Source organism: Ranitomeya imitator, chromosome 2 (genome assembly GCF_032444005.1).
Source record: "Ranitomeya imitator isolate aRanImi1 chromosome 2, aRanImi1.pri, whole genome shotgun sequence".
NCBI classification, from domain to species: Eukaryota; Metazoa; Chordata; class Amphibia; order Anura; family Dendrobatidae; genus Ranitomeya; species Ranitomeya imitator.
Window position 1 is genome coordinate 240479288 of NC_091283.1, and position 144179 is coordinate 240623466.

At 45.5% G+C, this 144179-nt stretch overlaps 1 protein-coding gene across 1 annotated transcript; it reads right to left on the bottom strand.

Annotated features, from left to right (window-relative positions):
- Positions 1 to 87963: 87963 nt before the first annotated feature.
- On the bottom strand, positions 87964 to 90996 carry LOC138667340 (gastrula zinc finger protein XlCGF66.1-like). The gene is made up of 4 exons (XM_069755571.1): positions 90853 to 90996; positions 90544 to 90723; positions 90338 to 90461; positions 87964 to 88164 (listed from the first exon to the last, which is right to left on the bottom strand). Exons 1-4 carry the CDS (start codon positions 90928 to 90930, stop codon positions 87977 to 87979), a joined length of 570 nt encoding a protein of 189 aa, XP_069611672.1. The 5' UTR covers positions 90931 to 90996; the 3' UTR covers positions 87964 to 87976.
- Positions 90997 to 144179: the final 53183 nt, after the last annotated feature.

Consider the following 144179-nt stretch of genomic DNA (forward strand, 5'->3'; position numbering starts at 1 on the left):
CCTGCCCCAATCTCAGAAGCGTCGACCTCAACCTGAAAAGCAAGAGAAACATCCGGTTGACGCAACACAGGGGCAGAAGTAAATCGGCGTTTAAGCTCCTGAAAGGCCTCAACAGCCTCAGAGGACCAATTCGTCACATCAGCGCCTTTCTTCGTCAAATCAGTAAGGGGCTTAACCACACTGGAAAAGTTGGCAATGAAACGGCGATAGAAATTAGCAAAGCCCCGGGGGGCGTGGCCAGCAGCTGAAGGAGCAGGACGTGCCTCCATTAAGCTCCTCTGCTGGCAGTTCTAATCATGCTAAATCCGCACTTTTCCACAACCCATCTGCTGAATTTAAAAGCCTGTTTCAGCTTCTCAGTGGCCAGGGAGACTTTTGGGCCCCATTGTTGTTTAGCATGCTGACTTTATCTCGGGTCCGGGCCCCGAGGCCTACATGCGGGCCTGAGATCTGCTGGGAGTTCCATCTCCCAACTGTGAGCGGACCGAACGGTGCTCCCGACACGGTTAATTGACTGTTTCTCTGCGGCGAGAGCTTCTTCACCTCCCCCTGGATTGGAGCCTGCGTTCAGCTGTACGCCTGGATCAAAGACCAGAGACGCGACTAGACTGCGGTGCCAGGTGGAGGTAGGAGGTCTGAGGGAGAAGAGTGCCCCGCGGCCATGCCGCTCCTCCCCCGCCGACCGCTGAAGACACCACGACCCCGCTGTGAGGGGGTGCGGGAGATCGATCGACGGGGAGAAGCGGAGACACGCTGAATTCCAGCCTGCGCCGGAGAGGTCTGCCCGACGAAAGCGGCGCTGCTGTTTGTCGCTCCCGCCCCCTTGTCCCGGCCTGGCGATCGCGCTCACCTGCCTCCTGTTGCCGCGGGCTGTGTCCGGGAGCCTGCGGGTTCTGTGCCTGCACCCCCTGCTGGCTTTCGACCCCGACTCCTGGATATGGAGACGTGAGGGGAGAGAGCGCGGGGTAGCCGGCGGTCCCGAGGTCCCTCTGTCCCGGCGGCAAGTACCGGAATAGGCACCTTAGAGAAGCGCCGGAAAAGTTTGCGCCAGCGCCATATTGGAGCCGTCTCTGTCACGGTGAAGAAGCCCCACTATTGCTGGAAGGTAAGGGGGTGGCGACCTGTTTGCAACGCATCTTCTGCTCTCTCATGCTGCCCCATACCCAGAGACATAAGTGGCTAACAACAGGGCACTGCGAACACATTAAAAATAAATTCGCTGCACACAAAAAGCTCCAAAAAGCACCGGAGACTATAAATATAATCTGAAGTGGCATTAAAACCATCTGGTGATCAGGGCTGCGACGGACTGGGTCGGCATTGTTCTCTGCGCTGGGGTTCCCTCCTACCCCTACTCTCCCCTACACTGTGGTTTTGATTATCTCGAGCTCTCACACCCTTAAATCATCTGGGTGACAACTTGTTGTGCATTCATATAATATAAACTCCTTTACAACTCTGCTACATCTCACTTATATCAACAGAGAGCTACTAAGAGAAAGTCACAGTCCACCGCTGCCATCTTCTGGTGATTTACAGGAACTTCTGCTCCAACCAAATTTTTATTTCAATTTTATTAAGTTTTTCACTTTTTTTTTTTTTTACAATTCTATTTAGTTTTTTCTCATCTGCGCACTCTATCCCCGGTCGAAATCGGTCAACCATAAAGCGCAAAATTATGCTCAAACAGTAGAGAACCGTTTCTCAACAATGAACTAACACTTTTCACTCGAATGTCCAAGGGGTGACCATTGCATATCACGCCATCAGAAGCTTTACTATGGGTAAAACAAACAAAGAGTGTGATAAACTTTCAGCTAAACCTCCCGCTGACACTCAGACTCGTAATGCACATGGAAATTTAGATAAATATCTTAAAAAGGGGGCAGATATGCCGCAGACTCCCTCAAAAAAATCATATAAGAGAGCTATCTCTTCAGATGTCTTGAAAGACTCAGATTCCAGTGGGGAGGGCTCTGACTGTGAATCCACTTTGGAGGACTCAACCCCAATCTCTAGAGCCTTCATGAAAAAACTACTTGCACAAAGCATGCAGCCACTTTTGGTAGAAATTTCTGGGTTGCGTGCAGATCTACAGCATATGGGCCAGAGAGTGGAAACCCTAGAATCCGCCAACATGGAAGCGACTGATGCCATCTTGTCCCTACGTGACCAACTCCTACAACAACAGCACCAACTTAACACTGCCCTCCTAGCTGCGGAGGACCAGGAAAACCGCAGCAGAAGAAAAAACATCAGGCTGAGAGCCGTTCCTGAATCCTTTGCTCGGGAATCACTGGAGAAGGTCACCAGAGAAATTTTCTCTGACCTCCTAGGGAAGAGAGAGCGGAATCCATTGTCATTGAGAGAGTTCACCGAGCCCTCAAACCCAGGCCTAAACAGGGAGAGCCGCCAAGAGACATCATCTGCGGCCTACTGAGCTTCGTTGATACCACAGCGGTCTTAACTGGCGCTAGGGAAAAAGACAATCTCTTATATGAAGGGGCTCATTTACAACTCTTCCAGGATCTTGCCCCATCCACTCTGGCTAAACGAAGAATTCTCAAACCACTCCTATCCGAACTGAGGTCATGCGGCTTGATGTATAGGTGGCTCTACCCCTTCGGTCTGGCCATCACGGTGGGCAACCGCCAGATCACAATACGATCCCCGTCAGACCTTGATGAAGCCTGGTCGACTCTTGACATTTCGCCGATAGACATTCCCTCCTGGATGCCAGTTGATACAGGATGGAATTTCCCTAAACTGACAAAACCACAAAAATGGTCAGGTAAAAAGAAACACGCTTCTCCTAAACCGAAGAAAACCGCCCCTAAAGTTCTCCCAACATGAAGCAGACTGGTTACGCTGGTTTGGTTTTCTCTTCCCCTTGAAAGGGGCGAAAATTACGACCTGACTCCTGAGTCTTTTTTCTTTTTTATCTTTCACCAAACCAAGTTCTCCTTATGATTCTTTTTCTCCTGTTGCCAATGTTTTTTCTCATCTGTTCACATTGTCTGGAGTCGATAGAATTTTTGTCATTTCTCTGGACTTGGAGAAAAACTCCATATTGTTAATTGTATTACGTTTCTGTCCCTTAATACTATTGTTCGTTCGGTACTTTGATAATAGCTACACTGCTATGTTCAAATATTTTTTCTCTTTTCTCTTGCCTTTTAAGACAAGTTGTAGAGGTCGCCACTTGGACCTTCTCTCGCTTATGTCTGGGTTCTTGTACCCTCCCCCCCCCCTGCGATAAGCGAGCTGTATTTTGTAAATAGTTGGTTAACTACCATGTTTTATTTTTTTCTCAGGCTCTATGGTGTGACGGAGGATTCTGAGGAAGGAGTGGATGGCAACTAATCGAACTGACGTGGGTACGGTCACGGTAGCGTCCTTTAATGTGAAAGGTCCCCCTGCAAAACGCAGTCAGATCCTAACACTGTTAAAAAAACAATCTACACAAATAGCCTTCTTGCAAGAAACTCACTTTAAAATGGGAAGAACCCCTAACATGTCTTTCTCCCCTTTCCCAACTTGGTACAATAACTGTTCCTCCTCCGCCTCTAGAGGAGTAAGTATAGCGCTTAAAAAAGGTCTCCCATTCATACTAGAGGACAGTCTGACTGACTCGGAAGGCAGATTCGTTTTTATAAAAGGGCTATTAGCAAACACAAAAATAACCTTAGCAAATTTATACGCCCCAAATATTAACCAGACACAATGGATTCTCAAATCATTGGACACTTTACAGCTTTTTAAGGAAGGTTTATTGATTGTGGGTGGGGACCTAAACCTGACTCTACAACCTAACCTAGACACCTCTAGTGGTTCCTCCTCCATTCCTCAAAAATCGAGACAAAAACTCCTAAATAAGCTAAACTCTTTACAACTAATAGACCCCTGGCGAAGCTTCTACCCCACAACGAAAGATTACACATTCTTCTCGTCACCACACAACTCTTATCATCGCATTGATTACTTTCTAGTACAATCTCGAGCCTTACATCTAATAAAATCTTCTAAAATTGGCACAATCACTTTATCAGATCACGCCCCTGTCTTCATTGAGATTCTCATCACCACACTACCTAGGCCCGCTATGACCTGGAGACTTAATGAATCGTTGATTGATAGCCCGAGACATACAGACAAACTTAGAGCCATCATCTCTCATTTCTTCAGTGAAAACATAAATACGGGTCATCTCACTCCCATTATATGGGAAACACATAAAGCCGTCCTCAGGGGTGAACTCATCTCACTTAGCTCGTACATTAAAAAACAAAGAGAAAAAGAAATCCAATCTCTCCTCCACCAAATAACCACTGCAGAACGTACACATAAAAATACTAAATCACCCGAGTCTCACCAGGATCTTGTTTTTCTTCGTAACAAGCTCAAAGACTTATTAAATGTAAAGTCAGCTAAATTGTTTATGTATTGCAGACACCGCTTTTATTTGCACGACAACAAAAGTGGGAAACTCACCTCTCAATTGCTAAAGAAGCAAAAAGAGAAAAAATTCATTAAAAAAATTGTTGCGTCGACAGGCAGGAGAGTGGTGGACCCAAAAGAGATTGCGGAGACCTTCCGGCAATACTACGAATCCCTCTATAACCTGCCGCTTTCTGATGATATGAAAAATTGCCCGACAGCCATGACTAAAATCCAAACTTTTTTGGCCTCTCTTCCCCTTCCAAAAATCTCCCCTGAAGAAGGTAACGCACTCACGGCCAAAATTACACTTAAAGAATTAGAAGACATCTTAAAAACCATCCCGAGTGGGAAGGCACCTGGCCCCGACGGTTTCCCGGTGGGCTATTACAAAAAGTTCTCTGATATTCTTCTTCCCCACCTAGTTGATCTGTTTAATTCCTTTCTAGAAGGGAAGCTCCCACCTCGCCAGGCACTAGAGGCCTACATTGCTATTATACCTAAGGAGGGGAAAGACGACAGCCTGTGTAGCAATTACCGCCCTATCTCATTGCTCAACACGGACCTGAAACTGTGGGCCAAGGTGTTGGCTTCGAGGTTGAATGGTGTCTTGGGCAGAATTATTCGGCCTGACCAGGTGGGTTTCGTGAAGGGTCGCGAGGGCAAACATAATTCTACTAAAATCCTCCACGCTATTTCATATGCAAAGAAGACTAAGACTCCATTGACTATTCTGTCGACTGATGCTGAAAAAGCATTTGACAGAATTAGCTGGAGATACATGGTCTGTACGCTTCAAAAGTTTGCCTTCACACAAGCCTTTATAGATGCTGTAATGTCCCTCTACGTAGATCCATCTGCTAGGGTCGGTGTGAACGGTATTTTTTCCGAACCATTTAATATATCTAACGGTACCAGACAGGGCTGTCCTCTCTCTCCCTCCCTCTTTATCATGGTCATGGAAACCCTGATGGAAAAGATTAGACAGGATAGTGAGATCATAGGCCTTAAGATGGGTAAACTTGAGGTCAAAGTAGCTGCTTTTGCCGACGACCTTTTAATCTTAACCTCCAATCCAAAAACATCTTTCCCGAAGTTAATGTCCCTCTTTGCCGATTTTGGTGAGATATCTAACTTTAAAATAAACGCAAATAAATCTGAAGCATTAAATATCTCAGCAAAAAACTCAGATATCCTAGATTTAAAAGAAAACACCCCTTTTAACTGGCCATCAGAGAAACTAAAATATCTTGGAGTTTATCTAACGGCTGATCCTTCCTCCCTATATAAATGTAATTATACTCCCCTCCTGACAAGGCTTCAAACGGATTTAAAAAATTACAACATACCTTATTTATCTTGGATGGGCAGAATAAATGTCATTAAATCTTATATTTTCCCTAAAATATTTTATACCATGAACATGGTTCCCATATCCCTTCCCAACTCATTCTTCCATTCAGCCAACCAACTGATCTCCCAGTTTATATGGAAATACAAAAGAGCCAGACTCCCTTTTAAAATTCTCTCTCTTCCTAGAGGTAGCGGCGGTCTTGGCCTTCCAGACATCAAAACCTATTACAAAGCCATACATATTGCTAGATGATTTAACCTGGTAAAACCCAATCCAGAAAATCTCAGTACAAATCTAGAACTTGCTATACTAGGGGATGAAGCTGATCTCTATCTTTGGTCGTCTTTTAATTGCACACGCATAAAATCTAATGAGATCCTGTCTAACACCCTATCCATAAAACGTTCCCTTATACCAAACCAGCTTCCGTATTGTCATTTTCTAGACAATATTCCAATTAAGATCATCCCATGGTTGGTGGACCCTACATATGAAGACATTTATGGACTCTGGACATCCCTACCAGACGCCCTAATCTCTCAGTTCCTTTCAAACCGAATACCTTGCATTGATAATTGGCCGATCAGTGCCATAAAACAACCTACTAATTTTCTCCAGAAATATCATATACATCGTATAATGACCGCGTTTAGAACTAAGGTAAACCAATCTGCGGATTGGCTCTGGCTTGACTTGCTAGTGAGGTTGAAAACTCCAATCACTAAACTGGTTTCTAAACTATACGTGAACCTCCTCAAAAGTTCAACTCAATTTAAACCCTTATATCTTTCTTCCTGGGAGATGGAGTTGGGTCTGACGCTTTCCCCTCATGAAACTCAGCGGGTACTAGCCAATTCCCATGGGTTCTCCAGATGCATCCTATTGCAGGAAAATGCATTTAAGATCCTTTCCAGGTGGTATCATACCCCAGAAAGATTGTTTCATTTGGGATTGGTGGATTCCCCGCTGTGTTGGAGGTGTTCTCGATGTGTGGGGTCCTTAGCGCATATTTTCTGGCTCTGTCCGGAATTAAAACAATTTTGGGCAGATGTAAATATATCTTTACAAGATATGGGCCTGATGGATCGGGATCTAACTCCCCAGGAGGTGTTACTCTCTCTTCCTTCTTCCTCTTTTAACCCAAAGAAACACGACTTACTACCCATTTTATTAGCGGCCGCAAAACACTTAATCTCAATACACTGGAGAAAAATATCTCCCCCAACGCGGGAAGAATGGATCCTCAAAGTCCAAGACTTATATCGTTTGGAGGAATTATCTAGTTGGGAGGCACGCTCTCACGAGAAATTCAAGGATTCTTGGCTTCCGTGGGAGGTGTTTTTGTCCCCTGCTCTTGGACTTGGGGCGGAGGACCCCCCTTGAGGAATTCATTTACTAGCTCTCTACCAAGAGTTCTGTTTGGCCCCTCCAACTTATCTTTTCTTAGCAAGACGCGATGACCGTCCCGACTCTATTTTTTGCATGTTCCAGCTTTTTTCTTTGCCATCCACTCCTCCTCCACCTCATCTGAATTCAATTTTATTCGCGGTAAATTAGTCCTTCCATCGCACCCTCTAGCCTTACAAATTTCTATCATAACTTGTACTGTATCTAGGGCTAGTTCTTTGTAGTCCTGAAATATTGTTCTAAGTTCTGTAAGCTCAATTGTCTTCACTGTCTAAGGAATGCATACGTATAATCCATCTGCCATCAATATCTTTAGACATATTATAAAATGACAAATACCTGTATTTCTTGACATGAGAGCGAATGTTTACTGTTTTATTTCTGTTAATTGAAAACTTAAATAAAGAATTTAAAAAAAAAAAAGAAATTAGCAAAGCCCAAAATTTTTTGAAGACCCTTCACAGATGTGGGTTGGATCCAGTCATGAATAGCTTGGACCTTAACAGGATCCATTTCTATAGACGAGGGAGAAAAAACAAAACCCAAAAAAAGAGACGTTCTGAACTCCGAATAGGCACTTAGACCCCTTCAGAAATAAAGCATTATCACGAAGGATCTGGAACACCATCCTGACCTGCTTCATATGAGACTCCCAATCATTGTAAAAAATCAAAATATCATCCAAATATACGACCATGAATTTATCAAGATAATTGCGGAAAATATCGTGCATGAAAGACTGGAACACAGATGGAGCATTAGAGAGCCCAAATGGCATCACAAGGTATTCAAAATGGCCTTCGGGCGTATTAAATGCAGTTTTCCATTCGTCACCCTGTTTAATACGAACAAGATTATATGCCCCTCGGAGGTCAATCTTAGTAAACCAACTAGCCCCCTTAATCTGAGCAAACAAATCAGTAAGCAAAGGCAAGGGGTATTGGAATTTGACCGTGATCTTATTAAGAAGACGATAATCAATACAGGGTCTCAAGGAGCCATCCTTCTTAGCAACAAAAAAGAAACCCGCTCCCAATGGTGACGAAGAGGGCCGAATATGCCCTTTCTCCAAAGATTCCTTAACATAGCTCCGCATGGCGGCATGCTCTGGCACAGACAGATTGAAAAGTCGGCCCTTAGGGAACTTACAACCAGGAATCAAGTTAATAGCACAATCACAGTCCCTATGTGGAGGAAGGGAACTGGACTTGGGCTCATCAAATACATCCTGGAAATCCGACAAAAACTCAGGGACCTCAGAGGAGGGGGAAGAGGAAATTGACATCAAAGGAACGTCACTATGTACTCCTAGACAACCCCAACTAGTCACCGACATAGTTTTCCAATCCAGCACCGGATTATGTTCCTGTAACCATGGAAATCCCAGTACAACAACATCATGCAGGTTATGCAACACCAGAAAACGGCAATCTTCCTGATGTGCAGGAGCCATGTACATAGTCATCTGTGTCCAGTACTGAGGTTTATCCTTGGCCAAGGGTGTAGCATCAATGCCCCTCAAAGGAATAGGGCTCTGCAAAGGCTGCAAGGAAAAACCACAGCGCCTGGCGAATTCTAAGTCCATTAAGTTCAGGGCAGCGCCTGAATCCACAAATGCCATGACAGAAAAGGACGACAATGAGCAAATCAGGGTCACAGATAAGAGAAATTTAGGCTGTATAGTAATGGTAACAGACCTAGCGACTCTCTTAGTACGCTTAGGGCAATCAGAGATAACATGAGCCGAATCACCACAGTAAAAACACAGCCTATTCTGACGTCTGAATTCCTGCCGTTCTATTCTAGTCAAAATCCTATCACATTGCATAGGTTCAGGACTATGCTCAGAGGACACTGCCATATGGAGCACAGCTTTGCGCTCGTGCAGACGCCGATCAATCTGAATGGCTAGAGACATAGATTCGCTCAAACCGGCAGGCGTAGGAAAGCCCACCATAACATCTTTAAGGGTTTCAGAAAGACCTTTTCTGAAAATAGCAGCCAGAGCCTCTTCATTCCATTTAGTGAGCACAGACCATTTTCGAAATTTCTGGTAGTATAAGGGTGGTTTCACACTTGCGTTTATGTCTGCAGCGTTTTTTGCACAAAAAAACGCATGCGTTTTTTCCCTATACTTAACATTGAAAACGCATGCGTTTTTTTGTGTACGCGTTTGGTCGCGTTTTCAATCGCATGCGTTTTTTTACTGCATGCGTTCATTTTCCAAAATGCAACTTGTAGTATTATTGAGAGGCGTTTTTTGGACACAAAAAAATGCATGCGTTTTCATGCATTTTTTTTTGGACCAAAAATACATTGGCGTCAATGGGGACGCATGCCTTTTTTTTGTACATGCGTTTGCATGCGTTTTTTTGACGCATGCGTTTTTTTTAACAAAGGTTGAATAGACTGTAGATAAGGTTGTCTAGACACTGATAAGCCTCCCCCATAGCAGCAGGGTTATAAAAGGAAGGTTGTGGGAAGTTTCTGGTCACTTCTCATCAGACTCCAAAGAAGACAAGACCCTGCTCGGACGTATTGGTGGACAAGACCCAGAGCAATGTGAGTATATCCTAGCCAATGCATTTATTTTTAATTTTTTGGATCTACATGTCCTAATTTCTTCTTTTTTTTTTTTTTTCAACATGCATCAGAATGTCTTCTGCGGAGTCTTCATCTGATGAGGAGTTTGACCCACGTCAGTCAGAAGTGGATCATGTCAGTGAGGTTAGTTTTTTGTCCTTCAGCTTGGTAAGTATTGACTGTCACATCGACACATGAGACAATTTGATTTTTTTTTATAGAGCACTTCAACTGAGGGACAGAGAGGGACGGAGCAGCGGAGTCAAGGTACGGTGGGAAGACGTCAGCGGGTATGTATACAAGGCAGACTGTCCTCATTGTAATATTCTTGAATCTTCCTTTCTGTACCCTTGATTTTCTTTTAATTTTTCTTGTATGATCCTTTTCTCAAAGTTGACTTTCATATTCCTGCCCTTTCTCATCTTCTTTTTTTTTTCTTTTTTCCCAATGTGATTGAGCAAACTTATATGATTTTCTTTTACTTTTAGGTTTCACAACGGGACGATGACCGGATCGATAATGACCTCCTGATCACCCTGGTCCAGGAGCGAGTCCCGTTGTGGGACAGCCGGGATCCACAGCACGCAGTCAATAGTACGCTACGTCGGTTGTGGAGTGAGGTGGCCCAAGCGTTGTGGGATGGCTGGGAGAATGCCCCGCCACGGGTCCGTAATGCATTTGGTAAGTATTGCACTGCAGTGTGAAGCAGCAGAGACCTTGGCCGGGCTCTCTTGACTGTGTGTGATGAAAGAAACTTTTTGGAGTTTCTGTCATCACACACAGTCAAGAGAGCACGGCCAAAAGTACTTTTTCTGACCATTATATGTTTTTGTTATTTCACAGTGGACAAAATAAGAACACGTTGGCGTTCCATGAAGGACCGCTTCAACAAGGACCTTCGTGCAGAGAATCGTGCAGCTAGTGGTTCCGGAGCAAGGCACCAGCTGTACAAATACCACCGTGTGCTGGCCTTTTTAAGACCGGTCCTTCTCATGAGAACGTAAGTATTTCTCACATGCTTCCGGTTGTATTGCATTGACATAATCTGTAATTTTAAATTCCACAGGATGTACCGTCTTGTTATATTTTGGTATTAATTTTCTGTGTTCTTTTATCACAGCACACACTGCACGACTGTCGCAACAGGTTCTGGAGCGGTCCTTCAGCCGGCAGCCACGGACCCGTCCCAGCCATCCAGCAGCGCAGCAGCAGGTGGGTCTTACACACTCCCTGGAGACCAGGGGGATGGCCCATCAGGTCTTCCCCTTTCGCAGTCCTCTTTCACTGCACCCATTTTTGCGGGCTCATCCCGGCAGCGACAGAGGGCTTCGGATAGGTCCCTCATGCCCGAGTTTTTGCACTTGAGCTCGGTTTTACACAAAGCAATCAAGGCTTTAGGTGACAGAATGGATGTGTCCCATAATCTCTTAGATTGCCGCATCCAGGATGTCGCCAAAAGTGTTGATCAAGTTAAAGCCGACCTCCAGAAGCCAGCTCATCATTTTTTTTAATCAAATGCAACAGGGCATGTCGGAACACCTTAGCCCTGATCTCCAGCTGAGTGTGATGCAGGCCTGCAATGCTGCTTTTGTGCAGGCTATGCAGCAGAGTCAGAGTCGTAATGTGGCGGCATATCCAACTGTGCCGTCACTGTCACGATTAACCACCATTCCTACCTCTGCTGCATACCACTGCACGGCCACCTCTATTCCCTCCACAGGTGTACTCCACTACAGCGCCAACACGATGACGAGTGCTGTTGGACATCCCACCGCCACCACCGTGACAACCGCTGCTCCGGCTTGGACCTCCTCCGCTGACACCACGATGATGCAGGACCCTGGCATGGCTTATCGGCCCGGCCCCCTCCCGATGCAGCAGGACCCAGGCATGGCATATCGGACCGGCCCCCCCCGATGCAGCAGGACCGAGGCATTGCTTTCCGGGCAGGACACCCCCCGATGCAGCAGGACCCAGGCCAGGTGTATAGGACGGCCCCCCCATGCAGCAGGACCCAGGCATGGCGTATCGCACCGGCCCCCCCACAATGCAGCATGACCAACCATGGCTTTCCGGGCAGGACCCACCCCGATGCAGCAGGACCCTGCCACGGCTTTATGTTCCCCCCACCAGCAATGCAGCAGGACCCTGGGAGGGGTTTAGGTCCCCCCCAACGATGCACCAGGACCCTGGTATGGGCTTATGTCCCCCCCCCAACGATGCACCAGGACCCTGGGAGGGTTTTATGTTCCCCCCCCCAACGATGCACCAGGACCCTGGGAGGGTTTTATGTTCCCCCCCCATCGAGGCACCAGGACCTTGGCAGGGCTTTATCTTTCCCCCCCACTACGATGCAGTTGGACTCTGACGTTGCCGAGCGCTCCACAATGGAGACGGACTGTGTTATTGTGGAGCCGGATCCTGACGTGTCTCCCGCCAACATTCAACATCCAATTACCCAAACAAGACATCCCCCTACAAGGAAAACCCAAAGGAAAACCCCGAAAACACACAAAAAACAAAAAACTCTGAGTATTCCTCCCCCATCACCTACCGATGTGTCTGTATTGTCTGTTGTGTCTCAACCTTCCGGTGTGTCTCAAGCCCCTCATGTTTTAAGCCCCATCCCCGAACTTCCAGACCCTTCCAGTTTTATTGCCCCTTCTCCTGCCACCTCTGCCTCCTCCACGGTGAGCCAGGCTTCAGTTCTCAACACCCCCCGGTTACGTCACTCTACCCCAAGCCGTCGCGGTACAACCCATCGCGGTACCGAAAAATAAATTTGGTTGTTAAAACTCAATAAAAAAAAAGTTTATTTGCAACAATTATGCTTGGTTTATTGTGTCCTTCACCGCTCTCAATACACACCAATACACTTCGCCACACACTTATTCTTTTGGCCAAAACATATCTCCAGTAGTATAAAATACCAGACAACATCAATATGTGTTTCTTTAGTATACAGATATGAGTTGGCCAAAAAAATATTAGTTATTTCCATACTCTTATTATTGTACCTAGTGTAGTGTCACTGTACAAAGAGAAAATGGTGGAAATCAAGTTCAGTACTCAACTGAACCGGTCAGATGTCAAAATAGACACCTGACCGATTTAGTTGATTACTGCCTTGTATATTCACCATATTCTCTTATTTATATAGCACATTATGTGACAATGGTTGTCAAACTGATGGGACAATGGTTGTCACACGCTACATATCTATGCTCACCTGGCCAAGTGTAAGAAATTGTGAATTCATGAGCATGTATATGTTTATCATGAATTCATTATTTCTTACACTTGACTTGATGGGTATAGAGAGCGTGACAGTCTTGACGCAATGATGTCAAGAAGATTACCAATAAATCAACATTTTTTTCCATTATTATAAGTATGCGGCCTGTGTTTTATATCATTATTTGTAAACCAAAATAGGGAGTGCAACAATATAAGAGGTCAATTATGATAAAAAAAAAAATATTACCTCATCATCTAGCACCCACTCCTGGTTTTGGATTACAAAATATAATATACATATCTACTGCCCATCTTTGGTCAACCTTTGTTTAGAGAGGAAAAAGATAGGAGACATGGTCAACACAACCAACACTCAAGTTTATTAATTTTAACCCCTTAGCGACCGCCGATACGCCTTTTAACGGCGGCCGCTAAGGGTACTTAAACCACAGCGCCGTTAATTAACGGCGCTGTGGAAAAAGTGAATAGCGCCCCCCAGAGGCCGATTTTCTCCGGGGTCTCGGCTGCCGGGGGTAGCCGAGACCCCAGAGAAAATGATTTGGGGGTTTTTTAACCCACCCCGCATTTGGGATCGCCGGTAATTAACCGTTTACCGGCGATCGCAAAAAAAACAAACAAAAAAAAAACGCAATCTCTTTTTAATTTCTCTGTCCTCCGATGTGATCGCACATCGGAGGACAGAGAAAAGGGGTCCCAGGTAGCCCCCCAATACTCACCTATCTCCCCCGATGCTCCTCGTGTCTCCCGGTGGGCACCGCCATCTTCAAAATGGCGGGCGCATGCGCAGTGCGCCTGCCGGCCGGCCCCGCTGACATCTTTGGGGTCTCAGCTGCCGGGGGTAGCCGAGACCCCAAAGAGCATGATCGGGGTCGGTTTTACCGACCCCTGTTTTGCGATCGCCGGTAATTAACTGTTTGCCGGCGACAGCAAAAAAAAAAAAAAAAAAAGTAAAGTGTAATTCTCTGTCCTCTGATGTGATCGCACATCAGAGGACAGAGAAATAGGGGGATTCGGGGGCCCTACAATACTCACCTGTGTCCCTGGATCCTCTTGCTGCTCCTCCTGGCCGCCGGCAGAAGAAAATGGCGGGCGCATGCGCAGTGCGCCCGCCATCTGTCTCCATCTGCCGGCCGGCAGGAGAACAGCAGTTGGGGCTAAAATTAGGGGTAGGGTTAGGGTAAGGGTTAGGGGTAGGGTTAGGGGTAGGGTTAGGGCTAGGGTTAGGGCTAGGGTTAGGGCTAAATTTAGGGTTAGGCTTGGGGCTAAATTTAGGGTTAGGGTTGGGTCTAAATTTAGGGTTAGGCTTCTTTCACACTTACGTCGGTACGGGGCCGTCGCAATGCGTCGGCCCGACATACCGACGCACGTTGTGAAAATTGTGCACAACGTGGGCAGCAGCTGTAGTTTTTCAACGCATCCGCTGCCCAATCTATGTCCTGGGGAGGAGGGGGTGGAGTTACGGCCACGCATGCGTGGTCAGAAATGGCGGATGCGATGTACAAAAAAACGTTTCATTGAACTTTTTTTGTGCCGACTGTCCGCCAAAACACAACTGATTGAGTGCACGACGGACGCGATGTGTGGCCATCCGTCACGATCTGTCGGCAATACAAGTCTATGGGCAAAAAACGCAACCTGCGGGCACATTTGCAGGATCCGTTTCTTGTCCAAAACGACGGATTGCGACGGAATGCCAAACGACGCAAGTGTGAAAGTAGCCTTAGGGCTAGGGTTAGGGTTGGGGCTAAAGTTAGGGCTAGGGTTGGGGCTAAAGTTAGGGTTAGAGCTGGGATTAGGGTTAGGGTTTGGATTAGGGTTGGTATTAGGGATAGGGTTGGCATTAGGGTTACGCTTGGGATTAGGGTTAGGTTTGGGATTAGGGTTAAGGTTAGGGTTGTGATTAGGGGTGTATTGGGATTAGGGTTAGGTTTGAGGTTAGGGTTGAGATTAGGATTAGGGGTGTGTTGGATTTAGGGTTTTGATTAGGGTTATGGTTAGGGTTGACATTAGGGTTGTTTTGGGGTAAGGGTTGTGATTATGGTTAGGGTTAGTGATTAGGATTATGGATCAGGTTGGGATTAGGGTTAGGGGTGTGTTGGGGTTAGGGTTGGAGCTAGAATTGGCGGGTTTCCACTGTTTAGGTACATCAGGGGGTCTCCAAACACGACAGCCAATTTTGCGCTCAAAAAGTCAAATGGTGCTCCCTCCCTTCTGAGCTCTGCCGAGCGCCCAAACAGTGGGTTACCCCCACATATGGGGCATCAGCGTACTCGGGATAAATTGGACAACAACTTCTGGGGTCCAATTTCTCTTGTTACCCTTGTGAAAATAAAAACTTGGGGGCTACAATATCTTTTTTGTGAAAAAAAAATATTTTTTATTTTCACAACTCTGCATTCTAAACTTCTGTGAAGCACTTGGGCATTCAAAGTTCTCACCACACATCTAGATAAGTTCCTTGGGGGGTCTAGTTTCCAAAATGGGGTCACTTGTGGGGGGTTACTACAGTTTAGGTACATCAGGGGCTCTGCAATCGCAACATAATGCCCACAGACCATTCTATCAAAGTCTGCATTCCAAAAAGGCGCTCCTTCCCTTCCGAGCTCTGCCGTGCGCCCAAACAGTGGTTTACCCCCACATATGGCGCATCAGCGTACTCGGGATAAATTGGACAACAACTATTGCAGTCCAATTTCTCCTGTTACCCTTGTGAAAATAAAAACTTGGGGGCTACAATATCTTTTTTGTGGAAAAAAAAATATTTTTTATTTTCACGGCTCTGCATTATAAACTTCTGTGAAGCACTTGGGCATTCAAGGTTCTCACCACACATCTAGATAAGTTCCATGGGGGGTCTAGTTTCCAAAATGGGGTCACTTGAGGGGGATTTCTACTGTTTAGGCACATCAGGGGCTCTCCAAACGCGACATGGCGTCCGATCTCAATTCCAGCCAATTCTACATTGAAAAAGTAAAACGGCACTCTTTCTCTTCCAAGCTCTGCGGTGCGCCCTAACAGTGGTTTACCCCCACATATTGGGTATCAGCGTACTCAGGAGAAATTGCACAACAACTTTTGTGGTCTAATTTCTCATGTTACCCTTGTGAAAATAAAAATTTGTGGGCAAAAAGATCATTTTTGTAGAAAAAATGCAATTTTTTTTTTCACAGCTCTACATTATCAACTTCTGTGAAGCACATGGGGGTTCAAAGTGCTCACCACACATCTAGATATGTTCCCTAAGGGGTCTAGTTTCCAAAATAGGGTCACTTGTGGGGGGTTTCCACTGTTTAGGCACATCAGAGGCTCTCCAAACGCGACATGGCGTCCAATCTCAATTCCAGCCAATTCTACATTGAAAAAGTAAAACGGCGCTCCTTCACTTCCAAGCTCTGCGGTGCGCCCAAACAGTGGTTTACCCTCACATATGGGGTATCGACGTATTCAGGAGAAATCGCACAACAACTTTTGTGGTCTAATTTCTCCTGTTACCCTTGTGAAAATAAGAATTTGTGGGCGAAAAGATCATTTTTGTGTAAACAAAAGCGATTTTTTATTTTCACGGCTCTACGTTATAAACTTCTGTGAAGCACTTGGGGGTTCAAAGTGCTCACCACACATCTAGATAAGTTCCTTAAGGGACACAAAAGAGAATAGTAAAACCAAAAACACTCAGTTTGAAAAAATGTTGCAGTAATTCGCAAGTGCTAGTAAAAGATGTAAAAAACAGGGTATTTGGTTGATACGTTTTTTGCAAAAAATGTATACTAAGCTGCTCTACCAATCTTCACGGTATACCCTTATCAGAGCAGTCCTAACTAATGTATGCAATCCCTATCTGATGTATTTAAAAACCTGATCATCTGTATATAACCTGTGTGAACAGGGTTCAGAGAGGAAAAATCCATGTGTGCATACAGGGTAGAACAGCTTTTGTGCAGATAGCCCAAGAGGAGTGGTGGAACTCCCCAGTCTTGTAGACACAAGAGAACAATTATGGAAACAGGAACACATGGGCTACTTGCACAGTGAACAAGTCTGTATGATCATGTTCACACACCACCAAGAAACCTGAAGACACAAAAGAGAATAGTAAAACCAAAAACACTCAGTTTGAAAAAATGTTGCAGTAATTCGCAAGTGCTAGTAAAAGATGTAAAAAACAGGGTATTTGGTTGATACGTTTTTTGCAAAAAATGTATACTAAGCTGCTCTACCAATCTTCACGGTATACCCTTATCAGAGCAGTCCTAACTAATGTATGCAATCCCTATCTGATGTATTTAAAAACCTGATCATCTGTATATAACCTGTGTGAACAGGGTTCAGAGAGGAAAAATCCATGTGTGCATACAGGGTAGAACAGCTTTTGTGCAGATAGCCCAAGAGGAGTGGTGGAACTCCCCAGTCTTGTAGACACAAGAGAACAATTATGGAAACAGGAACACATGGGCTACTTGCACAGTGAACAAGTCTGTATGATCATGTTCACACACCACCAAGAAACCTGAAGACACAAAAGAGAATAGTAAAACCAAAAACACTCAGTTTGAAAAAATGTTGCAGTAATTCGCAAGTGCTAGTAAAAGATGTAAAAAACAGGGTATTTGGTTGATACGTTTTTTGCAAAAAATGTATACTAAGCTGCTCTACCAATCTTCACGGTATACCCTTATCAGAGCAGTCCTAACTAATGTATGCAATCCCTATCTGATGTATTTAAAAACCTGATCATCTGTATATAACCTGTGTGAACAGGGTTCAGAGAGGAAAAATCCATGTGTGCATACAGGGTAGAACAGCTTTTGTGCAGATAGCCCAAGAGGAGTGGTGGAACTCCCCAGTCTTGTAGACACAAGAGAACAATTATGGAAACAGGAACACATGGGCTACTTGCACAGTGAACAAGTCTGTATGATCATGTTCACACACCACCAAGAAACCTGAAGACACAAAAGAGAATAGTAAAACCAAAAACACTCAGTTTGAAAAAATGTTGCAGTAATTCGCAAGTGCTAGTAAAAGATGTATAAAACAGGGTATTTGGTTGATACGTTTTTTGCAAAAAATGTATACTAAGCTGCTCTACCAATCTTCACGGTATACCCTTATCAGAGCAGTCCTAACTAATGTATGCAATCCCTATCTGATGTATTTAAAAACCTGATCATCTGTATATAACCTGTGTGAACAGGGTTCAGAGAGGAAAAATCCATGTGTGCATACAGGGTAGAACAGCTTTTGTGCAGATAGCCCAAGAGGAGTGGTGGAACTCCCCAGTCTTGTAGACACAAGAGAACAATTATGGAAACAGGAACACATGGGCTACTTGCACAGTGAACAAGTCTGTATGATCATGTTCACACACCACCAAGAAACCTGAAGACACAAAAGAGAATAGTAAAACCAAAAACACTCAGTTTGAAAAAATGTTGCAGTAATTCGCAAGTGCTAGTAAAAGATGTAAAAAACAGGGTATTTGGTTGATACGTTTTTTGCAAAAAATGTATACTAAGCTGCTCTACCAATCTTCACGGTATACCCTTATCAGAGCAGTCCTAACTAATGTATGCAATCCCTATCTGATGTATTTAAAAACCTGATCATCTGTATATAACCTGTGTGAACAGGGTTCAGAGAGGAAAAATCCATGTGTGCATACAGGGTAGAACAGCTTTTGTGCAGATAGCCCAAGAGGAGTGGTGGAACTCCCCAGTCTTGTAGACACAAGAGAACAATTATGGAAACAGGAACACATGGGCTACTTGCACAGTGAACAAGTCTGTATGATCATGTTCACACACCACCAAGAAACCTGAAGACACAAAAGAGAATAGTAAAACCAAAAACACTCAGTTTGAAAAAATGTTGCAGTAATTCGCAAGTGCTAGTAAAAGATGTAAAAAACAGGGTATTTGGTTGATACGTTTTTTGCAAAAAATGTATACTAAGCTGCTCTACCAATCTTCACGGTATACCCTTATCAGAGCAGTCCTAACTAATGTATGCAATCCCTATCTGATGTATTTAAAAACCTGATCATCTGTATATAACCTGTGTGAACAGGGTTCAGAGAGGAAAAATCCATGTGTGCATACAGGGTAGAACAGCTTTTGTGCAGATAGCCCAAGAGGAGTGGTGGAACTCCCCAGTCTTGTAGACACAAGAGAACAATTATGGAAACAGGAACACATGGGCTACTTGCACAGTGAACAAGTCTGTATGATCATGTTCACACACCACCAAGAAACCTGAAGACACAAAAGAGAATAGTAAAACCAAAAACACTCAGTTTGAAAAAATGTTGCAGTAATTCGCAAGTGCTAGTAAAAGATGTAAAAAACAGGGTATTTGGTTGATACGTTTTTTGCAAAAAATGTATACTAAGCTGCTCTACCAATCTTCACGGTATACCCTTATCAGAGCAGTCCTAACTAATGTATGCAATCCCTATCTGATGTATTTAAAAACCTGATCATCTGTATATAACCTGTGTGAACAGGGTTCAGAGAGGAAAAATCCATGTGTGCATACAGGGTAGAACAGCTTTTGTGCAGATAGCCCAAGAGGAGTGGTGGAACTCCCCAGTCTTGTAGACACAAGAGAACAATTATGGAAACAGGAACACATGGGCTACTTGCACAGTGAACAAGTCTGTATGATCATGTTCACACACCACCAAGAAACCTGAAGACACAAAAGAGAATAGTAAAACCAAAAACACTCAGTTTGAAAAAATGTTGCAGTAATTCGCAAGTGCTAGTAAAAGATGTAAAAAACAGGGTATTTGGTTGATACGTTTTTTGCAAAAAATGTATACTAAGCTGCTCTACCAATCTTCACGGTATACCCTTATCAGAGCAGTCCTAACTAATGTATGCAATCCCTATCTGATGTATTTAAAAACCTGATCATCTGTATATAACCTGTGTGAACAGGGTTCAGAGAGGAAAAATCCATGTGTGCATACAGGGTAGAACAGCTTTTGTGCAGATAGCCCAAGAGGAGTTCCTTAAGGGGTCTAGTTTCCAAAATGGTGTCACTTATGGGGAGTTTCCACTGTTTAGGCACATCAGGGGCTCTCTAAACGTGACATGGCGTCCGATCTCAATTCCAGCCAATTCTGCATTGAAAAAGTCAATCGGCGCTCCTTCACTTCTAAGTTCTGCGGTGCGCCCAAAAAGTGGTTTACCCCCACATATGGGGTATTGGCGTATTCAGGAGAAATTGCATAACAAAATTTATGGTTTCATTTCTGTTTTTACACTTGTGAAAATAAAAAAAATGGTTCTGAATTAAGATGTTTGCAAAAACAAGTTAAATGTTCATTTTTTCCTTCCACATTGTTTCAGTTCCTGTGAAGCACGTAAAGGGTTAATAAACTTCTTGAATGTGGTTTTGAGAACCTTGAGGGGTGTAGTTTTTAGAATGGTGTCACACTTCATTATTTTCTATCATGTAGACCCCTCAAAATGACTTAAAATGTGATGTGGTCCCTAAAAAAAATGGTGTTGTAAAAATGAGAAATTGCTGGTCAACTTTTAACCCTTATAAACCCTTCCAAAATTGTGCTGATGTAAAGTAGACATGTGGGAAATGTTATTTATTAACTATTTTTCGTGACATATCTCGCTGATTTAAGGGCATAAAAATACAAAGTTTGAAAATTGCAAAATTTTAAAAATTTTCGCCTTATTTCCGTTTTTTTCATAAATAATCGCAAGTAATATCGAAGAAATGTTACCACTAACATGAAGTACAATATGTCACGAAAAAACAATCTCAGAATCAGCGGGATCCGTTGAAGCGTTCCAGAGTTATAACCTCATAAAGTGACAGTGGTCAGAATTGCAAAAATTGGCCTGGTCATTAAGTACCAAATTGGCTCTGTCACTAAGGGGTTAAAAATTTGTATCAGTATTTAATAATTGGTAAAGATAAACATACAACAGGACATTTACACAACATTGTCCTGCCATGACACCCGTCCAATATCGGACACAAAATAGGCCGCAAATTGGTCCCGCATAAGACCAACGGCTGCAGTTGACAGCATCGGGTGATGCTGAAAATCAGGCAATGGGTGTGAAACTGGTTCATCAGGTTCAATGTGGGGTCGCTCCTTAGCAATGAGGTAATCGTGTAGAACCACACAGGCTTTGACCACCTCGTCCACTGTTTCCACTTTTAGATTGATGGCTGTTGCAAGAATGCGCCATTTAGCCACCAGAATGCCAAAGGTGCACTCTACGGTTCTTCTGGCCCTGGTCAGTCTGTAGTTGAATATTCTTCTAGTGTGGTCCAAGTCCCTACTAGAATATGGCTTCAGGAGATTTTCACACATCTGGAAGGCCTCATCCCCAACCGTAACAAATGGCAGCGGTGGGCCTTGAGTGTTGGGGAGAGGCTGTGGAGTGGGAAAATTAAAATTGTTGAGATACACACGATGGCCCATATCCGAGCTCTTAAAAGTCTGAGAATCATTGCCACGGCCAAAAGCTCCAATGTCCACGGCGATGAAGCGACACTCCGCATCCGCTATTGCCATGAGAACTACCGAAAAATATTTTTTGTAGTTAAAAAACTCAGATCCGGTACTGGCAGGTTTTATAATGCGGATGTGCTTTCCATCCACCGCCCCTATACAGTTGGGGAAATCACACACGTTCAAAAAATTTTCAGAAATTTCACACCAAATCTCCACGGTGGGTACTGGTATAAACTCCTCACGGAGTACATTCCATAACTCACGACAAATATCCACAACAATTCCGGACAGGGTTGAGATTCCAAGGCGGTATTGGAAGTGGAGGGAAGATAAACTCTCTCCTGTGGCAAGAAATCTAGAAGAAAAAGAAACAAAAAAAAAATATTAAAATCGGCTCTTTTAATGGTATGTTTAAAAAAAAAAAAAAAAACATAAAAAACATGTCATAACAAAAAATTTGACGGTCATTGGTTTAGTTTTGGAACGTACCGTAATGTCACTAACAGACGTTCCTCAGGTGGAATCGCTCTATGGAGCCGTTTGTCCTGTCGCCGTATGGATCCTTCGACACGAGACACTAAATCCCGAAAAGAGAGACATTCTAGTGTAATCCTGGAATTTCTCCGGGTTGGCATTCAGCTCCGCATAGAGCGTGTGATATGCTCCACGGCTCTCACGCACTTCAATGATGGGGTGCCTCCAAAAACGCCGACACTGTCTCCTTCTCCATCTTTGGCGGTTTCGGTCTTGTTCCCAAGCAAAAACATAGGCAAGGAAAATCTTGAAGCTGAACTCCAGTTTGAAATAAAAGTTCTCCATTGAAAGATCCATCATGACACCGGAAACAGTAGCAAGCTCTGAAAATTTCTGTACCCCTAGGGTCTATACATTGAGAGACAATCATATACGCCCTCTCTATTCCCATTGGTTGTGTCTGGTTACCTGTTTTTTGTATTTTTTTTTTTGTAAAATGCTCAAAAAAACGCAAATGCATGCAAAAACGCCATGTAAACGCGTGTAAACGCTGCGTTTTTTTGATGCATGCGGTAAACGTGTGCGTCAAAAAAACGTAGCGTTTACATGCGTTTTTGCACCATGCATTTTTTTTAAAAAAACGCATGCGTTCAAAAACGCAAGTGTGAAACCAGCCTAACTCTGCCACTTCCTGACCTTGACAAGGCCAACAGGGTTTTTTCTGCACGATTCACAGAATTAGGTTCGTCATACAATAATCCGAGCGCTTGAAAAAATGCATCTACATTCAATAATGCCGGATCCCCTGTTTCAAGAGAAAAAGCCCAGTCTTGCGGATCACCACGCAGCAAAGATATGATGATTTTCACCTGCTGAATGGGATCACCTGAAGAACGGGGTTTCAAAGCAAAAAACAATTTATTTGCAGTTATTTTTAAAGTTCAAAAACTTGGATCTGTCCCCAAAAAACAAATTGGGAGTAGGAATTCTGGGCTCTAAAGCCGGAGTCTGGACAAAATAGTCCTGAATACTCTGTACTCTTACAGCAAGTTGATCCACACGAGAAAACAAACCCTGAACTTCCATGCCAAAACATATATCCTGAACCACCCAGATATCAAGAGGAAAAAAAAAAAGACAAACCAAAGCACAGAAAAAAAAATGGTTCAGAACTTTCTTTTCCTTCTTTTGAGATACATTTAATTCATTTGGGGCCACTTGTACTGTTATGATCTGGTGGTTTAGGAACAACATGAGACAAGCTCTGAAGGAGGTGGTATCTGTACTGACCGCAGACCCTGAACCTAGCAGCGCAACTAGAAATAGCCGTGGGGGGTACCTGACGCTCCCTAGACCCCTCGGCACAGCCTAAGATCTAACTTCCCCTAAAGATGGAAACAGGAAACCTATCTTGCCTCAGAGAAAATCCCCAAAGGAAAGATAGCCCCCCACAAATATTGAAGGTGAGAGGAGGGGAAAATAACATACGCAGAAATGAAATCAGATTTTAGCATAGGAGGCCAGTCTAGCTTGATAGATAGGACAGGAAAGGATACTGTGCGGTCAGTATAAAGACTACAAAACAATCCACACAGAGTTTACAAAATCTCCACACCTGACTAAAGGTGTGGAGGGTAAATCTGCTTCCCAGAGCTTCCAGCTAACAGAAAAAATCCATAATGACGAGCTGGACAAATATAGAATGCACAGAACAATAAGTCCACAACATGTGGACTGAAAAGAGCAAAGCCAGAACTTATCTTTGCAGAACTGGTCAGGAAACCAAGAGAATCCAAGCAGAGATGTGAATCCAGCCAGGAAACATTGACAAGTGGCCCAGGCTGAAGAAAGAGCCAGACTTAAATAGCGGAGCAGAAGAGACGATAAGTGAAGGCAGCTGATGACAGCTAACTCCAAGGAGCAGCCATACCACTAGAAACCACAAGAGGAAGCAGAAGAGCAGAACTCACAAAAGTGCCACTTACAACCACCGGAGGGAGCCCAATAGCGGAATTCACAACAGCGGTCCTTGCAGATCAGGTTGTGATAGAAATATATATATCATGTAGATCTCACTTGCATGTATACTCATATATACTCACAGCTAATACATACATTATAATCAATGGCTTAAAATGGCTGACATAAACTGATATAAGCCAGACAAACTGTATGGCGGTTTTCCAGGCAAAAGCAGAACGACAGATGTATTAAGTGATGATCAGATGTCTCAACTTTGTCCTAGATGCAGAAAGATGCAGAGAGCTACATTTTAGTTGCTTAATCCATATGTGCATTAATCACCATATTCCATATATATTTAGATAACCAATAACAGAGGAGCTAGACAATATGGTAATTAACTAACCACCCCTTTCTATATGCAATTATAAAACTATGTATGTATAATAAATCATCAGTATTCATGGAATGCTTGTCTGTCACAATGGTGTACAGTCCATTCTTGATAGCGCTCAAAATACTCAGTCTTATTGGGAACGGCCGCAGCACACACCGGGATAGATTTATCTAAAGCAAATTTCCATAACATCTGGCGTCTGCTCGCGGGGCGTGGACGAAACACACGGGGACCCTGCTGACGGGAGAGACGGAGGTGTTTGCCACGACCTTAGCTTACGGGACGGAGACTGCGCAGCTCCATAAGTAAGGTAAGAAAATGTTATCATCTTACCTGAAAGTCCCCTGTGCCCAGTCCGGGTCTATACCTCTTGCTGGTCAGGTGTGGTCACCACCGCATTCCCAGGTAGTGTAAAAAGTCCAAGCCCGTATCCAAACCCTGGGATATAAGTCAAGGTGTCTGCTGTGTGCCGTGTATGTGTTCTGTGTGTGTGTAAGATCCGGGAGAAAGTTGGAACGGTAACTGTTTTGCTTGTGGTTGCTGGGTAACAGACCGCAGGAGGTGAAATTGCTTGATAAGTCATTGCAGGATTCCCGTGCATAGGAGGGACTGGTAGTCCCGGGGCAGGTGGTCCCAGGCTGCAGGCTTGGGTAGTGTTAACTTAGAGGGCTACTGCAGATTCCCGTAGTGCCGGCAAGCCAGTCAGGACGACTGGACCGGAATGGTAGATTTCCCGCTTGTGTTTCTCACTCAGGCGGTCCAGGCACAGGTGTGCCCAGTGCGATTGGCAGTAGTCTGTTCCCAGAGTAACCTGCACGTGTCACAGAATAATATAAAGGGCATCGGTTTCTCCCGGACGTCAGTATCTGTTCTGTTCATGTCACGTATTGCTGCTTTAAATGCATACAATTGTATAGAGAAGGTTTTTTTTTCCCTTCCCCTTCTGCTGTAGCAAAGATATATGCATTGTAAATCAGACTGTCACAACTGTTTTTGCAAAGTTTCCTGTTTCTGCATTCTGAGTAGTGTTACAGTGTAGCCATTTTTTTGAAGAAGTGAAACTATATGGTATTTATCATTTTTGCTGTGACATACTTGTTTTCAGATACATGATTTTAGTGACATTAGATACAGCAGCATAAGAAAAGGGGAAGTGTGTGTGTCTGACTGCGTTTGAGTACAGAGAAAAAAAAAGGAAGCCTTTTAACTGTTTACTCTTTTGAAGGTTTCCTTCTGTCTTTTTACATTTTAAAGTTTTTTTAAAGTTTTTTTTAAGTTTTCCAAAGTTTTTCCTTCTGTATCAAAATTTTAAGTTTTTGGTTGTGTACCAAGTTTTTTGATGGTTCTCTTTCCTTTGGTTACAACTCCTTGCACCAACTTTTTGAAGCTTTCCTTTTCTTTTTTGTGTTTTTTATGCACCAATTTTTTTGAAGTTTTTGTTGTTGTCTTTTTTTATTTTTATTTTTGCAAAGGGAAATAAGGTGGCCAAGCAACAGGAGGGTCTTTTACTTCCTGATGAGAAAACGGCCCCCAGATAGTGGCAGAACACGAAGGTGTTAAGTATGTGAAGAATTTTAGAAGGTATAAAGTATGTGAAAGCCATCAGAATGGCAGACTTCAAGCTGTGGAATGGCATGATGTAGAAAGGAAAATAAGGGAAGGTAGCTGATGTTAAATTGCTGAATAATAATACATGGTATGAAGTAGCAGCAGAGCTTACATCGTTTAGGTGGTACAGAAAGATATGTGAGCAAACCAGGAAGTGATTTTTATGTGTATCAAATGGGGAAAGGTATTAAGCCATCAGCGCCTCCCCATATATTAGACATGTGCAGTCTGCTCTCAACAGAGTCCATAGTATAGGGAGTTTTTGCTCAATATCTGGCGCGCCCCGACCCTCCCTACAGAAAGAAGGTATCATTATTCCAACCATGCCCTAAGAGACTGCACAGAGGGGAGAGGAATTCTCTCTGTCACTCTTTCTCTCCTCCTTCCTCTCTCTCACTCACTCTCCTTTCTTCTCCTTTTTCTCCACACTTTTCTCTTCTCTTTCCCTCTCTCTAACTCTCTGCTCTACACCTCTACTCCTCCTTCTCCTTCTTCTCCACACCTCTTTCCTCCTTCACTCACCCTCCTTCTCTCCTCCTTCTTTACTCCCCAACCACACCTATTTCCTCCTGCTCTTCCTTCTTCACACCCATCTCCACCAATCTCTTCTCCTCCTCTCTCTCTTCCACACCTCCCATCTTCTCCTCCCTCTGTTCCTTTTTTTCACTCCTCACCTCCTCCTCCTATACAGCTTTCATCAACCCCTCCTCCTCCTCCTTCTTCTTCTTCTTCATCTCCTCCTTCTTCTCTGCCCCATATATCTCCTCCTGTTTCACAATCTTCTTTTTCTTTGTTGCCGGCTGGGCCAACGCCCAATTCAAACAATGTGGTGCTTACAGCACAAGGCACCCCTTCTATGTCCCTGACACAGTCCAGCCATTGCCAGTTGTGATATCGGGGAAAGAAGGAGAAAATCCCCCTACACACAATGCAGTAGGCAACCCTGTTGTGAATTCTGTTATCGAACTCCCTCCTGTGGTCATGAACGGTACTTCGGCGAGTTCTGTCCATGGACTCCCTCTGGTGGCTGTGAGTGGAGCTGCTGGTTCTGAGGTTCCTTCCACAGGTGACCTAGTTTATTCTTAGGCTAGCTGCTCTATTTAACTCCACTTTGATCGTTACTCCATGCCAGCTGTCAATGTTCTAGTACTGGTTCAGTTCGCTCTTGGATCTTTCTGGGGACCTGTTTACTCCAGCAGAAGCTAAGTCCCTGCTAGTTTATTATTTGTTGTTTGTTTTCTTGTCCAGCTTGCTATTATGATTTTGCCTTGCTAGCTGGAAGCTCTGGGATGCAGAGTGGCACCCCCGCACCGTGAGTCGGTGCGGGGGTCTTTTTGCACCCTCTGCGTGGTCTTTTTGTAGTTTTTTGTGCTGACCGCAAAGACACCTTTTCTATCCTCAGTCTGTTTAGTAAGTCTGGCCTCCTTTGCTGAAACCTGTTTCATTCCTGTGTTTGTGACTTTCATCTTATCTCACAGTCAATATTTGTGGGGGGCTGCCTTTTCCTTTGGGGAATTTCTCTGAGGCAAGGTAGGCTTTATTTCCTATCTCTAGGGGTAGCTAGCTCTTAGGCTGTGAAGAGGCGTCTAGGTAGAATCAGGTACGCTCCACAGCTATTTCTAGTGTGTGTGATAGGATTAGGGGTTGCGGTCAGCAGAGATCCCACTTCCCAGAGCTTTTCCCGTGTTTGTTTAACCATCAGGTCATTCCGTGTGCTCCTAACCACCAGGTCCATAACAGTACAGCTGGCCAAAAGTGTTAATGCATCTCAATAGAGGGATAAGAGAAGTTCTGAGACCATTTTTTTTTCTTTGCAGTGTGTTTTGTCTTTCTTTTCCCCTTAACCTCTGGGTGGTTCAGGACACAGGTGTAGATATAAAGGCACAGATGATTGGCCTCGGGGAGACCAAAACATCCAACACTGCGGAGACACCATCACGTGTTTCTCAGCGCAGTGATTCCAGAACACTGCCCCCATCCCTTATGGGAAATATGCAGATGCACGTAAAGAAGCTGCGGAGACACCATCACGTGTTTCTCGACGCAAGCAGTGAATAGCCAGGCCTTTCCCCGGGAAGGAACAACCACGGGAAGGGCAGCATCCTATGAAGGAAAGCCACCTATGCCAAGCATGGTATCCATCCACAGACAGCTGTTTCGGGGTTTTTGCCCCTCATCAGTGTGGAGTAGGAATCTGGCTATTAGGAGCAGTGCCTAGTAAAAAGGCTATAAAGGCACAGATGATTGGCCTCGGGGAGACCAAAACATCCAACACTGCGGAGACACCATCACGTGTTTCTCAGCGCAGTGATTCCAGAACACTGCCCCCATCTCTTATGGGAAATATGCAGATGCATGTAAAGAAGCTGCGGAGACACCATCACGTGTTTCTCGACACAAGCAGTGAATAGCCAGGCCTTTCCCCGGGAAGGAACAACCATGGGAAGGGCAGCATCCTATGAAGGAAAGCCACCTATGCCAAGCATGGTATCCATCCACAGACAGCTGTTTCGGGGTTTTTGCCCCTCATCAGTGTGGAGTAGGAATCTGGCTATTAGGAGCAGTGCCTAGTAAAAAGGCTAAAAAGGCACAGATGATTGGCCTTGGGGAGACCAAAACATCCAACACTGCGGAGACACCATCACGTGTTTCTCAACGCAGTGATTCCAGAACACTGCCCCCATCTGTCTGTGGATGGATACCATGCTTGGCTATTCACTGCTTGCGTCGAGAAACACGTGATGGTGTCTCCGCAGCTTCTTTACATGCATCTGCATATTTCCCATAAGGGATGGGGGCAGTGTTCTGGAATCACTGCGTTGAGAAACACGTGATGGTGTCTCCGCAGTGTTGGATGTTTTGGTCTCCCCGAGGCCAATCATCTGTGCCTTTATAGCCTTTTTACTAGGCACTGCTCCTAATAGCCAGATTCCTACTCCACACTGATGAGGGGCAAAAACCCCGAAACAGCTGTCTGTGGATGGATACCATGCTTGGCATAGGTGGCTTTCCTTCATAGGATGCTGCCCTTCCCGTGGTTGTTCCTTCCCGGGGAAAGGCCTGGCTATTCACTGCTTGCGTCGAGAAACACGTGATGGTGTCTCCGCAGCTTCTTTACATACAGGTGTAGATATAGACATTCAAGGTCTATCCTCTTGTGTGGATCATCTCACTGCAAGAGTACAAAACATTCAAGATTTTGTGGTTCAGAATCCGATGTTAGAGCCTAGAATTCCAATTCCTGATTTGTTTTTTGGGGATAGATCTAAGTTCCTGAATTTCAAAAATAATTGTAAACTGTTTCTTGCTTTGAAACCCCGCTCCTCTGGTGACCCCGTTCAACAAGAAAAAAATCATTATTTCTTTGTTGCATGGCGATCCTCAAGACTGGGCATTTTCCCTTGCGCCAGGAGATCCTGCATTGCGTGATGTAGATGCATTTTTTCTGGCGCTTGGATTGCTTTATGATGAACCAAATTCAGTGGATCAGGCAGAGAAAATCTTGCTGGCTTTGTGTCAGGGTCAGGATGAAGCGGAGGTATATTGTCAGAAGTTTAGAAAGTGGTCTGTGCTTACCCAGTGGAATGAGTGTGCCCTGGCGGCAATTTTCAGAAAGGGTCTTTCTGAAGCCCTTAAGGATGTTATGGTGGGATTTCCCACGCCTGCTGGTCTGATTAAGTCTATGTCCTTGGCCATTCAGATCGATCGGCGCTTGCGTGAGCGCAAAGCTGTGCACCATTTGGCGGTATTCTCTGAGCATAGGCCTGAGCCTATGCAATGTGATAGGACTTTGACCAGAGCTGAATGGCAAGAACACAGACGTCGGAATGGGCTGTGTTTTTACTGTGGTGATTCCACTCATGCTATCTCCGATTGTCCTAAGCGCACTAAGCGGTTCACTAGGTCTGCCACCATTGGTACGGTACAGCCTAAATTTCTTTTGTCCGTTACTCTGATTTGCTCTTTGTCGTCCTATTCTGTTATGGCATTTGTGGATTCAGGCGCTGCCCTGAATTTGATGGACTTAGAGTTTGCCAGGCGCTGTGGTTTTTTCTTGGAACCCTTGCAGTATCCTATTCCATTGAGAGGAATTGATGCTACGCCTTTGGCCAAGAATAAGCCTCAGTACTGGACTCAATTGACCATGTGCATGGCTCCTGCATATCAGGAGGATATTCGCTTTTTGGTGTTGCATAATCTGCATGATGTGGTCGTTTTGGGGTTGCCATGGCTACAGGTCCATAATCCAGTATTGGATTGGAAATCAAAGTCTGTGTCCAGCTGTGGTTGTCAAGGGGTACATGGTGATGTTCCATTGCTGTCAATTTCGTCTTCCACTCCTTCTGAAGTCCCGGAGTTTTTGTCGGATTACCGGGATGTATTTGATGAGCCCAAATCCAGTGCCCTACCTCCTCATAGGGATTGCGATTGTGCTATTAATTTGATTCCTGGTAGTAAGTTTCCTAAGGGTCGACTGTTCAATTTATCTGTGCCAGAACACGCCGCTATGCGGAGTTATATAAAGGAGTCCTTGGAGAAAGGGCATATTCGCCCGTCGTCATCACCGTTGGGAGCAGGGTTCTTTTTTGTGGCCAAGAAGGATGGTTCTTTGAGACCTTGTATTGATTACCGCCTTCTTAATAAGATCACGGTCAAATTTCAGTACCCTTTGCCGCTACTGTCTGATTTGTTTGCTCGGATTAAGGGGGCTAGTAGGTTCACCAGGATAGATCTTCGAGGGGCGTATAATCTTGTGCGTATTAAACAGGGCGATGAATGGAAAACAGCATTTAATACGCCCGAAGGCCATTTTGAGTACCTGGTGATGCCATTCGGGCTTTCTAATGCTCCATCTGTGTTTCAGTCCTTTATGCATGACATCTTCCGAAAGTACCTGGATAGGTTCATGATTGTATATTTGGATGATATTTTGGTCTTTTCGGATGATTGGGAGTCTCATGTGAAGCATGTCAGAATGGTGTTCCAGGTCATTCGTGCGAATTCCTTGTTTGGGAAGGGGTCTAAATGTCTCTTTGGAGTTCAGAAGGTTTCATTTTTGGGTTTCATTTTTTCCCCTTCTACTATCGAGATGGACCCTGTTAAAGTTCAGGCCATTTATGATTGGACTCAGCCGACATATGTGAAGAGCCTGCAGAAGTTCCTGGGCTTTGTTAATTTTTACCGTCGCTTCATCGCTAATTTTTCTAGTGTTGTTAAACCGTTGACTGATTTGACCAAGAAAGGTGCTGATGTGGTCAATTGGTCCTCTGCGGCCGTAGAGGCTTTTCAGGAGTTGAAGCGTCGTTTTTCTTCTGCCCCTGTGTTGTGCCAGCCAGATGTTTCGCTCCCGTTTCAGGTCGAGGTTGATGCTTCTGAGATTGGAGCTGGGGCTGTTTTATCTCAAAGAAGTTCTGATGGCTCGGTGATGAAACCATGTGCTTTGTTTTCTAGAAAGTTCTCGCCTGCTGAGCGCAATTATGATGTTGGCAATCGAGAGTTGTTGGCTATAAAGTGGGCATTCGAGGAGTGGCGACATTGGCTTGAAGGAGCCAAGCATCGCGTGGTGGTCTTGACGGATCACAAGAATTTGACTTATCTCGAGTCTGCCAAACGGTTGAATCCTAGACAGGCTCGATGGTCGCTGTTTTTGTCCCGTTTCAATTTTGTGGTTTCATACCTTCCGGGCTCTAAGAATGTGAAGGCTGATGCCCTTTCAAGGAGTTTTGTGCCTGACTCTCCAGGTGTTCCTGAGCCGGCTGGTATTCTCAAAGAGGGGGTAATTTTGTCTGCCATCTCCCCTGATTTGCGGCGGGTGCTGCAGAAGTTTCAGGCTGATAGACCTGACCGTTGTCCAGCGGAGAAACTGTTTGTCCCTGATAGATGGACTAGTAGAGTTATCTCTGAGGTTCATTGTTCGGTGTTAGCTGGTCATCCTGGAATCTTTGGTACGAGAGATTTGGTGGCTAGATCCTTTTGGTGGCCTTCCTTGTCACGGGATGTGCGTTCTTTTGTGCAGTCCTGTGGGATTTGTGCTCGGGCTAAGCCCTGCTGTTCTCGTGCCAGTGGGTTGCTTTTGCCCTTGCCGGTCCCGAAGAGGCCCTGGACGCATATTTCCATGGATTTTATTTCAGATCTCCCTGTCTCTCAAAGGATGTCGATCATCTGGGTGGTTTGTGATCGCTTCTCTAAGATGGTCCATTTGGTACCCTTGTCTAAATTGCCTTCCTCCTCTGATTTGGTGCCATTATTTTTCCAGCATGTGGTTCGTTTGCATGGCATTCCGGAGAACATCGTCTCGGACAGAGGTTCCCAGTTTGTTTCAAGGTTTTGGCGGTCCTTTTGTGCTAAGATGGGCATTGATTTGTCTTTTTCTTCAGCTTTCCATCCTCAGACAAATGGCCAAACCGAACGAACCAATCAGACTTTGGAAACATATCTGAGATGCTTTGTTTCTGCTGATCAGGATGATTGGGTGTTCTTCTTGCCTTTGGCTGAGTTCGCCCTTAATAATCGGGCCAGCTCGGCTAGTTTGGTTTCGCCTTTTTTCTGTAATTCTGGTTTCCATCCTTGTTTTTCTTCAGGGCAGGTTGAGCCTTCAGACTGTCCTGGTGTAGATTCTGTGGTGGACAGGTTGCAGCAAATTTGGACTCACGTAGTGGACAATTTGACATTGTCCCAGGAGAAGGCTCAACGTTTCGCTAACCGCCGTCGCTGTGTTGGCCCCCGACTTTGTGTTGGGGATTTGGTTTGGTTGTTGTCTCGTTATGTTCCTATGAAGGTTTCCTCTCCTAAGTTTAAGCCTCGTTTCATTGGTCCTCATAAGATTTCTGAAGTTCTCAATCCTGTGTCATTTCGTTTGGCCCTTCCAGCTTCTTTTGTCATCCATAATGTGTTCCATAGGTCGTTGTTGCGGAGATACGTGGCGCCTATGGTTCCCTCCGTTGACCCTCCTGCCCTGGTGTTGGTCGATGGGGAGTTGGAGTATGTGGTGGAGAAGATTTTGGATTCTCGTATTTCGAGACGGAAGCTCCAGTACCTGGTCAAGTGGAAGGGTTATGGTCAGGAAGATAATTCCTGGGTTGTTGCCTCTGATGTTCATGCTGCCGATCTGGTTCGTGAGTTTCATTTGGCTCGTCCTGATCGGCCTGGGGGTTCTGGTGAGGGTTCGGTGACCCCTCCTCAAGGGGGGGGTACTGTTGTGAATTCTGTTATCGAACTCCCTCCTGTGGTCATGAACAGTACTTCGGCGAGTTCTGTCCATGGACTCCCTCTGGTGGCTGTGAGTGGAGCTGCTGGTTCTGAGGTTCCTTCCACAGGTGACCTAGTTTATTCTTAGGCTAGCTGCTCTATTTAACTCCACTCTGATCGTTACTCCATGCCAGCTGTCAATGTTCTAGTACTGGTTCAGTTCGCTCTTGGATCTTTCTGGCGACCTGTTTACTCCAGCAGAAGCTAAGTCCCTGCTAGTTTATTATTTGTTCTTTGTTTTCTTGTCCAGCTTGCTATCATGATTTTGCCTTGCTAGCTGGAAGCTCTGGGATGCAGAGTGGCACCTCCGCACCGTGAGTCGGTGCGGGGGACTTTTTGCACACTCGCGTGGTCTTTTTGTAGTTTTTTGTGCTGACCGCAAAGACACCTATTCTATCCTCAGTCTGTTTAGTAAGTCTGGCCTCCTTTGCTGAAACCTGTTTCATTCCTGTGTTTGTGACTTTCATCTTATCTCACAGTCAATATTTGTGGGGGGCTGCCTTTTCCTTTGGGGAATTTCTCTGAGGCAAGGTAAGCTTTATTTCCTATCTCTAGGGGTAGCTAGCTCTTAGGCTGTGAAGAGGCGTCTAGGTAGAGTCAGGTACGCTCCACGGCTATTTCTAGTGTGTGTAATAGGATTAGGGGTTGCAGTCAGCAGAGATCCCACTTCCCAGAGCTTTTCCCGTGTTTGTTTAACCATCAGGTCATTCCGTGTGCTCCTAACCACCAGGTCCATAACACAACCCCCAGACACATCAGGCAGCAAACAGCTCAGCCCTGGGTGCAGAGTGGGGAGGACTGACATCACCATCTGCTGATAATGTACAACTTCATCACCGGTCAGAGCTGCCTACATTAACACCAACATAGGACTATAAGGCCTATGCTTCAGCAAGGGGGGTGACATCCTCACACAAAAAGGCAACTTCTAAGTCCAAAAATCAGCCAGTGCATGACCCCAGCACACGCTATTACAACTATTCCTCTGATGAAGATGGGGAGGCAACATCATACATGCTGCCTAGTACTAGGAAAAGAAACCCACAGGCACCAAGAATGCAGGGGCAGATAGAGGCACCACCATTACATTATGTGCACTTCACCCCAAGTCAGGTGACCAGCATTCTCAACAATCTTCCAGACCCAGGGATGCATCCCATGCCATTTTACCGAAGAATGTAGCAGAACCAGCGAAATATATAGCCACCTGGCATGATCTCTGGGCCATAAATTGAAATAAAAAGCAGGTGATGCACTCTGTCCAATCATGAAGGAACAATTCAAACTTCCAGCAGAATTAGATGTACACGCTTGGGAGTCAGGGCCACAGCTAATTGAACAGCTCAGAGAGTGGATCAAAGGCAGATTGGCAGGACAAGCCCTCAGCTTACATGACATGAGCCAAGACAAGACAGAGTCTGTAAAGAAGTTTCATGGCAGAGTAATGCAAGTATTCCAAGACTTGGACTTCACCATTCATGACCAGATACACAGGCAAATGTTGGCACAGGCCTTTGTGCATGGACTGAGACAGCCAATCAGGAAACCACTGGTAGTGGCTAGGCCCGAGAACAGGTCAATAGCAGTGGACTGACCCAGCAAAACGGGTTATGTGCGCCTAGGAGACTGTTTATTGCCAATTGTCGCCAAAACTGCCGCCATCATAGCACCACAAAGAGCGTGAAGAAGGAAACGGGTGCTGCACTGCTGAGAACGCCAGAAGGGGAGCCAGAAGTGAAAACGCTGCAAAGTGCCGAGCGACACACCGGAAGAACCGCTGCAGACTCCGGAGAGGAGACACCGACCTCAACAAGGTTAGCAAAAGGAAGAAGCTATGTCAAACCAGGGGGACGAAGTGGTGGCAGATGCAGCCGCAGCCCCTGTAATGGCCCAAGACCTCGGGTTGGATGCAGCCGCCGGTCTCATGGCACCCCCGGGCCTCGCCACGGACGCACCTGCAGGCCCCATCTTACCACCAGGCCCCACAGCTTTAATCAGCAGGCCGGACCCTGCTGCCGCTACAGTGCCCATCATGCCGTTGTCCACAGTAGCCAAAGGAATTGAGTCCCAACCGGGAGAGCAGAAGATGGCCCTTCTCATGGTGACCACTGACCTGGAAGCGCAACCACCCTACGAAGACAGAAGAAGTGTCAAGTGTTACAACTGTGGCAAGTTTGGCCATTTCCGGAACCAGTGCAGAGCACCCATGCAACCCAAGAGTTGGTCCAGAGAAACAGGTCAAGGAAGAATTACAGAAAGCAGTGAAGTACCCTGTCCATAGGACAGAGGAAAGCAAGCCAGGTCTGCAAGACACTACGCTCCTGATGCAGCGCCCCAGAGACCTGGTCATTGCAGTAACATTGCTCTGCCACTAAGGGGAGTGCAGGTACGTCTGATGGCACTAAAGGAGTTCATCTGACCAGGTATCACCAGCACACAGTACACTTCACACTCCGGCCACTAGGGGGAGCAAAAGGTTTTATTTATTAGGCCACTCCTCACACTGGTAAAACTAGGGGTTGGATAGGAAGTTAGTCAGAAGCTGACTGGGTTTTGTTCAGGCAACATCCCGTGGCAGGGGGTGTTGCAGGGGGAAGATTCAGGGGGGTCGCTGTCAGGCGTGGGAGCCTGGCAGGTACCTAGCGACAATGTCAGGACTCTGAACATTTTTTACTTTTGTGCATTACTGCCCTTTTCCAACATGGCGTCCTTGGTCTCATGTGCACTTGTCTTCCTGCTACAAAACTCCACCCCAGCCTTCAGTCTGTGCTGAATTTTTCTGCTTTGCATCCAGCTCCTGATTGCTCCCTGGCCTTGCACCTGCTCCTGTGAACCTGTGTTGGAGATCCTTCCATTCTGCTCTGAGTTCCTGCTGCATTACAGTGTTCAGTATCCTCCTTCATCTGCTGCTCCTCTTACTACCATCTGCATTTGCTGGACATGTAAGCTGTTTCTGCTCTGCAAAATTCAGAGACTTTTAACCAGGCCTCCCTGGTTGAGCTAAGATTTGCTTTGAACTGCCTTATAAGCATTTCTATTTGTGTTTGCACTACCATGGACATTTTCGTGTCAAGTTTCCTATATACTGCTGAGCTGCGTTTGATATTTGCACCAAGTGTTGGACTTGAGTTTCTCTCTGCACCTGTTTGTATCACCGTGTTTAATATAAACTTTACCACTTACAAAACTGTGTCCTGTTGTCTTGTTCCACGCAAAGAGTCTCCTGAATTATCCCCTATAATTGTTACAGACAAGAACAGAACGAAACGGAACCGCGCCTGCACTACCCGCGGCGGTATCCTTAGAAAGGACACGAAGGGAAGGATATTGTGGACAGTGAGAAACGAGATCAAGCACAAAGGAGAGCCAGTAGGAGTCATGCCCAGAGAACGGCAACATCCTACTGAGGCGCGTAGCCGGTGCCCGGAACACCGAGGAAGTAACTGACTCTATGCCTTACTTCAAATACCGCAGGACAGTTAATTATAGGTTGGCTGTCTACCTGACATCACCTAAGCAGACATAGGGGGCAATGTGTGGAGAGGGGCGTCTCTAGGGTCCCGGAAGAGCTCCAAGCCTTCCCGTCAAACGGGTGCGTCCTAGCCATAACAAATCTGGGGGACGGAGAATAGAAAGAACTAGAAAGAACTGGAATGAATGAGAATAGAAGTTGTGAGGACTATCCCGAATGCTCAGCAGGGAAGCACTACAACACACAGGCGCTAGTGGTAGGCAACGATTTCCACCTGCGAAGGGAAATCTGGATGTGCCTTCGGACCGGCCGGTCTCAGACAGCCCTGTTAACTGTGCTCTGGTTTGAGGATCCTGAAGTCACCAGTAAAGAGGTAAAGAGACTGCAACCCTGTGTCCTCGTTATTGTCTGCACTTCACACCATCACCATCCACCTTACTGGGAAGCCCTGGGGACATACTTTACCTGTGGGAAGGTATACCATCTAGCTGCCATCACATCACCCCAGTGGACCCCAAGCAGCGTCGGTCACCCTGACCGAACACCACAGGTGGCGTCACGAATCCTTGACAGACTTGTATCACCTTTCATTAGACGCCCCTTAGCAGGGTCACGGACCGGGTCCAGCCACCGTGACATCCCCAGAACTACCATCGAAACCTTCAAAAAGAACCTGAAGACCCACCTCATCCGACAAGCCTACAACCTGCAGTAACCACCGATCAACCAAACCGCTGCATGACCAGCTCTATCCTCGCCTACTGTATCCTCACCCATCCCTTGTAGATTGTGAGCCTTCGCGGGCATGGTCCTCACTCCTCCAGTACCAGTTATGACTTGTATTGTTTAAGATTATTGTACTTGTTTTTATTATGTATACCCCTCCTCACATGTAAAGCGCCATGGAATAAATGGCGCTATAACAATAAATAATAATAATAACTGAGCCAGTAGAGGACCGGTACCGAGTAACCCACGGCCCTGCGTCTGGGGGCGCTCCAACTTGGCATCACGAACAGGATCTACTTAAGCCTGAAGAATCAGGTCATGTGTGCCTTGGAACTGTGATTGAATTGTGCTTGAACTGTGATTTATTGCAAAGACTGTGTTGCTGATTGCCGCAAAAATTCCCGCCAAAACCGCCGCCATTATAGCGCCACGAGGAGCGCAGGAGAAGAAAAAGGGCGTGGAGTTGTGGGCGTGGAAGAACTGAGAAGCGCGAAAAGTCATAACCGCCCAGTCTAAATATTTCTGTACCTTGAGGACGTGTCCGTCAGCGGCCAAGATCCGCCTCCTGATTCTCAATGGAGGGCAGAGACAGAGAAAACGGAACCGCCCACGAAGGAGAGAGCGGGAAAGAGATCAGGAAGCGACCCACGTGGAGGACGCCATGGCCAGTCGCTCAGACCCAGAATGCGGGGTTGAAGCAGAGGGCTCCATCAGCTACCCGGAAGAGCACAGCAGCCAGATCTCCACGGATGGGACCGGTCTCCTGCAGGGTGAGATGGAGGACTTGATGGAGCAGCTCCTCCAGTTGCGAATGGAGACCAAGGCCTCGGCGGGGGACCCCCCCGACATCGGTTCCTTTGCCACCACCGGAGCCAGCTGCGATGGAAGACTCCGTATCAGCCGGTGAGTCTGCCGACCCCATCCCGCAGGCGGAGGACCTGTTAATAGGCCTCATCACAGCTCCCCCTCTCCCTGGGACCCATACGCTCCAGCGCCTTCCGCACTAGGATTGGGCCACGGCCATGGAGCACTTTCTAAAGCAGAGGTGTCAAACTGCATTCCTCAAGGGCTGCAAACAGGTAATGTTTTCAGGATTTCCTTGTACTGCACAGGTGATAATTTAATCACCTACACACATAATGATTACAGCACCTTGTGCAATGCTAAGGAAATCTTGAAAACACGCATGGTTTGCGGCCCTCGAGGAATGCAGTTTGACACCCCTGTTCTAAAGGCCCCGATCTCGCCGATCATCATGCCAGGCGAGGTCTATGCAGAGCGCACAGTGTGTCACTGGGTGAACCCGGCATCCGACTTCATGGGGTTCCCCGGGGTGAAGACACAGGAAGGGGAGATGGTGGAGGCCCTCAGCTGGGATGAATACCAGGCCCAGCTAGACCGAAAGTGGGAGAAGGAGAGGGAGTACCAGGCCTAGCGAGAGGCCCATTACCAGCGGGACCTCGTGGTGAAGGGCCGGGCCCGCAAAGATCGTACCACCCACCAGACCCCGCGCAGGCAGGGCACCGTCGTGGACTTCAAGCTCCGTGGGGGTGGGGCTTTATCAAGGAGCTGGACCTGTATGCAAAGGTCTTCGTGAACCAGAGGGATGTGGAGTCCCAGCTCAAAGAGGGCCACCCGGACCTGGATCTCTACCCAGGGGACGAGGTCACCTACACCCGGCACTTTGGGGAAAGGGGGTGGTTCGCCCTGAACGTCCACAAGCGGCGAGGCCCCGTGACATACCCGACTAAAGTGTCGGAGAAACCGGCACCCGCGGCAAAGGTGCCCCCTTGTGACCGGACAACCACTGTCACCAAGACTACGATGGTTACACCAACGTGCACCATCGTTAAGACCACCATTTGCACCGTGGATACCACTACCACAGTGGTAGCCGAAGGATCGGCTTCAGGAGTGGTTAGTACCCAGGTCGTTTCGGGGTCCAGAACAGTAGCCACCCAAACCCCTGCCTGGAGCGAAGGAGCTCCTGGGACCACACCTGGTGGCCGCAGGTATCTGGGTGGATGGCCCCGCCCACTGCTACCTGTGGAGCTACGACCACCAGAATCACAATACACCTCGAAGCCCCGACGAATTGTATATAGTTGACTAACTGTTCGTTTTCTTGCTCTTTTGCTGCTAAAACCCGTCTAGGGTTAATCCTTAAAGGGGTCCCTTTTTTTTACCCGTGATCCCTATTGTTTCTTGGCTGTTTGTTTGCCATCAGTGTTTTAAAGACTGCCGAATCATGGATGGTGAATGATTCACAAACTGTTTTGTATATAGTTCGCACCTTCTTAAAGGTGCCCTCTACTGGTTTTACAAAGAAAGAAGGCTTTGTGAAGAGAATGTTCTTGAATACAGCACAGAAGGTCTTGCTTTCTAACGGACTTGCAGACAGAGAGAATCTGCACTACCTCAAAGAGACTTGGTTCCCTCTTAAAGGGAATGTTCACATGTTGCACTTAAATATAATGTTGCCTTAGGAAAGTTAAAAATTGTAACAATGTTGAGATTTAGAAGCTGTTGATAATGTTACTAGAGATTGAGGACAGGAAAAGTTGAAAACTGAATTTCCACATAGTGAACCCGTAGGGGTTAGAGAATCCTCCTGAGAACCATAGAAAGATGGTTGGTTGCTGATAGAAAAACAATGACAATAGGCCCAGCCAAGGAGCTAGGCGGTCCTGCATTGTGAAGTTAGAAAATAAAGAAAAAGTTGAGTTTGTATTAAAGTACTTTATAGTAAGCCTTTAGTGGGTTCAGCCTATACGCCCCGTAAAGGAGAAGTTAAATTATTGTTCAGAATTTGCACTTAGTAGAATACCCGGCAGGGTACTAGAAGTTATTTATAGTCAGAATGTTATTTAAAATATTTGACCTTGTTTTCGTTTGTAACGTTCAAGTGTCCTCACCTCCCATAAAGGGAAGCATTGTTCTAATTACTTGTTTCCAGCATTCCAAAATTTTGTATGTCTTTTGCTAACATGTATTGTTGTTCTTCCCAGTCCAGGAGTACTGGATTTAACAGGGGGGAGTGCAGCGCCCCAGAGACCTGGTCGTTGCAGTAACGTTGCTCTGCCACTAAGGGGAGTGATGGTACGTCTGATGGCACTAAAGGAGTTCATCTGACCAGGTATCACCAGCACACAGTACACTTCACACTCCGGCCACTAGGGGGAGCAAAAGGTTTTATTTATTAGGCCACTCCTCACACTGGTAAAACTAGGGGTTGGATAGGAAGTTAGTCAGAAGCTGACTGGGTTTTGTTCAGGCAACATCCCGTGGCAGGGGGTGTTGCAGGGGGAAGATTCAGGGGGGTCCCTGTCAGGCGTGGGAACCTGGCAGGTACCTTGCGACAAGAACAGAACGAAATGGAACCGCGCCTACACTACCCGCGGCGGTATCCTTAGAAAGGACACGAAGCGAAGGATATTGTGGACAGTGAGAAACGAGATCAAGCACAAAGGAGAGCCAGTAGGAGTTGTGCCCGGAGAACGGCAACATCCTACTGAGGCGCGTAGCTGGTGCTCGGAACACCGAGGAAGTAACTGACTCTATGCCTTACTTCAAATACCGCAGGACAGTTAATTATAGGTTGGCTGTTTACCTTACATCACCTAAGCAGACATAGGGGGGCAACGCGTGGAGAGGGGCGTCTCTAGGGTCCCGGAAGAGCTCCGAGCCTTCCCTTCAAACGGGTGCGTCCTAGCCATAACAAACCTGGGGGACGGAGAATAGAAAGAACTAAAAAGAACTGGAACGAACGAGAAATAGAAGTTGTGAGGACTATCCCGAATGCTCAGCAGGGAAGCACTACAACACACAGGCGCTAGTGGTAGGCAACGATTTCCACCTGCGAAGGGAACTCTGGATGTGCCTTCGGACCGGCCGGTCTCAGACAGCCCTGTTAACTGTGCTCTGGATTGAGGATCCTGAAGTCACCAGTAAAGAGGTAAAGAGACTGCAACCCAGTGACCTCGTTATTGTCTGCACTTCACACCATCACCATCCACCTTACTGGGAAGCCCTGGGGACATACTTCACCTGTGGGAAGGTATACCATCTAGCTGCCATCACATCACCCCAGTGGACCCCAAGCAGCGTCGGTCACCCTGACCGAACACCACAGGTGGCATCACGAATCCTTGACAGACTTGTATCACCTTTCATTGGACGCCCCTTAGCAGGGTCACGGACCGGGTCCAGCCACCGTGACATCCCCAGAACTGAGCCAGCAGAGGACCGGTACCGAGTAACCTGCGGCCCTGCATCTGGGGGCGCTCCACTGACATGAAAAGCCCCATCTGCAGGACCAATTCCTCAAAATTACCCTGAAAGTGGATGGCGTTGTCAGATCTTTTCTTCTGCACACCGGTGCAGCCAGAAGTGTGATGAGACCTGTGGAACTCCCCGATCCCACCTGCCTATCAGAATCCTCTGTGTCTCGCATGGTCATTGATTGTCAAGTCAGACATTCCCAGCCTACAAAGCATCTGAGCGTGTGGACTCAGCCAGGACACTCTATCCTGTCCCAGTTTGTGGTGTCAGGGACCTGCCACTCAACCTGCTGGGAGCAGACCTACTGCAGAAGCTGAAGGCAACCACAGTGTTCCAGGAAGATGGGACCGTGACACTTTCTTCATCCCTGACCCAAGAAGAACCATGCTGGCAGCCCTACAAGAACCTCAAACAACCGACGGAGGCCTACCCAAGGAGGTACTGGACGTAGTACCAGAAAGTTTATGGTCTAAGGGACCTCAGGACGTGGGAAAACCTCAAGTTTCCCAGTACGGGTGTCACTCAAGCCAGGTACCCCGTACCCTCGTAAAGCCCAGTATCCCCTGTCCATCGCCTAGAGTCAAGATGCCTCTGACCAACTGAAGGTCTACCTGGAAATAGGGGTTGTTATCCCCTGCACGTCGCCTTGCAATACCCCGCTTTTCATGGTCAAGAAAAGAAAAAGACTGTAAAAGGAGAGCCAGCCAAGTTCAAAATGGTACATGACCTGAGAGATGTGAATGACACCATGATGTTTGAAACTCCAATTGTGCCGAATCCGCACACTCTGCTCTCAAATGTGCCTGCCACAGCAAAAGTGTTCACAGTGACCGACCTGGCTAATGTTTTCTTCAGTGTTACCCTTCACCCGGATGACCAGTACCTGTTTGCCTTAACGCACCAGGGGGGACAGCACACATGGACAGTGATGCCACAGCGGGCCCAGAACAGCACCTCACAATTCAGCAAAGCAATGTCCACAGTCTACACCAACTGGGTCACAGAACATGCGGAAGTAACCCTGCTACAATACGTGGACGATCTACTCCTTTGTGAAGTTGACTTTGACACGTGTAAAGCCCATTCCTTGTCTCTCCTACTCTACCTTGTGGAGCAGCACTGCAAGGTCTCAAAGAACAAAGTTCAGTGGTGTCTGAAGCGAGTTACGTTCCAGGGACACTGTATTGCTTATCAGATGAAACACCTGACAGATGACCGGAAGACCACCGTGGAGAAGATGGTTCCTCCAACAACTCCAAAGGTGCTACAGGCCTTCCTTGGTCTAGTTTCTTATTGCAGAGCCTGGATCCCTGATGCCTCAGTCCTAATGCAGCCTCTGTATGATTGCGTCAACGTAACCCCGTTCCTCATGACGGATGCAGCCTTCAGCTCGTTCAAGAAGTTAAAAGGCTCTGTAGTCTCAGCGCCAGCACTAGGCCTACCTGACTACGACAAGCCATTCCATTTCTACCTGATGGAAAAAGAAGGCCTTGCTACTGGAGTCCTGACGCAGCTTCAGGGGGGAAAGCAGAGACCTTTGGGCTACTTTTCAGCTCGCCTGGATCCAGCTGCAAGGGAAGCCCCCTCCTGCATGAGAGCAGCATTTGCAGCACACGCCCTCCTGGACAAGACTGCTGACATCATTCTTGGACATCCATTGGAAATCCTGGCTCCGCATGACATCTCAGCAATCCTCAACCAAACAGCCAAAACATCTCTCCACCGCCAGGCATCTTCGCCTCCAGTACGCTCTACTCTTGCCCGACAATGGCACAATCTCCAGATGCACAGCCCTTAGATCAAAATTCTGATCAAAATCTGCATGCTACCTTCCACAGGGACAGGTTTGCTCCGGACGGATGACCATGATTGCTTCAGCATCATGCAACAGGAAACAGCAGGACTACCCAAGGTGGCAGAAGAGCCACTGACCAACCCAGAGTTGATCCTCTATGTGGATGGCTCCAGATTTGCAGATGATGAAGGAAGATTCCACACGGGATGTGCAGTGACCAGCACTCAAGAGATCCTGTGGTCCAGAAGTCTGCTTCCTAGTCTGTCAGCCCAGGAAGCAGAACTGACAGCGCTGACGAAGGCCTGCCAGATTGCAGAAGGCAAGACTGCGAACATGTATACCGATTCTAGGTACTCGCATGGCATAGCACACGACTTTGGACCCATCTGGGCTGCAGGGACTTCATCACAGCAAGCGGAACAACTGTGAAGCATCATTGAGACATCAAGGACCTGCTTGACGCACTCCAACTTCCAAAAATCGTGGCAGTACTAAAAGTCAAAGCACATGGAAAATTGAACACAGTAGAGGCACGGGGTAATAACATGGCAGATATGGCAGCCAAAGAAGCAGCCAAAGGAAGACAATATGGAGAAGTAGGAGAGGTCGTAGAGTCGGACGGCTAATACATTGCGACTGAAAACAAGAAACCTGACCAGATGGCGTCCTGGGATCTGCTCAAAAAGCTGCAAAATCAAGCCCCAAAAGGACAAGAAAGAATGCTGGATGCGGAAGGGAGCAATACATGAAGAAGGAAGGGTATACGCAATGGACTACAAACCCTGTTTACCCCGAAGCATGTACCCTATGGTGGTCCAGTGGGCACATGGGCCCACACACAGATCAAAGACACAGATGAATGATCTGATTGGTGCTTACTGGTTCACTCCAGGGATCTCCACCCTAACAGCCAAATTCACTAGCAGCAGTCTGACCTGCGGCAAATGCAACCCTGGAAGAATGGAGAATGTTCCCACACATCATCTTGCCAGACCACTGTACCCCTTCAAGAGGATCCAGATAGACCACATCCAAATGCCGCCAAGTGGAGGATTCAAATATGCCCTTGTGGTCATGGACGTGTTCTCAGGATAGCCAGAAGTTTTCCCAGTGAGGAACAAGTCAGCAAAGACTACTGCAAAGAAGCTACTCTCAGAGATGAGATATGCAGATATGGGGTCCCAGAAGTGATAGAGTGACCAGGGACCAGCATTCACAGCAAATCTCACACGGGAGATCTGGTCAGCAGTAGGGTCAGACTTAGGCTAGTTTCACATTTGCGTTTAAAAACGCACCGTTTAAAACGCAAACGCAGGTGGTATAAAAAATGCATGTAAACGCGTACAAACGCTGCGGTAAAAAAAACGCTGCGTTTTTACGCGTTTACATGCGTTTTTTCCTGCGTTTGCGTTTTTTGTTCCCATGATGAGAAATTTCACAAGAGAAAAATCAAGATAACCAGAGACCGCCAATGGGACTAAAGAGGGCGTATATGTTGGGATCTCTATATATAGACCTTAGGGCTACTGAAATTTTAACAGTTTGCTACTGTATCCTGTGTCATGATGGATCTTCACATGGAGAGCTTTTATTTCAACCTGGATTTCAGGTTCAAGCTGTTTCTTGCCTGTGCTTTTGCTTGGGAGCAAGACAGAAATTGCGAAAGATGGAGAAGAAGACAATGTAGGCGTTTTTGGAGGCACCCCATTATCGAAGTATGTGAGAGCCGTGGAGCCTATCACACGCTCTATGCTGAGCTTCAGCCTTAAAAATGTAAATGTTTTATTTCAATCAATAATTAAAATCAAAACATGAATTTAAGCAAAAGGATAAGAAATTGCAGAGACACTGTGCAAACTGTATGCGGACCAGCCCACGAAAATAGTGCTGATAGGTCTATGTGAAAAAAAGGGGGGGAGGAATATATAGGTATACAGAGAAAGGGTAAATAAACGGTGGGAAAAACACCCCTCCTAAAGTAAATCTATGTATACCTATATGAATAAATAAGGGGTGATATCAAGGGCCTACAACTAATTATGGCCAAGAATGGTATCAGTACTCACAGAAATTAGTATAAAAAGTAGTAAGGTGCAAGTGCAGCTTAAAATGGGAAGACAAGGAGTTAATAAACCAATCACATAAAGACCTAAAGATTAAATTGCTTAGTAGCGTGGGCTACAAACTTGTAACTCAGGAATTTGAGCGGATAAAAACCTCTAAATCCAAACCCAAACAAAATCTTACATTTACACAAAGAACAGCTTTAATTGAATTGAAAAATCTCAAGGGGGTGGTTATTAAACAAGCTGACAAAGGGGGCAACGTGGTGGTATGGCCCACACACATGTACGAGAAGGAGGCCTTTAGGCAGCTGAGGGACACAACCTGCTATATGAAATTAACTTTCAACCCCTCAATCAAATTTAAGGGAGAACTACAGGACATCCTAGACAAGGCCTTTGACCAGGGACTCATAACAGTTGATCTCAAAAACCACCTAATTCCCCTATACCCTAAAATGGCTTGCATATACTTTATCCCTAAGGTGCATAAAAATGCCAACAATCCACCAGGACGCCCCATCGTTTCTGGCAATGGAAGTCTATCTGAAATAATCTGTAAATATCTAGAATTTCATCTCAAACCATTGGTCGCTGATCTCCCCTCATACGTCAAGGACACTGGGGATGTCCTTAGAAAAATTGAGGGTATTCCTCTGGACCCCGACATGTGGTTGGTAACTATGGATGTAGAATCCTTATACACCTCTATCCAGCACCAGGATGGCATTCGGGCCACTAAAACCTTTCTAGGGATGTCGGATTACCAACCTGATTTCATAGAGTTCCTCCTCACATTACTTCAATTTGCCCTTGAGCATAATTTTTTCATCTTTAAACAGAGTATTTATCTGCAACAGCAAGGGACCGCAATGGGGGCGGCCTTCGCATCTTCATATGCGAATTTATTTATGGGCATGTGGGAGAGGGACATCTTCTTTTCCAAACCAGTGGCTCACATCGAGCGGGTCCTGTTCTGGGCTCGCTACATAGACGATATCTTAATGATATGGCAGGGCCCGGAGCAGGACCTCCTCGAATTCATTGGACTTCTAAATCAGAACCCCTACAATATAAGACTATCTCATAAACACAGCCAAACATCAATTGACTTCCTTGATATTGAAATTGCAGGTTTTCCCGGTGGCTATCTGGAAACCAATGTATACTGCAAGGACACTGCGGTGAACTCTCTTCTCCACGCTTCCTCCTCCCACCCACAGCCCCTCATCTCGAGTATACCGGTAGGGCAATTCCTTAGGGCTAAACGTATTTGCTCAAGTGAAGAGAATTTTAACGAACAGGCCAATATTTTGACTGCTCGATTCCAGGAAAGGGGTTACTCCAACAGAAGCATTAAGAGAGGCTTGAAAAGAGCTGAGAAGGCCAACCGGATGGAACTGCTAAAACCACGCACTAAGATCACTCAGGATGCTCCAGTGCGGTTTATTACTACTTATAATAACAGTTGGCGGGACATGAAAGCGGCTTTGATGAAATATTGGCCACTACTAAAGATAGATAAAACTCTTTCTAAACACCTATTTGATCACCCCTCTATCACATATAAGAAATCACCCAACCTCAAAGATCAGTTGGTCCGGAGCTATTATCCTGGCCCCTCTTTGGAAAAGGCCTTTTCCTCAAGGGGACCGAAATGGGGGTTTTATCCATGCGGTGACTGCATTGCTTGCCCCAACATGCTTCGGTCCACTACCTTTCAGTCCTGTGATGGTAAAACAACTTTTTCCATAACACAACACATCACATGCAATACTGTCGGGGTTGTGTATTACATCTCATGTCCCTGCCCCAAGGTCTATGTAGGCCTCACATCGCGACCTCTCAAAACCAGGATCAGAGAGCACTATCGTGACATCATTAATGCCAAGGAGATCGATGACCCCATGCTTCTTAAATCAGTACCCAAGCACTTCAAGATGGCACAGAATTGCGATGCCTCCCTTTTAAAAGCCATGGGCATAGATAAAATACACATTGATGCCAGAGGGGGCAATTGGAGGAAATCTCTCGCACAATTGGAAGCCCGCTGGATCTACAGGGTGGGATCAGTTCAACCAGTTGGTCTCAATGAAATACTCAGTTTTGCCCCATTTCTCTAATATTATAGTATTTTTTAGCTGTTTTATCATGTTTTTAAGTAATGTGCCCACGCTACTAAGCAATTTAATCTTTAGGTCTTTATGTGATTGGTTTATTAACTCCTTGTCTTCCCATTTTAAGCTGCACTTGCACCTTACTACTTTTTATACTAATTTCTGTGAGTACTGATACCATTCTTGGCCATAATTAGTTGTAGGCCCTTGATATCACCCCTTATTTATTCATATAGGTATACATAGATTTACTTTAGGAGGGGTGTTTTTCCCACCGTTTATTTACCCTTTCTCTGTATACCTATATATTCCTCCCCCCCCTTTTTTTCACATAGACCTATCAGCACTATTTTCGTGGGCTGGTCCGCATACAGTTTGCACAGTGTCTCTGCAATTTCTTATCCTTTTGCTTAAATTCATGTTTTGATTTTAATTATTGATTGAAATAAAACATTTACATTTTTAAGGCTATAGCTTTTTTGCTTCTTTGGATGTATATATTTTTCATGAGCTGCCTGCACCTAGGCATGACATTGTTTTGAGGTTATCTATGCTGAGCTTAATGCCAACCCGGAGAAATTCCACGAATATACAAGGATGTCGCAAGACTCGTTCCGGGATTTGCTTGCTCGTGTCCAAGGAACCATACGGAGACAGGACACCCAGCTCCGTAGAGCGATTCCACCGGAGGAACGTCTGCTGGTTACATTAAGGTACGTTACAAATCTAAACCCAATAACAGTCCAAATTTTTTGTTTTCACACATGTATGTTTTGGCTATTTACCTATCTTTCTTTAGCGTAAACACACCATAAATAGAATAGATTGTAATGTTTTTTGTTTCTGTTTTTCTTACAGGTTTCTGGCAACCGGAGAGAGTTTATCATCCCTCCACTTCCAATACCGGCTTGCCTTTAACCCTTAAATTTAATAGCTACAGGCAATTTAAGGGTTAAATTGGCGTGGGCTCCCGCGCAATTTTCTCCGCCAGAGTGGTAAAGACAGTGACTGAGGGCAGATATTAATAGCCTAGAGAGGGTCCACGGTTTTTGGCCCCCCCTTGGCTAAAAACATCTGCCCCCGGCCACCCCAGAAAAGGCACATCTGGAAGATGCTATTGTAAGGTGACATTAAGCCAGATTAATAATGGAGAGGCGTCAATTATGACACCTATCCATTATTAATCCAATAACATGAAATGGTTAAAAAAAACACACACACATTATTGCAAAGTATTTTAATGAAATAAACACACAGGTTGTTGTAATATTTTATTGTACTCTCAATCCACCTGAAGACCCTCGCTCTGTAACAAAGGAAAAATAATAAACCAACAATATACATACCTTCCGATGATCTGTCACATCCCATGATGTAAATCCATCTGAAGGGGTTAAAATATTTTACAGGCAGGAGCTCTGCTAATGCAGCTGTGCTCGTGGCTGTAAAACCCCGGGGAATGAAGGTAATGTAAGTCAATGACCTGTAGTTACCTTCATTCGCGGTGATGCGCCCCCTGCTGGATGTCCCTTGAACGTGTGAAAATATTCAGAAAAGTTCCCATGCTCGAGGTCATATGAGGACATCCAGCAGAGGGCGCATCACCGCGAATGAAGGTAACTACAGGTCATTGACCTACATTACCTTCATTCTCTGGGGTTTTACAGCCACGAGCACAGCTGCATTAGCAGAGCTCCTGGGTGTAAAATTATTTAACCCCTTCAGATGGATTTACAGCTTGGGACGTGACAGATCATCAGAATGTATGTATATTGTTGGTTTATTATTTTTAATTTGTTACAGAACGAGGGTCTTCAGGTGGATTGAGAGAGCAATAAAATATTAAAACAACCTGTGTGTTTATTTCATTAAAATACTTTTTAATAATGTGTTTTTTTAACCCTTTCATACAATTGGATTAATAATGGATAGGTGTCATAATTGACACCTCTCCATTATTAATCTGGCTTAATGTCACCTTACAATAGCAAGGTGACATTAACCCTTCATTACCCCATATCCCACCGCTACATGGGAATGGGAAGAGAGTGGCCAAGTGCCAGAATAGGCGCATCTTCCAGATGTGCCTTTTCTGGGGTGGCTGGGGGCAGATATTTTTAGCCGGGGGGGCCAATAACCGTAGACCCTCTCCTGGCTATTAATATCTGCCCTCAGTCACTAGCTTTACTACTATGGCGGAGAAAATTGCGCGGGAGCCCACGCCAATTTTTTCCGCGATTTAACACTTAAATTTAATAGCTACAGCGCCCAAATTTTGCACATACACACTACTAACAATAGTAGTGTGGAATATGCAAAAAATGGGGATATGACATGGTTTACAGTATCGGGTCGGGTTTCACGAAACCCGACTTTGTCAAAAGTCGGCGACTTTTGAAATTTGCCGATCTGTTTCGCTCAACCCTAGTGGCGACGTTTCTTGGCGCACAGTGTGTGTTGCCGGCGGCGATAGACACAATAAACCAAACATAATTTTGGCAAATCAAACTTTTTTTATTTATTTAACAACTGAAAAAAATTATTTTTTACTCCGCCGGCTTGTAAACGGGGGGTGTGAAGTACTGAGGCCTGGCTAACCGTGGACGACGCAGAGGTGGCAGGAGAAGGGGCAATGAAACTAGAAGGGTCTGGAAGTTCGGCGATGGGGCTTGACACATGAGAGGCTTGACACATGAGAGGCTTGAGACGCACTGTAAGGGTGAGACAAAACTGACATTACAGACACATTGGTAGGTGAAGGGGGAGGAATGCTAACAGTCCTCTGTTTTTTTTTCTGGGTTTTTTTGGGTTTGCCTGGTTGTGGGACATCTTGGTGGGCTCATATGGCGTGGCATGATGACGGGTGACCTGTCAGGGTCTGGCTGCACTGTGTCACAGTCCATAGTGATTGTCGAGTGGACGGCCATGCCAGGGTCCTGCTGCATCGTGGTGGGGGCGGTACGTAAAGGCATGCCAGGGTCCTGCTGCATTGTGGTGGGGGCGGTACGTAAAGGCATGCCAGGGTCCTGCTGCGTCGTGGTGGGGGCGGTACGTAAAGGCATGCCAGGGTCCTGCTGCATCGTGGTGGGGGCAATCTGGAAAGCCATGCCAGGGTCCTACTGCATCGTGGTGGGGGCAGTCTGGAAAGCCATGCCAGGGTCCTGCTGCATCGTGGTGGGGGCGGCCCGGAAAGCCATGCCAGGGTCCTGCTGCATCATGGTGGGGGCGGTCCGGAAAGCCATGCCAGGGTCCTGCTGCATCGTGGTGTCAGTGGAGGAGGTCCAAGCAGGAGCAGCGGTTGTCACGGTGGGATGTCCAACTGCACTCGTCATGGTGCTGGCGCTGTAGTGGAGTCCGCCTGTAGAAGGAATAGAGGTGGCCGTGCAGTGATATGCAGCAGAGGTCGGCATTGAGGTTAATCGTGACAGTGAAGGCACAGTTGGATATGCCGCCACTGTCTGCTAGAAATACCGACTCTGCTGCATAGCCTGCACGTAAGCAGCATTGCAGGCCTGCATGACACTCAGCTGGAGATCAGGAGTAAGGTTTTCCGACATGCCCTGCTCAATTTGGTTAAAAAAAATGATGAGCTGGCCTCTGGAGGTCGGCTTTCACTTGATCAAGGCTTTTGGTGAGCTCCTGGATACGGGCATTCAAGAGGTTATGTGAAACATCCATTCGGTCACCTAAAGCCTTGATTGCTTCGTGTAAAACCGAGCTCAAGTGCAAAAACTCGGGCATGAGTGACCTGTCCGGAGGCCTCTGCCGGGATATGCCCAAAAAAAGGGGCAGTGGAAGAGGACTGCGAAAGGGGAAGACCTGATGGACCAGCTCCCTGGTCTCCAGTTAGTGTGGAAGGCCAACCTGCTTCTGCGCTGCTGGATGGCTGGGACGGGTCCGTGGCTGTCGGATGAAGGACCGCTCCAGAACCTGGGCCGACAGTCGTGCTGTATGTGCTGTGAAAAAAGGAAAAAGAAAATTAATACCAAAAATTAACCAGACGCAAAATCCTGTGGAATTTAAAAATACAGATTATGGCAATACAACACAACATAATGCACGTGATAAATACTTACGTTCTCTGGGCAAGGACCGGTCTTAGAAATGCCAATACACGATGGTATTTCTATCGTCTGATCCTTGCTCCTGAACCACTGGGAACACGACTCTCTTCACGCAGGTCCTTGTTGAAGCTGTCCTTCATCGAACGCCAACGTGTTTTTACTTTGTCCACTGTTAAAAAAAACCCCTTATGGTCAGAAAATGGACTTTTTGCCGTGCTCATCCAACTGTGTGTGATGAGAGAAACTCCTGAGAGTTTCTTTCATCACACAGAGTCGAGTGAGCACGGCCAAGATCTCTGCTGCTTCACACTGCAGTGCAATACTTACCAAATGCAGCTCGGACCCGTGTTGTGGCGTTGTCCCAACCATCCCACAAGGCTTGGGCCACCTCAATCCACAACCGCCGGATCGTGGTGTTGTTCGAGTGCAGTGGATCCCGGCTGTCCCACAACGGGACTCGCTCCTGGACCAGGGTGATGAGTAGGTCATTGTCTATCAGGTTATGGTCCCGTTGAGAAACCTAAAAGATAAAGAAAGTCATTAAAGTTTGGTCAATTACATAAGGAAAAGAAAGAAAAAAAAATGCTGAGAAATGGCATGAATAGGAAAGCCAAGATACAAAAGGATTCCAGAAGGAATAAGTTTAGAAATACGAGTGGAAAGAAAGGAAGATTCAAGAATATTACACTGAGGACAGTCAGCCTTGTATACGTACCCGCTGCCGTCTTCCCACCGGACCTTGACTCCGCTGCTCCTGGCCTGTCTGTGCCTCAGTAGAAGAGCTCTAAAAAAAAGGAAAAATCAAATTGTCACATGGGTCGATGTGACAGTGAATCTGACGAGGCAATCTGACGAGGCAAATACTCACCTCACTGACATGCTCCACTTCCGACTGTCGTGGCTGAAACTCCTCACCAGACGAAGAATCCAAAGATGACATTCTGATGCATGTAGAAAGAAAAAAATGGCAGAAATTAGGACATGTAGAGACAGAAAATAAAAAATAAAGGCATTGGCTATGATATACTCACATTGTTCAGAGTCTTTTCCTCCAAGATGTGGCCTGTCAGGGTGTCTTCGGCTTCAGAGTCTGGTGACAAGTGACCTGCAACTGTCCACACCCTCCCTTTTATCACCTTGATGGTGGGGGGTGGCTTATCAGTGTCTACTAGACATTGTTATCTTAATTGAAACGCATGCGTTCAAAAACGCAACAAAACGCATGTGCAAAAAAAACGCATGCATTTACATAGACAGCAATACGTTTTTTGCCACAAAAAAAGCATGCTTTTTTTGCGGCAAAAAAAACGCCTCTAGAAATTACTACATGTTGCATTTCCGCAACAAAATGCAAGCATAGAAAAGACGCATGCGTCGTCAAACGCGGCCAAACGCGTACAAAAAAACGCATGCATTTTTAATGTTAAATATAGGAAAAAAAACGCATGCCTTTTTTTGCGCTAAAACGAAGTGGCAAAAAACGCAAATGTGAAACCAGCCTTAGGCCTACGCACTCCCTACAATCCCCAGAGTAGCGAGAAAGTGGAAAGACTAAATGGGACACTTAAGAACAGGATGTTGAAAGTTGCCCAAGAGACAAACAAACCATGGCAGGAGACACTCCCAATCACACTATTTAGTGTTAGGTAGTGTTGAGCATTCCGATACCGCAAGTATCGGGTATCGGCCGATACTTGCGGTATCGGAATTCCGATACCGAGATCCGATACTTTTGTGGTATCGGGTATCGGTATCGGATACATAGAGATGTGTAAAATAAAGAATTAAAATAAAAAATATTGATATATTTACCTCTCCGGCGGCCCCTGGACTCAGCGCGGGTAACCGGCAGGCTTCGTTGTTCAAAATCAGCGCTTTTAGGACCTGAGAATCACGTCCCGGCTTCTGATTGGTCGCGGGCCGCCCATGTGACCGCCACGCGACCAATCACAAGCCGCGACGTCACCGCAAGCTATTAGCGCGCTCATTTTTGAAAAATGAGCGCGTTAATGACTTTCAAAGACGTAGCGGCTTGTGATTGGTCGCGGCCACGCGACCAATCACAAGCCGCGACGTCACCGCAAGCTATTAACGCGCTCATTTTTAAAAATGAGTGCGTTAATGGCTTTCAAAGACGTAGCGGCTTGTGATTGGTCGCGTGGCCGCGACCAATCACAAGCCGCGACGTCACCGCAAGCTATTAACGCGCTCATTTTTAAACATGAGCGCGTTAATGACTTTCAAAGACGTAGCGGCTTGTGATTGGTCGTGGCCACGCGACCAATCACAAGCCGCTACGTCTTTGAAAGTCATTAACGCGCTCATTTTTAAAAATGAGCGCGTTAATAGCTTGCGGTGACGTCGCGGCTTGTGATTGGTCGCGTGGCCGCGACCAATCACAAGCCGCTACGTCTTTGAAAGTCATTAACGCGCTCATTTTTCAAAAATGAGCGCGCTAATAGCTTGCGGTGACGTCGCGGCTTGTGATTGGTCGCGTGGCGGTCACATGGGCGGCCCGCGACCAATCAGAAGCCGGGACGTGATTCTCAGGTCCTAAAAGCGCTGATTTTGAACAAAGAAGCCTGCCGGTTACCCGCGCTGAGTTCAGGGGCCGCCGGAGAGGTAAATATATCAATATTTTTTATTTTAATTCTTTATTTTACACATCCCTATGGATCCCAGGGCCTGAAGGAGAGTTTCCTCTCCTTCAGACCCTGGGAACCATGAGAATACCTTCCGATACTTGATGTCCCATTGACTTGTATTGGTATCGGATATCGGTATCGGCGATATCCGATATTTTTCGGGTATCGGCCGATACTATCCGATACCGATACTTTCAAGTATCGGACGGTATCGCTCAACACTAGTGTTAGGCACACTCCCAGAGGCCCAGAAAAGCTGTCACCATATGAAATTTTGTTTGGGTCTAGTCCCAGGTTAGGGGTATCCTTTCCCTCAGCAGCTGACTATGCTATATGATACTTTGTCTGCTTATGTAACTGAACTCACCAAGAAACTTGCTAATATCCATTCTTGAGTTTTTTTCTTCATTGCCAGATCCAGATTCAGTATCCGGTACGCACTCCCTGAAGCCAGGAGACTGGGTGTTGGTGAAAAAAGTTTGTAAGGAGAACACCACTCGATTCCAGATTTGATGGTCCTCTCCAAGTGCCGCTGATGACACCAACCTCTGTGAAGCTGGAGGGAAGACCTACTTGGATCCACACATCGCATTGCAAGAAAGCTTCTCTACCAGAGGATGACACCCAAGCCAGAATGATGTTGTGGATGCCCTGCCTGACCGGATAGATGACCTACCTGATAAAGAATACCCACCGCTTACTACACATGCTGTTGACTAAGAGACTGATTACAACGAACCGACGTTAGGGACAGATCTCCTGACCGCCCATTTGCGAAAAGTCTGTACGGAGTGGGGCGTATGCGCTAGGCGTGCGTCAGTTCACCGGCAGCACAAAAGAGTTGCAGCGCTTTGGGACAGGAGGCTAGGATTAGGGCAAGTGATATCTAAGGGGGGCTTGTGTTAGAAATATATATATATCATGTAGATCTCACTTGCATGTATACTCATATATACTCACAGCTAATATATACATTATAATCAACGGCTTAAAATGGCTGACATAAACTGATATAAGCCAGACAGACTGTATGGGGGTTTTCCAGGCAAAAGCAGAACAACGCCAGATGTATTAAGTGATGATCAGATGTCTCAACTTTGTCCTAGATGCAGAGAGCTACATTTTAGTTGATTAATCAGCATCCATATGTGCATTAATCACCATATTCCATATATATTTAGATAACCAATAACAGAGGAGCTAGACAATATGGTAATTAACTAACCACCCCTAACAACTCCTTTCTATATGCAATTATAAAACTATGTATGTATAATAAATCATCAGTATTGATTGAATGCTATTCTGTCACAATGGTGTACAGCAGGGGTGTCAAACTGCATTCCTCAAGGGCCGCAAACTGGTCATGGTTTCAGGATTTCCTTAGCATTGAACAAGGTGCTGTAATAATTATGTGTGTAGGTGATTAAATTATCACCTGTGCAATACAAGGAAATCCTGAAAACATGACCTGTTTGCGGCCTTTGAGGAATGCAGTTTGACACCCCTGGTGTACAGTCCATTCTTGATGAGCGCTCAAAATACTCAGTCTTATTGGGGACAGCCACAGCACACACAGGGGTAGATTTATCCAAACCAAATTTCCATAACAAGGTTCTACTGCCATGCCAGATATAAAGAAAATCATACACCTGGTATAAAAAGTTAGTCATTTATTTGTTTCAGGTGGCCACATATAATTCTTTTGTGTTATACAAGAAAGCCGGAAATGCAGATACTTTCCTTGATTATCAGGAAAAGGTCATTGAAATTCTTGTTTTTGAAAATTTTGTCCCCGCCAATCCTTTATAATCTGAAGAGGTCAGTAGATGCACTAAGGCACATTTTATTGTACTCATTCCAGCAACTGAAACAAGAAAGAACCCCCAGAGAAGATGTCGTTTATGTTCCAAGAGAGGAATGAGGCATGATACCCGCTATTATTGCCAACAATGCCCATCATTGCCGGCCTTATGCCTCCATGACTGCTTTAAAATCTTCCACATAGATCAACGTTTTTAAACTGTTTTGACAGTCAAGCATTTGGTTTATTTAGTGACAGACACATCTGAGTAGAGCTGACTTAACAATTTCCGGGTGTAGGTGGGGGGATGTCTCCAGAGACACAAGCTGGACACAATATATTGGGTACTACAATGACATTTTTGCAATTTAGCGGCTCTCCAAAGTGCCATAACAGCAGAATCCCTTCTGAAGTGACCCCATTTTGGAAATGACACCCCTCTGGGAATTCATCTATGGGTGTAATGACCATTTACCTATCTACCTATTTTCCAATGTAAATTCTAGGGTTAAAACAATATTTCAGTGGTAAAAATGTAATCATTTTTCTTCACTGTCCAATGGTATAATTTTCTATGGAACAGCTGTGGTGTCAGTATGGTCACTGTTGTGAATTCTGTGGCTGAGTTCACTTCTGTGGTCACAAGTGGTATTGCAGTCTCTGGGCTTCCTCCCTCAGGTGTTTTGGTGAGCTCGTTGGCTGCCTTGCTATTTAGCTCCACCTGAGTCTGTCTTCCTTGCTCCTTGTCAATGTTCCAGTGTTGGATCTGAGCTACTGCATCTTTCCTTGGGCCTGCTGCTCTGCTAGATAAGTGCTTCTAGTTTGTTTTCTGTTTTTTCTGTCCAGCTTGTTATTATCTTTTGCTGGAAGCTCTGAGAAGCAAAGGGGTGCACCGCCGTGCTGTTAGTTCGGCACGGTGGGTCTTTTTGCCCCTTTGCGTGGTTTTCGTTTTAGGGTTTTTGTAGACTGCATAGTTCTCTTTGCTATCCTCGCTCTGTCTAGAATATCGGGCCTCACTTTGCTGAATCTATTTCATTCCTACGTTTGTCTTTTCATCTTGCTAACAGTCATTATATGTGGGGGCTGCCTATTCCTTTGGGGTATTTCTCTGAGGTAAGTCAGGCTTGTATTTCTATCTTCAGGCTAGTCAGCTCCTCAGGCAGTGCCGAGTTGCATAGGTAGTTGATAGGCGCAATCCACTGCTGCTTCCAGTTGTGTGAGGATAGATCAGGTACTGCAGTCTACAGAGATTCCACGTCTCAGAGCTCGTCCTATTGTTTTGGGTTATTGCCAGATCTCTGTATGTGCGCTGATTACTGCACGCTGTGTTGCCTGATTGCCAGCCATAACAGTACAAGGAGCCATTCAATGATTTCCAATAGAGGGAAAAAAGAAATCCTGACATCATTTTTTTTTCTTAGCTCTGTCTTCAGTCTTTTTTTTCCCCTAGACATTAGAGTGCTTCAGGACACAGCTGTGGACATGGATATTCAGGCTCTGTGCTCCTCAATGGATAATCTCGTTGTAAATGTACAAAAGATTCAAGATACTATTGATCAGAAATCGATGCTAGAACCAAGAATTCCGATTCCTGATTTGTTTTTTGGTGACAGAACTAAGTTCCTGAGCTTCAGAAATAATTGTAAGCTATTTTTGGCCTTGAAACCTCATTCTTCTGGTAATCCTATTCAACAGGTTTTGATTATTATTTCTTTTTTGCGCGGCGACCCACAGGACTGGGCGTTTTCTCTTGCACCAGGAGATTCTGCATTGAGTAATGTTGATGCATTTTTCCAGGCGCTGGGATTGCTTTACGATGAGCCTAATTCAGTGGATCAAGCTGAGAAAAATCTGCTGGCTTTATGCCAGGGTCAGGATGATGTAGAAGTATATTGTCAGAAATTTAGAAAATGGTCAGTACTCACTCTGTGGAATGAATCTGCACTAGCGGCTTTGTTCAGAAAGGGTCTCTCTGAAGCTCTTAAGGATGTAATGGTGGGATTTCCTATGCCTGCTGGTTTGAATGAGTCTATGTCCTTGGCCATTCAGATCGGTCGTCGCTTGCGCGAGCGTAAATCTGTGCACCATCTGGCGGTATTGTCTGAGAGTAAGCCTGAGCCTATGCAGTGCGACAGGACTATGACTAAAGTAGAACGGCACGAACACAGACGTCTGAACAGACTGTGTTTCTATTGTGGTGATTCTACTCATGCTATTTCTAATTGTCCTAAACGCACTAGGCGGTTCGATAGCTCTGCCGTTATTGGTACTGTACAGTCCAAATTCCTTTTGTCCATTACCTTAATGTGCTCTTTGTCATCATATTCTGTCATGGCGTTTGTGGATTCAGGCGCTGCCCTGAATCTGATGGATTTGGATTATGCTAAACGTTGTGGATTTTTCTTGGAGCCTTTGCGGTGTCCTATTCCGTTGAGAGGAATTGATGCTACACCTCTGGCCAAGAATAAGCCTCAGTACTGGGCCCAGCTGACCATGTGCATGGCTCCTGCACATCAGGAAGTTATTCGCTTTTTGGTACTGCATAATTTGCATGATGTGGTCGTGTTGGGGTTGCCATGGCTACAAACCCATAATCCAGTATTGGATTGGAACTCTATGTCGGTAACCAGCTGGGGTTGTCAGGGAGTACATGGTGATGTTCCATTTTTGTCTATTTCGTCATCCATTCCTTCTGACATCCCAGAGTTCTTGTCGGACTTTCAGGATGTATTTGAAGAGTCCAAGTCTGATGCCCTTCCTCCGCATAGGAATTGTGATTGTGCTATCGATTTGATTCCTGGTAGTAAATTCCCTAAGGGTCGTTTATTTAATTTGTCCGTACCTGAACACACCGCTATGCGCAGTTATGTGAAGGAGTCCCTGGAGAAGGGACATATTCGCCCATCGTCGTCACCATTGGGAGCAGGGTTCTTTTTTGTAGCCAAGAAGGATGGTTCGCTAAGACCGTGTATTGATTACCGCCTTCTTAATAAGATCACTGTTAAGTTTCAGTATCCCTTGCCATTGATTTCTGACTTGTTTGCTCGGATTAAGGGGGCTAGTTGGTTTACTAAGATTGATCTTCGTGGTGCGTATAATCTGGTGAGAATCAGGCAGGGAGATGAATGGAAAACGGCATTTAATACGCCCGAGGGTCATTTTGAGTATCTGGTGATGCCGTTCGGACTTGCCAATGCTCCATCTGTTTTTCAGTCTTTTATGCATGACATTTTCCGTGAGTATCTGGATAAATTCTTGATTGTTTACTTGGATGACATTTTGATCTTCTCAGATGATTGGGAGTCTCATGTGAAGCAAGTCAGAATGGTTTTCCAGGTACTGCGTGCTAATTCCTTGTTCGTGAAGGGATCAAAGTGTCTCTTCGGTGTGCAGAAAGTTTCATTTTTGGGGTTCATCTTTTCCCCTTCTACTATCGAGATGGATCCGGTTAAGGTTCAGGCCATCCAGGATTGGACTCAGCCGACATCTCTAAAAAGTTTGCAGAAATTCCTGGGCTTTGCTAATTTTTATCGTCGCTTCATCTGTAATTTTTCTAGCATTGCCAGACCATTGACCGATTTGACCAAGAAGGGTGCTGATTTGGTTAATTGGTCTTCTGCTGCCGTGGAAGCTTTTCAGGAGTTGAAGCGTCGTTTTTGCTGTGCCCCTGTGTTGTGTCAACCTGATGTTTCTCTTCCGTTCCAGGTCGAGGTTGATGCTTCTGAGATTGGTGCAGGGGCGGTTTTGTCACAGAGAGGTTCTGGTTGCTCAGTGTTCAAACCATGTGCTTTCTTTTCCAGGAAATTTTCTGCTGCTGAGCGTAATTATGATGTGGGCAACCGAGAGTTGCTGGCCATGAAGTGGGCATTCGAGGAGTGGCGTCATTGGCTTGAGGGTGCTAAGCATCGCGTGGTGGTTTTGACTGATCATAAGAACCTTACTTATCTTGAGTCTGCCAAGCGCTTGAATCCTAGACAGGCCCGTTGGTCGTTATTTTTTGCTCGTTTTGATTTTGTGATTTCATACCTTCCGGGCTCTAAAAATGTGAAGGCGGATGCTCTGTCTAGGAGTTTTGTGCCCGACTCTCCGGGGTTATCTGAGCCGGCGAGTATCCTCAAGGAAGGAGTCATTGTGTCTGCCATCTCCCCTGATTTGCGGAGAGTGTTGCAGAAATTTCAGGCTAATAAACCTGATCGTTGTCCGGCCGAGAAACTGTTCGTCCCTGATAGGTGGACTAGTAAAGTTATCTCTGAACTTCATTGTTCGGTGCTGGCCGGTCATCCAGGAATCTTTGGTACCAGGGAGTTGGTTGCTAGATCCTTCTGGTGGCCATCTCTGTCACGGGATGTGCGTGCTTTTGTGCAGTCCTGTGGAATTTGTGCTAGGGCTAAGCCCTGCTGTTCACGTGCCAGTGGGTTGCTTTTGCCCTTGCCGGTCCCGAAGAGGCCTTGGACACATATTTCGATGGATTTCATTTCTGACCTTCCCGTTTCTCAAAAGATGTCTGTCATTTGGGTGGTCTGTGATCGCTTTTCTAAAATGGTCCATCTGGTGCCCTTGGTTAAATTGCCTTCCTCCTCTGATTTGGTGCCTTTGTTCTTCCAGCATGTGGTTCGTTTACATGGCATTCCTGAGAATATTGTTTCTGACAGAGGTTCCCAGTTTGTCTCGAGGTTCTGGCGAGCCTTTTGTGGTAGGATGGGCATTGACCTATCTTTTTCCTCGGCCTTCCATCCTCAGACTAATGGCCAGACCGAACGAACCAATCAGACCTTGGAAACATATCTGAGATGTTTTGTTTCCGCTGACCAGGATGATTGGGTGTCATTTTTGCCGTTGGCTGAGTTCGCCCTTAATAATCGGGCCAGCTCGGCTACCTTGGTCTCTCCATTTTTCTGCAATTCTGGGTTCCATCCTCGTTTCTCTTCAGGACAGGTTGAGTCTTCGGACTGTCCTGGTGTGGATTATGTGGTGGACAGGTTGCAGCAGATCTGGACTCAGGTAGTGGACAATTTGACCTTGTCCCAGGAGAAGGCTCAGCTTTTCGCTAATCGCAGACGCCGTGTGGGACCCCGACTTCGTGTTGGGGATCTGGTTTGGTTATCTTCTCGTCATATACCTATGAAGGTTTTCTCTCCTAAATTTAAACCTCGTTTTATTGGTCCGTATAGGATTTCTGAGATTCTCAATCCGGTGTCTTTTCGTCTGACCCTCCCAGACTCCTTTTCCATACATAATGTATTCCATAGGTCGTTGTTGAGGAGATACGTGGCACCTATGGTTCCATCTGTGGAGCCTCCTGCCCCTGTTTTGGTGGAGGGGGAATTGGAGTATATTGTGGAGAAGATTTTGGATTCTCGTGTCTCTAGACGGAAACTCCAGTATCTGGTCAAATGGAAGGGTTATGCTCAGGAAGATAATTCCTGGGTTTTTGCCTCTGATGTCCATGCCCCAGATCTTGTTCGTGCCTTTCATGTGGCTCATCCTGGTTGGCCTGGGGGTTCTGGTGAGGGTTCGGTGACCCCTCCTCAAGGGGGGGGTACTGTTGTGAATTCTGTGGCTGAGTTCACTTCTGTGGTCACAAGTGGTATTGCAGTCTCTGGGCTTCCTCCCTCAGGTGTTTTGGTGAGCTCGTTGGCTGCCTTGCTATTTAGCTCCACCTGAGTCTGTCTTCCTTGGTCCTTGTCAATGTTCCAGTGTTGGATCTGAGCTACTGCATCTTTCCTTGGGCCTGCTGCTCTGCTAGATAAGTGCTTCTAGTTTGTTTTCTGTTTTTTCTGTCCAGCTTGTTATTATCTTTTGCTGGAAGCTCTGAGAAGCAAAGGGGTGCACCGCCGTGCTGTTAGTTCGGCACGGTGGGTCTTTTTGCCCCTTTGCGTGGTTTTCGTTTTAGGGTTTTTTGTAGACTGCATAGTTCTCTTTGCTATCCTCGCTCTGTCTAGAATATCGGGCCTCACTTTGCTGAATCTATTTCATTCCTACGTTTGTCTTTTCATCTTGCTAACAGTCATTATATGTGGGGGCTGCCTATTCCTTTGGGGTATTTCTCTGAGGTAAGTCAGGCTTGTATTTCTATCTTCAGGCTAGTCAGCTCCTCAGGCAGTGCCGAGTTGCATAGGTAGTTGATAGGCGCAATCCACTGCTGCTTCCAGTTGTGTGAGGATAGATCAGGTACTGCAGTCTACAGAGATTCCACGTCTCAGAGCTCGTCCTATTGTTTTGGGTTATTGCCAGATCTCTGTATGTGCGCTGATTACTGCACGCTGTGTTGCCTGATTGCCAGCCATAACAGGTCACTGCACCACTAGAAGAATTCATTCAGGGAAGTATTTTGTAAAATGCAGTCACTTTTGGGGGCTTATGCTGTTCTGCCACCTCAGGGGCTCCGACAATGTGACATGTCACCCACAAACAATTCCAGCAAAATATGCTCTCCAATAGGGCGCTCCTTCCCTTCCGAGCTCTGCCATGCGCCCAAACAGTGGTTTACCCCCACATATGGGGTGTCAGCACACTCAGGACAAAGTTTGCAACAATTTTTGGGGTCCAATTTCTCTTGTCAGCTATTGGAAAACAAATTGAGGGCAAAAATATCATTTCTTGTGGAAAAAATATGATTATTTTCACAGCTGTACGTAATTAACTTCTGTGAAGCATTTGAGGGTTCAAAGTGCTCACCACACATCACAAAATGGGGTCACTTGTTGAGGGTTTCCACTGTTTAGACACGTCAAGGGCTCTGACAATGTGACATGTCACCCACAAACAATTCCAGCAAAATCTGCTCTCCAATATGGCGCTCCTTCCTTTCCGAGCCCTGCCATGCACCCAAACAGTAGTATTCTCCCACATATGGTGTATCAGCGTGCTCAGGAGAAATTGCAGAATATATATAGTCCATTTTCTCCCGTTAACCTTGTGAAAGTAAGAAAAATTAGGTCTAAAGGAAAATTTTTGTGAAAGAAAAGTATGTTTATTTTTTCCTTCCACATTCCATTCATTCCTGTGAAGCACCTGAAGGGTTAATAAACTTCTTGAATGAAGTTTTAAGCACCTTGAGGGGTGCAGTTTTTAGAATGGTGTTGTTAGGGGTCGAGTTCCCGCTTCTGCAAAGGGGGAATCTCGGGACGTTTCTGCTGCAGTACCCATTCTTCTTCTGCCGCAGTGGAACCTGCTCAGCGGAGACATCGGTCCTTGCGTCTGGCTCAGTCTCACTCTGTGCTTAGGCTTACTGTTGCTTTTCCAGCTTGTGCCATTAAAGCCAGTGCTGGGCAGCGGCGAGCGGACGCTTTTGGGACTAAGTCCTGCTTTTTCCCTTCTGAGCATGCCCAGGGTGAGATTTCCCGTTGGAGATCGAGGGTCACGTGCTCAGATGCTGCAGCGGTTCCCATTGGTCCTCCTGGAAGGTACTGAAGGTGCTAAACTTCTGTGGCAGCTTCTCATTGGTCCTTTTTTGGAAGGTCCTATACGTGCTGCAGCTATATAAGCTTCGCATGACCACACGGCCATGCACTAGTGTACAATTGTATACGTGTGTTTGTTGATGAGTGCAAGTCGTTCCTTAAATATCCCAACCCTATTGTATGACTGCTCGTGTAAGGTGTATGGCTGCTATCTAGCGCCCGACTATCCTCACAACGTGTTACACACAAATCAGCATCCATTGCTGTGACCGCCAGTGTGGCGCCACATGCCAGTAGTGCGCTTCCTAACCCACGTCCGGGTGCTTAGTGGTGTCTGCCAGCACGGCACAGTTCACACTTCGGTGCTTTAAACTATTTTGTTTCAGTTACCTATTACACCCAGTTGCGGTGTTGTGCGCAAGTAGTCAGAACGGACTTCAACCCTGAGTCTTGGGTCTGAGTTCGCTGACTCCTTGCTTGCACTCTTTGGTGCGGTATTGCGGTCCTGTGACTTAACAGGGTTCGCTTCCACCGCCATATAGCGCTGCCATTTACTAGCAGCAGGTTTTCACCTGCACGGTGGACCCCGGACAGCGAATGCATCTACATTATTTCACCTTTTACTTGGTGCGTTCTGCCAGTCCTAACAGAACACTAGCGCCAGGGTCTGGCTAGTAAATGGCGGACGATCAGCATTTACAGCGGTACATCCAGCAGCTGGAGGGAAGGTTGGCAGCTCTAGAGTGTTCAAACTCAGCTGTGGATGTCACTGCTGTCGCTGTTTATGCTGCAAGTGTAGCCGCTGTCACACCTGCTCTGACTATATCCCGTCTCCCGCTTCCTCACAAGTTTGCTGGTGACAGTAAACAATGTCGCGGATTCGTGAGCCAGTGCTCCATACACCTCGAGCTCCTGGCGTCACATTTCTCTACGGAACGGGCGAAAGTGGGATTTATTCTATCTCTCTTGTCGGGCAGGGCGTTGGAGTGGGCAACGCCACTTTGGGAGCGTGATAATCGTGTGGTACAGTGTGCTCCTCTCTTTCTGGACGCTCTGAAGCAGGTCTTTTTAGGACCCCGTGTTACCCACGATACCGCGCTCCAGTTGTTGACTATTACTCAGGGCTCGTCCGTGGTCAGCCAGTTTGCCGTCCAGTTCCGGACTCTAGCCTCAGAGTTAGAGTGGCCAGATAAAGTTCTAATTCCGGTGTTCTGGAAGGGACTGGCAGACCACGTGAAGGACGCCTTGGCCACCAGGGAGATACCCGCCACACTGGAAGAGCTTATTTCTGTATCTACTCGTATCAAGCGGAGGTTAGAGCGGACCCAGTGAAGGCAGAGGTTTCAGCTGGCTCCCACCTTCGCCAGACCTCTTGAATCTCCTGTTTTGGTGTTCGACTCCCATGAGGCCATGGAGGTTTCTCGAGCGGGACCTAAGTCTCAGGCTGCTCGAGTACCCATGGTTTGTCAAAATTGTCACCAACTAGGACATTACGCCAATAAATGTCCACGGCAGTCGGGAAACGATCGCGTCTAGTCACCATTGGGGGAGGTTCACTAGACACAGCGGCATTTTCCTCCAAACTGTCCTTTAAAGGGACAATCCTGTTAGGCTCATCCACTCTAACATTCGAGCTTTGTGTGGATCCAGGAGCAGAGGGAAATTTCATGTCCTCTGCTTTTGCTCTTCGCCACGCTATACCACTAGTAATGCTCGCCAAACCTGTAACAGTTAGAGTTGTGAATGGGTCGACACTTCCACAGCAAATCACTCATCAGACTGTTCCATTCTCATTGTCCATGTCCCCTTCCCACCAGGAGATTATTTCCCTTCTTGTCCTTCCCGAGGGAATGGATGAGATTTTACTGGGAATACCCTGGCTCCGTTTCCACTCCCCACATATTGAGTGGTCCTCAGGGAGAATATTGGGTTGGAGTGAGTCTTGTATGGGCAGGTGTGTGAGTGAGTGTGTACAGGTTTCTACTACAGAGATACCCGCAGATCTATCTTCTCTACCCAAGTGCTATTGGTGCTATGCTGACGTATTCTCTAAAAAGGCTGCAGAGATTCTACCGCCTCATCGCCCCTATGACTGTCATATTGATCTTTTGCCTGGAGCTGAACCTCCTCGGGGAAGGGTATATCCCCTCTCTCTCCCTGAGACGGAGGCTAAGTCTCAATACATCCAGGAGAATTTGGCAATAGGGTTCATTAGGAAGTCAGTGTCTCCTGTAGGGACGGGATTCTTCTTTGTACAGAAGAAGAACGGGGAATTACGTCCTTGCATCGATTACAGGGGTCTTAATGCCATCACCATTAAAAATAAGTACCCGTTGCCGCTGATTTCTGAGCTCTTTGACAGATCTGCGGGGTGCCTACAACGTGATTCGCATCCGTGAGGGGAACGAATTGAAAACGGCTTTTAATACCAGGGATGGGCACTATGAGTATCTGGTGATGCCCTTCGGGCTCTGTAATGCCCCAGCCGTTTTTCAGGACTTTGTCAACGATATCTTCCGGGATATGCTTACGTACCTCGGTCGTAATCTATCTGGATGATATTCTCATCTTCTCTCCAGATATTGACTCCCACCGGAGAGATGTTGGCAGAGTCTTTGACCTCTTATGGGCGAATTCCCTTTATGCAAAGTTGGAGAAGTGTGTGTTTGAGCAGGAGTCTTTACCTTTCCTGGGCTATATCATCTCCGCCCAGGGATTGGCTATGGATCCTGCCAAACTACAGTCTGTGATGGACTGGCAAGAACCCCATTCACTTAAAGCGGTGCAGCGCTTTATGGGGTTCATAAATTATTATCGCCAGTTCATTCCCCACTTCTCAACTTTGGTAGCTCCGTTGGTATCCCTCACCAAGAAGGGAGCGAATCCCAAATTGTGGTCGGAAGAGGTCTCCAAGGCCTTCACTTCTATAAAGTCTCATTTTGCTAGCGCTCCCATCTTACATCGTGCCGATGTGGATAAGCCATTCCTAATGGAGGTGGATGCCTCATCCGTTGGTGCTGGAGCAGTCCTCTATCAAAAGGATGCTCAAGGTCGGAAGCATCCATGCTTCTTCTCAAAGACCTTCACACCAGCGGAGAGAAATTACTCCATCGGGGATAGGGAGTTGCTAGCAATGAAGTTGGCCTTTTCAGAGTGGAGACATCTTTTGGAAGGAGCTCGGTTTCCCTTCCAAGTCTTCACAGACCACAAAAATTTAGTCTATTTGCGTACAGCTCAGCGGCTGAATTCTCGTCAGGCCAGATGGTCCTTGTTATTCTCACGGTTCCACTTCACTCTCCATTATCTCACCGGGGAGAACAACATTCGTGCTGACGCTCTCTCGCTCCCTTGTGTCAACTGAGGAGGAGGAAGAGGAGCCTTGGCTTATTGTCCCTTCAGAGAGACTGAGAACCGTAGCTCCGGTTTCGCTGGAGTCTGTGCCTCCGGGCAAGACTTTTGTTCCCATCAATTTGCGACCGGAGGTTCTATCTTGGGCTCATTCGTCCAGAGTGGGTGGACACTTTGGGGCAAAGAGGACATCTGAGTTGCTGGCGAGAATGTACTGGTGGCCGCATATGGTTCGTGACATCGGAGACTATGTTCAGGTATGTGTCTCCTGTGCCAAAAATAAGTCTCCTCGACAACGGCCAGCTGGATTGTTATACCCTCTGCCGGTGGCAGACAGGCCCTGGGAGATGGTCGGGATGGACTTTGTGGTGGGTTTGCCCAAGTCACGTGGCTGTACCGTCATTTGGGAAATTAACCGACCATTTTTCTAAAATGGTGCATTTGGTGCTGCTTCCTCGGGTACCTTCTGCACGGGCCTTGGCAGCGTTGTTTATTAAACATATCTTCCGCCTTTACGGTATGCCGGACAAAATTGTCAGTGATCGGGGTCCCAAGTTTGCATCTCGGTTCTGGAGAGGGCTTTGTCATCTTCTCAGTATTGAGTTAAATCTCTCTTCTGCCTATCATCCCGAGACGAATGGGTTGGTAGAGAGAGCCAACCAGACCTTGGTCACATATCTGCGACATTTTGTCTCTGATAGGCAAGATGACTGGACATCTTTGATACCGTGGGCGGAGTTTGCTCTGAACAACGCTGTAGCCGACTCCACTGGACAGACTCCATTCCTCCTTAACTATGGTCAGCATCCGCGGGTACCTGTGCCCAAGCCCGTGTCTTCCGCCGATTCCAGGGTGGCAGACTGGGCTGTGGAGGCACAGGACATTTGGGATCGCACTCAGGATGCCATTCTGGCTTCCAAGGAGAGAATGAGGTTCTCCGCCGATGCACATCGGCGCCCTGCTCCGACCTTTGCTCCTGGCGACTTAGTGTGGCTCTCCGCCCGTAACATCAGGCTGCGAGTTGAGTCCACTAAATTTGCACCTCGCTACTTGGGTCCTTTTACGGTCCTCGAACAGGTTAATCCTGTGGTCTACCGTTTAGCCCTTCCGCCTCGCCTAGGTATCACCGACACCTTTCATGTGTCTCTTTTGAAACCTGTATACATGTCCCGGTTTTCCGAGTCATCTGCTGGGACATCGGGTTCGTCTACGGATGATTACGAGGTGAATGCCATTCTGGGGTACAAGGTGGTAAGTGGCAAAAATTTTTATCTGGTGGATTGGAACGGCTGTGGTCCTGAGGACAGGTCTTGGGAGCCTGCTAAGCACATTCGGGCTCTGCAGCTCTTTGCTGCCTTCGAGCTTAGCGAGGTCCAAGGAGGTGGGGGGCCCTGGGAGGGGGGTAATGTTAAGGGTCGAGTTCCCGCTTGTGCACGGGGGGAATCTCGGGCCATTTCTGCTACGGTCTCCCATTCTTCTCCTGCCACAGTGGAACCTGCTGAGCGCAGACGTCGGTCCTTGCGTCTGGATCAGTCTCACTCTGTGCTTAGGCTTGCTGTTGCTTTTCCAGCTTGTGCCATTAAAGCCAGTGCTGGGCAGCGGCGAGCGGACGCTTTTGGGACTAAGTCCTGCTTTTTCCCTTCTGAGCATGCCCAGGGTGAGATCTCCCGTTGGAGATCGAGGGTCACATGCTCAGATGCTGCAGCGGTTCCCATTGATCCTCCTGGAAGGTCCTGAAGGTGCTAAACTTCTGTGGCAGCTTCTCATTGGTCCTTTTTTGGAAGGTCCTATACGTGCTGCAGCTATATAAGCTTCGCATGACCGCATGGCCATGCGCTAGTGTACAATTGTATACGTGTGTTTGTTGATGAGTGCAAGTCGTTCCTTAAATATCCCAACCCTATTGTATGACTGCTCGTGTAAGGTATATGGCTGCTATCTAGCGCCCGACTATCCTCACAACGTGTTACACACGAATCAACGTCCATTGCTGTGACCGCCAGTGTGGCGCCACGCGCCAGTAGTGCGCTTCCTAACCCACGTCCGGGTGCTTAGTGGTGTCTGCCAGCACGGCACAGTTCGCACTACGGTGCTTTAAACTATTTTGTTTCAGTTACCTATTACACCCAGTTGCGGTGCTGTGCGCAAGTAGTCAGAACGGACTTCAACCCTGAGTCTTGGGTCTGAGTTCTCTGACTCCTTGCTTGCACTCTTTGGTGCGGTATTGCGGTCCTGTGACTTAACAGGGTTCGCTTCCACTGCCATTTACTAGCAGCAGGTTTTCACCTGCACGGTGGACCCCGGACGGCGAACGCACCTATATTATTTCACCTTTTACTTGGTGCGTTCCGCCAGTTCTAACAGGTGTTACTTTTAGGTATTTTCTGTCATATTGACCCCCCAAACTCACTTCCAATGTGAGTTGGTCCCTAAACAAAATGGTTTTGTACGTTTTGTTGTAAAAATAAGAAATTGCTGGTTAAATTTTAACCCTTATAACATCCTAAAAAAAAAAAAATTTGTATCAAAAATTGCGCTGATGCAAAGTAGACATGTGGGAAATGTTATTTATTAGCTATCTTGTGTGTTATGAGTCTGATTTAAGAGCATAAAAATTAAAATTTTGAAAATAGCAAAATTTTCGCCAAATTTCCATTTTTTTTAACAAATAAACGCAAGTTATATCAGAGAAACTTTATGACTATCATAAAGAAAAATATATTTGTGAATGTTTTTCCCAGCAATATGCGCTCCTGAAGGATGATGATGAAACTCGATATTCTGATTCAAGGATGATTTTTATTTCAAACTAAAATACAACCGGTTTGGACTTCTTGGAGACTTCCTCAGGTCTAATGTCATGCATATAAACAGATCTATCTGAACACATTTTATAGCAGATATCCCTGCATGTCAGTTTGGGTGGGGGCTGACAGATCTATTCATCAGACACACCCAGGTACTCAGATATGCAGGAATTTGAACTCTGAGGAATCTAACAAAATTCATATAACAAATACATTTTATACTTTTCTTTTTTTCCCCACACAAGGAAGAAAAAAAAGTGTTAAAAGAAATTCCACACTAAAATTTTTTTTACACAAATTCTTCACTAAAATTATTTTTTATTTTCTAAGAGCACTATAAATATAATTACACTATATATAAAATGTCTTTTAAAATGTTATTAAACATACTGAAGTGTGATTTCATACTAAAATGTAAAATCCTACAAATATATACATTATAACCCCCCCAAAAAAACACTTCCTTTTTTCATATTGGGACTATTTCCGAATGCCAAATACAAATTTTCGAAATTTCATTCATATCATTCAAAATAAATATTGGCACTTATTGAAAAAAAGAGACATTTTTGAAGAAACTTTTACCAGACAAACCCAATATTACTTTTCGTAGGGGCCAAACAGTGAAGGGTATAATTGTCCCTAGGAGTCTCAGAATGACCAAAGATGACGAATGGGAATGTATAAAAAGAAAAGAAAAAATTAGGATAAACAAAACGGAGGCTTCCAAACCGGGTATTTATCGATGTGGTTCCCGAAAATGTACCTGCAAAATTATCACCCATATGACTCATCACATCACGTCGTATAGTACGGGTGAAACCACAGCGTTCACACAAAAACTACCGTGTGATATATGTCATTACCTGCGCCTGTGGCCTGCAATACGTGGGTCGCACTTTTCAGTCCTCACGATCCCGTATGAACGGCCACAGACAATACTAAAAATGGCTTTTTATACAGAGCTTATCCCGGCATTTATGCTTGATAAGAAAACATTCAATATTTCCGTCACCCCGTTGGAGCAAATACCTGAGAATTGTACTAATTGGGCACAAAAGTTACACCAGAAAGAATAATATTGGATCTTCCGTCTGGGAACATTACACCCAGATGGATTAAATGATGTTAGAGAGGTTATATGATGCACAAAACAAATAAATTGACAGGTACAAGATTGCATACTAGATTTTTTAGTTTTGATATGAATGAAATTTCGAAAATTTGTATTTGGCATTTGGAAATAGTCCCAATATGAGAAAAGGAAGCGTTTATTTATTTTTTATTTTTTGGCTATGATGTATATATTTGTAGGATTTTACATTTTAGTATGAAATCACACTTCAGTATGTTTAATAACATTTTAAAAGAAATTGTATATATAGTATAATTATATTTATAGTGCTCTTAGAAAAGAAAAAGTCATTTTAGTGAAGAATTTGTGTAAAAAATTTTTTAGTGTGGAATTTCTTTAACAATTTTTTTCTTCCTTGTGTGGGGAAAAAAAGAAAAGTATAAAATGTATTTATTATATGAATTTTGTTAGATTCCTGCATATCTGAGTACCTGGGTGTGTCTGACGAATATATCTGACAGTCCCCACCCAAATTGACATGCAGGGATATCTGCTATAAAATGTGTTCAGATAGATCTGTTTATATGCATGACATTAGACCTGAGGAAGACTCCAAGAAGTCCAAACCGGTTGTATTTTAGTTTGAAATAAAAATCATCCTTGAATTAGAATATCGAGTTCCATCATCATCCTTCAGGAGCGCATATTGCTGGGAAAAACATTCACAAAGTGTTATCGCCTATGAAAGCACTGCTCAGTGCGCTCATCAGTTCCCAGATCTTTTCCAGCAAACTGAGTGGAAAGAGGAATGGAGTGATCCATGGATTGGATCTATACACAGTAAATCAAGACACCATAAAGGTGAGTGGATTCACACCTTGGGAAACTAACTACTACACTCAGAAGTCTGCGCTTCCCATTTCTCTCCCTATCATCCCCTCTTGTTTTATAAAGAAAAATATATGAAAAGAAAACAATCTCAGAATCACCAGCATTCGTTGAAGCATTAGAGTTATGATCTCATAAAGTGACACTGGTCAGAATTGAAAAAATTGACCCGGTCACAAAGGCAAAAACAGGCTCTGGCGCGAAAGGGTTAATATTTTGCTGCACAACCTTTTGAGGCAATCAAACGATTCCTTTAACTGTCAATGAGACTTCTGTACCTCTCGACAGGTACAGTGGGGCAAAAAAGTATTTAGTCAGTCAGCAATAGTGCAAGTTCCACCACTTAAAAAGATGAGAGGCGTCTGTAATTTACATCATAGGTAGACCTCAACTATGGGAGACAAACTGAGAAAAAAAAATCCAGAAAATCACATTGTCTGTTTTTTTAACATTTTATTTGCATATTATGGTGGAAAATAAGTATTTGGTCAGAAACAAATGTGACGCCCAGGAGACCAGGATACCCAGCACCGGACCAATGGAGTCTGTCTCTTGAGGGGGATGTCACGGGTGGCTTGACCCGGTGCTGTGGCCTCAGGCAATGCACAGTGTAAGGGGTATCATGAGGGGACAGGCACTTACTTGATCAGCAGCAGGTTCTCCCAGCGGTGACGATCCCGATCCTGGATAGATGGCTATTGTCCAAATGAAAGACTGAGGCACTGAAACGTTTAACCAGTTTACTTTAACATAAAAGGATTTACAACCAGTCCTGTCACCGGAGTCTGTATGGGAACTCTGAGTTACTTTGACCCTGCCGGGGTCTTCGCCTCTTATTGTGCGCAATTTCTGTGTGGCCCTGCTGCTGTATGTGAACTGGCTGCCGGCCCAATCTGTCCCCTCCGGGTCCTGGTTCGACGGGCAACCCGAGTCCTTTTATCGGTTTACCCCCTCTGGGAGTACCGCTGAACTCTGTGTCTGTTGCTGCGTCCGGCCCTAGTGAAGCTGATATCACCTCACGTTTTTCCGGTTGCTGTATTATATGTAATGAATACAACCACGGATCCGGTATCCGTCTTTGCGCCTGTTCTGGGTAGTGATTAATGCTACCCGGTTCTCACAATGTCCTTTTTCTCTATCCCTCTTCTCCTCAGGCTGGTGATTTAGGCCTGGAAACCGTCATAGGGCTGTTAGAAATTCAACTGTATGACCTCTCACTTTCAGCTCCTTAGCCCAACTGCCATTTCTTCTCTCAGACCAGAATGGATCAAGGGGAGTCTCTGGAGCTCCCCCTTCTGGCCGGAAGTGGTAGTGCAGTCTTGCTATTTTAGTATTTGTACTTACTGTCAGTAACTATTTTTGTGTCAAATACCCCTAGGGGTGCCACATTCCCCCTTAGTTAAGAACAGTACTCCGGGACTGTGGGACGATAACATTTTGAAATAACAATTAATATGTACAGAGTCTTAAAAATGAAAAGTTACAAAAACCACTCAAGGAAACAAAAATAGAGTTCTGTAAAAAGTCACTTCAAATAGCGTACATTAATACAGTTCTATCCTTGAAGGTATTAGGAAAGGCACTGCACTTTGTGTCCAAGAATTTAGTTCCATTTTTCCAACGGAGTTATCAATATAAAGTCTAAAGAAAGTTCAAAAAGAGCAAAAAGCAAAGTTCAAAAAGCAGTCTTTCCGGAGCTTTGATTTAGTGCCTCCGGGCTGATAAAAAGTTCAAGAATATGCAAGAAGTTCATACAGACAAGTCTCTGTAGGCACTGGGCTTAAACGTTGCAGACTGATAACAATGACTATACTACATTTTCTGTTTAACTATATACGGCATAACATATATACAATTCACATTATGAGCTTTATAGTTGGTAATCTGCATACCTGGCCGGTAATTGACCCTGGGTACTACGCTGTGATCTACGTAATAGCGGTGTTTCTTCATGTGGTGTACTACTGTCTACTGCGGATGTAGTATCTGCCCGCTCTGCTAAAGATAATTCCACGACTATGGAGTTGGCAAGTCCACCGTGAATGGGATTACTCTGACCAGGAATCTGTTCTTCCTGGCCTGGAACCTCCTGTAGTACGGGGTCAGCCTCTTCCTGTCTTGGGACTTCTGGTATTGGGTTCGGTGTTGGATAAAAGGCCACCATGGGAACCACTACTGCACCATGGTATGTTAGTAGGGTTTTGGGAAAGTCTCCTATACAGGTGTGATACACTTCCTCTTCTTTTTCCTTTACTTTTTGAACCTGTATGGGTTGAATAACTTCTGGTTCTGGCTGGACAACGTCTGGCTCTTTCAATGCTTCCGGACATAATTTAAGATTGTCTCTTGACACTAGTACAGATGTTAAGCCTCCGTTTTTGCTAATGAGACACATTTTAGGATTATCCACTCTTGTTGGTAAAACTGTGTAGGGTACGGCTTCCCACTGATTGTCCAGTTTATTGGTTCGACGATTTCTCTTGAGCACTTGGTCACCCGGTCTTAATGGGGTCGCTAGAGCATTCTGGTTGAAAGTTCGCTCTTGTCTGTCTCTAGTTTGCTGAAGGCTTCTTTCCACACTCTCTTGCACTTGGTGATACTGCTTTTGCCGTATGATATCCCAATTGGAGTCTTGAACTTCTGCGTCTGGTTTCAGAATTCCCATTTCTAGATCGATTGGTAATTGGCCGGGTCTTGCACGCATAAGGTAAGCTGGGGTGCAGTTGGTGGAGCTCACCGGGACATGATTATACAGATCCACCAAGTCAGGCAATTTCTCTGGCCATTGATTCCTTTCTGTTTCAGGTAAAGTCTTTAGTAGGTCTATTACAATATGGTTCATCTTCTCGCATAAGCCGTTTGTTTGTGGATGATAGGCCGTCGTCCGGATCTTTTTGCAACCATACATATTACAGAATTCTCTGAAGATCTCTGATTCAAAGGCTGTACCTTGGTCGGTGAGAACCTGTTCCGGATATCCATGGGGTCTACAAAAGTATGTTTGGAACGCTTTGGCTGCTGTTTTTGCTGTCAGATCTTTTACGGGTACTACTACCAAGAAACGTGAATAATGGTCCACGATGGTCAAGGCATAGACATAGCCGGACCGGCTTGGTGTCAACTTCACGTGGTCCATGGCTACAAGTTCAAGTGGTTGTTTGGTGATTATGGGCTGCAGTGGTGCTCTTTGGTTCTTTTGATCGTTTCTTCTGAGGTTGCACGGGCCACAATTTCTGCACCACTGTTCGATTGATTTTCTCATCCCGACCCAATAAAATCTTTCTCTTAGAAGTACTTCTAACTTTTTCCAACCGAAGTGACCAGCACCATTATGGTAAGCTTCGAGGACCATCTTCACATCTTGTTTAGGCACAATAATCTGCCAAACCAATTCATGTGTTTTCGGATTGGTGTATCTTCTACAGAGCTTCCCTTGATACAGGAACATTTTGCCTCTCTCTTTCCAGAGTTGATGCGTCTCTTCTGGGGCATCCTCATCGGGATATGCACTTTGCTCAGTCAACAGTTCCTTCACCAACTTCACAGCCGGATTGCTGTCTTGGGTGTCAGCCCATCTATGGTGTGCTAACGGATTAAAATTCACCTCTTGTTGTTTCTGATAGGTACTTGACTGATGATGTTTTGCCTTGGGACGATGGAAGGCTGGTAGTTCAATTTCTTCAAGCTCCCCCGTTTCCTCTTCTACATCTCTCAAGTGTGGCATCCGGGATAGGGCATCGGCATTTCCATTCTTGCGACCTGCTCGATACTTGATTATGAAGTTGTAATTAGATAACCGGGCTATCCATCGCTGTTCTAACGCACCTAATTTGGCTGTGTCCAGGTGGGTCAACGGATTGTTGTCAGTATAGACAATAAATTCTGCAGCGGCCAGATAGTGTTTGAAACGCTCCGTCACAGCCCAAACTACTGCCAGTAGTTCCAATTTGAAGGAGCTGTAATTTTCTGAATTTCTTTCAGTAGGCCGGAGCTTTCTACTTGCAAAGGCGATGACTTTCTCCCGACCTTCTTGCTTTTGTGACAGCACCGCTCCTAGTCCCACATTACTGGCATCGGTGTAGAGGATGAAAGGTTGATGGTAATCTGGGTATGCCAGAACCTCTTCTCCGGTCAGTGCCTTCTTTAGTTGTTCAAAGGAGTCTTCCCTTTCGTCGTTCCACTGAAAAGGAGGGTTTCGGTTTGAAGGTTTCTTCGTCTGCCCTACCAAGGTGTCTTGCAAGGGTGCTGCCAACTTGGTAAATCCTTTTATAAATCTGCGATAGTAACCCACCAATCCCAGGAATTGTCTCACTTCTTTTGCGCTGGTAGGTCTTGGCCAATCCCTTATGGCGCTTATTTTCTCGGGATCTGGTGCTACTCCCTCCGAACTCACGATGTGTCCCAGGTACTGTACCTTTGGCTTGAGAAGGTGACATTTGGATGGCTTGACTTTCATGCCATACCTGGATAAGGCTTCGAACACTTCTGCCAGGTCTATTAAGTGTTGTTCGTAAGTCTTTGAGTAGACGATCACATCATCTAGGTACAGGAGGACGGTCTCGAAGTTCTTGTGTCCGAGGCAGCATTCCATCAGCCGCTGGAAGGTACCGGATGCGTTGCAGAGTCCGAACGGCATGCGATTAAATTCACATAGACCCATTGGTGTGGTGAATGCCGTCTTTTCCTTATCTCTCTCAGCCACAGGGACTTGCCAATACCCGCTTGTTAAGTCTAAGGTGGAAAAATAATTAGCAGATTTCAAAGCAGTTAAGGACTCTTCTATCCTAGGCAAGGGGTAGGCATCTTTATGGGTGATGTTATTAATCTTCCGGTAGTCTACACACATTCTCATGGTTCCGTCCTTTTTTTTGACAATCACTAGAGGGGCCGCCCAGGGGCTACAGCTGTCTCTTATTACCCCAGCCTTTTTCATTTCCCTCAGCATATCTTTTGCACATTGATAGTGAGCGGGCGGTATGGGTCTATATCTTTCTTTTATTGGGGGATGGTCACCTGTGGGGATTGTGTGTTCTACCCCTTCTATCCGTCCGAAGTCCAATGGGTGTTTACTGAAGACTTGTTCATATTCCGTCACTAGCCTATACACCCCTTGTTTTTGATGGGTAGGTGTTGAATTTATGCCCACGTGTAGCTGTTGGCACCAATCCTCCATTTCTCCATCTGAGCCATTGCCTTCCACCTGACAGGTTGGTTCTAAGGGCTCAATGGTTGTGATGGCATTGTTGTCAACAGTATATAGCTTTGCCATTGTAGCATACCTTGGCAAAGTGACCTCTTCCTCTCCACAGTTCAAAAGTCGTACCGGCACTCGTCCCCGGTGTACCTCGACTATCCCTCGTGCTGTGAGTATAGTGGGCCTGCTGTCGGTGTACACTGGTTCTATTAAGGCTTGATAATCTCGTCCCTTAGTACCAATGGCTGCTCTACACCATACCAGCATTTCTGTTTTTGGTGGGATTACAATAGACGTTGGATCACTTACCCTCACACTGCCGATTTCTCCACCTGCAACTTCTACCTGTTGCCTTAACATCAATACTTTTATTTCCCTCCGGAGAACTCTCTGCTGGCAGGATTGGGCAGTTTCAGCAATTTGCTGTAAGACAGAAATGACTTCGGAAAAGCAGTTCTCTAACACATTCATTCCTATCAATACAGTTGGTTCACAGTTCCGCCGGTCAACATCAACAACAATTATACCCTGTTTCTTCAGTTCTACTTTACCAATCTTTATGGTCATCTCCCTGAATCCTAGTTTCGGTACCAACTTACCATTACTGGCCCATATATCTAGTTCAACATCAGAGGGCCCTTTATCAATATCTGCATCAGCCCAGTACCTCTTATAAAGGATATACGGTATAGATGAAATCTGGGAACCTGTGTCCAGCAAAGCGTTGAGGGGCATTCCGTCAAGCACGATAGGGATAATGGGTCGTCCTCCGATGTACCTGTCGTGCCAGGGTGTTGGGCCTTGAAAGTTCATTCCTGCGAAGCGGCCCGCATTCCCAGGGGATTCCCGTTTAAATCACAATCTCGTGCAAAGTGGCCCGGCTGCTGGCAACGGCGGCAAATGGGCTGTCCATCCGGTTGGTAGCGGTCGCGGGGTCGTCCTCTCCATGTCGGGTATCTCCGGGGTCTCATCCATGGAACATCCTCTCTACAGTTTGCCAACTCCATCTTGTGTCCTCTCATCTCCTGCATGGTTTTAGCCATTGAAGCAACAACATCAGCTAAAGAGTCAAGCTTTTGTTGAAGAGCCTCATTAGTACTGGGCCCCAGGGGCTTAGCAATGGCCCCAGACATAGCTGATGTCACTGGCACTCCCTGTTGTTGAGGTGCCTCTGCCATGGGTTGCGCAGGATCCTGATCCCGAGGTGCCTCTGCCAGCTGGAGACGTATAGTGCTCTCCTTTAATTGGGCAAATGTCAATTCAGGGTTCTTAAAAACAAGCATGCTCACATGCCCCCGGTGAGAAGGGGTGTAGAGTCCCTCAATAAATTGATCTCTTAGCAGTTTATCCGCTCCGGTGTTAAAAATGGGTTCAGCCAGTGTAAGTGATTTAAGGGCTTCCTGCAGGTTTAAGGCAAAGTCTCTCACGCCCTCATTAGCTTTTTGTTTGCAATTAAAGAATCGTATTTTAGCTTTGCTGCTGGCAGTGGTTTCAAATGTAGCTTTTAATCCAGCAAATATGCGTTCAACAGTGCCTTTTAGATCAGCTGCCCATGCTGTGACTTCTCGCTTAGCATGGCCACTTAACTGCATCATCAGGAGACTAACACGCTGAACTTCACCCACAGGGAACATGTCAAAATGGGCCAGCATCTTTTCTCTGAAATCGTCAAGGGTATTAGGCTCACCTTCATACATTGGAAGCCATGGGCCACCCGGGGTATATGGCATCAGCACCGGCATGATGGGCGCCACTCCTTGCACCACTGCGCTGCCGGACTCTCTATCGACACTGTCTTTCAGCTGCATTAGCGTCGCCGGATGCTGCGGCGTCTCCGTGCTGCGACATACTGTGCCCCCTTAGTTAATCCGGACCCTTCCGGTCCTCCGCTTCCGTCGGGATAGTGTAGATTCGTTCCGCTGTACAGCAGGATCGATTTTCCCCTTGCTCTGATGTCAGAGCGCTCAGCTTGGTGCCGCCCACAATGACACGCCCCCTGCTGCTCCCACCCACCGCGCTCTGTAATGGCGGATTCTGAAGTTTTTCAGTTAGACTGGGGCTCAGGTGATGGCGTAGCTCAGTTAACAGTCTCGTGCCTAACGGTTATGAGGTGATTACCTCAGGGGATGGCGGCCATCTTTACTCCATTATAACCAATGGGGAAAAGTCACTTTCAATAGTTTTCAATGGGGAATGGATTTTTCTTTAATAAAGTCAATTTTCAAGATTTTTCATCCCAGTTTTCACAGTTTTGGGCTCCAATCACGGCACACAATACCCGGTATACGGGCTGGCTAGATCCTGTTCGTGACGCCAATTGTGACGCCCAGGAGACCGGGATACCCAGCACCGGACCAATGGAGTCTGTCTCTTGAGGGGGATGTCACGGGTGGCTTGACCCGGTGCTGTGGCCTCAGGCAATGCACAGTGTAAGGGGTATCATGAGGGGACAGGCACTTACTTGATCAGCAGCAGGTTCTCCCAGCGGTGACGATCCCGATCCTGGATAGATGGCTATTGTCCAAATGAAAGACTGAGGCACTGAAACGTTTAACCAGTTTACTTTAACATAAAAGGATTTACAACCAGTCCTGTCACCGGAGTCTGTATGGGAACTCTGAGTTACTTTGACCCTGCCGGGGTCTTCGCCTCTTATTGTGCGCAATTTCTGTGTGGCCCTGCTGCTGTATGTGAACTGGCTGCCGGCCCAATCTGTCCCCTCCGGGTCCTGGTTCGACGGGCAACCCGAGTCCTTTTATCGGTTTACCCCCTCTGGGAGTACCGCTGAACTCTGTGTCTGTTGCTGCGTCCGGCCCTAGTGAAGCTGATATCACCTCACGTTTTTCCGGTTGCTGTATTATATGTAATGAATACAACCACGGATCCGGTATCCGTCTTTGCGCCTGTTCTGGGTAGTGATTAATGCTACCCGGTTCTCACAATGTCCTTTTTCTCTATCCCTCTTCTCCTCAGGCCGGTGATTTAGGCCTGGAAACCGTCATAGGGCTGTTAGAAATTCAACTGTATGACCTCTCACTTTCAGCTCCTTAGCCCAACTGCCATTTCTTCTCTCAGACCAGAATGGATCAAGGGGAGTCTCTGGAGCTCCCCCTTCTGGCCGGAGGTGGTAGTGCAGTCTTGCTATTTTAGTATTTGTACTTACTGTCAGTAACTATTTTTGTGTCAAATACCCCTAGGGGTGCCACACAAACAATCAAGATTTCTGGCTCTCACAGACCTGTAACTTCTTCTTTAAGAGTCTCCTCTTTCCTCCACTCATTACCTGTAGTAATGGCACCTGTTTAAACTTGTTATCAGTATAAAAAGACACCTGTGCACATCCTCAAACAGTCTAACTCCAAACTCCACTATGGTGAAGACCAAAGAGCTGTCAAAGGACACCAGAAACAAAATTGTAGCCCTGCACCAGGCTGGGAAGACTGAATCTGCAATAGCCAACCAGCTTGGAGTGAAGAAATCAACAGTGGGAGCAATAATTAGAAAATGGAAGACATACAAGACCACTGATAATCTCCCTCGATCTGGGGCTCCACGCAAAATCCCACCCCGTGGGGTCAGAATGATCACAAGAACGGTGAGCAAAAATCCCAGAACCACGCGGGGGGACCTAGTGAATGAACTGCAGAGAGCTGGGACCAATGTAACAAGGCCTACCATAAGTAACACACTACGCCACCATGGACTCAGATCCTGCAGTGCCAGACGTGTCCCACTGCTTAAGCCAGTACATGTCCGGGCCCGTCTGAAGTTTGCTAGAGAGCATTTGGATGATCCAAAGGAGTTTTGGGAGAATGTCCTATGGTCTGATGAAACCAAACTGGAACTGTTTGGTAGAAACACAACTTGTCGTGTTTGGAGGAAAAAGAATACTGAGTTGCATCCATCAAACACCATACCTACTGTAAAGCATGGTGGTGGAAACATCATGCTTTGGGGCTGTTTCTCTGCAAAGGGGCCAGGACGACTGATCCGGGTACATGAAAGAATGAATGGGGCCATGTATCGTGAGATTTTGAGTGCAAACCTCCTTCCATCAGCAAGGGCATTGAAGATGAAACGTGGCTGGGTCTTTCAACATGACAAGGATCCAAAGCACACCGCCAGGGCAACGAAGGAGTGGCTTCGCAAGAAGCATTTCAAGGTCCTGGAGTGGCCTAGCCAGTCTCCAGATCTCAACCCTATAGAAAACCTTTGGAGGGAGTTGAAAGTCCGTGTTGCCAAGCAAAAACCCAAAAACATCACTGCTCTAGAGGAGATCTGCATGGAGGAATGGGCCAACATACCAACAACCTTGTGAAGACTTACAGAAAACGTTTGACCTCTGTCATTGCCAACAAAGGATATATTACAAAGTATTGAGATGAAATTTTGTTTCTGACCAAATACTTATTTTCCACCATAATATGCAAATAAAATGTTAAAAAAAACAGACAATGTGATTTTCTGGATTTTTTTTTCTCAGTTTGTCTCCCATAGTTGAGGTCTACCTATGATGTAAATTACAGACGCCTCTCATCTTTTTAAGTGGTGGAACTTGCACTATTGCTGACTGACTAAATACTTTTTTGCCCCACTGTATTTTTGATCCACTACTCAAGAGCAAACTGCTCCAGGTGTCTCCTGTCTGAAGGTTGCCTTTTCCAGACGGCATGTTTCAGCTCCTTCCAAAGACGTTCACTAGGATTTATATCAGGGCTCACAGGAGGCCACTTCAGAATAGTCCAATGTTTTCCTCTTTGCCATTCTTGGGTGATTTTAGCTGTGTGCTTTGGGTCATTACCCTTTTGCAAGACCCATGACCTGCGACTGAGACCAAGCTTTCTGACACTGGGCAGCACATTTCTCTCTAGAATCCCTTGATAGTCTTGAGATTTCATTGTACCCTGCACAGATTCTAGACACCATGTGCCAGATGCAGTAAAACAGCCCCAGAACAAAACAGAGCCTCCTCCATGTTTCACAGTAGGGACAGTGTTCTTTTCTTGATCTGCTTCATTTTTCTGTCTGTGAACATAGAGCTGATGTGCCTTGCCAAAAAGTTCAATTTTTGTCTCATCTGTCCATAGGACATTCTCCCAGAAGCTTTGTGGCTTGTCATCATGTAGTTTAGCAAATTCCAGTCTGGATTTTTTATGATTTTTTTTCAACAATGGTGTCCTCCTTGGTCGTCTCCCATGAAATCCACTTTGGCTCATACAACGACGGATGGTGCGATCTGACAATGATGTTCCTTGAGCTTGAAGTTGACATTTAATCTGTTTAGAAGTTTTTCTGGGATCTTTTGTTACTATTCGTATTATCCATCTCTTTGATTTGTCATCAGTTTACTCCTGTGGCCACGTCCTGAGAGGTTGGTTACAGTCCCATGGATCTTACATTTCTGAATAATATGTGCAACTGTAGTCACATGAACAACAAGTTGCTTGGAGAAGGTCTTATAACTTTTACCTTTAACATGTTTGCCTATAATTTTCTTTCTTATCTCCTGAGACAACTCTTTTCTTCGCTTCCTCTGGTCCATGTTGAGTGTGATACACACCATGTCACCACACAGCACAGTATCTGTAGCCCTATATACAGGCCACTCACTGATTCCAAGATTGTAGACACCCGTGATGCTAGTTAGTGGACACACTGCGATTTAACATGTCAATTTTGTCACATTATTTTCAGGGGTCCCATCATTTCTGTCCAGGTCTATTTCATGAGGTTTATTTTTTGGTTAAATTCTGTGGAAGCATGGTTGAAAAGCAATGTCTGACTTTAACTTGTTTATTTTCATAGATCTTTTATTTCTTATTACTTTTGTCAGATTCAAGTTATTTCTGTGACCATTGTGGGTTTTTCTGTCATTAAACAAGGGGTACCAACAATTTTGACCACATTGGTACAGATTATAACCCTCAGTGAATTAATTTATAAAATGGAATCACGTTATGAGGATTTCGACTATTCTGGTTTTCTGTCATTTAGTCATATTAGGGCTTCTGCATATGGTGTGTCCAATCTCATCTGGGATCTGTTCCTGCTGTCCAGCTGGAGTAATCTGCTCCCTACTTCAGCCAATTGGAAAGTACCACACCCTACTAAAGCTCAAAGCACATGGGCGGAATCTGCCAGAAACAGCGCTGTTCTCCTCTGGTTCAGTCCTCTGTGCTCAGCTTGTGTATTTGTTTCCTGCTGTGACTGTGGCCCGTTTACTGACTACTCTTGTGTCTTCTGATTCTGTATTCTTTCCTTCTGGTTCTGACCCAGCTACCTGACTATTCTTCTTGCCATCTAATACCACAGAATAGCAGGTAACACCATGGTCCAAGCCTAGGGGTCCCAGTGTAAATCCAGATCCATGTAATGGTGATAAAGGGCGATGAGCAAGGCAATCCTTGGGATATGGAAAGCAGAGAAGATAGTGCCAAGCATGTTCATGGTGGAGATCTTTTGAGCTGCCAGTTGACCACGAACAGTGCTCCCAATACATTGTGTCTGCAAACTATTCCAGCTAGATCTGCATTCAAACAGCTAAATGGCGCTCCTTCCCTTCTGAACACTGCCATGTGTCCAGAGAGTAGTGTACAATCGTATGTAGGGTATTGTGCGAAGGTGGAAAATAATTTGTAAGATCCATCTGTTTTCTATTATCCTTTGTGAATAATTCCAAAGTTATCACCACATAAAGTGACACACGTCAGATTGTAAAAATGGGGCCTGATTAAGAACACAAAACTGGCTGCGGGAAGAGGATAAATCAGAGGATTCTGGACACTACTGTAATCAGAAACTGACTATAGACAATAACATCTACTGAAATGATCAAACTGAGCAGTCTCCATCAGTAATAAATGAGCAGCTAGTGGTGAAACCTCTCTGGGGTAATTAGAGCACGGGGCTCGGTGACTTCACAATCTAAACTATCGGAAGCTCCAATATTTTCTATCAGATGAGTTTCAAGAAGAAATATTACACATTTAAAGAGAACTGTGTAGAATAGTGCAGAGCGGAGATGTCTTAAAGGGAACCTGTCAGCAGGATTGTGCTCAGTGACTACAGACACTGTCAGGTCGGTGCCGTTATACTGATTACACCGATACCTGGTGATGAAATCCGTCTTGTGGTTGATGTTTAATTTGTATTTGTAGTTTTCAGTTAATGAGATTCTCGTGCTCTGGGGCGGGGCTGTGGGCGGGGCTTTATGTGGCGTCTGATTACATATTCATCTGTATTGGCTTATGACAGGTCACTGATCCCTCACTGACCTGCCCCCCCTGTCATTTTGCTGGATGTAATTTTTTTTCTAAGCCTCCCAATAGCCACAATATTATAGGCATTATCAACAATAATATCAACACTATTATATGTATTATGTAAAAATGGGGGCAGGTCAGTGAGGGACCAGCGACCTGTCATAGGCCAATACAGATGAATATGTAATCAGGGCACCACATAAAGCCCCGCCCACAGCCCCACCCACAGAGCCCGAGGATCTCATTAACTGAAAACTACAAATACAGATTACACAGCAGTAAACCAGAGTTGCATTCATTATGGTGGACCATTGGAGCTACTATGAATCCTGACCAGAAGATTAGAGGAAATAATATTGCTCCCAATTTCAGGAGAGATTGTGCAGTAATCTGAATTTCTTAGGATCATAAACAATGTAATTTATGAGGCGGAGTGAATCCATGAAACCAGGGCTGGAGCCAACACATCTCCTGCAGGCAGGAATAAATGTATATTACAGCCATCAGCCACGCACAGCTCAGAGATATATCATGGCACCGGTGTGATGGGTTTATGTAGATTACCACAATCCTCCTGGAAGTTAGTAGGTTTTAATATAAATTGAAAAGTCCGGATAAAGGGAAACTCTGTTATTGTCCAGAAATTCACACTTGGCCTCACTGCACATTTAATGTTGTCGATCATAAAGTGAAGTTTGGCCAGAAAGACTGGACCTGGTCTTGTAGGGACCATATGATCACATTCAGCAGCACAGAAGGGAGAGAAGGGAGATTCATCCGATAAGATCTCAGGGTTCTAGGAAGCCAACAGCATCATTACCCTCCGCTTTCTCTTACAGGCCCATCAGAATATTTTTCTTCAAGTGATTTTCTATCTTGTCAGCACATTCTACGTACGCTGTCATTTGGCTTTATAGTTCACAGATCTGGGCAGGTAACAGCATCTCCTAAACCCAGGGGGTAGGTGGATCTACCAGGTTGTAAGTTCTATAGAAAAGGGCTTTCAATGACCAACGCTATTTGAACAGTTTTGGGTGGAGAATGTTCTGGTCTAGAGGCAAAATGGTGATCATGGTAATACGGCCGGACTATACCACCGATAAAGCAGTCACAGCCGGTGATGAGAAGAATCTGTGACTTCTCTGCATTTAGTGGTTACTACTCACCTGGGTAGCCATATGTAGGAATCTCCTCTTTACACCACTCATCCCCCCTCACATATGTCTCTGTAGTATTAATATGGGTCAGATCTTCACCCTGAAACAAATATTATAAAAGTCATCGAAAGATGGAGAAGTCACATCTATGATCAGCTCTAATCCTGCCATCTCCACCGTTCTCATTACACAAGTATAAAACATAAAATACTGGTGGATAAAACAAGACTGAGCACAAGACCTTCACCGGCGTCTACACATCATAGGGTAGATCTCCTGACACCTTCTCTCCATCTACCTGATGGTCCTGAGGAGCATTGGGATCTTCTTGGTTACAGTCCTGTGGAAGAAGAGGACGGGGACATCTCTCTGGTGTTGTCCTCTTACTGGATAGATCTGGAGGAAACACATACAGGGAGTGAATTCATTCTTTACATACAGATAATTATAGGCCGTGTGTATTTAGTCCTGTCTATTACCTGGAGATGTGAGGGGCGGGGGAACCTCCATTATGACGTTCTTGTACAGATCTCTGTGTCCTTCTAAATACTCCCACTCCTCCATGGAGAAATAGACAGCGACATCCTGACACCTTATAGGAACCTGACACATACAATGATACCGTCATCCCCCGATCCCTTCATAGTGTTACTGTATAATGTCCCAGCATTCCCAGCACTGTCACCTCTCCAGTCAGCAGCTCAATCATCTTGTAGATGAGTTCTAGGATCTTCTGGTCATTGATGTCCTCATGGATCAGGGGATGAGGTGGAGGCCCCGTGATTGGGCTCAGGGGTCTTCCCCATCCCTCAGACACAGGGTCCTGACAGCGATCACTAGAGATCTTCTTCACCACTGTGTAATCCTGGTAATGGAGAGACACATTAATAAATCTCACTACAGACATTTCCAGAGTCCTCACCTCTCCAGTTCTGTCCATCTGTTATTCCCATAGATAAGAATGATGTAATGTGACGTCATCAGAATCTCTCACCTCTCCAGTAAGCCGGAAGAGGATCTCTAGGGTGAGGTGTAATATCCTCTCCGCCATCTTGTCTCTGTCCAGATCCATCTTTGATGGGTAAATCAGGAAAATGTTGTTTTGTAGAAGATCTTCACTGAGAGGATCCGATATTGTAGAGATCTGAATGAGAAGATGAGCCGATGTAACATCATAAAAATCATGGGTAATATATGGGGCACACAGGTGACATTACTAATATATGGGGGCACATAGGGAACATTACCAATATATGGGGCACATAGGGGACAGTACTAACACATGGGGGCACATATGGGACATTACTAATATATGAGGACACAGGGGAGAGTACTAATATATGGGGGCACACAGGTGACATTACTAATATATGTACACAGGGGACATTACTAATATACAAATATATGGGGGCACATAGGGGACAGTAATATATGGGGGCACATAGGGGACAGTACTAATATACGGGGGCACATAGGGGACAGTACTAATATATGGGGGCACACAGGCAAAATTACTAATATGTACACAGGGGACATTACTAATATACTAACACATGGGGGCACATATGGGACATTACTAATATATGAGGACACAGGGGAGAGTACTAATATATGGGGGCACACAGGTGACATTACTAATATATGTACACAGGGGACATTACTAATATACAAATATATGGGGGCACATAGGGGACAGTATTAATATATGGGGGCACATAGGGGGCAGTACTAATATATGGGGCCACATAGGGGACAGTACTAACACATGGGGGCACATATGGGACATTACTAATATATGAGGACACATAAGGGAGAGTACTAATATATGGGGGCACACAGGTGACATTACTAATATATGGGGGCACACAGGTGAAATTACTAATATACAGGGGACATTACTAATATACTAACACATGGGGGCACATATGGGACATTACTAATATATATATATGTACACAGGGGACATTACTAATATACAAATATATGGGGGCACATAGGGGACAGTATTAATATATGGGGGCACATAGGGGACAGTACTAATATATGGGGGCACATAGGGGACAGTACTAATATATGGGGGCACACAGGTGAAATTACTAATATATGTACACAGGGGACATTACTAATATACTAACACATGGGGGCACATATGGGACATTACTAATATATGAGGACACAGGGGAGAGTTCTAATATATGGGGGCACACAGGGGACATTACTAATATACAAATATATGGGGGCACATAGGGGACAGTACTAATATATGGGGGCACACAGGGGACAGTACTAACATATGGGGGCACACAGGGGACAGTACTAATATATGGGGGCACACAGAGACCAGTAGTAATATATGGGGTCACACATGGGCCAGTAGTAATATATGGGGGCACACATGGGCCAGTAGTAATATATGGGGGCACACATGGGCCAGTAGTAATATATGGGGGCACACATGGGCCAGTAGTAATATATGGGGGCACACAGGGGGCATTATTAACATATGGGGGCACACAGGGGGCATTATAATAATAATAATCTTTATTTATATAGCGTCAACATATTCCGCAGCGCTTTACAGTTTAACAGTTTCAAACACAAAAGTCATAAGTAACAACGTTAACAATACAATAATTAAAGCAAAATAATAATTGCTTTAATTATTGTTAATATATGGGGGCACACAGGGGACATTATTAATATATTGGGGCACACAGGGGACATCTGACACCTTCTCTCCATCTAACTGATGATCCTGAGGAGCATTGGGATCTTCTTGCTTGCAGTCTTGTGGAAGAAGAGGACGGGGACATCTCTCAGGTGTTGTCCTCTTACTAGATAGATCTGGAGGAAACACATACAGCGACTCAATTCATTCTTTACATACAGATAATTATAGGCTGTATGTACACTGCTCAAAAAAATAAAGGGAACACTCAAATAACACATCCTAGATCTGAATGAATGATATATTCTCATTGAATACTTTGTTTTGTACAAAGTTGAATGTGATGACAACAAAAATCACACAAAAATCATGAATGTAATTCAATTTATTAACCAATGGAGGCCTGGATTTGGAATGATACTCAAAATCAAAGTGGAAAATCAAATTACAGGCTGATCCAACTTCAGTGGAAATGTCTCAAAACAAGGAAATTATGCTCAGTAGTGTGTGGCCTCCACGTGCCTGTATGACCTCCCTGCAATGCCTGGGCTTGCTCCTAATGAGGCGGCGGATGGTCTCCTGAGGGATCTCCTCCCAGACCTGGACTAAAACATCCACCAACTCCAGGACAGTCTGTGGTGCAACGTGACGTTGGTGCGAGACATGATGTCCCAGATGTGTTCAATCGGATTCAGGTCTAAGGAACCAGCGGGCCAGTCCATAGCTTCAATACCTTCATCTTGCAGGAACTGCTGACACACTCCAGCAACATGAGGTCTGGCATTGTACTGTATTAGGAGGAACCCAGGGCCAACTGCACCAGCATATGGTCGCACAAAGGGTCTGAGGATCTCATCTCGGTACCTAATGGCAGTCAGGCTACCTCTGGAGAGATCATGGAGGGCTGTGTGGCCCCCAAAAGAAATGCCACCCCACACCATTACTGACCGACTGCCAAACCGGTCATGCTGAAGGATGTTGCAGGTAGCAGATCACTCTACACGGTGGCTCCAGACTCTGTCACGCCTGTGTCCAGTTTTGGGCACCGGTGCTCAGGAAGGATATAATGGAACTAGAGAGAGTACAAAGGAGGGCAACAAAATTAATAAAGGGGATGGGAGAACTACAATACCCAGATAGATTAGCGAAATTAAGATTATTTAGTCTAGAAAAAAGACGACTGAGGGGCGATCTAATAACCATGTATAAGAATATAAGGGGACAATACAAATATCTCGCTGAGGATCTGTTTATACCAAGGAAGGTGACGGGCACAATGGGGCATTCTTTGCGTCTGGAGGAGAGAAGGTTTTTCCACCAACATAGAAGAGGATTCTTTACTGTTAGGGCAGTGAGAATCTGGAATTGCTTGCCTGAGGAAGTGGTGATGGCGAACTCAGTCGAGGGGTTCAAGAGAGGCCTGGATGTCTTCCTGGAGCAGAACAATATTGTATCATACAATTATTAGGTTCTGTAGAAGGACGTAGATCTGGGGATTTATTATGATGGAATATAGGCTGAACTGGATGGACAAATGTCTTTTTTCGGCCTTACCAACTATGTTACCATGTATGTTACTTGTGCTCAGTGTGAACCTGCTTTCATCTGTGAAGAGCACAGGGTGCTAGTGGCGAATTTGCCAATCCTGGTGTTCTGTGGCAAATGCCAAGCATCCTGCACGGTGTTGGGCTGTCAGCACAACCTCCATCTGTGGATGTCGGGCACACAGACCATGGAGTCGGTTTCTAACAGTTTGTGCAGATACATGCACATTTGTGGCCTCCTAAAGGTAATTTTGCAGGGCTCTGGCAGTGCTCCTCTTGTTCCTCATTGCACAAAGGCTGAGGTAGCGGTCCTGCTGCTGGGTTGTTGCCCTCCTACGGCCCCCTCCACATCTTCTGGTAGCGCCTCCAGCCTCTGGACACTACACTTACAGACAAAGCAAACCTTCTTGCCACAACTCGCATTGATGTGCCATACTGGATGAGCTGCACTACCTGAGACACTTGTGTGGATTGTAGAGTCCCTCTCATGCTACCACGAGTGTGAAAGCACAGCCAACATTCAAAAGTGACCAAAACATCAACCAGAAAGCATTGGTACTGAGATGTGGTCTGTGGTCCCCACCTGCAGAACCACTCCTTTATAGGGGGTGTCTTGCCAATTGCCAATAATTTCCATCTGATGTCTATTCCATTTGCACAACAGCATGTGAAATTGATTGTCAAACAGTGTTGCTTCCTAAGTGGATAGTATGATTTCACAGAAGTTTGATTTACTTGAAGTTATATTCTGTTAAATGTTCCCTTTATTTTTTTTTGAGCAGTGTATTTAACCCTGTCCTATTACCTGGAGATGTGAGGGGCTGGGGAACCTCCATTATGACGTTCTTGTACAGATCTCTGTGTCCTTCTAAATACTCCCACTCCTCCATGGAGAAATAGACAGCGACATCCTGACACCTTATAGGAACCTGACACATACAATGATACCGTCATCCCCCGATCCCTTCATAGTGTTACTGTATAATATCCCAGCATTCCCAGCACTGTCACCTCTCCAGTCAGCAGCTCAATCATCTTGTAGATGAGTTCTAGGATCTTCTGGTCATTGATGTCCTCGTGGATCAGGGGGTGAGGTGGAGGCCCCGTGATTGGGCTCAGGGGTCTTCCCCATTCCTCAGACACAGGGTCCTGACAGCGATCACTAGAGGTCTTCTTCACCACTGTGTAATCCTGGTAATGGAGAGACACATTAATAAATCTCACTACAGACATTTCCAGAGTCCTCACCTCTCCAGTTCTGTCCATCTGTTATTCCCATAGATAAGAATGATGTAATGAGAAGTCATCAGAATCTCTCACCTCTCCAGTAAGCCGGAAGAGGATCTCTAGGGTGAGGTGTAATATCCTCTCCGCCATCTTGTCTCTGTCCATATCCATCTTTGATGGGTAAATCAGGAAAATTTTCTTTTGTAGAAGATCTTCACTGAGAGGATCCGATATTGTAGAGACCTGAATGAGAAGATGAGCCGATGTAACATCATAAGAATCCTGTGTAATAATACAATTACTGGAGATAATAAGGGAAACATATGAGGAGATTTATTATTTTACAGTATTTAGTTTCCTTCTTTACATCTACTAATAAATCCTATATATTTAGGCCACAGACAACAAGTACCGTATATACTCGAGTATAAGCCGACCCCCCTAATTTTGCCACAAAAAACTGGGAAAACTTATTGACTCGAGTATAAGCCTAGGGTAGAAAATGCAGCATTTACCGGTGAATTTCAAAAATAAAAATAGATGCTCCATACCGTTCATTATTGCCCCATAGATGCTCCATATACAACTGTGCTATATAGAATGCTCTGCACCGTTGATTATGGCCCCATAGATGCTCCTTATAATGCTGTGCCATATATGCTCTGCACCTTTGATTATGGCCCCATAGATGCTCCTTATAATGCTGTGCCCCATATATGCTCTGCACCTTTGATTATGGCCCCATAGATGCTTCTTATAATGCTGTGCCCCATATATGCTCTGCACCTTTATGGCCCCATAGGTGCTCCTTATAATGCTGTGCCCCATATATGCTCTGCACCTTTATGGCCCCATAGGTGCTCCTTATAATGCTGTGCCCCATATATGCTCTGCACCTCTATGGCCCCATAGATGCTCCTTATAATGCTGTGCCCCATATATGCTCTGCACCTTTATGGCCCCATAGGTGCTCCTTATAATGCTGTGCCCCATATATGCTCTGCACCTTTATGGCCCCATAGGTGCTCCTTATAATGCTGTGCCCCATATATGCTCTGCACCTTTATGGCCCCATAGGTGCTCCTTATAATGCTGTGCCCCTTATATGGTCTGCACCTTTATGGCCCCATAGGTGCTCCTTATAATGCTGTGCCCCATATATGCTCTGCACCTTTATGGCCCCATAGGTGCTCCTTATAATGCTGTGCCCCATATATGCTCTGCACCTTTATGGCCCCATAGGTGCTCCTTATAATGCTGTGCCCCATATATGCTCTGCACCTTTATGGCCCCATAGGTGCTCCTTATAATGCTGTGCCCCTTATATGCTCTGCACCTTTATGGCCCCATAGGTGCTCCTTATAATGCTGTGCCCCATATATGCTCTGCACCTTTATGGCCCCATAGGTGCTCCTTATAATGCTGTGCCCCATATATGCTCTGCACCTTTATGGCCCCATAGGTGCTCCTTAGAATGCTGCTGGTGCTGCCATAAAAAAAAAAATAAAAATCACATACTCACCTCTCTTCTCAGGACGCCGGCGCTTTCAATAATTACCTGCTCCTCTGCGGCTCCGTCTCCAGCACTGACGCTCAGCAGAGGGCGCGCACTGACTACGTCACAGCGCCCTCTAACCTGAGCGTCACTGCTAGAGGACGCTGCAGACGGAGCCGGAGCGAGGAGCAGGTAATTATAGCGCTGCGCTCCCCTTACCTGCTGCGGCGCGGTCCCTGCAGTCCCTGGCTTCTCCGGCGCTGCAGCTTCTTCCTGTAATTGAGCGGTCACATGGCACCGATCATTTACAGCAATGAATATGCGGCTCCTCCCCTATGGGGGTGGAGCTGCCTATTCATTTCTGTAATGAGCGGTGCCATGTGACCGCTCAGTGCAGGAAGAATCTGCAGTGCCGGAGAAGCCAGGGACTGCAGGGACCGCGCTGGGAGCAGGTAAGTATAACTACACAGCCCCCGCTCCCCCTCCCCTGCTGACACCCGGGTATATGACTCGAGTATAAGCCGAGAGGGGGACTTTCAGCCCAAAAAAATGGGCTGAAAATCTCGGCTTATACTCGAGTATATACGGTAGTTTCTTCCTCGGAGTCGGCAGCTGAATACGTTTCTCATAGACTCATCTTCCATAACGCTAATTCTCGTTATAGGGTCGTTATATAGGGTCCCCCTATATTTAATAACCAGCAAAGGCTATGCAGACAGCTGTGGGTCGCTATTAATAGCTTCGGAAGGGGCCATGGTTATTGGCCCCCCAGGCTAAAAACATTAGCTCTCAGCCACCCCGGAAAAGGCACATCTCTAAGATGCACCAATTCTGGCACTTAGCCTCTCTCTTTACACTTGCCCTTTAGCGGTGGCAAGTGGGGTAAAGGTTGGGGAGGTTGGTGTCACCTTTTTATTGTCTGATGACATCAAGCCCCGAGGTTAGTAATAGAGAGGCATCAATAAGACGCCCCCATTACTAACCCCATAGTCACATTGTAAGAAAACATAGACACCCAGAAAAAAGTCCTTTAATTGAAAGAATGACACAGACTCCTTTAATAATCTCAATTAAACCATACTTACGACCTCGCCTAATTCCACCGAAGCCCGCAATCTCCTGTAATAAACCAAAAACAATAAAAACAACAATATCCCTCACCTCTCCATCATTCTGTCCCACGCTGTAATCCATGTCTGGGGCAGAAATAGTTTCCAACCTGGACGGTGCCAAGATGTGACCGTCCAGGCTGAGAACCACTGGTGAATGAGCTGCTGTGAGTGCAGCCTCAGTGTCTAGCGGTGACATCACTGATGCTCTGTTCCCAGCCGTACTGAACTGCGGTGACCTCAGTGAGAAACCCCGCTAGCATCGTGAGAAAGTCGCACTGTACAGAGTTGAGTTCACCGGGAGAATTATTAAAAAATACAGTGTGGGGACCCCTCTATTCTTGATAACTAGCCTTGCTGAAGCTGAAAGTTGAGGGTTGCAGCCCCCAGCTGTGAGTTTTGCTTGACTTGTTATCAAAAATAGGGGGAACCCACACAGGTTTTTTAAAATTATTTATTTACCGCACAGAAGCAGCTGATGAATACTCCTATCATCCGCTCCTGCTCTCACTGTTATTAGCGGCCGCAGGTGTCGGATGATGGGAGCAGTAGTCCCATCAGCTGACACCAGTGACCGGAGGTAACCTGTATACCTCCCATCACAGCTGAGCGCTGCCGCTGTCTTTTGACAGTGGGGGAACTGCGGCTCTCTGACCGGCGGGGATGGTTTCACTGCCGTTCAGATGAGGTGTTTGCTGCGCTGTCATGCATATGACAGCGTGTCAAACACTGCATTGTCGAAGCCCCCATTCAAATGAATGGGGTTTGGGTCCACTCTGCTCAATGACAGGCTGTATGGACGCATTATGCAGCCTGCCATCTAGAGGTAGCAGAGCCGAGTGTGAGGTCACATTCGGCTGTCCTTGACTTTTCTGCAGCAAATACGCTACAAAACAAAGTCAACCTGCGTATTTGCAGCGTTTTTTTTACCATCCATTCAAGTATTGGGTGAAAAATGCTGCAAAAACTCTGAAAGTAGTGACATGCTCTATGTCAAAAGCGCAGCAAAGCACAAAATCCTGATGACAAAAAAAAAAAAAAAAAATGTGTATGAGATTTCTGAAAACTCATAGACTTTGCTGGTAATGGAAAAAGCAGATGAAAATTAGCATATAAAAATGCAGCAAAAACGCCCAGTGTGAACATACCCGTGAGAGCAGGAGCAGATGATGGGGAGTATTCATCAGCCGCTCTTACTCTGTAATTAATAATAAAAAAAATAGTGGGTTCCCCCTATTTTTGATAATCAGCCAGGCAAAACTCACAGCTGGAGGCTGCAACCCTCTGCTGTCAGCTTCAGCAAGGTTGGTTATCAAGAATAAAGGGGTCCCCACACTCTTTTAAATCATTTAAATAATTAAAAAAACTGCATGGGGTCCACCCATTTTGTGACCACCAGCCTTTCTAACGCTGCCAGCTGGGGGCTGGTTGTTATGGCTGGCAATCAGGCAACACAGCGTGCAGTAATCAGCGCACATACAGAGATCTAGCAATAACCAAAAACAATAGGACGAGCTCTGAGACGTGGAATCTCTGTAGACTGCAGTACCTGATCTATCCTCACACAACTATAAGCAGCAGTGGATTGCGCCTATAACTACCTATGCAACTCGGCACTGCCTGAGGAGCTGACTAGCCTGAAGATAGAAATACAAGCCTGACTTACCTCAGAGAAATACCCCAAAGGAATAGGCAGCCCCCCACATATAATGACTGTTAGCAAGATGAAAAGACAAACGTAGGAATGAAATAGATTCAGCAAAGTGAGGCCCGATATTCTAGACAGAGCGAGGATAGCAAAGAGAACTATGCAGTCTACAAAAAACCCTAAAACGAAAACCACGCAAAGGGGCAAAAAGACCCACCGTGCCGAACTAACAGCACGGCGGTGCACTCCTTTGCTTCTCAGAGCTTCCAGCAAAAGTTAATAGCAAGCTGGACAGAAAAAACAGAAAACAAACTAGAAGCACTTATCTAGCAGAGCAGCAGGCCAAAGGAAAGATGCAGAAGCTCAGATCCAACACTGGAACATTGACAAGGAGCAAGGAAGACAGACTCAGGTGGAGCTAAATAGCAAGGCAGCCAACGAGCTCACCAAAACACCTGAGGGAGGAAGCCCAGAGACTGCAATACCACTTGTGACCACAGAAGTGAATTCAGCCACAGAATTCACAACAGCTGGTATTCTCAGGCTGCTAAAGGGCCATGGATATTGACCCCCCAAGCCTAACAATAGCAGACCGCAGCTGCCCAGAAAATGAGCCAAATCTGGTGCTTAGCCCAGCTCTTCCCACTTGCCCTGCAGCGGTGGCAAGTGGGGTTCAAATTTGTGTAGTTGATGTCACCTTTGTATTGTCAGGTGACATCAAGTCCACGGCTTAGTAATGGAGAGTAAGACACCGATCCATTACTAATCCTATAGTTATATGGTAAATAAAGACACAGCAAGAATAAAGTGAATTCAAAAAATGACACAGACTCCTTTAATAATCTCAATTAAACCATACTTACGACCTCGCCTAATTCCACCAAAGCCCTCGATCTCCTGTACTAAAACTAAAATAAAAAAAACAACAATCTACCATACCTGTCTGTCGTTCTTTCCCATGCCGTAATCCATGTCTGGGGGAGAAATAGTTTTCAACCTGGACGGTGCCAAGATGTGACCGTGCACGCTGAGAACCACTGGTGAATGAGCTGCTGGGAACGCAACGTCAGTGTCTAGCGGTGACGTCACTGAGGCTGCGTTCACAGCCGGGCTAAACTGCAATGACCTCAGTGAGATCCCCGCTAGCACCGTGTGAAAGTCACACAGTGCAGAGGAGAGTTGAAATGCACCGCAGTGAAATTCTCCCGTGAACTCGCCTCTGCACTGTGGGACTTCCTCACGGTGATAGCGGGGATCTCACACAGCCCACGCTATTTTTTTCAGAAAAATTATCGTTTTTTAATTAAATACATGTACAGTAAGCTGCACACACTGTACTAATTGTATTTGTCACTGACATCTATATATCTACCTGTTCTATTTGTATTTAGTGTACTGTATGTAATCCATGTCTTCTATCCTGTCGCCTCCTGTAGTGATTTTACACTACCACGGCTTCAGAATTACAGGCCTTTCTTTTTCTATGTAATATGTGTGTATATATATATATATATACAGTGGGGCAAAAAAGTATTTAGTCAGTCAGCAATAGTGCAAGTTCCACCACTTAAAAAGATGAGAGGCGTCTGTAATTTACATCATAGGTAGACCTCAACTATGGGAGACAAACTGAGAAAAAAAAATCCAGAAAATCACATTGTCTGTTTTTTTTATCATTTTATTTGCATATTATGGTGGAAAATAAGTATTTGGTCAGAAACAAACAATCAAGATTTCTGGCTCTCACAGACCTGTAACTTCTTCTTTAAGAGTCTCCTCTTTCCTCCACTCATTACCTGTAGTAATGGCACCTGTTTAAACTTGTTATCAGTATAAAAAGACACCTGTGCACACCCTCAAACAGTCTGACTCCAAACTCCACTATGGTGAAGACCAAAGAGCTGTCAAAGGACACCAGAAACAAAATTGTAGCCCTGCACCAGGCTGGGAAGACTGAATCTGCAATAGCCAACCAGCTTGGGATGAAGAAATCAACAGTAGGAGCAATAATTAGAAAATGGAAGACATACAAGACCACTGATAATCTCTCTCGATCTGGGGCTCCACGCAAAATCCCACCCCGTGGGGTCAGAATGATCACAAGAACGGTGAGCAAAAATCCCAGAACCACGCGGGGGGACCTAGTGAATGAACTGCAGAGAGCTGGGACCAATGTAACAAGGCCTACCATAAGTAACACACTACGCCACCATGGACTCAGATCCTGCAGTGCCAGACGTGTCCCACTGCTTAAGCCAGTACATGTCCGGGTCCGTCTGAAGTTTGCTAGAGAGCATTTGGATGATCCAGAGGAGTTTTGGGAGAATGTCCTATGGTCTGATGAAACCAAACTGGAACTGTTTGGTAGAAACACAACTTGTCGTGTTTGGAGGAAAAAGAATACTGAGTTGCATCCATCAAACACCATACCTACTGTAAAGCATGGTGGTGGAGACATCATGCTTTGGGGCTGTTTCTCTGCAAAGGGGCCAGGACGACTGATCCGGGTACATGAAAGAATGAATGGGGCCATGTATCGTGAGATTTTGAGTGCAAACCTCCTTCCATCAGCAAGGGCATTGAAGATGAAACGTGGCTGGGTCTTTCAACATGACAATGATCCAAAGCACACTGCCAGGGCAACGAAGGAGTGGCTTCGTAAGAAGCATTTCAAGGTTCTGGAGTGGCCTAGCCAGTCTCCAGATCTCAACCCTATAGAAAACCTTTGGAGGGAGTTGAAAGTCCGTGTTGCCAAGCGAAAAGCCAAAAACATCACTGCTCTAGAGGAGATCTGCATGGAGGAATGGGCCAACATACCAACAACAGTGTGTGGCAACCTTGTGAAGACTTACAGAAAACGTTTGACCTTTGTCATTGCCAACAAACGATATATTACAAAGTATTGAGATGAAATTTTGTTTCTGACCAAATACTTATTTTCCACAATAATATGCAAATAAAATGATAAAAAAACAGACAATGTGATTTTCTGGATTTTTTTTCTTAGTTTGTCTCCCATAGTTGAGGTCTACCTATGATGTAAATTACAGACGCCTCTCATCTTTTTAAGTGGTGGAACTTGCACTATTGCTGACTGACTAAATACTTTTTTGCCCCACTGTATATATATATATATATATATATATATATTATATTACACATATTGTAGCATTTCACCCACTACGTGTCTTGGGGGACACTCACTTGGCAGCATAGTAATCATAGACAGGCACGGTTTTTCACATAAACAGTCCACGTGGTTTATTATACTCTCAGCATAAACCACTGTAGGCCATGTTACGTATCACAGACCTCACATAGTCCTTTACTTCATCATATATGGCTTTACAAATCCTTCATTATTCAAGCCTGTATCTCTCCAGTCACCGCATGACTGCACAGTTCAGCAACTGTCCTATGTTAGCGCACACAGTTCATTTTCCCCACACCAGGGGTTACCTCTCAGGAGCTCCTGTCCACAGGTTGACTCCACGTCAGTCCCAGAAGCCTCCAACACTGACCGCCTAGGTCCTACAGCACACAGGCTACTCAGTGCCAAAGCCCAACCATGTGCTATTCAGAAATTCCCAGGATTTCCAACACAGGCTTCCAGGGCCTTGCACTTGGACCACTCAGATCCAAACACAGGAACCATGTGACCCACACCCTGATCACATTATATACCTTTTAACCACTCCCCTGGGTGGGAGTGTAGATGTGTGGCAAGTTTGTCCCGCCCATCTCACATAACTAGCCTAGTAAGTCTCCCTTCATAACTATACAAACTTTTGAGGCACTACTGGTCCCAGAACAACGACATTGCATCAGATTTACCACAGACTCCCTCTGCGACACATATCGGCCATTCACAACTCTGCCAGTCATTGTTTCATCACATTTAAGCCTCCAAGTGCATCTTGAAGTGCACACGCAGTGCCCCCTGGCTGTAACGTGGGTCACTGCACCACAATATATACATATACATACACACTGTCACTGAAATCTATAAAAAAAAACTTCCTTCTCACCCCCAATGGAGGTGGCCTTTGTTGTCCTTTCTCCTTCTCTGGTCATCTACCAGAGGCCTTGGAGTTTGAGGGTTGTTGCGCAGGATCTTAGTTGTTCCCAGCATTGCGCTTTACTAGACAGAGAGCTCAGATGTTGCTCCTGGGATCTGTTGTAGCCATTCTTCCAACTTAGGGCTCACTGCTCCAAGTGCTCCTATCACCACTGTAATCACTGTTGCCTTCACCTTCTACATCTTCTCCAGTTCTCCTGTGAGGCCCTGGTATTTCTCCAGCTTCTCATATTCCTTCTTTCTGATGTTGCTGTCACTTGGCATTGCCACATCCATTATCACTGCTGTCTTTTGATCCTTGTCTACTATCACAATGTCTGGTTGGTTAGCCAACACCTGCTTATCCATCTGGATCTTGAAGTCCCACAGGATTTTTAGTCTTTTTATTCTCCACCACTTTTTCTGGGGTCTCCTACCTGGACTTAGGGAGAATTAACCCATATGCTGTGCGATGTTCCTTTATACAACTCCCGCTACTTGGTTGTGGCAGTCTGTATACGCTGTTCCTGCATTTTGCATCCTGCCACTATGTGTTGGACGGTTTCTGAGGTTTCTTTGAATAGTTTGCACCTTGGGTCTTGTCTTGTGTGGTAGATTCCTGCATCTATGGATGTGGTACTTAGTATTTGCTCTTGTGCTATAATGATTAGTGCCTCTGTGCTGTCTCGTAGTCCAGCTTTCTTCAGCCATTGGTAGGATTTCTCCATGTCAGCCACCTCCATTATCAGCCGATGGTACAGCCCATGCAGCGGCTTGTCTTGCCATCGCGCTTCATGTTCCTGTTCTTTCTTCCAGATCTGTTGTTGTTCCTGCCTTAGGCTTTCTCTCAGCATCTCATATTTTGGTGCCATTTTTCTGATGTTTTCCTGGATACTCCTCGTTTCTTCCGTGATGGTGGCCTGGATGCTTATCAAGCCTCGACCACCTTCCTTTCTGTTGGTATACAATCTTTGGGTGTTAGACTAAAGGTACCTTCACACATAACGATATTGTTAACGATATCGTTGCTATTTGTGACGTAGCAACGATATCGTTAATGAAATCGTTATGTGTGACAGCGACCAACGATCAGGCCCCTGCTGGGAGATCGTTGGTCGCTGAATAAAGTCCAGAACTTTATTTCGTCGCTGGACTCCTGCTGACATCGCTGGATCGGCGTGTGTGACACCGATCCAGCGATGTCTTCACTGGTAACCAGGGTAAACATCGGGTAACTAAGCGCAGGGCCGCGCTTAGTAACCCGATGTTTACCCTGGTTACCATCCTAAAAGTAAAAAAAAACAAACACTACATACTTACCTACCGCTGTCTGTCCTCCAGCGCTGTGCTCTGCACTCCTCCTGTACTGGCTGTGAGCCGGAAAGCAGAGCGGTGACGTCACCGCTCTGCTTTCCGGCTCACAGCCAGTACAGGAGGAGAGCAGAGAAGCAGAGCGCAGCGCTGGAGGACAGACAGCGGTAGGTAAGTATCTAGTGTTTGTTTTTTTTTACTTTTAGCATGGTAACCAGGGTAAACATCGGGTTACTAAGCGCGGTCCTGCGCTTAGTTACCCGATATTTACCCTGGTTACCGGCATCGTTGGTCGCTGGAGAGCGGTCTGTGTGACAGCTCTCCAGCGACCAAACAGCGACGCTGCAGCGATCCGGATCGTTGTCGGTATCGCTGCAGCGTCGCTTAATGTGAAAGGGCCATTAGGGTGGAGACCTCCATGCATTGTGAGGAGCTTTCGTGTTTTCACATCTGCAGCTTCCATCTCTTCTTTTGGCCAGCACACTATGCCAGCAGGGTATCTGATAACTGGAATGGCATTTGTATTGATGGATTTTATTCTTCCCATTGAGCTGGCTCTTCAGGACCTGTCCTACCCTTTGATGGTATTTGGATGTTGCTGCTTTCCTTGCGTCCTCATCAAGGTTACCATATCCCTGTGGGATGTCAACGTACTTGAAGCATGTCTGTACATCTGCTATGTGCCCTGCTGGTAATTCCACTCCATCAGTCTTGACTACCTTGCCTCTCCATTACAAACCAGCCGCACTTCTCCAGTATGAAGGACATCCCGATGTCTTCACTGTAGATCCTTGTCATGTGGATCAGTAATTGAGGTCTCGTTCATTTTTCGCATACAACTTGATGTCTTCCATGTAGAGGAGGTGGCTGATGCGGCTTCCACTCTTGAACTTGTATTCATAGCCAGACTCTGTAATTATCTGACTGAGGGAGTTGAAGACTATGCAGACCAGCAATGGGGGAAGTGCACCACCTTGTTATATGCCGCATTTGATGGTCTCTTGTGCTAGTTGTCTTGAGTTGACTTCCAATGTTGTTCTCCAAAGCCGCAGTGAGTTTCTGAGGAATGTTCTTAATTTCCTGTTGACATTGTACAGAGCCAAGCATTCACAGATCCATGTGTGTGGCATTGAGTCATAGGCTTTCCTGTAGTCAATCCAGGCTGTGCTGAGATTGGTCTGTCTGGATCTCGAGTATTGAGTGACTGCTCGATCTACTAGGAGCTGATGCTTAGAGCCTCTGGTATCAGTCCCAATGCCTTTCTGAGCTGGATTCATGTACTGGTTTATATGGTTCTGTAGCTTGGTGGCTATGATGCCTGACAGAAGTTTCCATATTGTTGTAAGGCAGGTTATTGGGCGGTAGTTGGATGGAACTGTTCCTTTATGAGGATCCTTCATGATCAGCACTGTTCTTCCTTGTGTTAGCCAAGCTGGGTGGTGGCCTGCTTCTAGCAGTTGGTTCATCTGCTTTGCCATGCTTTCATGTACCGCTGTGAATTTCATTAGCCAGTAGGTAAAGATCATGTCTAGGCCAGGTGCTGTCCAGCTCTTCATGTTCTTTATCCGCGGTTGGATGTCTGTTTCTGTAATGGTGACTGGTTCTTGCTCTAGGTGGTTTCTGTATTTTATTCTCAGATATTGCAGCCACAACTGGTGTTGTGTTTTTCCTTCTCCCATATGTTCCTCCAGTATTGTTCAGTCTCTGCTATTGGTGGAGTTGCTGCCTTTGTGCTGTTCCTCTGTAGTTGGGAGTATACTTTGGATGGCTCTTTGGAGAACAGGGCATTTATCTGCTTGGCCTCAGCTTCTCTAGTGTATCTCCCTAGTTTTGCAGCGAGTGCTGTCAGCCTTTGTTTAGCAGTCTCTTCAGTTGGGGTCAGTCCTTTGTACTTGTCCAGCTTGGTCTTATTCTTGATCTTTACACACTTCTGTATTTCTGATAGTTGGCCGACTTCCCTTCGTGGCACCTTGATCTTTGTCTACAGTCTTCTTTTCCAAGGGGGGCACGTACTTCTGTTGTTTTTGCTGGTTGTATAGCCAAGCATTTCCATGATGGCTGAGGCCGTATCATAGATCAGGTTATTAGTTTGAGTTATGGTGGTGGTAGGTATTGATGCAAGAGCTGTTCTATTGGCATCCTCTAGCATACTGTTTGGTGGTCTTTCTTTGCTGAGCCTTGGCAGTCGATCTCTGGTATTGATGGTATTTAGTTTATCTAAGATCTTCTGATTCAGACCAGCTGCAGTGCTTTCTAGTTGCAGGGTTGGATCAGGATCTTCAGGGGGTTGCACATGTTGTTCTTCCAGGCCTTCATGTGGGGTGGATCTGCAGTGCAGTTGATCCATCTCAAGTTGTGACAATAGCTTTCTCTTTATGATATTGAAACGTTGGGTGACTAGTTGTTTCTCAGATAGTGGACATGCAGGTCTTGTATTCATCCAGAGTTTCCTCATATGCTTCATATATCCTCTCTCATTTGGTCTGCTGTTATAGTAGCATTTAATCAGATACAGGTTCTCTTGCCTTGTCCATGTATGGTTTGGTCCAGTAGCCCATGTATCCAGAGTTTCCTCATATGCTTCATATATCCTCTCTCATTTGGTCTGCTGTTATAGTAGCATTTAATCAGATACAGGTTCTCTTGCCTTGTCCATGTATGGTTTGGTCCAGTAGCCCATGTATCATTGTCCTGGTTCCTCGACCTCTGACGGGGACCTTGTTAATTCAGGCGACGTCTGAGCCGCCATGACTCTTTGTTCGTGACACTCTCATGTTTATTGAGGTAGGCACCATAGTGTTATGGACCACTACTGGTATAATATGTCCAGCAGGACAGAGCCAGGATTTGAACCCCAGTCTCCCACATTGGTGGCTGTGATTTTACTAAATGCAGCACATGTATTGCCGGCTTCTATTATGTCTTTTACCGAATGTTACTGACTTTTTCCGATCTTAAGAAAAATGCTTGTTTTACCGATCATGAATCTGAATGTACCATATTTGTGCCGAATTTATGTTTGGCGATTGTTTTCTGAACATATTTGCTCATCTCTAATTATGGCCACCACAACCTGCTACACAAAATAAAAAAAAAACACTCAGTATGGAGGCATTTACAGTCCACCACAACCCCAGTATAATGGCCCCTACCAGCCACACATTCAGTATGAGAGTCCCAACAGCTCTTCTCTTAATATGATGCCGCCACAATTCCTGATATTTGAAAAAAAAAAACACACACAGTACTCACCCAACCCGGTTCCTGAGGAGCGCTGCTCTGCTCTGTGCGGTGTGAGTACTGAGGCTCCGTACTACAGGTGTGAGGTAGTGACGTCATTGTGCCTGCAGTGCACGGAGTCTCAGACTCAGAAGCGAAGGCTGAATGGTGGATCAGGAGCTTTCCACTCCCTGATTCACTAATCTATTCAGCGGTATCACCGTCATGGGAATGTGGATATCACTGAAATTGTGATGAAGGGAAAAAGAGGGCAACCAATACCACACCCCACAGAGCCCTGTCAATTCATAGGCATCATAGCAACCGAGTGGGCTACCTTTATGGATGATACACTCCTGCCTATCCAACTATCGTATGGGAAATATCTCATAGATCCTGGGTTCATTAGTATTTGCACCAAGAATGAGGCTAAGTGAGTATTAACTGTCGGTGGTCGGAGGTAGTCAGTGAAGTGGATGGTGCCATACTGTGCATGTAGGGGGCAGTACTGTGGGAACATTAGAAAGTGGGGGGATGGCAGTACTGTGGGGACATTATACAGTGTCTGAGGGGGATGCCAGTCCTGTCGGAACATTACCCTGTGTCTCTGGGAAGCCACTATTGTGGGAACAAAATACCGTGTGGTGGGATGATGGTACTGTAGGAACATTATACTGTGTGTGAGGGTATGGCGGTACTATGAGAACATTATTCTGTGTGTGGGAGTATGACGGTACTATGAGAGCATTATACTGTGTGTAGGGGTATGGCGGTACTATGAGAAGATTATACTTTGTGTGGGATGGAGGTACTGTGAGAAGATCATACTGTGTGTGGGCGTATGGCGGTACTATGAGAAGATTATATTGTGTGTGGGGATATGGCGGTAGTATGAGAACATTATACTGTGTGGGGGTATGGTGGTACTATGAGAACATTATACTGGGTGGGGGGTACGGTGGTTCTATGAGAACATTATACTGTGTGTGAGGGGGTATGGCGGTACTATGAGAAGATTATACTGTGTGTGGTGGGATGGAGGTATTGTAGGAACATTATACTGTGTGTGGGGGTATGGCGGTACTATGAGAACATTAAACTGTGTGGGGGTATGATGGTACTGTAGGAACATTATACTGTGTGTGAGGGGGTATGGCGGTACTATGAGAAGATTATACTGTGTGTGGTGGGATGGAGGTATTGTAGGCACATTATACTGTGTGTGGGGGTATGGCGGTACTATGAGAACATTATACTGTGTGTGGTGGGGTGGAGGTATTGTAGGAACATTATACTGTGTGTGTGAGGGTATGGCGGTACTATGAAGATTATACTGTGTGTGGGGGTATGGCGGTACTGTAGGAACATTATACTGTGGGTGGGGGTATGGCGGTACTATGAGAACATGGTGGTAGTGTGAAAATACCTTTTTTGCGAGAGATGCCAGTACTGTGGAAACATTATACTGTGTGGGGGTATGGCGGTACTATGAGAACATTATACTGTGTGTGGGGGTATGGCGATACTATGAGAACATTATACTGTGTGTGGTGGGATGGCGGTACGGTGAGAACATTATACTGTGTGGGGGTATGGTGGTACTATGAGAACATTATACTGTGTGTACGTGTATGGCGATACTATGAGAACATTATACTGTGTGTGGTGGTATGGCAGTAGTATGAGAACATTATACTGTGTGTGGGGGTATAGCGGTACTATGAGAACATTATACTGTGTGTGGGGGTATGGCGGTACTATGAGAACATTATACTGTGTGGGGGTATGGCGGTAGTGTGAAAATCCCTTTTTTACGAGAGATGCCAGTACTGTGGAAACATTATACTGTGAGCGCCATTATATATATTACATAAGGGGTGTAAAAAGGAGAGTCATAAAAAAGACTCCTCAGGGCTGTGCTGCATTTGTACAGACTGCTATCTGCCGTCCAGACGGGACCATGTGACATCAATGGGAAGAGGGAGGGTTTCCGGAGGGAAGAGTTTAGAGGGTGCACCTGGTCAGGAGACCTTGATGACGCAGTTACTGATATTATAAAGGCCAGAGCCCCAAAGGCAGAACAGATTTGGCGCCAACAAAGGAAAGGGGTGCGGGGAAGAATCTGAGGTACCAGCTCATGGTAAAGTGCCCGAGGCAGCTGGGTGTGGGGCAGAACCCTGCTTACAGGGCATAATGGGGGCATTACACTGTGTGGGGCCAAGTAAGGGGCCGTGTACTAGGAGAACAATCCGCTCCCTCACTTCCTGTCCTCCATAGTTGGCTCGTATGTATCTATTACAGGAAACAGAACAACAACGTTATGATTCTTATAAAGTGTGTATGAAGCAAGGAGAAACCTAATAAATAAATCTAAAACATAACCTTTAATAGTATCCTTTAAAATGATTTTTTATGGACAAAACAGTGAAGAAGGTGCATATAGTGCTCAAAATAACCAGTGCTCAATAAAAAAAATGGTTTTATCTCACCACATTAGTCGTTTCGCGGGAGCATCCTCATGTATGTTCTAGGGGGAGGGGGGAATAAGCAAAAACTATGCTACCCAGTCGTGCCCCTGTGTTGCTCCCACCCTGACAAGGGCAGTCCCCAAGTCAGGCTAAATTAAATTTAACTTGGTTGTGGTGGGTACAACAACTTAGCCTGACTTGGGGACTGCCCTTGTCAGGGCGGGAGCAACACAGGGGCACGACTGGGTAGCATAGTTTTTGCTTATTCCCCTCTCCCCCTAGAACATACATGAGGATGCTCCCGCGAAACGACTAATGTGGTGAGATAAAACCATTTTTTTTATTGAGCACTGGTTATTTTGAGCACTATATGCACCTTCTTCACTGTTTTGTCCATAAAAAATCATTTTAAAGGATACTATTAAAGGTTATGTTTTAGATTTATTTATTAGGTTTCTCCTTGCTTCATACACACTCTCTATCAGAGGACCTTATAGGGGTACCACATGTGGATACACCTTATCATTTGGCTACTGTTCTTCTTATAAAGTGGCAACGACCCCAAAAGAGTCCCCGCGCTCAGTAATGGGGAATCTCCACATACCTCCACCTGCAGAGCCGCACTCCACATATATGGCTGCTCTGTGCGCACAGGACCTGTGATGAGGTCACAGGGGGGAGGAGTCAGGGGTCACGTGATCCGCAGTGAAGACGCTACATGGAGACTTCTCCTCAGTCAGTGACATTTCCGCCATTATTCGCCCTCACTACTGGCACAATTACCTCGCGCCGCCTTTTCTACACAATGTTCTGTGTGGAATGTAATGTGTGATTTCTCTGGAGACAAATAGACCCCACACATGAGGTAATTATTACTGGTTACCGGACGTCTAGTATATGGCGGCATATGATTGTGCTATCGCCTCCACACCAGGAGCTAAAATGCCGAAATCTCGCTTATTTACCCCCTTCTTAAATGACTATCAGCTTAGTGACTGTTGAAGTTAAGGGAGCAGGGAAGTCTGTCTATATTAACTAGTGGTCTCTGGACTTATAATCAGCTTCCTACCTGGTTAGCTTTTCCTAAATCCAGTATATGTTTGATTTTTGTTGCTGTGTCAGTCATTTTTATAATCTTATTAAATATTATGTTTTAGGTTCCCATTTTTTGCTATTTTCTATTATCCACCATCCAACCAACAACCTTTTCACACTGCTCTGGCTTCAATCCTGCTGTCCTGCTGCGGTCTCCTAGTAATTGGGACAGGAAGGTCGAGCCAGCAGATGTGGGTGTTTGTTGTGGCCCATTTTCTGCTTGCCCACGGCCTCGACCTCTGCATGCACCATCACCATCACGTCCACTTCCCCATCCCTTGCCACACACATTGCCCATTTTAAATGGACTACAATATTTTCCACGTTCACTACAAATGGCTGAATTTGGAGTGAACTTATATGTGATCCATGTGCGGGAAAACCACAGTTTACAATATCTGCCCTGTAGGTAACACATTTTTTTAGCAAACTGGTGTCAATAACTAGGATAACATACAGCAAAAACAGTTTAACCCCTTAGTGACAGAGCCAATTTGGTACTTAATGACCGGGCCAATTTTTGCAATTCTGACCACTGTCACTTTATGAGGTTATAACTCTGGAACGCTTCAACGGATTCCGCTGATTCTGAGATTATTTTTTCGTGACATATTGTACTTCATGTTAGTGGTAACATTTCTTCGATATTACTTGCGATTATTTATGAAAAAAACGGAAATATGGCGAAAATTTTTAAAATTTTGCAATTTTCAAACTTTGTATTTTTATGCCCTTAAATCAGAGAGATATGTCACGAAAAATAGTTAATAAATAACATTTCCCACATGTCTACTTTACATCAGCACAATTTTGGAAACAAAATTTTTTTTTGTTAGGGAGTTATAAGGGTTAAAAGTTACATAGTAACATAGTAACATAGTTAGTAAGGCCGAAAAAAGACATTTGTCCATCCAGTTCAGCCTATATTCCATCATAATAAATACCCAGATCTACGTCCTTCTACAGAACCTAATAATTGTATGATACAATATTGTTCTGCTCCAGGAAGACATCCAGGCCTCTCTTGAACCCCTCGACTGAGTTCGCCATCACCACCTCCTCAGGCAAGCAATTCCAGATTCTCACTGCCCTAACAGTAAAGAATCCTCTTCTATGTTGGTGGAAAAACCTTCTCTCCTCCAGACGCAAAGAATGCCCCCTTGTGCCCGTCACCTTCCTTGGTATAAACAGATCCTCAGCGAGATATTTGTATTGTCCCCTTATATACTTATACATGGTTATTAGATCGCCCCTCAGTCGTCTTTTTTCTAGACTAAATAATCCTAATTTCGCTAATCTATCTGGGTATTGTAGTTCTCCCATCCCCTTTATTAATTTTGTTGCCCTCCTTTGTACTCTCTCTAGTTCCATTATATCCTTCCTGAGCACCGGTGCCCAAAACTGGACACAGTACTCCATGTGCGGTCTAACTAGGGATTTGTACAGAGGCAGTATAATGCTCTCATCATGTGTATCCAGACCTCTTTTAATGCACCCCATGATCCTGTTTGCCTTGGCAGCTGCTGCCTGGCACTGGCTGCTCCAGGTAAGTTTATCATTAACTAGGATCCCCAAGTCCTTCTCCCTGTCAGATTTACCCAGTGGTTTCCCGTTCAGTGTGTAATGGTGACATTGATTCCTTCTTCCCATGTGTATAACCTTACATTTATCATTGTTAAACCTCATCATCAAGTTGACCAGCAATTTCTCATTTTTACAACACCATTTTTTTTTAGGGACCACATCACATTTGAAGTCATTTTGAGGGGTCTATATGATAGAAAATAATGAAGTGTGACACCATTCTAAAAACTACACCCCTCAAGGTTCTCAAAACCACATTCAAGAAGTTTATTAACCCTTTACGTGCTTCACAGGAACTGAAACAATGTGGAAGGAAAAAATGAACATTTAACTTTTTTTTGCAAACATCTTAATTCAGAACCATTTTTTTATTTTCACAAGTGTAAAAACAGAAATGTAACCATAAATTTTGTTATGCAATTTCTCCTGAATACGCCAATACCCCATATGTGGGGGTAAACCACTGTTAGGGCGCACCGCAGAACTTAGAAGTGAAGGAGCGCCGTTTGACTTTTTCAATGCAGAATTGGCTGGAATTGAGATCGGACGCCATGTCACGTTTAGAGAGCCCCTGATGTGCCTAAACAGTGGAAACTCCCCACAAGTGACACCATTTTGGAAACTAGACCCCTTAAGGAACTTATCTAGATGTGTGGTGAGCACTTTGAACCCCAAAGTGCTTCACAGAAGTTTATAACGTAGAGCCGTGAAAATAAAAAATCGCTTTTGTTTACACAAAAATGATCATTTCGCCCACAAATTCTTATTTTCACAAGGGTAACAGGAGAAATTAGACCACAAAAGTTGTTGTGCGATTTCTCCTGAATACGTCGATACCCCATATGTGAGGGTAAACCACTGTTTGGGCGCACCGCAGAGCTTGGAAGTGAAGGAGCGCCATTTTACTTTTTCAATGTTGAATTGGCTGGAATTGAGATTGGACGCCATGTCGCGTTTGGAGAGCCCCTGATGTGCCTAAACAGTGGAAACCCCCCCACAAGTGACACCATTTTGGAAACTAGACCCCTTAAGGAACTTATCTAGATGTGTGGCGAGCACTTTGAACCCCCATGTGCTTCACAGAAGTTTATAACGTAGAGCCGTGAAAAAAAAAATCGCATTTTTTCTACAAAAATGATCTTTTTGCCCACAAATTTTTATTTTCACAAGGGTAACAGGAGAAATTAGACCACAAAAGTTGTTGTGCAATTTCTCCTGAGTACGCTGATACCCAATATGTGGGGGTAAACCACTGTTTGGGCGCACGGCAGAGCTCGGAAGGGAAGGAGCGCCTTTTTGGAATGCAGACTTTGATAGAATGGTCTGTGGGCATTATGTTGTGATTGCAGAGCCCCTGATGTACCTAAACTGTAGTAACCCCCCACAAGTGACCCCATTTTGGAAACTAGACCCCCCAAGGAACTTATCTAGATGTGTGGTGAGAACTTTGAATACCCAAGGGCTTCACAGAAGTTTAGAATGCAGAGTCGTGAAAATAAAAATTTTTTTTTTTTTCACAAAAAAGATTTTGTAGCCCCCAAGTTTTTATTTTCACAAGGGTAACAAGAGAAATTGGACCCCAGAAGTTGTTGTCCAATTTATCCCGAGTACGCTGATGCCCCATATGTGGGGGTAACCCACTGTTTGGGCGCTCGGCAGAGCTCAGAAGGGAGGGAGCACCATTTGACTTTTTGAGCGCAAAATTGGCTGTCGTGTTTGGAGACCCCCTGATGTACCTAAACAGTGGAAACCCCCCAATTCTAGCTCCAACCCTAACCCCAACACACCCCTAACCCTAATCCCAACCTGATCCATAATCCTAATCACTAACCCTAACCATAATCACAACCCTTACCCCAAAACAACCCTAATGTCAACCCTAACCATAACCCTAATCAAAACCCTAAATCCAACACACCCCTAATCCTAATCTCAACCCTAACCTCAAACCTAAACCTAATCCCAATACACCCCTAATCACAACCCTAACCTTAACCCTAATCCCAAACCTAACCCTAATCCCAAGCGTAACCCTAATGCCAACCCTAACCCTAATACCAACCCTAATCCAAACCCTAACCCTAATCCCAGCTCTAACCCTAACTTTAGCCCCAACCCTAGCCCTAACTTTAGCCCCAACCCTAACCCTAGCCCTAAGGCTACTTTCACACTTGCGTCGTTTGGCATTCCGTCGCAATCCGTCGTTTTGGACAAGAAACGGATCCTGCAAATGTGCCCGCAGGATGCGTTTTTTGCCCATAGACTTGTATTGCCGACGGATCGTCACAGATGGCCACACGTCGCGTCCGTCGTGCACTGGATCAGTTGTGTTTTGGCGGAGCGTCGGCACAAAAAAAGTTCAATGAAACGTTTTTTTGTACGTCGCATCCGCCATTTCTGACCGCGCATGCGTGGCCGTAACTCCGCCCCCTCCTCCCCAGGACATCGATTGGGCAGCGGATGCGTTGAAAAACTACAGCTGCTGCCCACGTTGTGCACAATTTTCACAACGTGCGTCGGTATGTCGGGCCGACACATTGCGACGGCCCCGTACCGACGTAAGTGTGAAAGAAGCCTAACCCTAAATTTAGCCCCAACCCTAACCCTAAATTTAGCCCCAACCCTAACCCTAGCCCTAACCCTAGCCCTAACCCTAGCCCTAACCCTAGCCCTAACCCTAGCCCTACCCCTAACCCTACCCCTAACCCTACCCCTAACCCTAACCCTACCCTTAACCCTAATTTTAGCCCCAACTGCTGTTCTCCTGCCGGCCGGCAGATGGAGACAGATGGCGGGCGCACTGGGCATGCGTCCGCCATGTTCTTCTGCCGGCGGCCAGGAGGAGCAGCAAGAGGATCCAGGGACCTAGGTGAGTATGCTAGGGTCCCCGAATCCCCCTATTTCTCTGTCCTCTGATGTGCGATCACATCAGAGGACAGAGAATTACACTTTACTTTTTTTTTTTTTTTTTTTTGCGGTTGCCGGTAAACAGTTAATTACCGGCGATCGCAAAACAGGGGTCGGTAATACCGACCCCGATCATGCTCTTTGGGGTCTCGGCTACCCCCGGCAGCCGAGACCCCAAAGATTCTCCCAGTGCCGGCCGGCGGGCGCACTGCGCATGCGCCCGCCATTTTGAAGATGGCGGCGCCCACCGGGAGACACGAGGAGCATCGGGGGAGCTAGGTGAGTATTGGGGGGGCACCTGGGACCCCTTTTCTCTGTCCTCCGATGTGCGATCACATCGGAGGACAGAGAAATTAAAAAGAGATCGCTTTTTTTTTTTTTTTTTGCGATCGCCGGTAAACGGTTAATTACCGGCGATCGCAAATGCGGGGTGGGTTAAAAAACCCCCGAATCATGTTCTCTGGGGTCTCGGCTACCCTCGGCAGCCGAGACCCCGGAGAAAATCGGCCTCTGGGGGGCGCTATGGACTTTTTCCACAGCGCCGTTAATTAACGGCGCTGTGGTTTAAGTACCCTTAGCGGCCACCGTTAAAAGGCGTATGTGACGGAGATAACCCACTTTCAAATACCAGGCTTTCTTTTTTTTTTTCAACCAGCAAAATTGTGTCAATAAGTTGCAATGGCACAACAACAAAAAATTCTATGGAGCCCTTAAATGGCACAATTTTGAGCACAATGATATGCGATCCTTGTGGCATACAAAACTCACTTTAACCCCTTCATGACCCAGCCTATTTTGACCTTAAAGACCTTGCCGTTTTTTGCAATTCTGACCAGTGTCCCTTTATGAGGTAATAACTCAGGAACGCTTCAATGGATCCTAGCAGTTCTGAGATTGTTTTTTCGAGACATATTGGGCTTCATGTTAGTGGTAAATTTAGGTCAATAAATTCTGTGTTTATTTGTGCTAAAAACGGAAATTTGGCGAAAATTTTGAAAATTTCGCAATTTTCACATTTTGAATTTTTATTCTGTTAAACCAGAGAATTATGTGACACAAAATAGTTAATAAATAACATTTCCCACATGTCTACTTTACATCAGCACAATTTTGGAAACAAAATTTTTTTTTGCTAGGAAGTTATAAGGGTTAAAATTTGACCAGCGATTTCTCATTTTTACAACGAAATTTACAAAACCATTTTTTTTAGCTCACCACCTCACATTTGAAGTCAGTTTGAGGGGTCTATATGGCAGAAAATACCCAAAAGTGACACCATTCTAAAAACTGCACCCCTCAAGGTGCACAAAACCACATTCAAGAAGTTTATTAACCCTTCAGGTGCTTCACAGCAGCAGAAGCAACATGGAAGGAAAAAATGAACATTTAACTTTTTAGTCACAAAAATGATTTTTCAGCAACAATTGTTTTATTTTCCCAATGGTAAAAGGAGAAACTGAACAACGAAAGTTGTTGTCCAATTTGTTCTGAGTACGCTGATACCTCATATGTGGGGGTAAACCACTGTTTGGGCGCACGGCAGGGCTTGGAAGGGAAGGAGCGCTATTTGACTTTTTGAATGAAAAATTGGCTGCACTCTTTAGCGGACACCATGTCATGTTTGGAGAGCCCCCGTGTGCCTAAAAATTGGAGCTCCCCCACAAGTGACCCCATTTTGGAAACTGGACCCCCCAAGGAACTTATCTAGATGCCTAGTGAGCACTTTAAACCCCCAGGTGCTTCACAGAAGTTTATAATGCAGAGCCATGAAAATAAAAAATAATTTTTCTTTTCTCAAAAATGATTTTTTAGCCTGGAATTTCCTATTTTGCCAATGGTAATAGAAGAAATTGGACCACAAATGTTGTTGTCCAGTTTGTCTTGAGTACGCTGATACCCCATATGTGGGGGTAAACCACTGTTTGGGCGCACGGCAGGGCTTGGAAGGGAAGGAGCGCTATTTGACTTTTTGAATGAAAAATTGGCTGCACTCTTTAGCGGACACCATGTCATGTTTGGAGAGCCCCCGTGTGCCTAAAAATTGGAGCTCCCCCACAAGTGACCCCATTTTGGAAACTGGACCCCCCAAGGAACTTATCTAGATGCCTAGTGAGCACTTTAAACCCCCAGGTGCTTCACAGAAGTTTATAATGCAGAGCCATGAAAATAAAAAATAATTTTTCTTTTCTCAAAAATGATTTTTTAGCCTGGAATTTCCTATTTTGCCAATGGTAATAGGAGAAATTGGACCACAAATGTTGTTGTCCAGTTTGTCTTGAGTACGCTGATACCCCATATGTGGGGGTAAACCACTGTTTGGGCGCACGGCAGGGCTCAGAAGGGAAGTAGTGACTTTTGAAATGCAGACTTTGATGGAATGGTCTGCGGACGTCACGTTGCGTTTGCAGAGCCCCTGGTATGCCTAAACAGTAGAAACCCCCCACAAGTGACCCCATTTTGGAAACTAGACCCCCAAAGGAACTTATCTAGATATGTGGTGAGCACTTTGAACCCCCAAGTGCTTCACAGACGTTTACAACGCAGAGCCGTGAAAATAAAAAATCATTTTTCTTTCCTCAAAAATGATGTTTTAGCAAGCAATTTTTTATTCTCTCAAGGGTAACAGGAGAAATTGGACCCCAGTAATTGTTGCGCAGTTTGTCCTGAGTACGCTGATACCCCATATGTGGGGGTAAACCAATGTTTGGGCACACGTCGGGGCTCGGAAGTGAGGGAGCACCATTTGACTTTTTGAATACAAGATTGGCTGGAATCAATGGTGGCGCCATGTTGCGTTTGGAGACCCCCTGATGTGCCTACACAGTGGAAACCCCTCAATTCTAACTCCAGCACATACCTAAACCTTATCCCAACTGTAGCCGTAACCCTAATCACAACCCTAACCCCAACACACCCCTAACCCCAACACACCCCTAACCCTAACCACAACCCTAATTCCAACCCAACCCTAACCCTAAGGCTATGTGCCCACGTTGCGGATTCGTATGAGATTTTTCAGCACCATTTTTGAAAAATCCGCGGGTAAAAGGCACTGCGTTTTACCTGCGGATTTTCCGCGGATTGCCAGTGTTTCTTGTGCGGATTTCACCTGTGGATTCCTATTGAGGAACAGGTGTAAAACGCTGCGGAATCCGCACAAAGAATTGACATGCTGCGGAAAATACGACGCAGCGTTTCCGCGTGGTATTTTCTGCACCATGGGCACAGCGGATTTGGTTTTCCATATGTTTATATGGTACTGTAAACCTGATGGAACACTGCTGCGGATCCGCAGCCAAATCCGCACCGTGTGCACATAGCCTAATTCTAAAGGTATGTGCACACGCTGCAGAGAACTCTGCGGAAAATGCTGCGGATCCGCAGCAGTTTCCCATGAGTTTACAGTTCAATGTAAACCTATGGGAAACAAAAATCGCTGTGCACATGCTGCAGAAAAACTGCACGGAAACGCAGCGGTTTACATTCCGCAGCATGTCGCTTCTTTCTGCGGATTCCGCAGCGGTTTTACAACTGCTCCAATAGAAAATCGCAGTTGTAAAACCGCAGTGAAATGCACAGAAAAACCGCGGTAAATCCACAGCGGTTTAGCACTGCGGATTTATCAAATCCTCTGCGGAAAAATCCGCAGAGGACCAGAATACGTGTGCACATACCGAACCCTAACCCTACCCCTACCCCTAACCCTACCCCTACCCCTAACCCTACCTCTACCCCTAGTTCTTACCCCAACCTTAGTGGAAAAAAAAAAATTCTTTATTTTTTTTATTGTCCCTACCTATGGGGGTGACAAAGGGGGGGGGGTCATTTACTGTTTTTTTTATTTTGATCACTTAGATAGGTTATATCTCAGTGATCAAAATTCACTCTGGAACGAATCTGCCGGCCGGCAGATTCGGCGAGCGCACTGCACATGCGCCCGCCAATTTGGAAGATGGCGGCGCCCAGGAAAGAAGCCGGACGGACTCCGGGAGGCTAGGTAAGTATAAGGGGGGGGAGATCAGGGCACGGGGGGGCGTCGGAGCACGGGGGGTGGATCGGAACACGGGGGGATGGATTGGAGCACGGGGTGGGGGCTCGCTGTGCGGGGGGGTGGATCGGAGCACGGGGGAGAATGCTGTGCGGGGGGGATCGGAGTGCGGGGGGGTTTGATTGGAGCACGGGGGGTGGGATTGGAGCACGGGGGGGAGCGGACAGGAGGACGGGGAAGCGGAGCACAGGATGGAGGGGAGCGGACCACAGATCGGGGGGCTGGGGGGGGGGCGATCGGTGGGGTGGGGTGGGGGCACATAAGTGTTTCCAGCCATGGCCGATGATATTGCAGCATCGACCATGGCTGGATTGTAATATTTCACCAGTTTTTTAGGTGAAATATTACAAATCGCTCTGATTGGCAGTTTCACTTTCAACAGCCAATCAGAGCGATCGTAGCCACGGGGGGGGTGAAGCCACCCCCCCTGGGCTAAACTACCACTCCCCCTGTCCCTGCAGATCGGGTGAAATTGGAGTTAACCCTTTCACCCGATCTGCACGGACGCGATCTTTCTGTGACACAGCATATGCGTCACAGGTCGGATTGGCACCGACTTTCATGACGCATACGCTGTGTCACAGGTCGGGAAGGGGTTAAAATATCTGCCCTGTTGCTAAATATTTTGTGGCAGCAACATGGTGTCAAGAAATTGGATAAGACACTGCAAAATTTTTTTACAGTACCACAAAAAATGCCAGAATTTTCTGCGCACTCAGATGTGATCGATGGGACAGGCAAACCCGTGTAAAATAACTGGATTTTCACGCTGAACTATGAAAAGGATCTTGCTGTAGTCTGCAGTTTCAACAACAGAATGGAGAAAAAAGGGGCTCTGGCATAAAATAATCAGGATTAAGATGCAAAAAAAATTATTCATAGCCACAAGTGATGAGCGAGTATACTCGTTGCCCGGGTTTTCCCGAACCCGTTCCGACGGTCTCCGAGTATTTGTTAGTGCAGTGTTTTTCAACCTTTTTTGAGCCGCGGCACACTTTTTATACTTAAAAAATCCCGAGGCACACCACCAACCAAAATGGTGCGTCCAGGTTTGAGATGAAAGTCTGCAGTCATTCTATGTGACTGCAGGCTTCTGAATTCTCACAGCGCAAGCACTGCACACTTTCAGGATTCTCCCTTGCCGGTGGCCAGAGTGGACGGTCATGACAGCACAAGTATGTGATTTGGATACTTCTGGCCACATTCTAACTAGACGTGTCCGGCCTCAGTCAATTCATTTTCATTGAATGAGGCCACACATGTCTAGTCAGCACGTGACCGCATGTATGTAAATCACCAACATCAGAGAATTACGATAGCAGTGTGCACTGTGAGAATTCAGAAGTCTGCAGTCACATAGTATGACTGCAGACTCATCACAACCTTGGACATCCCCTTTAATGTTCCTAACAAATAAAAATGAGAATTAGTATCACAAAAAAAACACATTTACATCCAGGTACCTGATAGATGACGTTGTTTGTGGAGTCGCCTCTTTCTTTTCATCTTCACCTTGTCCAGATGCCATGATGACTCTTCTCATCCACCGGCAGAGCTCGTTTCTGCAGACTTCCATCTTCTCCTGTCTTCTGCAGCACATCCCGACACAACACCCTTAAAGATAGCAGTGTTATTATAATGTTCCGGAATAACAATATCTGCCCTAGGCTGAGCCCCTGAGTAAATAATTGCCCCTCACTTTATTCCCAGCACATAATATGACCCTCACTGTCCCTCTTATGGTACATGCCATCCACACTACCCTCTCTCTCTTTTCCATACTTCACACTGCCTTCTCATACGGTGTCCCTCATAGAGAGCCCAGTCTCTCTACTGTGCCCCTTCATTACACTCCTCCTACTTGGCATACTGTCTCCTCCTGGCTGTTACCCTCACACTACTCAGTATCTATTATGTGTCCACTCACACTTTCATCCCCCCATACTGTCTGCACACATTTCTAATAGCCTCCTCATGTACATCCCCCCCTGCTAACATACCCCTTTGCTCTCTCCATATTTCCTCCTCACACATTCCCCCGACTCCCCATACTGTCCTCACACATCCCATCACCGTTGCTCCCAGTACTGTCAGCACACATTTTTCCCCTCGCTACTGTGTCCACCCCCATCTCCCCACTCACCCCCACAGAATATATCCACTGCCCTTCCGATAGAATAAATCCATCCCCTTCCACACAGAATAAATGCACTCTGCCCCACACATGCTAAATAAATTCCAGCCCCCCCACTGTTAAGTCCTTCTCAGTCCCTGGCTTACTAGAGGTAGGGATCCAGAGTAAATGACACGCAAACAAGGTATTGTGTGATCATATACAGGGGAAGCCCAGGAGCACATCTCCCTCTCTGGGCTTTGCCCTCCCTTTATATAGAAAGAATTATTCTTTTACAGACATGCGCACAAGCGCTCATATTTCACTATCTCTTACATAAACAATCTATACCAGTCTTTATCAGTAGAAAGTTACATCATCTGGAAGGTGAATAAAGGCTGCTATTGAAAGAAGGAATGCACACATGATTACTTCCATAAAAGGAAATGTCAAGTCAGCAGAAATGTATCTTGTTGTAAGCCAGATTTCTCAGGAAGAAGACAAGATGGATTGTTTTAGTTCAGTCTGATCTCCACAATTCCCCCCTTTAACATTTTCTTTTATTTATTTTATTACCACAGGGCCAAAGACAAAGCCTTTATTTGGTATTACACATGTACATGCTTGTATTCAATAAGAGAATCAAATCTAGTATTAATTCTTCCGTTTAACTCTCGCAACCTTTTCTTTGTTTTGCAATAAGTACAGATATTACAAAGGGATAGCAAAATAAGCGCAATAATCAGTATTAGCAAAGGATAACATAAGAGAAGAAGGAAAAAAACTTTATACTCTTGCATCTATTACACAAAGTTTATCTGTGCATACTGAGATACTCTTGAGCACAATCTGGAATAGTACGTATATGACTACAATAATCATAACTATATGTATTATGCTCTGCATAATCCCAGCAACCCACCCACCGATTCCTCTGAACCAGTTGGCTGGGTTAAGAAAAGAAAAGGTATCTGACCACCAGCTATCCTTATTCTGGTCATTGTCTTTGTCATACTGATCCCTGAGTCGTTGTACGTCCTTTAATTTAAATGTCATACTCATAGTACTATTCGGGTCTATATAATGACAGCAGGTGGGTCCGATGATTTGACACATACCCCCTTGTGAGGCAGTTAGGTAATCCAATACCAGGGTATGTTGGTTAGTGACTATTATAAGCTGATTCTGTACAGCTATACTAGTGTTTAGTATATCCAATATATCCCAGATCTGATCATCTAGATAATCCGTGGCTCTAACTAATTTATCCCACATCTGTGTTAACATAGGATAAATAAAAATGGTACTAGCAATTTTGTTAGGAATTCCCATTTGTACTATATGTGGCCTCCCCGAGGGACGTGGTGAGTTATCTGCAGCTCTTTTATACAGTGTGTGCTTGGGCACGGCTTGCATATTCACTTGTTTATTTGAAATTATGAATGTAGCCGGGGTTAGGCGTCCTAATGTACAAGTACCCTTTATACCTACGGGAAGCCATTTATATGCTCCTTCTCCGCATATCCAAAATGTACCTTCAGGCAGATCCCATAGAGCTGAGTGCTGCAATACCAATCTGTGAGCCAAGTCCACAAATCTAGATACATTCTGAAGCATACACCAAGAGGGTTTTTGTCCCAAGGGGCTACAGTACCCGGCTGCGGGATTCCCACATACAGGCATTCCTTTGATATACTCATCGGATTTATTACAAACCAGGTTCCCCAGCTTACTTGTACAACTGTTTGCATCACCTTGGGGGAACAATTTAGAATGTTTCCATTTTCTATTATGTATGTATCTTTCCAATACTACAGGTTTGAAAGCATCAGAGGGGGGGACGGTTGTACTGAAACTAAGCTGTAGATTTTCTGTGGGGACCTGTCCTAAATTAGTTAATCCAGTCTTATTTCTAGGTACCCATTTTCCTCCCCTAAATGCTAAATATTGTAGATGTGTGTTACTCCCTGAGAGATTACCCTGCCACCAAGGAAATTCTACCCATCCCACAATTGGTATGGCGATTGTAGTATTCCACAGCCTAGCATTACCAATTTGGTTGTTGGCCAGGTTGTCTGAACAATTAGGCCAAGCGAATATTTCTTCTGCTAATACGGGAACTGCTAGAAAAGGTATACTTGTGGCTGATACCGGCGAATGGGTACAGATCCAACAATCTGTCAGGGTTTGTGTATTGTTTAACAAGTCATGCACTAATTTTCTATGATGTTGTACGAATCTATTGTTCAAAGGGGCTAGAGAATTTAGTCTATCCCACGCCTCCGTTGAGGTTATCATTATTAACATCAATATCATGAGTTTATACTGCTTTTCTTGCAATGGCTTGCATGTATCCATGATGCCTTTCCTTCAAGCTTGACTGATGTAGGTGTTGTCAACAGGACTTGGAAGGGTCCGTCAAACCTTGGTTCTAGAGCCTTTCTGGTGTGTCTTTTTACATAGACTTGATCACCTGGTTCCAACTTGTGACTTCCTTCTGTGTTGTCAGGATCTGGAAGGGAAGCAAAAACTTGTGCATGCACCTTAGTTAATTGTTTCTGAAGATTTTGCACATAAGAAGTCAATGACTCAATATTTAACACAAGTTGCTGTGGAAAATAACATCCTAAATTGACAGTCCTGCCAAACAAAATTTCATATGGAGACAGTTTAGTCTTACCCCTTGGGGTATTGCGTATTGAGTAAAGGGCCAGTGAAAGGCATTCTGTCCAAGGCTTTCCTGTTTCAGCCATGGCTTTCTGTATTTTTAATTTTAAAGTTCCATTCATGCGTTCTACCTTACCAGAACTTTGAGGATGATACGGAGTGTGTAACTGACTTTCAACACCCAACATTTTCAGTACATTTTGAAATATTTCTCCAGTAAAATGAGTACCCCTATCTGACTCGATCACTTCAGGGAGACCGTAACGGGGTATCAGTTCGGCAACTAGCTTTACAGCAGTGTTTTTAGCTGAAGCCTTCCGAACTGGATAGGCCTCTGGCCACCCCGAGAACATGTCCACACATACCAACACATACTCATACCCATTACTTTTTGGCAGCTGGATAAAGTCTATTTGTAATCGCTGAAACGGGTAGAGAGGTCGGACGTGGTGCTTCATAGGGGTCTTTGCTGTCTGTCCGGGATTATGTGTCAGGCATATAGCGCATGCAGCACAATAGTCTCTTGCATAGTTGCCAAAACCTGGAGCCAACCAGACTTGCTTTGCCAGTAGTGTCATTGCATTTGCAGACACATGCGTAGGGTGATGTAATCCACCAACTACTATCGGGTACCAGGCTCTAGGTAGACATATTAGTCCATCTTTCTTCCAAATTCCCGCTTGTTCTTCTGCCCCTTCCTTTTTCCACCTGTCCCTCTCCTCTTCTCCTGCATCTTCCTGTGCTTGTCTCAGTCTATCTTCAGTATTTTCTGTGGGGTTTACAGTATGAACCTGTTGTAAGGGTTTGACAGCTGCTGCTTTGGCTGCTTTATCAGCCCTATCATTTCCCCTAGATTCCCTAGTGTCGAGTCTCACATGTGCAGCTACCTTGATTACTGCTACTTCTTTTGTTTCTTGTGCAGCCTCTAAGATCTGTTTGATCAGAGAAGCATGTTTTACAGGTTGTCCTGACGCTGTCATGTAACCTCTAGCTCTCCAGATTACTCCAAAATCAAACACAATACCATGTGCATACCTAGAATCAGTGTATATATTAGCTGTCTGGTTCTCAGCTATTTTAAGAGCTTCAATCAATGCTGTTAGTTCTGCTTCTTGTGCAGACTGTTTCGGTGGAAGTGGTTCTGCTTTGAGAGTTTCAGATTCTGACACAACTGCATACCCTGTATGGAAGTTACCTGTGTCATCTGCAAACCTACTACCATCTATAAATAGCTCTAAATCTGGATTTTGAAGTGGTGTTTCGGATACATTGGGTAAGCCTACCGTTTCTTGTAAAATGAGCTCTGTACAATCATGTGTGTCTGTAGGGAAAAAATTTGTGTGTGTATCAGTGTCCTTATTCCCCCCTTCAGACTCGAGAGGTAGCAGTGTAGCTAAATTGAGAGTCTGAAGCCTAGCAAATGTGATAGTAGAGGGGAGCAGCAAAGAACACTGAAGCCGCAAATGTCTGGCCATGGAAATGTGTTTTGGTTGGACCTGGTTTAATATCCCATAAACATCATGTGTAGTTTGAACTGTGAGTGGATGCTCTAGGACAATTTCTGATGCTTTGTCCAACAATAGTGAGACAGCAACAACTACACGTACACAGGTTGGCGCTGCTCTAGCTACGGGATCTAACCTTGCTGAAAGATATGCAATTGGTCTTTGTTTCCCTGCATGCTTCTGGGTAAGAACTCCTGTAGCATGGGAATCAACTTCTGCAGCCATAAGCTGAAATGGTTTGGTGTAGTCTGGTAGCCCTAACGCTGGAGCTGAAACAAGGGCATCTTTTAATTGTTGGAACGAAATCTGACCTTCTTTTGTCAACAAATAAGGTTCACTTTTTACACAGTCATACAGTGGTTGCATTAGTTGACTGGCATGTATAATCCATTGTCTACAATGAGACACTATTCCTAAAAATGCTCGTAGCTGTTTATGATTTCTAGGCTCATTCATCTGTCTTATTGCTTCAGTTCTTTGTGGTGTAAGATGCTTTTTACCTTGAGAAATGCAATGACCTAGAAAGACCACTTTGGTCTGACAAACTTGTAGCTTTTGTCTATTCACTTTACACCCTTCTTTTTCTAAAAAACATAGTAAACTCACAGTGGACCTTTCTGCAGTTTCTAGATCTGGGCAGCAAAGTAGTAGGTCATCCACATACTGCAAAATTACTACCTGTGGTTCGGGTTCAAACCTCTGAAGGACTGTTTGTAGGGCATTTGAATAAAGAGTAGGGGAGTGTATCATTCCCTGTGGAAGGCGTGTCCACGCCAACTGTTTGCCCTTAAATGTAAATGCAAACAAATGCCAACTATCTTGGTGTAAAGGAACCGAAAAAATGCATTTGAAAGATCTATTACAGTAAATACTTGAGAACTGGCTGGTATCTGTGATAGTAACGTATGAGGATTGGGTACAACTGGGGTGATTGGATCTAGAACTTTGTTTATTTCTCTTAAATCATGTACCATACGATATTTGGGCATAGAACTCTTATCAAGAGTTCTCTTTTTGACTGGATACAGAGGAGTGTTAGCAGGTGATTGTATCTCTACCAAAACCCCTTTCTCTCTATATCCCTCTATCTGTTTTGTAATCGCTAGTTCCTGCTGGGCACTCACAGGGTATTGTCTGAGCTGTGGGAGAACAGTTCCTGGTTGCACAGATAGTTTTACAGGAGAGATATGCAATAGTCCCACATCGGTGTCACCCTGTGCCCACAGTGTTTCTGGGACCATTGAGAGGTCTAGATCTGTGGTGTACTCTTTTTCTTCAGCATAATCCTCAAAAGCCTGAATTCTAACATATTGTTCTAATGTTTCTGCATCATCAGGGATAGTCAGTATAACTGTGCCATCTTCCCTAAAATTGATGTTAGCTTCTAATTTCTTTAGGACATCAGTTCCTAACAAACATGTTGGGGCACCTCTGGCATACAAAAATCTGGATGCAAAACATTTAGGTCCTAATGAGACCTCTAGGGGCACAGTATATGGCAGTGTTCGAATTACCCCATCATAACCCTCAGCAAAAGTTGTTTGTTCTGAAATATCTTCCGGATTCGGAAGAAAATCTTGATTCAAAATTGAGGAAGTTGCACCTGTATCTATCAAAAATGGAATCTCTCTCCCCCCCACATTCACCTGTATCATAGGTCTTCTAGCTGGTAGGGAAGTTTGTAACACATCGAGTCAATCTGAATCTGGTATGGGACCATCTATGATGGTAGATTTCTGCTGGTTGTCCGTTTGGGGAGGGTTATTTCTGGGAACAAATTTGCCTGACTTTATATCTGCCAACTTCTTCCTGCACTCTCTTTGGAAATGACCTGGCTTTTTACAGTAGTGGCAAGGAAAGTTGTGTTTCACTCTTCCTCCTGTATTAGCTTGTGCTATTCTAACAGGCTTACGATTCTCTCTCATATCCATGACTATTCCTAAACATCGTTGTTTCACAATATTTGGTTGTTCAATTGTTCTCCAATCTGGAGTAGAGGATTTAAATTTTTCTCTGATTTTCGGATCTAGCCCCTCTATTAATTGTTTTGTAAAAAGTCTCCTTACTGAAGCATCAGTCAAATCCAATCCTTCATCCCTAAAGCTATTTTCTAATTCTTGACTATATTCTTCAATACTTTGCCCAAATTTCTGCATAATCACACCCGTAGATCCCCTTTCCCTCTGTTTTTCTCTCATGAAAATTATTAATGCCTCTGTGAACTGGGTACCTGATGCTTCTGTCTGTAAGGCACCCCCTTCTGCCACTGGTCTATTGGGCTGTAGGTGTGTCAATAATTCCTGAAAAAGTCCGGGGGACATTTTCATTCTACATAATTCTTCCCCGTCCGCCCAGACCCCAGCATGAGTCTGCATGATTTGTTGTATGTATTGTGCAAATCGGATGGGATATTGAGTGGGATCAGGCGCATTATGCAGGAGGGACATACCTTCAGCAGGGGACCAAGGAAAATACTGTCGGGTCTGGTGATATCTAGTTCCCATTACCCCGTCAGCACCAGGTTCCCTAAAGGGTCTTGGTACTACCCTAACAGGGGCAAGTACAGCGCCATGTCTAGGTGTACCACAGACTAGGCAATCATTTCTCCAATCTGGATTTTGTTGTCCACAGTGTGAACATACCCATCCTCCTACCCCACCAAGATTGGGATACAAGGCTGGAAATTGTTTTCCTCCTTCTGCTCCTCCAGATGGTACAAATGATTGGGCTTTTGGATCTAGGTAAGGTGGTGGGATTATGTCACAACTTTTTCCCTTCCCCATAATCCATTTGGAAGTGTCTGGATCATACTTCCAATTCTCCTCTTTAGCTGTTTTTGAGACCTCTATCATACAGTGTATGATTTCTTCCCACCCATTGTCTTTGATAATTCCACCTCGTTCTTTACTCAGTCTTTCCCATTCAGTGCTAAACATAAGTGCTTCTGAAATTCCCAATTTTTCTCTTACCCTTCTAATCTGACTTCTGACTGTCTTCCCACATCTTTCCTGTATGATATCTGCTGCTTCCACTTGTCCTAAGACGGTTTTTGTCTGTTTATTTCCCATTTTTCTTTTTTTTTCAATATTAGCTATTTCTACCCCAGGTGACGTTTGGACAATCACTTATCCTAGGTGATGTCTCGTTGCCTTCTCTCCTAGGGAGCTAAAATATTGAAGGGCTGATCTGCTCCATTCTTTCTAATGTGCAGAATGTACTTAAGTGCTATTATGCACGCAAACAGACCCAGCAACACCATACAGATCACAAAACTTTCTGTGTCAGTTAGCATACTTGTCCCAGGCTCATGGACCCGCGTCCTGGGCTCATTCTATCAAACCTTATCCAGAAATGAAGGAGGTTAAGCACTTAAATGAGAGTCAAGCATGGGCGGAGGTCTCCCCGAAAGGACGCAACCACATGACCCAGTTAGGCTGACTTCCGTGTATAAGGCTTATACCCCAACTATTTCGGCTTATTTTTCTACGCACTTTTGCTCTTCTTTCACAACATACCACAACCTTAACACTGTTCACACACTGCCAGGGACAGGACTCATAAATCTATACAATATAGTAACCCGAGTTTTATAGGTATCTACTCACTACTAGACTAACCCAGCGTGACACGGCTCATAGAGATCTTTCGGATAATACAAGGCAGATAAAAGAGAACTAATAATGTCTCTTACCTGGCCAGGTTTTTCAGTTCATTTGCCGTCCATTATCCCAGATCTCCATTGTCCGTATCCGCAGGTGAATCTCGAGCAAATACTCTCATCTCGGGTCCCCGTTCGGTGCGCCAAAGAAATGTTAAGTCCTTCTCAGTCCCTGGCTTACTAGAGGTAGGGATCCAGAGTAAATGACACGCAAACAAGGTATTGTGTGATCATATACAGGGGAAGCCCAGGAGCACATCTCCCTCTCTGGGCTTTGCCCTCCCTTTATATAGAAAGAATTATTCTTTTACAGACATGCGCACAAGCGCTCATATTTCACTATCTCTTACATAAACAATCTATACCAGTCTTTATCAGTAGAAAGTTACATCATCTGGAAGGTGAATAAAGGCTGCTATTGAAAGAAGGAATGCACACATGATTACTTCCATAAAAGGAAATGTCAAGTCAGCAGAAATGTATCTTGTTGTAAGCCAGATTTCTCAGGAAGAAGACAAGATGGATTGTTTTAGTTCAGTCTGATCTCCACACCACGTACACACTGAATAAATCCCCCCACTCACTGAATAAATCCCCCCACACACTGAATAAATCCCCCCCACACACTGAATAAATTCCCCCCACACACTGAATAAATCCCCCCCCACACACTGAATAAATCCCCCCCATACACTGAATAAATCCCCCCATACACTGAATAAATCCCCCCCACACACTGAATAAATCCCCCCCACACACTGAATAAATCCCCCCCATACACTGAATAAATCCCCCCCATACACTGAATAAATCCCCCCACTCACTGAATAAATCCCCCCCACACACACTGAATAAATCCCCCCCACACACACTGAATAAATCCCCCCACACACACTGAATAAATCCCCCCCACACACTGAATAAATCCCCCCCACACACTGAATAAATCCCCCCCACACACTGAATAAATCCCCCCCACACACTGAATAAATCCCCCCCATACACTGAATAAATCCCCCCACTCACTGAATAAATCCCCCCCACACACACTGAATAAATCCCCCCACACACACTGAATAAATCCTCCCCACACACTGAATAAATCCCCCCCACACACTGAATAAATCCCCCCCACACACTGAATAAATCCCCCCACTCACTGAATAAATCCCCCCCACACACACTGAATAAATCCCCCCACACACACTGAATAAATCCCCCCCACACACTGAATAAATCCCCCCCACACACTGAATAAATCCCCCCCACACACTGAATAAATCCCCCCACTCACTGAATAAATCCCCCCCCACACTGAATAAATCCCCCCCACACTGAATAAATCCCCCCACACTTAATAAATCCCCCCACACACTTAATAAATCCCCCCACATACTCCCCATAAACCCACCCCACGCTGAATAAATCCCCCCACACTTAATAAATCCCCCCACACACTTAATAAATCCCCCCACATACTCCACATAAACCCACCCCACGCTGAATACATCCCCCCACACTTAATAAATCCCCCCACACACTTAATAAATCCCCCCACATACTCCACATAAACCCACCCCACGCTGAATCTTCGGTGTCTTCAGCTCCACAGCACAGGAGCACTTACCACCAAGTCTCTTCTTTCTCCTGCGCGCCGGATAGTGACGCCAGCAGCGTGATCACATGACTTGCTCACGCTGCTGGCGTCGCTCTGACCCAGCGGTCAGAGCCTCAATTGTACTCGCAGCTGGTAACTGTCTGCGAGTACAATTGATCTCCGGGAGCCGGCGCGCTGCAGCTTCTCTGTGCCGGCTGTCAGCTTGACAGTCGGCACAGAGAACAGCTGACTCCCGTTCCCCCGCGGCACACCCGACCATGTGTCGCGGCACACTAGTGTGCCGCGGCACACTGGTTGAAAAACACTGTGTTAGTGTTCGGAGATTTAGTTTTCATTGCCGCAGCCGAATGGTTTAGCTGGATTTGTGGATTCTATGATGGTAGACCCTCACTAACTGAAAACCCCCCACATCTGACCCTATCTCGGAAGAAGCTCTCCCTACACTGTCTGATTCCAGAGCTGAATGCTATGAGCAGGGCGGCGCCAGGTCTCTTATAGACCTGATTGGCTGGCCGCACAGCACCATCACTGTAATGCCACAACCAACATGGCTACGGCATTACAGTGCGTGGCAGACAATCCCTGCATGTTTATTGGCTCTCGAAAGAGCGCCAAACATGCAGCGCGGGGACCTGAACTCCCGTTGAGCAAACCCGGAAATACTCGGTGCTCGCCGAGTACAGCGATGCTCGGACCAGTAATGACCATTACCGCGTATGCTATGAAAGAAGAAGAAAAAAGAAGCGCAAAGAGGTGCACACTGAGCCAGAATAATCAATATAAACAAATCTTTATTGAGACCACACTTCAGTGCTAAACATTAAAAACATACGTTAAAAACAGCATAAAACATATGCCTACACACACTACTTTCAATGTCCTCTGTATGGGGACATGATAGAAACCAGACCCCTTAGGACAAATAATCCTGTGATGTAACTCCGTGAGTGGAAAATAGAATAAGGTCAGAGAAATGCAGATAAGTATCCAATGGTGAAGTCCTGGCGTAGTTTGATAATGTCTAGGATGGATATCTGACTGTTGTCATATATAATAATACAATGATATCCAAAAATTTGGATGACAAGCTAATAGCATGCAGATATCTATTTTATATGTATGCTAAGTACTAGCCAATAAACCCTCCATGTGTTGTGGGTACAGCAATACACATAAACAATATAATATCATGATACATTTAGATGATAACAGAATATCGCCAGAACTAAAACCACAGACACCACCCACTGCATGTGAAAATAAACATGGTATATACTCACTAGGAGACAGGGTCTGGAAGCTCCCTACGCGTATCGCCACTCCTGGTGGCTTCGTCAGGGGAAGTAATGATACTCAAGTCGTGTCCAGCATATATAGCGTAAGTGCACTTACTCATTGGTCAGCTAATGCCGACATCTGTGTTCGGCAGTCGCTGGCCAATGTGACCAGTCAAAAGTCCTGAGTGGGGATATGTGAAACCTGTCCTTATTCGTTGAAGGTCTAATTGTATAACGATTCCCCTCCCCTCTCTGCTGTGCAAAATAAATTCCGATAGGTGCAATGAAGCCTGTGGGAAGTCCCCTTAGTTACAAAGCGTCTTAGAGACCTGACGTCAGTCCAATAGGTAACGTCCGTTTGTCGCGCCTGCGCAGTGCGACCAAAATACATCACTTCTTAGTTACAGAGCGTCCTGGAAACCAGACGCAGGTTTGCTACTAAAGGTCGCTTATTGCGCCTGCACGACGCACTGTTGTTGGAGCCTGACGCCAGCCCTATAATTAACATTTCCTGTATGCGCTTGCGCAGTACCTGCGGAGAAATCATCTCTATTATAATGCGTTTAAAAAACTCCATCGTTAATTAGGTAATAGAAAATCTCCTGTTGCGCCTGCGCAGTGCTGTCAAGATCCGGGAAAACCCTATCTATTGCGAAGCCTTACGGGCATCAGTTACCGGCTATATAATATACTACTTGTGCATCTGTGCAATGCAGTCCGCTAGTTTCCAAGCGTCTAAGAATCCGGACGCTGGTCCACTATTGTGAATATGTTTTACACCCGCGCCATGTTCCAATAGATAACGTCCGTTTGTCGCGCCTGCGCAGTGCGACCAAGATACATAGCATATTCGTTACAGAGCGCCCTGGAAACCAGATGCTGGTCTGCTAATGCTGATCGCTTAGTGCGCCTGCGCGACGCGCTGTTGCTGGAACCTAACACCGGCCCTATGATTAGCATTTACTGAATGCGCTTGCGCAGTACCTACGGAGAGATCATCCCTTTTATAGTGCGTTTTAGAACTCCATCTTAAATTAGGTAATGGTAGATCTCCTGTTGCGCCTGCGCAGTGTTGTCAAGATCCGGGAAAGCCCTATCTATTGCGAAGCCTAACGGGCATACAGATAAAAATGGACCCAGCTAAGGCAAAAGGAATCCTGTATATAGGAGATCCTCATTGAGGCCCCCTGGTGACACTGATCCCAACTGGTATATCCAGCGGGCCTCTAGTCTGAGCAATTCCCCCTGTCTGTCCCTTCTGCGAATATTGGGTGGAATTTTCTGTAGGCCGGTAACCCGTAGATCCCGAGTATTACTGGAATGGACCTGCAAAAAATGCATGGCTACTGTGGAGATCATTTTGCCTTTGGATATGTCTAGTTTAGCGCAATTAATATTAGAGATATGCTGTTGTACTCTTTTACGAAGCTCTTGGGAAGTCTGCCCTACATAGGTTTTGGGGCAAGAACATGTCAAAGCATAGATCACATTGGATGTTTTACAGTTCATATAATCCTTTAAATTATACTCAGTCCCATCTAGGGGATTGGCAAAACAGGAGCCCCTGCTTACCAGCGAGCAAATATTACATTCCCCACATGGATACATACCTCTAAGGGTACATCCCCTGCCCAGTCTCAAGGTCGGTCTAATAAAATGGCTCCTTGAAAGGGAGTCTCGTAAATTTGGTGCCCTTCTAGCTGTAATTAGAGGGCGCTCTGGTACAAGGTCTGTCACCTTAGGGTCCGTTTTCAAGATGTTCCAGTGTCTCCCGAATAATTCAGAGACTTCCTTCTAGTGGTTGTGGAATGTTGTTATATATCTCAGTTCATTGTCCACTTTTCTATTTCTCGGTTGTAGCAGTTGTGCCCTTGGGACAGATTTGGTTTGCTGTAGGGCATTTTTAATAATCGATCTCGGGTAACCTCTTGCCTGCAGACGCGTTGAAAGGGCCTTAGCTTGAGAACAAAAATCACTCTGTAGGGTGCAGTTCCTCCGGATTCTGTAGAATTGACCAGTTGGTAGATTTTTCTTCAGATGATGAGGATGAAAACTTTTGAAATCCAATAATCCATTAGCTGCCGTGTTTTTCCGGAACAGGTCTGTATATATGATGTCGTTTTGACGGATGAGTCTTAAATCTAGAAATTCCACTGTAGACAAGGATATTTCAAAAGTTAAATGAATGTTGTGTATATTATCATTCAGCATTCGGAGGAAATCCTCACATCCCTCCCTTGAGCCTGCCCAGATAAACAAAATATCATCAATAAACCGAAACCAATATAAAACATTTTCTCTATAGGCCCGCGATGGGTATACGCTGGTCTCCTCCCACCAACCCATGAATAGGTTGGCAAAGGAAGGAGCACAGCGGGCACCCATCGCGGTACCCGATAACTGTTTGAAAAAAGAAAAATCAAATATAAAATAATTGTGTGTTAACACAAACCTGAGCAGGCTCAAAAGGAAGGAATTGTGTGGGAGTTCCCCAGGATGCGCTCTTCTCAGAAAATGATCTACTGCCCTCAATCCGTCATCATGCGCAATGCTGGTATAGAGAGCAGATACATCAGCTGTCACCAGCCAGGCCTGCTCTGGCAGCCTAACATCTTTCAATTTCTCTATGAGATGTGTTGAATCTCTGATATAGGACGGCAGGTCCTGTACTAACGGCTGAAGAAAAAAGTCTATATATACACAAGCTCTTTCCCCTATACCTCCAATACCTGAGACGATAGGTCTTCCAGGGGGGCACGTAAGATTTTTATGGACTTTAGGTACCAGGTAGAATGTGGGAATCACTGTTTTTTTTACAAATATATAATCTCTCTCTTGTTTTCTAATAACTCCCTCCATCAATGCTGCATCCAGTAGTCTTTCCAGCTTCCCATTAAATATTTGTGTGGGATCCGAGGGCAATTTCACATAGTTTTTAGTATTAGTCAGTTGTTTGGACACCTCTTCCAAATACATCTCTATTGGCCACAAAACTACATTCCCCCCCTTATCTGCCTCCTTGATAAGGAATGTTTTGTTGGTTTTTAAACCAGCCAACGCATTACCGCGTATGCTCGCTCATCACTAGTGTAGTTCGTTCCCCCAGTTTTTTCGTTGTCTCTGGCAACCAGAGTGCTCCTCCAATGGATCCTCCATTCTGCAGCCTGAGTGATCAGCTGACGCTCTTTGTATCGCATTATTCACCTCCTCAACACCTCCCTCATTTTCCCTTACTCACATTCCCTACTCATTCTATCAGCTTCCACCATAGTAGCTTGAGCCCGATACATGCTCACGAGGTTTATGTCTCCTGTTACCAGAACAGCCACGATCAGGAATCAACACACGCTCTTCGAATAGACAGTTGTCACATACAAGATCCAATCACATTCTTGTGTTGTCAGCACTTCCATTTCTCACTATGTAACTCCCCAGGCTGACATTCATTCTTATTACTTATTAACCATTGGGTTACGGATTTGTCTTCTGGGTCAATGGATTCTTTTCCAATAATCCTATTTCTTCAGTCCGATGCTGATCCATCAAGTTCACTAGTGGTGCACAGCTTTACACCACTATACCTGTGACTTCAGAACCTTCCAGAACACCAGGTCACATCCCATATAGGAAACTACTGACACAACTCAATAACACCATTTATAAATGATTTATTTACTGGCAAGAACTTTCTCATTCACATCACATACATGTTTATTCATTCTTTTAGGTGACCTCACTTCATTCATAAGTACTTTTTAATATAATTAATGTATGTAAATGTTTTGTTTTTTCATGAACCATAATTTATCTTTGTTTGACGGACTTTCTCATGAACTCTGACATATCGTGCTTTGTTTGGCTTTTTGTTTTCACAAAGACTGCATATAAAATGTTCCAAGCTTGACATGTTCATCCGCTATCAGGTTTATCCTGAGAAAGAGGTCCTGTGTGACTGTGAAAACCTATTTGAATAAACGTTTTTAAGGAAATCTCTATATTTGATAGTCTTCATCAGCAGTGCAGGTACAGACACATTATACCCGGATCAGCTATTCTGCACTGTCTTTGGCCTTGTGTCCGGCAGCAGCTGATCTATGCATTGAACATGTTGCTGAGGTGCCGCTCTATCAGGTGAGTGTAATACTCCTCTATTCTCATTAGATCTTGTTATCAGATAAGACCCTATTTTTCACTTGCTTGTTCCTCAGTATCTCGACTACAAGAAATCTCTCTCTCCAAGTAATTGGCTAAACAGGTCAGGTATAAGGAGTAAAGGATAGGGAAGGTGATCTGTGATTTTATTTCTCTCTCTGAAGTCCAAGCATGGATGCCGCCCTCCATCCTATTAACAAAAACCCCACAACGACTGGAGGGGAGCATGGCCGTATATGACCCTTAGGCCGGCCTCACACTCAGCGTATAAAAATACGGTCTGTATTTTACGGCCGTAGTACGCCACAATTCCAAAAATGGTGATCCGTAAGTACTCCGTAGGCAAGGTGTGGTCGCGTATTTTGCGCATGTAATGTTGTGTATGTGATCTGTATGCTCACCGCAATGCGTATTTTTCACGCAACCTGACAAAATGGACATTTAACGGTTTTGGAGGCTGAAATTGATTTAAATCACCATCATCAACTCTATTTAAGGTCTCTACAACAGGTGGCTCACTCCCATATGGCCATTTTGTGGTTTGGCATCTGTTGGAGTGTTGTGGTAACGTTTGCACCATGTCTGACCTCCTGCACTTCATCCCAACGCAGCGGGTTTTGTTTAACTGGGTCTTGTCGCGTCGGTTTGGCCAGCCATATCCTGTGATTGTGGATCTGCGAAGGAGGAGAAGAAGAATGTGGGTGCATCCTCTTTTGACTAAACGCCTCACTAAAGGCCATTTTCATAGGCTCTATACAGCTCTACGGGAACATCCAGAAAAATTCTATCTCTACTGTCGCATGACAATACAAACATTTGATAGATTGTTGGAGATATTATGGCCAGGAATCACTTATCAGGACACAAGGATGCGCAAAGCCATATCCGCCGAGAAACGTCTTCTCCTTACCTTACGGTATGTATTCTACAGCCTCACATACTGTATGTTGATGATCTTTTTTTTATGTGTTTGTTTCTATCAGGTATTTTCATGTATATGTGTACATTAGGTTCCAAGCAGATGTAAAAAAGTTTGGAAAATGTTATAGTTATGCACCCCAAGGACATTTTTCAGTTTACAGCGTTAAGCATGTTTGTGAAAATATAAAATATGATTGTGCTTCTTCATGTTTTGTGTGAACTCTTGTAACCTACCTAATATTGCTTTTTTGTTCACTTTCAGCTTTTTGACCACTGGATTATCATTTGCGGGACTCCACCTGGAGTTTTTGATTGGCCGATCAACAACTTCTGGCATTGTGCGGTCAACCTGCAGGCAAATATGGGATAGACTCAAGGACCTTGTGATGCCTGAGCCAAAATAGGCTGATTGGCTCAAAATAGCCCGTGGGTTCTAGGACAATTGTGACTTTCCAAATTGCATTGGAGCGGTGGATGGGAAGCATATCAGGGTGTGTAAGCCGCCGAACTCTGGCTCCCAATTCTACAACTATAAGCAGTTTTTCTCTGTAGTTCTGTTAGCTGTAGTTGACAGTAACTACAGGTTTATAATAGTAGACATTGGGGCCTATGGCCCAACTGGAGACTCTAGGGTCTTCAATTCGTTCATTATGGGTCGGCGGCTACGTGACAACCAGTTAGACCTCCCACCACCACAACAACTCCCAGGCTCCACTGCAGAAGCACTGCCTTTTGTTTCTGTTGGAGATGAGGCGTTCCAACTGACCAGACACATCATGAGGCCTTATCCCCGGCGCAACCTCGACCACCATCGGAGGATCTTTAATTTGCGCCTTTCTAGGGCGCGGAGACTGGTGGAGTGCACCTTTGGTATTCTGGTGGCCAAATGGTGTGTTCTTTAGTCTGCCATTCAGCTCAGTGAGGCTACAGTCAATGAAGTTATCAAAGCCTCAATAATTTTGCACAATTATACCCGCATACATGATTGCTTGTCAGATGGTAATGATCAACACAGGCTGAGCAATGTGATTAAGCCTAGACCACATGGCCCTCCTCCGCGCCGTCCCCTTTCCGGCATAAAAATTAGGGATGTTTTCACCAATTTTTTTGTTTCTCCTCAGGGTTCTACTCCCTGGCAAGATTATGCTGTATCTCAGTTGTGATTTACTTATTTTCTACATATATTTGTCAAATATAATTTTTTAAGCCACTGAAACAGTACTGTGTGTGTTGTCTTTCCTTAATGACCAGATGTTTTTGTTTAGAGCATATGTGTGTGTGATATAATAATGATTGGTCCACAACTGTCAATTGGCTTTTGTCAAAATTGTTTACTACCATCAAAAGCCTTTTTGGTTAAACTTGTAACCATATTTTAGTCATATGGTTTTTTTGGGGGGTACTTTTTTGTTTTTTGAGAACAAATAATCGCAAGAAAGTGCAAATACTGCACAAAAAAGACACAAACATGGTTTGCAACTAAAAAAAAAGAAGATAAAGAAACAAAACAAAAACAGAGATCCCTGTAAGTTGGCGGGGGAGATGGCGGCAGCTCAGGGTCCTGGTCAGGGGGCCTTTGTTGGGCCAATTGTCCTTCACCCTGTGAGGATGCAGTGGCTTGTGGCACAGAATACTGGCCTTGTCCATATTGGCCAGTTGTGTGTTGTCCATAAGCTAATTGTCTCTGGCCCTCATGCTGACAGACATATTGGCTGGCATCATACCCAATCCCAAAATGGCCATGTTGTCCAAACCCAGGTTGGGACCAGCCTACATCACTGGGTCTGGAAAAGTGGCCATATTGGGATGTGGGTTGTAGGCTGACATTTGAAACAGTGATGGCCTTTGTAGATTCTGGGGTGGGAGGGGTTGAGGTGTAGGCATACGTGGAGTAGGTGCTGCAAATCCTAATTGATCCTGCACCTGTTGAGTGAATTGAAGGTGCAAGAGGTTTGTCTGTGAAAGCTGCCTTCGCTCCAGAAATTCAAACACCTCATAGGGGTTATTTGGAGGGGTGGTTAAATCAATCAGGATTTGCATACACACTCTCACACGTAGCCTCACCTCATGGGGAAGGGGTCTAAGGTAACTGGCAAGGCTGCGGGCAAAGGCCTCCTCTCCATTATCTGTGGCTGCCCTGGCCAAATAATTGAGGACCCCAGCGTCCACATCACTCCTTGTGGCTTGCAGCTCTCTCCTTCGGCGGCCTCTACGTAAAGCCTCAGCTGCCTGTGGGGAGGACCCCAGTGGGCCTGTAGGGCTGCTGCTCTGGCCATGTTCCTCATGCCTTCCCTGATCATGTGGTGCTGAGGGTGGTGGTGCTGCATCGTCCTCACTTGCTGCTGCCTGCAGTGATGATGAAGCTGATGGCTCTTCAAGGATGGATGTGGAAGATTCCAAAGATGGGCCTGCCACCTCTTCATCCACACTTACAGGATCTATCACAGCCTCCGATTCAGACCCGGTCTCCCTCTCTGTGAGGTTGGACTGTGCTCTGTTATTAAACAATAAATCAAAGAAAAATGAATTAAAAGGTTATTTAGAAGTGCGCATTCTTTTATTACACATCTGTGAGCTCTTCGCACAATAATTACCTACACACAACCTCAGATCAGCACAAGATCTCCTTCTCTACTCCCCTCTTATCTCCTATTCCCACAATGGTAGACAAGATTTATTGTGTATCACCCCTACTGTGGAAACTGTTATGACCTGGTGGTTAGGACAATAATGGACCTGGTGATTAAGAGCACATGGAATGACCTGATAGTTACTAATAATACAGGACAAGCTCTGGGACGTGGGAACTCTGCTGACCGCAATCCCTAATCCTATCACACACACTAGAAATAGCCGTGGATTGCTCCTAACGCTCCCTATACAACTCGTCACAGCCTAAAGAACTAGCTAGCCCTAAAGATAGAAAAATAAAGCCTACCTTGCCTCAGAGAAATTCCCCAAAGGAAAAGGCAGCCCCCCACATATAATGACTGTGAGTTAAGATGAAAATTACAAACACAGAGATGAAATAGATATAGCAAAGAGAGGCCCGACTTACTGAACAGACAGAGGATAGGAAAGGTAACTTTGCGGTCAGCACAAAAACTACAAAAAGACCACGCAGAGGGCGCAAAAAGACCCTCCGCACCGACTCACGGTGCGGAGGCGCTCCCTCTGCGTCCCAGAGCTTCCAGCAAGCAAGACAAAAATCAAAATAGCAAGCTGGACAGAAAAATAGCAAACACGAGAAAAACAAGCAGGAACTTAGCTTCTGCTGGGAAGACAGGTCACAAGAACGATCCAGGAGCGAACTAGACCAATACTGGAACATTGACAGGTGGCATGGAGCAATGATCTAAGTGGAGTTAAATAGAGCAGCCAGCTAACGAATTAACCTTGTCACCTGTGGAAGGAAACTCAGAAGCCGCAGCCCCACTCACAACCACAAGAGGAAGCCCATCAACAGAAACAGCCGAAGTACCATTCATGACCACAGGAGGGAGCTTGACAACAGAATTCACAACAGTACCCCCCCCTTGAGGAGGGGTCACCGAACCCTCACCAGAGCCCCCAGGCCGACCAGGACGAGCCAAATGAAAGGCACGAACCAGATCGGCAGCATGAACATCAGAGGCAAAGACCCAGGAATTATCTTCCTGACCATAACCCTTCCACTTGACCAGGTACTGGAGTTTCCGTCTCGAAATACGAGAATCCAAAATCTTCTCCACCACATACTCCAACTCCCCCTCAACCAACACTGGGGCAGGAGGATCAACGGATGGAACCACAGGCGCCACGTATCTCCGCAACAACGACCTATGGAATACATTATGGATGGCAAAAGAAGCTGGAAGGGTCAAACGAAATGACACAGGATTGAGAACCTCAGGAATCTTATACGGACCAATGAAACGAGGCTTAAACTTAGGAGAGGAAACCTTCATAGGAACATAACGAGACGACAACCAAACCAAATCCCCAACACGAAGTCGGGGACCCACACAGCGCCGGCGGTTAGCGAAACGTTGAGCCTTCTCCTGGGACAATGTCAAATTGTCCACCACATGAGTCCAAATCTGCTGCAACCTATCCACCACAGTATCTACACCAGGACAGTCCGAAGACTCAACCTGCCCTGAAGAGAAACGAGGATGGAAACCAGAATTGCAGAAAAACGGCGAAACCAAAGTAGCCGAGCTGGCCCGATTATTAAGGACGAACTCAGCCAAAGGCAAAAAGGACACCCAATCATCCTGATCAGCAGAAACAAAGCATCTCAGATATGTTTCCAAAGTCTGATTAGTTCGTTCAGTTTGGCCATTTGTCTGAGGATGGAAAGCCGAGGAAAAAGACAAATCAATGCCCATCCTAGCACAAAAGGATCGCCAAAACCTCGAAACAAACTGGGAACCTCTGTCCGAAACGATGTTCTCCGGAATGCCATGTAAACGAACCACATGCTGGAAAAACAATGGCACCAAATCAGAGGAGGAAGGCAATTTAGACAAGGGTACCAAATGGACCATCTTAGAGAAGTGATCACAAACCACCCAAATGACCGACATCTTTTGAGAGACAGGGAGATCCGAAATAAAATCCATAGAAATATGCGTCCAGGGCCTCTTTGGGACCGGCAAGGGCAAAAGCAACCCACTGGCACGAGAACAGCAGGGCTTAGCCCGAGCACAAGTCCCACAGGACTGCACAAAAGAACGCACATCCCGTGACAAAGACGGCCACCAAAAGGATCTAGCCACCAAATCTCTGGTACCAAAGATTCCAGGATGACCAGCCAACACCAAACAATGAACCTCAGAGATAACTCTACTAGTCCATTTATCAGGGACAAACAGTTTCTCCGCTGGCCAACGGTCAGGTCTATCAGCCTGAAATTTTTGCAGCACCCGCCGCAAATCAGGGGGAGATGGCAGACAAAATTACCCCCTCTTTGAGAATACCCGCCAGCTCAGGAACACCCGGAGAGTCGGGCACAAAACTCCTTGACAGGGCATCAGCCTTCACATTCTTAGAGCCCGGAAGGTATGAAACCACAAAATCAAAACGGGAGAAAAATAGCGACCATCGAGCCTGTCTCGGATTCAACCGTTTGGCAGACTCGAGATAAGTCAAATTTTTGTGATCCGTCAAGACCACCACGCGATGCTTGGCTCCTTCAAGCCAATGACGCCACTCCTCGAATGCCCACTTCATGGCCAACAACTCTCGATTGCCAACATCATAATTGCGCTCAGCAGGCGAAAACTTTCTAGAAAAGAAGGCACATGGTTTCATCACCGAGCCATCAGAACTTCTTTGCGACAAAACAGCCCCTGCTCCAATCTCAGAAGCATCAACCTCGACCTGAAACGGGAGCGAAACATCTGGCTGGCACAACACAGGGGCAGAAGAAAAACGACGCTTCAACTCCTGAAAAGCTTCCACAGCCGCAGAAGACCAATTGACCACATCAACACCCTTCTTGGTCAAATCAGTCAACGGTTTAGCAACACTAGAAAAATTACTGATGAAGCGACGATAAAAATTAGCAAAGCCCAGGAACTTTTGCAGACTCTTCACAGATGTCGACTGAGTCCAATCATAAATGGCCTGGACTTTAACAGGGTCCATCTCGATAGTAGAAGGGGAAAAAATGAAACCCAAAAATGAAACCTTCTGAACTCCAAAGAGACACTTTGACCCCTTCACAAACAAAGAATTAGCACGAAGGACCTGGAACACCATTCTGACCTGCTTCACGTGAGACTCCCAATCATCCGAGAAGACCAAAATATCATCCAAATATACAATCAGGAATGTATCCAGGTACTCTCGGAAGATGTCATGCATAAAGGACTGAAATACTGATGGAGCATTGGAAAGCCCGAATGGCATAACCAGGTACTCAAAATGGCCCTCGGGCGTATTAAATGCTGTTTTCCATTCATCGCCCTGTTTAATACGCACAAGATTATACGCACCACGAAGATCTATCTTTGTGAACCTACTAGACCCTTAATCCGAGCAAACAAATCAGACAGCAGCGTCAAAGGGTACTGAAATTTGATTGTGATCTTATTAAGAAGGCGGTAATCAATACAAGGTCTCAAAGAACCATCCTTCTTGGCCACAAAAAAGAACCCTGCTCCCAATGGTGACGACGACGGGCGAATATGACCCTTCTCCAAGGATTCCTTTATATAACTCCGCATAGCGGCGTGTTCTGGCACAGATAAATTGAACAGTCGGCCCTTAGGAAACTTACTACCAGGAATCAAATTATTTGCACAATCGCAATCCCTATGAGGAGGTAGGGCACTGGATTTGGGCTCATCAAATACATCCCGGTAATCCGACAAAAACTCCGGGACTTCAGAAGGGGTGGATGACGAAATAGACAAAAATGGAACATCACCATGTACCCCCTGACAACCCCAGCTGGACACAGACATAGATTTCCAATCCAATACTGGATTATGGACCTGTAGCCATGGCAACCCCAAAACGACCACATCATGCAGATTATGCAACACCAAAAAGCGAATATCCTCCTGATGTGCAGGAGCCATGCACATGGTCAATTGGGTCCAGTACTGAGGCTTATTCTTGGCCAAAGGCGTAGCATCAATTCCTCTCAATGGAATAGGATACTGCAAGGGCTCCAAGAAAAAACCACAGCGCCTGGCAAACTCGAAGTCCATCAAATTCAGGGCAGCGCCTGAATCCACAAATGCCATAACAGAATAAGATGACAAAGAGCAAATCAGAGTAACGGACAAAAGAAATTTCGACTGTACCGTACCAATGGTGGCAGACCTAGCGAAACGCTTAGTGCGCTTAGGACAATCGGAGATAGCATGAGTGGAATCACCACAGTAAAAACACAGCCCATTCCAACGTCTGTGTTCTTGCCGTTCAGCTCTGGTCAAAGTCCTATCACATTTCATAGGCTCAGGTCTATGCTCAGATAATACCGCCAAATGGTGCACAGCTTTACGCTCACGTAAGCGTCGATCGATCTGAATGGCCAAAGACATAGACTCATTCAGACCGGCAGGCATGGGAAATCCCACCATGACATCCTTAAGGGCTTCAGAGAGACCCTTTCTGAAAATTGCTGCCAGGGCACATTCATTCCACTGAGTGAGTACAGACCACTTCCTAAACTTCTGACAATATATCTCTACCTCATCCTGACCCTGACACAGAGCCAGCAAGATTTTCTCTGCCTGATCCACTGAATTTGGTTCATCATAAAGCAATCCAAGCGCCAGAAAAAACGCATCAACATCACGCAATGCCAGATCTCCTGGCGCAAGGGAAAATGCCCAGTCTTGAGGGTCGCCACGTAACAAAGAAATAATGATTTTCACTTGTTGAACAGGGTCACCTGAGGAGCGAGGTTTCAAAGCAAGAAACCATTTACAATTATTTTTGAAATTCAGAAACTTAGATCTATCCCCAAAAAACAAATCAGGAATTGGAATCCTAGGCTCTGACATCGGATTCTGAACCACAAAATCTTGAATGTTTTGTACCCTTGCAGTGAGATTATCCATCCAAGAGGACAGACCTTGAATGTCCATATCTACACCTGTATCCTGAACCACCCAGAGGTAAAGGGGAAAAGAGAGACAAAACACACTGCAAAGAAAAAAAAATGGTCTCAGAACTTCTCTTATCCCTCTATTGAGATGCATTAATACTTTAGGCCACCTGTACTGTTATGACCTGGTGGTTAGGACAATAATGGACCTGGTGATTGAGAGCACACGGAATGACCTGATAGTTATTAATAATACAGGACAAGCTCTGGGACGTGGGAACTCTGCTGACCGCAATCCCTAATCCTATCACACACACTAAAAATAGCCGTGGATTGCTCCTAACGCTCCCTATGCAACTCGTCACAGCCTAAGGAACTAGCTAGCCCTAAAGATAGAAAAATAAAGCCTACCTTGCCTCAGAGAAATTCCCCAAAGGAAAAGGCAGCCCCCCACATATAATGACTGTGAGATAAGATGAAAATTACAAACACAGAGATGAAATAGATATAGCAAAGAGAGGCCCGACTTACTGAACAGACAGAGGATAGGAAAGGTAACTTTGCGGTCAGCACAAAAACTACAAAAAGACCACGCAGAGGGCGCAAAAAGACCCTCCGCACCGACTCACGGTGCGGAGGCACTCCCTCTGCGTCCCAGAGCTTCCAGCAAGCAAGACAAAAATCAAAATAGCAAGCTGGACAGAAAAATAGCAAACACGAGAAAAACAAGCAGGAACTTAGCTTCTGCTGGGAAAACAGGTCACTAGAACGATCCAGGAGCGAACTAGACCAATACTGGAACATTGACAGGTGGCATGGAGCAATGATCTAAATGGAGTTAAATAGAGCAGCCAGCTAACGAATTAACCTCGTCACCTGTGGAAGGAAACTCAGAAGCTGCAGCCCCACTCACAACCACCAGAGGAAGCCCATGGACAGAACCAGCCGAAGTACCATTCATGACCACAGGAGGGAGCTTGACAACAGAATTCACAACAGGAAACCACAACCACAACACATCATACTGTTGCCTACCATTGAAAGATACACAAACAGCATGAAGACCCACCTCTTCAAACAATCAGATAACCTGCAGTAACCACCCATCGAACAAACCACTGCATGAACATCTCTAACCTCGTCTACTATATTCTCACCCATCCCTTGTTGTAGCTTGTGAGGCTTTGCGGGCAGGGTCCTCTCTCCTCCAGGACCATTTTGTCATTTTTTGTGGTAAACATTATTTTTTGGACAAGATTTACCCATCCTTACATGTAATTCGCCATGGACTAACCATAACAAATAATCTTAATAAGATCTTTTTTCCTGAAAAATGTGTTGTGTGGTTATCACTTACTGCCCAAGATCCATACTGCCATCCGAAAAGGAAAGACGGTCTTAATATATATATTTTTTCTTCTTCAGTGGGGCTGCTGACCCAATTCTTGCTCGCTGCTGCCTTTCCAGCCGGTACTGGTCCAGGATGCTGCGCCATTGTCTCATTACATCATCCACTGCAATTACATGTTAACAAATATTGGTTAAGCTCATTATGCACATTGCTTAGTCCAGTTGTCAGTGATATATTATTATTATTTTTATTGTTTATTTTTCTTGCACCATTATTTCCATGGTGCTGTAGAAGAGAAAGGGGTTACATGCAGAGTTCTAGATATTGTTCACAGTAAATAACTTTACAGTGCCAGACTGGTACAGAGGGGAGAGGACCCTGTCCTTGCAAACATACATTATCTAATATTTGACCGAGGATAAGAAAATGCCTTCTTAAATAATTATACTAAAGTTTAAATTTAGGGAAAAACAAATAACAGGGTCAACACCCCTCTGGACGAGGTATGAGGCCAAAAAAAGACTAACCAATTCAATATCAATATTAGCTATGTACCTAAACACTTTATCATGTTAATCAGCTTTGTTTTTGGACAAAAATACCAAAAAAATACATAGAAAGATCAAAATGATTCTTCCAGTAATCATGTATGGAAAGCATCTTTCAAAGTAAATTATTGTGAATACATGAGTGTACTTACAAAGTTGTGTCCGCTCCACACGTGGCCGTTGGGCAGAATCTGGGAATAGGATCCCTCAGATGGTCCTCCAAGCTGCCTCTTTTCTGGCCCGGTTGAAATAATTAGGATCCCGCTGGTCCCATATTTCTGGCCTTTCTTGGACCAGGATGAGGAGCATATCCACGTTTATGATGCTGGCCATGCTGCTTGGAACTCCGTGGAGGCGTGCACAAAAGAACGCACATCCCGCGACAAAGAAGGCCACCAAAAGGACCTACCAACCAAATCTCTGGTACCAAAAATCCCAGGATGGCCAGCCAACACAGAACAATGAACCTCAGAAATCACTTTACTAGTCCATCTATCAGGAACAAACAGTTTCCCCACAGGACAGTGGTCAGGTTTATTAGCCTGAAATTCCTGAAGAATCCGTCGTAAATCAGGGGAAATGGCGAAAGGACCACCCCTTCCTTCAGAATGCCGACCGGCTCAAGAACCCCAGGGGAATCAGGAAAAAAAACTCCTAGAGAGGGCATCCGCCTTAACATTCTTAGTACCAGGAATGTACGAGACCACAAAATCAAAACAGGAGAAAAACAGGGACCATCGAGCCTGTCTAGGATTCAGCTGTTTGGCAGACTCGAGGTAAATCAGATTCTTATGATCGGTTAGGACCACAATACGGTGCTTGGCCCCCTCAAGCCAATGTCGCCACTCCTCAAATGCCCACTTCATAGCCAACAACTCCCGATTGCCGACATCATAATTGCGTTCCGCAGGCGAAAACTTCCGAGAAAAGAAGGCACACGGTTTCATCAAGGACCCATCAGAATTCCTCTGAGACAAAACGGCCCCTGCCCCAATCTCAGATGCGTCAACCTCAACCTGAAATGGAAGAGAAACATCTGGCTGACGCAACACAGGGGCAGAAGTAAATCGGCGTTTAAGCTCCTGAAAGGCAGAAACAGCCGCGAAGGACCAATTTGTCACAT

Bases quoted from the DNA above. Each gene is read 5' to 3' on its own strand.
- LOC138667340 (XM_069755571.1), bottom strand. From the start codon at position 90,930: ATGGATATGGACAGAGACAAGATGGCGGAGAGGATATTACACCTCACC. The intron at 90,724-90,852 runs GTGAGAGATTCT...CTCCATTACCAG, and splicing joins TCTTCCGGCTTACTGGAGAG to GATTACACAGTGGTGAAGAA. The intron at 88,165-90,337 runs GTAATAGGACAG...TGTTTCCTCCAG, and splicing joins CCAGCCCCTCACATCTCCAG to ATCTATCTAGTAAGAGGACA.